The 132,833-nt window shown below is 38.6% G+C and overlaps 1 protein-coding gene across 1 annotated transcript; it reads right to left on the bottom strand.

Annotated features, from left to right (window-relative positions):
• Window positions 1-12,935: 12,935 nt before the first annotated feature.
• CDH11 (cadherin 11) lies at window positions 12,936-82,937 on the bottom strand. Its single transcript, XM_026036509.1, has 13 exons — window positions 82,811-82,937; window positions 47,460-47,589; window positions 30,482-30,879; window positions 29,967-30,261; window positions 29,048-29,167; window positions 28,391-28,558; window positions 25,287-25,474; window positions 23,631-23,884; window positions 22,925-23,061; window positions 22,590-22,711; window positions 21,665-21,782; window positions 15,862-16,113; window positions 12,936-14,834 (listed from the first exon to the last, which is right to left on the bottom strand). The coding sequence occupies exons 3-13, from the start codon at window positions 30,707-30,709 to the stop codon at window positions 14,338-14,340; spliced, it is 2,379 nt and encodes a 792-aa protein (XP_025892294.1). The 5' UTR covers window positions 30,710-30,879; window positions 47,460-47,589; window positions 82,811-82,937; the 3' UTR covers window positions 12,936-14,337.
• Window positions 82,938-132,833: the final 49,896 nt, after the last annotated feature.

Below are 132,833 nucleotides of genomic sequence, written 5' to 3'. Positions count from 1 at the left end.
AGAAGAGGGGGATTTTGTCATAAGGGGGTTTTGTTTGCTCTATTTTTATTTTTTTTTTATATAAAATAATTCACTCCATAAAACAAAGTGTGGCAGGAGTAGCACCAACACACCTAGTATTACTGTTCTCAATTTGTTAAAATAATGTTCATATTATAGTGCTGTAAGGAGAATTCAGATTGATTAAAGAGAGCTTCAGACTGCCAAATCCATGCTACTGGCGGTAGCTGGCACAGAACACATAGTGCAGTGAGGCAGTTTTCATGACCCAAGAATACTGTTATCATCCCTTCCATGTAAAATAAAATGGACCTCAGGAATTTGCAGTGCTCAGTCATCCATTCACCCCAGCACTGTGCCTTGGGAGGTATCCAGAAGCACATGCTTCACAGGAATATTGGAAAAGTTTATTTTAAGCAACTTTAAGCAACTACATTGCTTTCCCGGACTGTACCTAGAATTCATTCTACCAAGGAAATGAGTTGTCTACTTGTGATGAGTCTTCACATGTAGCCAATGAAACATTTTTCTTGAGTGTCACTCTACAGGTTATGTTTCCGACCAAGCAAAGTTTTGTTATTTACTGATCTCGCTCTATTAATAAATGGTGTGCAAAGAAATAAAGGTGATGCTTAACTTTGCAACTGTCTTAGGAGAATTCTGTAAATAAGGTTCGATCCAAATAATCTAGAAATCATTGAAGGAAAAAGAAATGGCTTTAATAGGCTTTGACTTACTGTTCAAAGTAGTAAATTTTCACCCATTTAAGAGAGTGTTTCAATAGCATGAATGTGCCAAGGAGCACAAATCTTTGGGATAGGAAGTATTTTAAAGTTATTCTAGACAACATCATTAAGTAGGCTTGCCAGTGGGAATGGTAAAACATCAAATTAGTGCTTGACATGGATTTTAAGATGAAGGAGCCATATACATCTTTGCCTAGATAAGGGTGAGCATAACCTAAAAAGAGGCTCCTAATTCCTTGGATGTTTTTATTTAAAGCATGGTTTATAAATAGCATTCTATAATGACCTTGGTTAGCTACAGGTGAAAAAGATCTAATGTCAGGTATGTGTTTTTTTTGGTATTGAGGAACAAACAAAAATAGAAGTCACCTACAGAAACTTAAAAAAAAAAAAAAAAAGTGGATTTTTTTTTGTCCTGAGAATGAAAATTTAGTAAGATTTTTAGGGAGAGTCACTTGGAGAGATTTTTTGAAACTAAAAGGATACTTCTGTTACATGAAGTGCATTTTTCATAAAAGATCACACATAATCTGTGTGTACTCTACTCAATTTCAAGATGCAATAGGACAACAACAACAACAAAGAACTTTGAGAACAAATTAGAGAGACATTGAGTTGGTCTCTTAATATAAATTGCAGATTAGTACTGCCAGAGACAAATCTTTGATGCTTGAAGCAGAATTAAGAATACTGCATTCTTTTAGTAATAGAAAATAAAATACTTCATTTAACCACATTGGTATTATTGCAAAAAAATAGAATGAAATAAAAACACCAGTGAAAATGGCCAGAGGGTCGAGTAATGGAAGCCCTTGTTAGCTACATGATGTAGCTGATAACAGTTACAGGTTGGGACACTTGCTTTCCTTGCTGCAGTGGCTTTGAAAGGCATCACAATAAATCAACCTTTACTAACAGGGAAGACAAAAGCCTCCCAAAACTACAAGAATTCTATTATGGCATTTAGGAATTATTATTTTAATGGCAAATGGGTATGTGGTGAAATTGTACTGCCTATAACTATATGTTCCTCCCTGATCCAGGAAATATCTTAGAAACATGGCATTTAATTCTTTGTATTTTGAGACATGGCCTCCCCTCCAGACCTGTGGGAAGCTCACCAGCCTTTTTCACAGACCTGTCTTTAATGTCAAGGTTGCTGCTGTGAAGGGAGTTTACTATGGTTAAGGATCTTAAAAGCACAGTCTCGTGAGGGAGAGAGGTTTGGAAATAACGGGATAAACTAATTATTTATAATTGGGTCAGACTGGGTAGGCTGATTGCCATAATTAACATTGCCTAATGACTGTCGCTGGGGAGGGCACGTGGCTGTAGCAGGTGGAATCTGGAGGCAGTGGGTGCTGGTTGGGCTGTGCAGGTGTGCAAGGCCATGGGCCAGCGGGTGACAAGGCTGGGGTGCCAGGGGAGCTCTCCCCACAAGGCAAACTAGGCAATCAAGTTTGGAAGCTTTTAAACATCTTCCTGTTCTCAGTAGTCTTCATTTAAAAACTTCTTTGAAGTTTATGCAAACTGTCCCTCTGAACCACGCAAACCACATCCTCAAAATTCTGAAATCCAAACCAACACGTTCATTTCAAATCGATGTTTACATTCCCAATTAATCTACTCCTGCTCTCCAAACCTTCAAAAAACACTGTTCTGATAAATCTCCTTGTTTTTCAGCTTCTGAAGGAGCAGCAAGCCACTTGATTGAGCAGCACCAGGCGAGTGTCCTGATGAGAGGCTCAGGGGCTCTGCGTGGGCCGCGCTGTCCTCAGCTCAGCTCCGAGACTCGCGGCTCCTCCGGTGCCCTTCCTATTGCAAACATTGGCAAGCAAGCGACAACGCCGAGGGTTGCTCAGCCCGCTTTACCTCACTCACAGGTTTTTCAGGGTCATTTAATACCTATTTCAATTAGGTCCAATGTGTTAAACATTCCTGTTTCTGCTTCCTTCTTGCAAGAAAGGCACTACTGGGGCTCAGATTTTTAATTACCATCTTGGAAATGAGGTATCCCTTGACCCACAGAAAAACAATACAAGATTGTCTTGCTGCTTTAGACCATTTTAAAGAGGACCATTGTGAAGCTGTAATTCACAGGTACAGCTGTCAGCTTGGCAATCCCGTGGTGACGCCAAGGGGCCTCTAGCAGCCACTGGAGAAACTGTGACCTAAATGAATGAGCTCCATTGAAACTGGTGTTAGAGAAAAGAATCAAGCACTCTTAACCAGCACAAGATTGTTCATTATAACAAAATAGTACCTCTACATTTTAAACTAATGATGACTTTCAGGCATAGTGCAATTATAGCACCAGTGGGAACCCATATGTCAGCGAACTTTCAAATGTAAAGGTTGTGCCTACAAAATGAAGCCATATATTCCCATTAATTGAAGCAGTTGATTTCCAGTTACACAATATTAGTTTTAATGGTGAGACTGTTAAAAAGTCTATATATTTCTTTTTACTATTGATTTGTAGTGTTAAGGTGGTACATTTTAAACTGATCAAAGCTGGCGAGAGGGTGACATTCATGCCAGCAAAGCTATAAATATAGGTGACTCTTATAGTTGTCATCAGTAAGTTAACATTAGAATAACCTTGGAGGAATGGTAGTTTTGTGCTGTCAGCACAGCCTGCATAGGCTGGAGGATAAAGGATTAGCCAGAGAAGTTTTGATGAGGGTATTTACTACTAATGACTGCTTTCAAAATTGCCTTTTATCTGCAGCTTTTCAAGTACTTTCCATTCATTAAGCTTTATAAAACCTTTATAAAATTGTTAGAAGATATAGAAATGCAGATATCTTTGTGCCAAAACATACACTAACACTTTGACAGAGAAGGGCAACAGTACAGACTGTGTGCTAGTTCAAATAGGAATTGGCCAGTTTTACAGTGAGGATATCGCTCTGTTAATTCTAGTTTGACCAGAACAAGGGACCAGTCTTGTTCTCAAAAAGAAGTGCCGTGGCATCATCTGTAAGTAGTGCTCAGTGCTTCTGGTTTACATTGTCTCCAGAAGACAGAAGTACTTTATGCAGTGCTATAAAACCAAGGCCAAGAATGTGAATGACACCTGGGGGGGGTTCTTGGTAACAAAATCTGCTTCACAAACTGCCAACCCCAAGAGATCAAAAGCTGGGAGTCAGGCCTCCCAAACAGATGCACTGAAAAAAACCCTCAAGATTAAAAGCAAAAAACAAAACTGGTCTTTTATTTGCCATTTTGTTTTTTGAGCCTTCAGTGTTGGATTTTCAGCCACAAGAAATATAATTTAAAAAAAAAAAAAAAAAGGAAAAGGAAGGGAAAAGGTTAAAAGAGGGAAAGGGAAATGAAGTGTGTGTAGGGGGAAAGGCTGAAGGTCTGGTCACTGTAGCAATAAATGAGCAGTCAGAGTCAGAAGTGCTACAGCCACTGCAGAGCATCACTGTTGCTGAGCCTTGACAAGTTCTTACTTAGACAATATCGGATACATTTAAAAACAAATATACCTTCATATGCATAGGCTGGTGTCTGCATGGATGATCCATATAATTTTATTGTAATATATACACGTTGTCCCACTCTAGGAAATTAAGTCCAACAAACTTGCTTCCTGTTCCAGAGGAGCTCTGAAAGCTCCTTGAATCTGAGACACCAAACCTAACCATATCTTACTGGATGTTCATATTCACTAGCACTTACCATCTCTGCAAGAAAACTAATCTTTGACTGTCAAGCTTATCCCCAAATGAGTTCATTATATTAGGTTGTAACACTGATCTTGTTTCCATTCATTGTCCTATGGTATATGAAGAGTCAGTTACGACAGGAGCGTGATCAAGATAAACCTCATGGGGGGGGATATTTTTCTTTTTTTACTACTCCAGTTACTGCTTTGTAAATCCTCATGCTGCTACTTAAATGTTTGGTTAGTTCAGGTGGGTAGGAATTCAGCTGTTGCTATAGGACCAATGTTTAAGGGATATCAATACATTAGTCAGTTTTATAAAAACATAAGTAATCTCATAGCATATAAATGAAGGATGCCAAAATATACAGTAAACTGTTGGAAATCTTTAGTTATATGCACATGTCAGCATGAGTCAATGATATGTATATTAAAAAAAAAATGAAAGCATATTTTTTTACTGAGTAATGAATCATGGAATGAGCTTCACAGCATTGCTGAATGTCTTTAAAGGGAAAGGTGTAACAGATAATGCACAGGATCATGCTCAAAGAAGTCAGTCATGCACTCTTCAAAAGGATGAAGGGTTGTTTTTATATAATATTTTATATATATTTGCAGGAGATGATGATATATATATCATCAGGAGATGATAGCACCTCCCAGCATCAGCCAGAAGACTTTGTAAGAAAGCAGGGTCATGGTCACAGTGAGTACAATATTTCTTGCTGAGGCACTAGCCAATTTGGATGGCTTCTGGGTTGTTTTGTTATTGAGTTCATTTTCTTACAGTTTTATCATTTCAGCTCATTAAACTGTATGGAAATTAAGTCCACCTCAAAAGCAAGAAAAGATTTCTTTTGCATTTAAATAGCACAGAAGAAAGTTGGATGAGCATTGGGAACAACAAAATGAGCTGTGGGGAGGGAGCCAGATGGGATAAGGCAGCTCCCCTCACGCCATAGTTTGAGCAAGGAACCTGCAGAAATTTCTGTTTTAATTGTAGATGGACATGGAAATCCATCTAGCCTGGTATAAAGGTCAGTGTCATTAACAATCATAGTACAGCTGTTACCAGGAATAGATTTTCTCCTCGGTAACTTGGCTTGTAAGAGCTTGTGAGGTAGTCAGGGGTTTTGTTTCCTCCAGCTGCAAAGCTGCATGGTTGTTGATTAAAGATGCACTCTTTGGTGAGGTGAAGCAGCACTCCGGCTCCCAGGAGGAGTGCAATAAGCTTGATTTCACTTTGCAGGGGTCATACTGGTTAAAATACTCCCATTCAGCATTATTAATCTACTCTTTAATAACCTGTCTCTGGCCACTGGAATTTTATGTAGAATTTTTTTCCACTAAGTTAGAATCACAACATTTTCAATTACTTAGGTAGAAAAACAAATTAACAAACTGGTTAGTTGCACAAGAAGAAAAAGGGTTTTTGGCGTGGCAGATGGACTGAAGGTCCTGTTACAAGAGGAATCTTGGGCAAGGACCACTTCAAATGCAGGATTCTTTTGAAACCCAACTAGTCATTGACAAAACAATTATGAAGTCATCTAAATGCTTCTCATATATATGCCTAGCACAGATAGACTACTCAGCTAATTTTTAATCGCAGATATGAGAAAGCGTGTCATTTTCTTCCATAATGCTTGTTGGCTACAGATGTACTGTTGAAAAAGAAGGCAGCTATGTTACGAGGACTTAATGTGGCTGTAATAACTGCATGGCCACAAACCATTAAGTTCTTCATCTGAGAGCTAAATAAATTCAAGGGAACATATGTTATGCTGGAATAATGCATTTCCCCAGATGCAAACTCTACCACAAAAAACATAAAAAGAAAATCTCGCAAGGCATTTTCAATGCTTTGTATTTACTGATAGAGAATTAATAAATAGAGAAGATCTCCCCCCCCCCAAAAAAAATGATTCTAGGAAAACTAGGTCTACTATTTCAGTCAATAGGCAAAAATACATATATAAATATATAAACAAGTCTTAACGAAAGAGATGGGGAGAGGAATGTCATTCTGTTGAACAGACCTGAGTCCAATGGCCCTGTTCTCTTTTGGTCCTTGTCTTCGTTGGCTCAAGGGTCAAGCTCATTTATGGGGAGAACGTGGGCAGAGCCTGGCAAGGAAGCAGAACGTTTGCTCTAAGACTTTAACTGCCAAATGCTTACAGGTCTTTATGGAGCATCTACAAACTAAGATTTATTTTTTCTTTTGAACCATATAAGTTTTCCACATTTGGATGGATTTTTCTTAGGGAAAACTAAGTGTAAATCACTGATGAAATGCTTATTCTCCTGCTAGCTTTCAAATCCAAATGGTAGCAATGTTGAAACTTTGCAACAAAAACAGTTGTCAGAATTCTTTTCTAGCTGTATGAATTCTGAAATCTTGGCTGTACCATTTTTACTGAAACGTTTCATCAATTCTGCTCCTCAGAAAGTGCTAGCTTTAAAAAAAAAAAAAAAATCCAGGAAAAAAAAAAAAGAAAACCTAAATAATTTACATTTGACAATTTATGAGCGTGTGCCTTTATGTGTGCATGTGTCTATGTGAACTATGGCATGGTCTAAATCATTATTTTGTGATGTGATTTTAGTCAGGGTTTTCAAAGGTATCTTATGTCAATACAAACATTAGCAAAAATTGTTGAACAACTAAATTTTTCTCCCAAAATATCTATTGATTGCCTAAGTTTTCAATATATGGATGTAAGTAACAGTAGCAAAGCAATCTACTTCATCTCTCTTGCTTCTGAAGTGCATGTAACAGCTATAAGAATATAAGGGTTATATAAAATTATAACCACTATTTATGTATTATTGTATGCAACACATATGTCCTTTCCATATGTGATGTTCTCACTGTACAGAACATGGTAGATTCCAAGTATAACTCAACAGAAGCATTCAACCTTTGATTTTAAAACTGCTATCATCTCCATTTCAACAACCCACGTTGAAAGGAAATTCCAGATTGTGGGGGGAAATGACTGCCAATCTGAATAAGGAGGAACATAGTCAGATGGCAGGAAAGTATTTGTACTAGTTGTATTAACAGAAGCAATGACCTTTACACACTCCAAAACAAGCCATATGGGCCCTGGATCACAGCAAGCGTTTGTCAAGCAAAACTCCTGATTCATTTCAGTGCTCAAACACAGGCGGAAGGAGCTCGAACGCGTAAATGTGCTTCTAAAACGCGTTTCTGAAAGAGGGCCGATTCACCAGATTTTGAGGTAACTGCTAGCTACACCTTCAAATCCTACAGCAATTCCTTTTTGTGTAAGTGTTGGCCTATCGGCAGCTTGAGAAGGGAAAACAGATGGGCTGCAGCTTAGCCTCCCACCAAGGCTCCAAATTCAATTCATCGGCTTGTTCTTGGGAGAATTAATGAAAGTTGACTAATATGCACGGGCAGCCTCTTTGTTGTTGTTTTTCTTTAATATGGCCCCTTTCTCTTTGATGTAGTTCTAGTGCTTCTCCTGGTCGTTTCTACAGTGAATATGGACCCTGAACTTCCCAAACTTCAACTTTGCAGGCTCACTTAGGCCTCTCTGCTCCTCATACTTGCCTCCTCTGCAGAAGCAAGCTGTTGTTTACCTCGGGGACTGTTTATTTGTTAAGCTGCCGAGAATGATATTATACTCCTCCATGACAACACTGATCTTTAACTGAAACAAATTAACCCTGTACCGTAAATTCTCTCACTGGAGAGCAGTGTGCTGTGTTTCGAGTGCTGATGGCAGGGATATTAATGGAGTACTCAAGGTGGCAGGGAGAACACATTTTAAATGTAATCTGAGAGAGATCAGGAAAGAAAACAGCATCTTTCAGAAAACAAAACAAAACATAAGCCAAATTGTGAGTGTGACCTTTCCTATGAGAAGTACGCGCAGGGTGAAAAAGAAGAGCTGTGCCCTGAGAATCTCAAGCAGGCAAGTGGCTTGTGTGTCAGAAACGCAGAGCTAATGAAGCAGCCGCAGCAGGAAAGTCTTCTGAGTTTAACGTTGAAGAGATTCGAAACAACAAACCTCGACTAATTCTGAATTTCTGAGAAAGGCCATGAAAGCTTTTGGCAGACAAATACCTCAGAAGTCGGCCCATTAAGCTCAAGAGTCACTGAAGTGCGGAGTCATTCAACCTGCAGCTGAGGGTGAGGAGAAGCCCACGCACCAGAGGTACTTTCAGCCCTAAGAGGTGCTTGGAGTGTTTTGCACTCTTGTAACCTCATATTTTTATTCATATATAGAAAACACAAAGTTGCCTGTCTGCATCTTTTATCTGCCGGCTCCTCTTGGAGGGACCTTCCATGTCAGAGAGTGAAGTCGACCCCAGGGAAAGCAGTGGCTTCAGGACAAGACCCTCCTCCCTGCATGCTCTGTGTGCTCCTGTGCAGCTGTGAGTGGCCACCACAGCACCCCGAGCTGAGCAGTAGTTTAGCTCTGCCCCTTACAGGTGAGGTGTGAGGATAGTTCTTATTAGCCCAAACTCAAAATTGACTTCCATGTTTCCAAAGAGCAAGGACTTTACTTTATAATCCATCAAGGGCAAATAAACATTGAGAAATTCCATGTTTTCTTTTTTTTTTCCTCTGTTCTCCCTAAAACTGCCTAGCAGTAAAGCAGCACATCGTTTGCTGTGGCTGACAGCAGTTTACCAGAGGCAGCATCCTTGAGAGCTTGTGATGTGGTGGTGGTGGTGCAGCAGCTGATGCAAAGCCATGCTCTATATTTACTGATGGAGCTAGTTAGGCTTTATTTGTTTTACCATACCCCGCTGGGGACATCAACAAATGTCTAGTGTGCAAGTTCCAGGTGTGTTTCAATGAGCTGATGACTTCTGGTCAACCAGCTCTGCACTTGAAGTGAGTTTTCTTTGTAAAAGTGAGGGAAGTGGTGGTGGGAACAAGGCAGAGGCATCACCCACCCTGCAATCACCCCTGTATGATTGCAGCTCCCTAGTAGATGCTGGCCCGGCTGGTGCCCTACAGCCTCACTGCACTATGGATTCCTTCTAGTTGCTTCTTGCTTTCTTCAGAATGTTTTAAAGATGATCCTATGGCTTTAATTATTGTCCATTCTGTGTGTTTTTTTCCTTTGTACTACCTTGCATATTACTATTATACCAATGAAGTACATAATCTGTTCTCTTTGAATGGCCTTAAAAAACAAAACAAAACAAAAAAACAGTCATTTGAGCATTTCTTAGTGAGAGTCTTAGGTGTAATTGGAGGAATTTTTCTCCATGAAAGGAATGTAATGGAATTGGGCACTTCAGAGCAGCCACCGCAGTGCAGAAGCAGCATGTTCAGAGTCCTTTATTTAATGATGCTCCAGCACAGGGCGAGATATCGGCTTCCAGTAGTGTGGGAGCCCTACGATTACAGTAGCGTTACCTCATTAAACTTACTCTTATGAGTGCTACCATTTATTCGCAGTAGCAAACACTGTGCTAAATAGCAACTGCATGTAGGATCTCAGATTTAGAAAATAATGCCACAATTATGAGTACTGAACTATCGTAAGAGATGGTGTTTACTGAAAAAGCATTTGCCACATCATTGTGTAAAACCACAGGAAAAGATAGCGCTCAGGTATCAGAAACATTTCAGTGTCATTTTTTTTAAATAAAATTATGAAAGGAATTAAAATGTCTGAGATCAAATATGAGGCATTAGTGATCGAAGTGGCAGAGCCCAGGGCCTCTGACCTCTGCTGAGGCTTTAGCCAGGGTGATAGATAGCTGGATGACGATGGGTTTTGGATGTGTAGATTTCTGCTAAATCAACGGCTAAGTTGTGTCAGATTCCTAGCAGTTTTCAAGAGCTTCTGCCAGTCCACTCCTGCCAGGCACATTTTTCATGTGCTAGTGAGTTATGATAGGCCAATATAAATTGACATAAAAGAGAGAGGAAAAAAGTGTGCTCTAGGTGGTTTTATCATTTAGTGTATCCACCATTCCATTCTGGAAAACAACAGGTTTGCTTATATGTATAGGAAACATAGAACAGCTACACAATCAATAATAGAAAATCTTAGTGGAAAGCCCAGTAGAACTGCAAGAGATAATGTGAATTGGCCATTAACAGTAAGTCATTATAGAACTTATTAAGTGAAGCCTTGGGGCTATCATAGAGCCTAAAGGTTGACATAAATTTTTCATACACGTTGAACTTTGCTAAATGTGATTGCATTTGATTAATGACGACTTCAGTGCGCTGAGAGGAGGGGAAGTATTAGCTCAGGCTGCAGCGGGGAGAATAAGCTCTGGGAAGGAGGGCTGTCTTGGACAGTGTAGGAACAACAGGCTTTCTAGGGCCACCCTGCCAAGCACAAAGGAGTTTATTACTCCCCAAACCAGTGTTCCTTACCACACAGTGGTAGGGTAATGAACTGGAGAAGTGGAAGCATCATACCTCCCCAAAAAACGAAGGCAAAACCCTGCAAAAATAAACATACATCTCTAAAGCAATGCAGAGGTGATTCCTATTTCTATAAAGCAGGGAGGTGACAGAGCTGACCGCAGGAAGTCTGTTGTGGCAGCCAAAGTAGTGAATCATAAAGCCAGAGAGTAATTTAGTTTGGAAAAAAGGATGAGAACAACAAAAATCCCCCTTCATTTGCAGAAGTCCGGACAGCAGCATATGGAGTTGGTCAACTGAAATAAACGTGTTTTTCCACATGTTTAACCAAAAAAATTGACCAAAGTCAATCAGAAGGTCTAAGTTCCCTTCCCAAGCGATCAAAATGCTAAACATGGCTTAAAATTCCAAAGATGGCTTTTAAAGCTATGACCGAGTATGCTTTGTTTTTCTAGTTTTTAAATCTGTTAAAGATCAATTTTTTTAACTATTATTTTTTAACTTTTTTTTTTCTTTATCTCCCTGCTATTAGTGATGGCCCTGGCAAGACTTCTAGGAGGTGAAAAAGCAGCCCGCCCTCCTGTCCCTCTACTTACTTACCTGCTTCTGCACCATGGATGATCCATCCATTAACGGGTCTGTCACCGAGCCCTCCGCAGCGCTAATTGCTTCGTTACCGCTGTTCGTCTCGGTGCCATCGTGGACGTGGGGCTTCATCCTCCTCCGAGCCCGGCCACGAGGACACCGGGACCATCCCAGAGCCCCTCCACCGAGCAGGTCCTGCGTCCTCAGGAGCCTCACAGCCATCCCAGCCCACGTCTGCGCTATTTCGGGCTGGGGCGAACCCAAATCTGCTGCCTGGGACTTAGTTTTTACAGTCTCAGCTTGTAAACCTGAGTCTGCGGTGACCAGTGCTGTGAAGTTCAACACCAACGATCCTGCTGCTGTGCCAAAACACGCTGTTCGTCTGGGTGCTGCGAGGACATGAACACAACTCCCAGCATTTCAGAAGCAGTGCTGGCTGGGATTAGCAATGCCTAACTTATAAGAGCTATGATAATTGCGTATGCACTGAGAAGGGGAAAATAATCAAATGAAAAAGGACAAAACCAGCAGGGAAAGAAAATTTATTTCCAAGCATCTATGAGAGGGCTACAAACAGTAGAGACTAAAACTCAAAGCATTTAAAACTATTAAAAAAATGTAGTTGACAATGTCCTTCTTAAAAAGTAAACATAAAAATATAGAAAATGCAATTATTCTAAAACTTGCTCAATAGTGAAATAAAAACAAATAGCATCAATGAGGATCGAGTCCTACTTTTTTTGCTTTATTTCCATTTGTTAATTTGTGAATTGATACTCATTTCATTTTTTAATGTTCATTTAAGTTTATAATGGAGAAATGTGCAAATCTAGCAAAATATTCTTTGGATTATAAACAAGGAAAAATCAACAACCAAAGAAATTTGAACTGAGTTAAGTAATAAACTATAGAATTATATAGAAAGCATACAGGTATAATAAAGTGAAATATTACAATAAATGTTGTAGAGCATATCTGCTGATTTAGCAAACTCTGCCTTATAAAACATAGGAATATAATGGGGAAAGTGAATATCTTATGAATATAGAGCTGAAACATCATTCATAATTTTAATGAGTTAAATTTTAATCTAACTACACATATGGGGGTCTCCAGAAAAGCAATACACCAACAAAAAAAATCTCCTTTCAGATCAAGCAGTTTCGTACCTGACTGCAAATGCAGGATAGGATCCATTAAAAGAAAGGTAAAAAAATGTATATCATTTGTATTTATTGCCTCTTCCCATACTGAAGCTGCTGCTCTCTGACCCTAAAGAGCAAACTATATTAAATTTAGCAGAAGTACAGCTGTACATAGATGCTGAAAATGTTGATGCACGGAACACATTCCAATCCCTTGCTCATTCTGAACTAATATAAAAAAAGTTATAGATCATTTTTAGATTAAAAACATACATTACAAAGAACAATTCTGAAAGCACTCTGTATTTCTGTCATTACAAATTAAAATGTCTTCCTAGCTGTAGACAATGCTATTCTACTGCAGATGGAAAAAAAAAAAAAAAAAAAAAGAGAGAGAGAAAAGAAAAGGAAAAAAAAAGAATAAACGTAAGTACCAGAATCTTAATTAATACTCAGGTAAAGTAATTGTCAGGTAGAACTGTCTTTAGGGAACTTATAGCTAAATTGGGTCAGATTTAAGTCTTTAAAACCCACAGAAGCTTAGTAGAGATATTGAAATTCACAAGTCTGGAGTAAATTTTAAGAATGATGTACTCCTGTCCATCTATAAAGTCGTTACTGACTTCTCTGGAATTCCTAAGATATAAGATAAATGCATATTACATGGGAAATATTTAAAAGAATTACACTTAATTTAATCCAGAACACGGTATCATTATATGAAGATTATTACTGTGTTCCGGAAGCAGCCACAAGCTGTAAATAGAGAGGGTACAAAATGATCACCAGACATTACATTTTTTTTAATCTAAAAAACATTTTTAAAATGTACTTGATTTTTAAATAATCACTAACAAGGCAACAAACCAACTACAAACACATAATAAATAAGGCTATTAAAAGGTCACAATTGTAGTAAATTAGTCAAACTATAAATGGGACATTAGAAACACTATGTTTTTCCTTATATGCTTAATAACCAGAACAAGAATTAAAAAAGAATCAGTTTATTTCAAAGTCTGCTTCTTATATTGAAGCACATATTAAAGCAACAGTACAATGTTCATAAAATATAAGTGTGATGCTGTAACATTTCTTACATGTCAGAATACTGATATTTGTATGTATACTAAAATAAGAATTTTAAAATTGTACAAATAGATACATTAAAAATGACATAGAAATAGGGCGCCTCCCACTGCAACAAGACAGAGTTTTTTTTTATATCTGGCACGTATTAGTTCAAGATGAAAGTATAAGCAAAAAGATTTACAAGAATCAGCAGTAACAAGTTTGATGCTCAAGAGACATAATAATTGTACATTGTACTGTACATACATCATATGGGTTTAAGCTGGCTGAATATTATATATTTCAAGTTTAAAAATGCACTACCATATAGAGTGTCCATAGTTTAAGGCGAAATTACAGCTCAGAACTGTTATCTTTTCTAATTTGTGGAAGCTTCTTTGACATAAAAGATTTGATTTAGATGTTCATAACACATAAAAGATTTCCCTTATTTGTAGGTTCACTTTTAGCATTTTCCTTCATTTAAATATTTGTTATTTTATAAGTGGGTTTTTCCTCTAGTGAAGTCGATAGCCAACTTCTGCTTTTGCCTTTTGTAGGAAAAGGTACTTCACAGTATTTACCACTTTTATGTCCTTTTTTTTAGCAAAGGAATCCTCTCTGTCAAACTTAAATGTTTAAATGAGACTTCTCTTGATTTTTAAAAAAATACCTGCTTACATTTCTTCTGGATTCTTCAGAACATCAGACACAGTTCTTAAGGCCAAATCTGAAACTTTATTGTTAAGAGTCGTCATCGAAAGTGTCTTTGGAGCCATACAAGTCTGCAAGTTTCTTAAATCGAGGTCCCCAATTTTGTAGATAGTCGTAGTCCAAATCAGAATCTGTTGTCGCTGACTCTAAGGAGCTAAGTGAACCAGCCACTGAGCCTCTGCCTTCATAGCCATAAATCTGAATAGAGTCATAGGGAGGAGCCGTTGGGTCGTTATCGGCCTCCTGTATTCTCGTGTTGATGAAATCATCAACATCAACGCTATTGGGAGCTGGCCGCAGCCCTGGTCTCGGCATATACTGATACTCAGGCTTTATGTCTTTACGAGGAATAAATCCATTGATGCCATCAGGGTTCTGCAAAGTAGCTATGTCAAAAGCTTCCGTATCTTCCTCTCCCCCACCTTCATCATCGTAAGTAATGATATTCTCCCGGACATCTTCTTCTTCAAACACAATCAAGGGTTCTTTTTTCTGCCTTTTCAGTGTTACAAACAGCACTACAATGACTGCAGAGAAAAAAAAAGTAAGTTAGACCACACTTTAAAGCGGTATCTGCTTTATAAATTGATTTCTGTTAGGACCTGACAGCTTCCTAATGTTGGCCCCTCAGCTTCTGCACTAGTTCCTCATATATTTTTGCAAGCATATTCATTTTTAGAATATCTAAGTGGGTAAGAACATGAGGTTGGAGTACAGATCTGAGCATACCGATTTGAGGATTTACATTTGTACGGAATATACTTTTGAAAGTAACTGCTCCTTACTGCAAGAGTTCAGTTCAGGAGCTGTATTTGTTGGCTCCAACACCACATGGCCATTTTGGCACTGCCTTTCATACAGTCCAAACATACTGAATAGCTGTAACAAAAAACAACTTAACTTAAGTGAACTTCCTTCCACACGCCCAACCTAAACTCTAGGCCCATGTTCTGCTGATGATGAAAATGGGCATTTCCATGAAAATGGATTTTTTCAAAAGCAAGACCTCAAAATACATGCTTTTGTGGCTTTGCTCATCCTTGCTTCAAATTTCTTTAAAATAAAATTACATAAGAAAAAAGTGACCATAAATGTTCATAAGCCAATTAATGTTTTTATAAGTACTTCTAAATCATCAGGGACTGCTTTATAGCAATCTCTTAGAAGTAGCTCTTTGGAGCCGTTCCTTTGTCTTCAACACAAGCGGAGTTAGAGGGAAATAGCTGGCAGAAGCCATTAATCCTGGCTGGCCTCAGTAAGGACCCTTCATCCAGGGAAGATCACAAAACTTAAAACTGTGTCGTGACCTCCTTTAACCAGTGTCCCTGATTAACCGGTAACTGGGCCACAGGAGGACATTCTCTGACCATACGTGGGCAAGTTCACTGGTGTTTCCTATCGCAGTTATCACATAGGGCATTTCAGTCAACCACACCAGTGCCTCCTATAAAAAGCTGAGCCCAGTTTCAGCTATCCAGTTTAGAACTAAAGGAAGGATTAACACCGCAATGCAAACGAGGATACAAAAATAATCATCATCGAGAACTTTTTTACCTAACAAAATCACAATGCAAGCAAGAATGGCAATTAAAGCTCCAGTGCTTAATCCAGCGTTGAGGATGTAGGCTTCAGCATTGCAGGAGAGCAAGGAGCCGTTGCTGTCACAGCCACAGACTCGAATGGTGAGGGTGTTGGTGCTGCTCATGGGCGGGAGTCCACCATCGCTTATCACAATAGGAAGAAGGTATAAGTCTTGCTTTTGGCGACTAAATCCTTCACGCCTAACAAAAACGCTTGCTGTGTTATCTGTTTAAAGAAGGGAGATAAGTCAAAAAATCATCAATTTTTTTCCTCAAACTTATCCTCTTAGGAAATACTGAAAAATTGTATTTTGCTACAATGGTATGGATTTTTCAGATGCTTTAGGCATGCATGATAAACAGATTACTCCTTTCTTAATGAGCCAAAGGCAATTACAGTATTGTGCTTCATTCATACAGTATCACACTCAATTTTAATTATGTTAGGATGATGAGAGTAATACAAAGCAAAAAAAAAAAAATCCTTTCTTTGGATTTATATATAAACATATTTTTTTTTGCTTAAGTTGTTCTCATTTGCAAAGTATCTTAAAACCATTCAGATAAGAGTTCAATTAATTATATATCATAAGGGAATAGAGCTCATGGCAAAGAAAGCATTTATTTTTTAATTCATAATGTTTATGACTATTTTGAAAGAGAGATCATATACACAGCTGAATACTAGCTATATCAACTAAGCTGAATTAACTAATTCATTGCAATTACTAGAAAAGTATATATATGTCAATCATAGAAAGCCCTACAAATAATTACCATAGAAGAAGACATTTGTAGCATCTAAAACTCCACTAACCTTCACAGAAATTTATGACACTTCATCAACTATTTGAATGGCCAGGCCTTGGCATTTCTGCCTGTGCTGGTTCTAAGCCCTAGCCAGAACTAAAGCATCCATGGAGGGGAAAAAATAGCATTAGCTTATTGTTTTAGGTGTCATATCTTCATAAACAGAAGGCGGAATTCTGTCCTAAAATAGCCTGTATTGATAGGACTTCAGCCAAAACAGAAAGCAAAAATTACTCTGTACTAGCAAATTTAATCCCTGACATGGATATATTTCAGTAAAATATACTGTAATTTGCAGTTTGTCACCCAAACTCCCCAAAGCCAGAATTCAGAAAGCTTGACCACATATGCTCTGCATTTAGAGGCATATTATGATATACATAGATACAATGAACAGGTCAAGCATTGCTCCAAAACTATTTACAGTGCTGAATATTCACCATGTCCCTCTTCATCACAGGCCTGGAAGCTAAGCTGCAGTGTCAAAGCAGAGCATCATTTTTGATTGCTCTTCAAACTCTTGCATGTGACAGCATACAAGCATGCACGGGTGACAGCATTCAAAAAGGAAGTGCATAACATGAAATACCAGGATGAAACCACCAAAATTTCTGCTCCTCACCAGTCCAGAAATACAGAAGGAAGTATGAACTGTATTTCTTTATAGCATTTCTTGTTCCTTATTTCTCAGCCCGAAAGTTCATAAAATTGTAAACATTCTGAAGTAAAATGAACAATTGATCCTATTTTTGTCAGATGTACAAAAAAGGTTTAGTTTCAGATAAAGATTTACTTCATCCAACCTTTTCTGTTTTGTCAATACTCTTTATCTTATCACTATATAACAGGAAGAAAAAAAAAGAGAATAGGATGGTTCTTTTTCCTTCTAAAGGAGAGCTATTCACCTTCAGTGATACCCATTTTACTGCTGTGTAAGAGTGCTGCAGAAGATTAATCATTTTTCTATTGAAGAGTCAGCATAAATTCCAGAATTTAATAATGTGGATCATAAAACCTCTTTTAGTGATCTGACCACTGCTATTTCCATGAATGTCTGTGAATAAATTACACCAAAAAGAGAAGTATTCTTGCCTGGTATTAACTACCCCTGCAGGCAATATTCCTGAGGTGGGATAAGGTCTACAACTGTTCCCAGTTGTAGATAAGTTTATTGGTTTATAAGGATGCTTGTACAATTGTTCTATTTATTTGAACTTCTCCTTTAGGAAATCCTGCAGATCACATCAGAAAAAGATGAGAGAAAGATGTAGAGGATGTAGAGATCATGTCTATGATTTGGTCATCTTTTGATAATAAAATTACAATTTAACATCCCAATAGCCACAAATGAAGGGAAAAAAAATCAATATGATTTGTTTAGATCATAATGATAGTAGCAGACATGACATAAGCTATACATACACTAGTCAATATTAGAGCAAAAACAACATCAGACATTAGCGTGATTACACTGGGGGCCACATATTTTGTGCTATATAATATTTTTTCTGAATTTTAACATCTTTAATAGTATTCCTAATGCGAACTGTAAAAAGGGGTTGTGAATATTCTGCTATGATATAGTCAGGCCAGTTCCATTGCAGTCAATTAAACTACACTAACTGTGAACTGGATGCAATGGTTGATTTGTCCGGTTTAATTTAAGGTGGTTTCTGGTTTAACGTATTCTTTTTTTAAGTAAAATCCAATCAACATGCCAGGCTAAAATTTAAAAAGGACTACCATATATCAATTCTAAAAGGTCATTTTTTAAAGCTTTTTTGTTGATGTTCACTTCTTATATTTAGAAGGAACATCATATCTATGAGAGGAAAAAAAAAAGCAGCTCTTTAAAATAGATAAAAGATAATATATAATCCTAGCTAATATTCTCATCCTTGCTTTTCATCATTTTCGGGTCTCAGGAGCATAACTGTAATCCAGGTATAATGGCATTTTTTAAGCCAAGAAATAGAAGTTAAATGTCAACACCAGCTTACAACTATTACTTAAAACATATGGGAGCTCCTTGGTCATCAGTCTTAAAGAACACAGCGTGGGTTAAGACAAGATAGAAGGATGAAAATATCCATCCCAATACCATCCAGAAAAATATACATGCTTTTATTTTTCCTGTTATTATTGTATGGGAAATCCCATAAAAGTGTTGACTGCTCCAGGGCAAAACCCCATCATATCACTGCCCATAGGTATCACAATCTCTTGAAAGAGACTGAAATTAAAGGCCAGAAGACATGTTTCAATTGAAGAAAAGGATTTTGGTCATGGATTTTAGTGGCCTTGCAAACTTCTGACTTGAAGTCAGTGCTTTCTAAAGAAATTGCATAGAAATAGATTTCTAAAGAAATCAATTTGCTAAGAATCTGCCACTTTCATTCGTGAAGGGCCATGTACTTCTGCTACGCTTTTGAAGTTGACTTCAATGGAAGTAAAACTGAGCAGAGTCTGGGCAAATATAGTGCTGTTTATTTACGTGGTATAATGTAAGTGAACAGTGCAAAGCAATTCAGTGTTTTATCACAGCATGTGATAAGCCATTATCTCATGTTTCTATGGAAGACAGTCCCAGCTGAAAAAGTTGGTAACACAGTAGGCTATTAATAGGATGTAGAATGTGATTACTTCTTCTGGATTACTGCAATATGTGATTACTTTCAGTAGCTGGTAGAAAGAAACTCTATTAAATGATAATTATAGGACTGTATTCACTTTAAAGTTCTGTAATAGACCCAAACATTGCAGTTTTCATTAACTGTTCTCCACAGTTAATAAAACCATTTTTCTTTGAAACTTGTAATTCCCTCTGAAAGAAGTTGCATGGTACATAGACTACTCAGATTTACAAATGAAAGAGAACTTTAAATGATCACGTAAATTATTTGACTTACAAATGGTAACACTTCCTCTCAAAAGGTTTTCCTTCTAGAAGTACATAGAATTCTAACCTTTTCCCTTTCCTCTCTTCTGTAATTTATTAAAAAAAAAAAAAAAAAAAAAAACCAACCAAACAGAAAATAGGAACAGAACTGCAATCAGGATTGCAAAGCAGTGATGGAGAGACAGTATAGGAATGGATGGATTTCATTACATTTATTAAATCTCATTAAATCTCTTTTCCTGAACACAAAATAGGAACACTTGAAGAATCAATCCTTAAAACAGCATCTTGTTGAAATAATCTTTGGCAGTACTGTCAGTAGAAATCATCATTTCCACTATCAAACCTTTTTATCTGGGTTAATTTTTTCATTACCAACAAATTTGATGCATATGGAAATGAAGGATTAACAAAATTGGCTGGAGTTAGGCACTATGATACCTTTGCCTACAACTATCTCAGTGCATCTCATTCTGACCTTCGCTTTCTGTTATTTTAGATGTGCATCTTCCCTGACAGTTTTGCCAAGTGGGGACAAAGGATGAGTAGGACATGGGATGCTATTACCCACGAGAGACTTAGGTGGCATTTCTAAACTCATTCCTAAGTGCAATTGGAATCCAGATCTCCAAAGGTGAAACATCCATTATCTTTATGTGCAGTCTCCTCTATTTTCAGATTGATGTGGTGAACATAAAATATGTTCTAAGGAGAAACTTAAGCAAAGAATACATTTCTATTTACATCTCTCCAAAATACATTGATTTTTCAGAAAACTTGTGTTAAAGAGAATAAATATCCCCTCTTCACTGGATGATTTATGAAGCGCATATATGGGTACAAGTGCCAAGTACTAGACAATACTACTTTGATCCTTCAGGAATAGCAGAAATAGTTTCAGAACACTGATGATAATTATCCTTATTTCAGGTACTGAGTAGTGAAGTACAGTACATGTGCAGTACAACATATCATCTCTGAGAAAAACTGATATCATGTATCTGGATTATGTTGCCTTTTGTACTTCTGGCCATCTGTGATAACTCCTTTGGCTTAACAATTTAAACCAGTTCAAATAATTCTGAATTTCAGGAAACAGTCGAGTTTCTTTCAAATATTAAAGCTTACTAGTTAAAAACAGTTTCTTGAAAAGAAACTTGAAAACTTTTTAAAAAGTTGATTATTTCTTTTGCTTGTACAGAAAAATTACAAATGAATTGACATTCAATGTAAATATCAACTGTATGCTATTAAATAAATATAATTAATAAATATTTTCTGATATGAGAATTGTCTTTTCTGACTTTCTTTCTCTGGCTTCCTCAACCTTTGGCAAACTATTCCAAAAATGTCTAAACATTGATAACAATGCTGTCATGTTAGGAGATTAATAAGTTTTGGCTGTCATCTATGTCTTTTTTGCCTACATATTTCAAATGTTTCAATATTCATAGTTTGAAGCAAGGTTCCCCTATATTTCATTAATATAAGGTTGGCAAAGGGAGTAGGATTTCAATCTAGGCATGTTTCACAACAGAAATCCACATTCATATTTCCTAAAAAAAAAGGTTAGCATGGCAGTAATTTTATTCCACTATGACTCTAGTCCATCACTGTCATGAGCCATAATAAGGAAAATCTACCAAGCAAAATTAAATGAAAAAAAAAAGCCAAGCAATCTAACAATTTATCTTTCCTTAGCTAATTTTAGCATAGCAAGTAGTTTAATGAAATCATAAAAACCTGCCTAGTATACTTAGCAAACATTTCTGTCAATGTTTTTATTCTCTTCCTGGGAAATATAACGACAAGAGATTTTTAAGGTACGGTACTATTATGTAATTTGAAATACATATGCAAGAAAATGAAAGCGAGTTAGTGAGCGTTACTTTCTTCCAAGAACATCCCTGTAATCGGCTACACTTTTCCTAGCTTCTTTCCCTGTACCTTTGAAAAACAGGTACTCTGTCAAGGTTAATGAAAATGCTGTTGCTTGACATTATAGTGGCCATTAGTTTTCCTTTGTCATTTTTTTGGACACTAATATAAGAGGAAATCTTATACAAACCTCTGTTGTCTCTAAGAGTAAAATTTGGATTGTGAATAATTTCAGGTGGTAAACTGAAGATGAATCTTGGTCCGTTGGCCGAGTCATCCTTGTCATCAGCAGTAATTGTAATAAATTGCTGTAAAAGAAAAGGAGTGTAAACAAATGGTTCCTTCTTTGGATACACGGCATATAAATAGCATTTGGAAGAGACCTTTGAAGAAAAAGAACTTTGAAAGTCAAAGGAAATAGAAGAATACTCCAAAATATCCCAGTCAAACATATGCAATTATGAACACGCTGCAGATACAAGGCTACAACAGGTGACCTTTATTTGCTATGACATTTAACCAGTGTGGAATTACAGAAACACACACACACTCTTATATATGAATTTCTGCTAATGATAACTTAGTAAGCTAAAAGCCTTCAACAGCTTTGAGGAAGGTATCACTATGTCCTCTCCAAACTGGTATGCTAACTGCAACAGTGCAGTTAATATGTAGAGCCATATGCTAACTGATACTATCCCCATTCCTAACAGGCTGTTCAGGGATAAAGCTGCAGGCTCCAGGCTACAAGTGCTGTAATGTGATTCTCAGCATAGCATGCAGAGTATTTCTGTAATTCCCTCAAAAGACTCACGACTGGGAACGCTGTTTCCAGCCGTGGCTGGTAGATACCCACAGCCAACACTAGTCACATTCAGTGCATAAAACTCTTCTAACTCTTTTGTTGCTAGCAAAGCAAAAACAAAACCAAGAAAGAGCCTGTGTGTGTGTGTGTGTGTGTGTGTGTGTGTGTGTGTGCGCGCGCGCTCCAGGCATCTTTGCCAAAACTTTGAAATAGCTGTTCAGTTACTAACACTCATTCAATTGTCAAAAACTGGGCTGATACCTCAAGGAAAGAAATTAATCTGCTGGGAACACAGTAGATGAAGACGTACCTGATTGCTCCGAGCATTCTCACAAACAAATGCTTCATAGGCTGCTGCAAATTTTGGAGCATTGTCATTGACATCAATGACCTTAATTGCTACTGGAACTTTGGCTTCCTGGTGTTGTTTGTCTATGGGAGTAAGTGAAAAATAAATGAAATGCAAGCAGGAAAACATCTCAAAACAAAATCACAACAAAAAAGTGTCTCAGCTGTACAAAAATGAAAAGAGAAATAGGCTCAAACTTATCTATTAGGATTTACAACAACTTATTTAAACTCAAACAATTAGAAGCTGTCAAAATTTATATTAGTGATTATAAAATATCTCAGTGAAATACTTACGAACTTCAACTGCAAATATAGAGATATTGTGCCATGCAATTTCCTCCCTGTCCAAAGCTTTTACTGTCTTGATGTTGCCATCTTCTGCATTAATAGTAAAATATCTTTCCAGGTCAGTATGACGATCAATTGAATACCTAAAGAAAATTGAAATTCAGTAATGAGATGAAAGATGGATTTAACAGTTTTTTACATTCAAATGTGGACCATATTGTTATTTTTAAATAATTTTAAGCAGTATATTTAACATCATGGACATATCAATGTGAATTTAGTACTTTAAAAAGGAAATTCACTTGGGTTTGGAAATTATTGCAATTTTTTGTAATGTTAATAAAACACCCAAACTCAGTTTCATAATTTAATTTACGCTGAAGACATGACACACCAGAATATACATATAGAAGACTACTCAATATAAGTGCTGAAAGTAGGTGTGTGTATGTGTCTGCCATTAGAAATTAACTCTTAGCAATTACCCAGCTCCTAATCTACTGCATATACTTTTATATTTCCAGAATAACTTCCTGTCTGTGACAATAGCATGGGATATCTTATCGAAAATACAGTGTAGAACAGAATCAAAATGGATGTCCTTAAGTATATTTAGGTGGACAGAACTATAGTATACTATACTTTAAGCTTTTCTAGTGATATGAGCTTAGTGATATGAGCTTCATCCTCAGTTGGCTGTAATGAAGCATACCTTATAGCACTGTTAGCAGCATCAGGGTCTTTGGCATGTACTTTTCCAACGACGGTACCTGATGCTGCATTTTCTTGTACTTCAAAAATATAACTTGGTTTTAAAAATATGGGGGGCTCATCGGCATCTTCCACAGAAATCTTCACTGTCACTGTGTCCTTGAATGGTCCATTGCTGATGAACTTAGGATCAATATGTACGTTGGCTGCCTCTACCTTCAGACTGTAGGACTTTTTGGTTTCAAAGTCTAAGAGCTGTGAGAAACAAGATCATGATGCATCCATTGAACAGAGTTAGAAAAACTAGAGTGTAAAAGCAGTAAGCAGTCCCCTAGTAGTCAATAACATAAAACAAATGTGACCATATCTTTCAACAAGATTGGACTGCAACATGTATATTTAAAAACATGAAGACTCAGGTGGAAGGAGCTACATTCTATGTAGGCAGCAGCAGAGTCAGAGGAAGGCTGCACAGGACAGCTTTCCAGGCAGCACACAGGAGGGCTGGAGAGGAAAGAAGTTACTAGAAAATGCAAAGCTTGGCCTATTACAAGCTGACGGGCTTTTCTTTAGGGGTATGGATGTGGTTTGCACTGCTGGCTGCACCATAGGATAGGGCAAAGACGTTTATTTCTTAAGTAACAGGAGAAATACGAAGATTGTTCCTCATTGTTGCTCTTTCACTTCTGTAGTCCTTCCCATCCACAGACCTCATAGCATTTTACAGAGAGGAGGTGCAATAATGTCCCATAAAATAAATCCTTTTGAGACCCTGATCCAAGCTGCAGCAATTCTGCATTGTCACTGACACGAGATGGCTGCAGGGTTGCAGTATTGGTAGCTTCAAATCGATTCTACCTGTAAATAATGGAGGCAGGTGCCAACGCTATGAGCTGGATTCAGGCACTGTACCCTAGAATAAATAAGGCAATTGAATGGCAGAATCCTTTTTGGTGGTAGCGACCCACGGAGGTCACCTAGTCTAACCTGATGCACAAAGCAAGGATAATCCTGAAGTTAAGCTGCTCAGAGCCCTTGTCCTTTTAAGATCTGAAAAAATGAATACCTATAAAGATATGAAGGCCAAAACAATATTTTTGAAACAGAATATAGTATTTATAATTTATATTATTTAAAAAATATTTCATAATATTTTTTAAAAATCATGTTTATAGATTGTGTATGAGACAATCTCAGTATTTTTGCTGCTTTTGGCATAGCCTGTGACTCCTTCAGAACAATATTGTAGACAATGCACAGCTCGGGAATTCAAACTATAGGGCATGAGGCTGTTTAGACTGAACATAAAGCAACAGTGAATGTCTGCTACTTATCAGCACTAGGCAAAACTTCATCAACAATGAAGCTGATGGGATTGTATTTTACCGTGACTTTTTATTATGAATTCATTTAGTTTTTGCATTAATCCACTGTACAGTTTTTATGTAACTCTTCTTGGTTACTTTCTTCCATTCCATTTCAGCTAATGGGGAAATGGAATATTAAAAGTTAATCACAGCTTTATTAAAAAAAAAAAGTTCAGTGAAATAATATTTATTTTTATTTCAGTTTAGGTGATAATCCATTACTACAAAATATGCTGTCAGAAACCAAGTACATTGCAGATCTATAGGTTTGGAAGGACAGTGTTACACACCTTCTTAAGCTTTACGACCCCTTCCTGAGTCTCATAATCTGTTGTAATTTCAAACATATCCACTCCGTCTCCATCAATGATGCTGTAAGCTACTAAGCCATTTTCTCCAATGTCTGGATCTTTGGCCTTCACTCTTCCAACTTCCTCTCCTGGAACGGCTGCTTCTGATACTGACATCTGGTATACACCTGGCAAAAGAGAAAAAGACATTTACCTTAAATATGCAATCTGCTTGATCATTTCTGTATTTACTCATGTCACTTATAAAATAAAATTTAAAAAAAATCAGTAATTTTTCACCTTTTCAAATTCACTGAAGGACTGTTACATAATGAAGAGCTTTGAGAGTTAAGTCATCTGGGAAAACATAAAACATATTGCTAACCCCTATAAAACTCCCACCTCACTGATATTTTATACAACCTTTACCTGTCATGTTCAGGGAGGAGTTAAAAGGCCAACTGATATGTCAGAATGCAGAAATGATTTTGACATCAAGGTTGTGATTTCTATCAGAGATGTTATGACAACAATTGAAGGAAAACTCTGTTTTGTATGACTCATGGCATGACCTTCAACTCCTCAGCATCTAGAAGGGTAACTGCCCATTCAATCGGGAGCCACAAATTATTATGTAACACAAATTGGATAAGACCTCACTGCTGTTCTGACTGAAAGAATAAATCTGCTGCTTTCTATGGCCTTAATTTAAAGTATGAACTTGTAAAGGAATGAATTTTAAAATTTAGCACAAAAGAGAACACATACCAATTTGGATGTGATTCTCTACCAAACAAAAAAACAGACTTTCCCAGATCAAATGTCACTTGAAAAACAAGCCCCAAACCTCCCACAGAGGTACTGCCATACAGGTTTTTCTCTTGTGCATTCAGGGACACCATGGCCAAGCACAAATATTTCCAGATAAATCTCTCTCCAGCAGTTGTCTTTTAAGGAAAATTGCTTCCTGGACCTTCTTGACCCTCTCCAGAGTTTAAGCAGCATAACCTAACCCTAAATATACAAATCTACATCAGTGTTTTCTGCTGTTCCATCAGCATGAATGTTTACATGAATAAAGAAACAGCATGAGAAATGAAATCATCTAATTTATCCTCCTCTCCATAATTTCTCTTTGTTGCTACCACCAGCACACTAGGAACATCAGGAGATTTCCACCAGGCAGGGACTTGGCTCATTACCCATGAAAACACTCAGCAAATGTCATGGAAATAGACCATTAACTCCAGGCACAAAAGCACCCCAAATTTAAGTATATAACTCATTACGGATTTCAGCTATATATATGTATAAAAAGAGGGAATACAGGGGGGAAATCACATGGATGCTACTATAAACAGGCCAAATTCTCGCTTTGAATTACAAAGCATTCCAAATTATGGTTTTAACCCTGGGGATGAATCATTACGTAGAATAACTGCTATTTGTCATTTCCAGTCATTGACTTAAATTTTCTCCCAAAACATACACTTTTTTGAGCCAGCAGAGTGGGTAGAATTTGTTGAGGAAAATCCATCATTTGACTGAATTTTGATTGAGCAAAAATACTGGGTGCTGTTACTCCAGTTTATTATTTGGAGTGAAAAGGGGTTCTTGTAAGCATACTTCAACCAACTTCATATGGGATTTGCAATGAGGGTACACAGAGGGACAAAACACACTGCTTTCTAGGATGCAACACTTTTCTGTTAGATTGGTAGAAACTGCTGACATAGATTTTCATATGTAGGGTCTGCCTATGTCATTTAAATTCTAGCATGAGGGTCCAAGAAGCCGTGATACTGAAAGAGAACTGTTAGAGACATGTCCAAAGCCAATAACACACTTCCAATCCTGCTATGAAGACTGAACGTGCTAATGTCAGCCCAAACTAGTCTTACATGTGAAAAATGTATAGTTAGTGTAGGTATTAAAACAATTTTATTTGACTACTGATGGTATACTTTCAGCATCACTTTCAAAATGTAATTGTATTAAATTGTTTCTTTTTATTATTATTATTGTCATGGTAGATACAATACAGTATCTAATCATCTGCGTTTATCCTTAAGATTGGTCCCCAGTTCACTGAGAGTATTTATAGAATGTCAACACTTAAACTGAAAAGCTACATGAAATAAAAAATGATAGATCCTCCTTCACTTGAGGGTCTATCAAAGACCTGAGAGAGCATAATCAGGACCTGTTAATAGACTGTGCAACAGTCTCATCAAGGGCCAGGAAAAGCAAAGCACTTGTAGCTTGAGAAATATGTTAAAACATAAAGCAGATCACCTTTGCTTTGTCCATGTTCATCAATAAGCAAAGTGGATTTGCTCATTGAAACTGACCGTCAAAACTCTGTTCGTGCAAATTGCTATGATCTGGGCATACTGAAAGGCTTATGGTAGGGCCACTTAGAGACTTCTGTCAAGCACGGTGAGCCCCACAGGAGAGCTTTCTAAGGCATGTTGCAGCTCTCCAGCTATAGCAGCATTTCATATGAGAGATATGAAAGAATTTTAAACTTCCTCTATTTCTCCAGAAAGATTTCTCACTCATCTTGTGGTCTGAGCATAGTAGTAAACACAGTCTGCTTTTTGAAACAGACTTTTATATCCACCATATAATTGTGAAATGGGAAATTAAAAAGCTGCATAATGGAGCTGTAGTGGCTCTGGAACGGCTGTAGTGCAGGTAAATTTGGAGGCATTCTTGCCAAAATTGCTTTAACTATATCAAGGATTGGGGCTTCTTCATTAATAGCAAAGCCCAGAATATGTCTCCCTGGTCAAATCATAAATATACTTTTCATATAACATGATGCATCCGTTTTTCATTAAAAATGAACTGTAGGGTTAAGAATCCTTCTAATCTAACATTAAAAAGCAGACTCACTTTGCAACACTGTCATGGAACAAGACACAGAGAAAATCATTCAAATGCTAAAGCTTAGGATATGATTATTAAAACTATGTAAATAATATTTGTGTGTGTTGTGATAATCCATTAGTTAGTGTTTTTCAAAGTTCTGAATATGTCAGACACTTTACAAATACAGACACTAATAGTAAATAAGATATAGTAAGGACTTGGTTACTTACTCTGTGGGAACTTTGGCGGATTGTCATTGACATCTGTAAGTGTAATTGTCACTTTGGTTGTCCCTGAGAGGCCTCCCATGTGTCCTCCCATGTCTTTTGCCTGTATTACAACATGATATTCTTCCTTAGCTTCTCTGTCCATATTCGGAAGGGCAGTTCGGATAATTCCTATAAACATAAAGAAAAGATAATTCCTACATATGCAGAAGAAATTATAGCACATGCAAATGTTCCCATCTTCACATCATGAAAAACCAGCAACATCATTTTCTAACTTGTGTTAAAATATTGCAATGCATGCATGCATTAATGGGGCAGATTCTGCTTTCTCTAACCTCTGCATCACGCAATGCAAACAAACAAGCTCAAATATTCAACAAAGAGCTGAACACAGGACTACCCCAAGGAATTACACTTCTATCATATCACAAAATAAATAGTCTACATCTGTCTGAAGCCGTGTCCCTGGAAGTTCTACCCAGTGCCAGAGGACAAACCTGTAAACTACTTAACTAGAATCAGGGAAGAATGTAGAAAGCTTTGCTCAAACACATCAGTAGATATATCTGATTATAATGCCTGTGCCAATATATTTAATTCATCATTTTAATGTATTCCGGTTATGAGGTCCTACTCAAACAAATTGCTCAGTAATACCTGTTTGAGCTTCCACCGAGAAGTACGGCTGACCTTCAAGAATACTGTAAACCAACTTAGCACTGTTCCCATAGGTAGGATCATCAGCATCTGAAGCTGTTACCTGAATAACTGATGTACCTAAAAATGGAAAGCAAAGGCAGAAGGAATACAATCAGAAGCAAACATATCTGTGAGAACCACGCAGAGATACTTTTAGCTATACAGCGCAAATCCTTTTATTTCCACATTTGGCAAATGCAAAAATTTACTTAACAATTAATATGCAAGGAAATAGACTCATAAGATCTATAAATAAGTGTCATCAACTGAGACATGGATTAATGTCCTAAATAGTGAAGATTTAAAGGTCAGCAATCACACTATTACATCATGACTTTCTTCCCTAGTAGTTTAAGCATTACATTGCTTTGACATTAGACAACCAAACAACAGAGGTTTTTCTTTTTTTTTTTTAACGTTTTCCTCCGAAGTTTCGCAGGAATCATTCCTGTAGAAAGCTTCAAAGTAGATACAAGCATTTCCCTGGCTGGCTCAAACAAGAGATGAAAACTAAATGGGTAGTGCGACAGTAACTCCTTAGCTTTACTAAACAGCTCAGTCAAAAGGATGATCTTGATGTTTACCCCAGAGGATTCACACTCCATAAATACCCAGGAACCTTCCTGTTGCTCCTCTGGGTGGAGCAGTACTGTTCCCTGAACCATCTACAGAGACACTTTGACCATGAAAGTTTGTAGCTGCAGCAGGGTTTGATTTGGTCACTGAATTAGACAAATTGACCAAGTTGTTGGCTGAGAATGATGTAAGTTTTACTACCCAAAATTCTAAATAATAATAATTAGATCAGTCCAAGATGCGTCGCCAAAGGCATTTCCTCTATAAAGCCAGGCACTGAACTCTGCCTATGAGTACTTACCTACATTCGATCTCTCCGGCACATTGGCATGGTAGTTTTCATGAAGAAACTCCGGCGGGTTGTCATTTATATCTTGAACTTTAACAATGAATTCAGAGGGTGGTTCCAAAGGTCTGTTAGTGTTCCTGTCTACAGCTTGTGCCGTGAGAGTGTATTGAGCTCTCTCTTCGCGGTCCAGTGTCTTTGTTGCATGGATGTTCCCTGATTTATCATCAATAACAAAAATGATTCCTGCTCCTTCACCTGAGAGAATGTACTTAATGTTTCCATCTCCAGAATCGATATCTGAATGAAGCTACAAAATGAGAAGTAGACAGAAGACAATAAGATGGTATCCACGATATGCACATGAGACAAAAAGAAGTTCCTGAAATTACAATAATTTTCATAGTTTTCAAAAAGTCATATCTTTTTTGAAAAGCTAATTTGTGCCAATGCTGTGTGTACCTGTTGCCTGTATACAAAGAAGTTGGCCTGAGGAGTTTCAAGTGAATGAAAAAAATAATCTTTCTTACCCTTCCCACTAGCACAGGATCTGGTCCTGTATACTCTTCTATAACAAAGAACTGATTCCACACCCAGCCTCTTTTGGAACGATGAAGAACTTGTCCTTCCTTCCCTTTCTCGTGGTGACCATGAAGTGACGGCCTTGTGTGGTTCACTTTTTCTGTAGTGATGGCATGGCTGTAATACAGCATGCCCATGCAGATGAGAGCGGCATGTAAACAATTGTCCTCCTTCATTTTTGGTTATTCTGTAGGCACAGGAGTATTCAGGAAGCTACCCCTTCCACCTTGGAAATCCAAAAAAATGTGGGGCTAACAAAAAGTTTCAGATAAAATGTTCTGCAGATAAGATGCCACCACACATGAAATGCATCACTTTAATGCTCCGCAGCTTCCCAACTTAATTCCTAAAAGAAAATGAGATAGAGAAAAATGTCAGTCCTTTCATGTCTTTCAGGTGCATTAATTCCTTCACTAAGCAAAATTAAACTACTACTAACTCAAAATAGTCCAAGATAAGAAGATTAAAATATAATAATTATTATAATAAGCAATGAATATATTTAGTGTTTTGCTATATGCAGCCCACATGCTATAAAAACTCTTAACTTGCTGGTTACGGCATTCATTTCAGCGCTGGAAGATAGAGAATTATAGTTTCTCATGATCCTGCCAAATGGATTTAGCCCAAGATGCAAGGTAACTGTAGAAATACCTAATTTATATCTAAGCCCTCCTAGGAGCTTCGATTTAAGCCTTAGATATAAGCCTTTAAGCCATAAGCTTAGATACAAGATAGATACCAAGATACTTGCTTATCAAAAATGGAATATTTCAGCACGTGCTCAGGAAAAGGCCTTTAAAATAACCAGCAGATTTTCATGCCAAAAATAAGTACCTAGGTGGCGGCAGTAGCTGACCGAAATCTGAAGACCTGAAGTTTTTTCAGGCACTTGAAACAGCCCTTTTACCTCCTTCTGCGAATCACGTCATCAAAGGTAAGCAGCAGCACTTATTGCCAATACTTCTCTCTGGTGACTGTAATTGTCACAAATCAATACAAATATATAGAGATACTTCTAATAATGTAACAATTGTCAGTGGCTATTTATTCCTGCTGTTGCTGTGATTTAAATTATGAGAATTATGGTATTTTCTTATTTTCTATTTTTTTTTTTTTTAGGCAGTAGGTCAGAATTAATATCTGAAGCAGGAACTGCGTAATACAGTGAACCCTGAATTAAGGTCTGTACCTCCAGCAGCTAACAATCCATCTTAGAGGCCACTTTGACATATCCCTAGGGTTTCCAATACATTCTCCTTCAAGCTTTACAGAGCAGCCAATTTTTACTGGTCCCTAGGATGTTTGTTTCAGCTCTCAGTGTAATTTACTTTGTTATTCTGCAAGATACTAATACAACACTCAAGGCTGTATCCTTGCAGGCACGCGTATATATGCTACCATCTTCATTAAAAGAGAATGATTTTTTTATGAGAGATACGGAGGTCTTGCATATAGTATTTGTAGCACAGGAAATGTGAATATAGGGAAAACCTTGAGCCTATATCACATCCTGCAGCTCCAGCAACAGATAAACACATCTCCAGGACTGAACTCACCCACCTTGGGGGTGTCCTTCTCAAATCTGGGGCAGTCACGTCCTCCTCTACAGTCCCTTTTGCACAGTTTACACCTCCAGCCATGAGAAATACGGTTCATTTATAAATAAGGAAGTGTTCTTTGTAAAAACACTTGTCGCAAATATTTATTTTTTCCATTATGCTATCACATTACAGAGGAATCCTAACAGTATGGCAGATATGAAAAAGAAAACACTCTTTTCTGCTTTGGTCAGAAAAAAAATATTTTAAATTCAGTTATTCAGACACAAAATGTGCATGTGAACTGTGGAGCATGTCTTTTTGAGCTTATTTCTTGTCTCCATTCTGTTGAAAGGGAAAAATAAAATAGGACTTAAAAGAGCTACAAACTAATATTTAGCCTGATTTAGAAGAGGCTTAAATAGGAGTTGTCTTTCAACATGAATGATTACAGAGGTTGCCTCAGTGATAATAGTTAATTCTAAGAGGAAATGACATAGAAAAAAAACCCTGAACTGAAGCACCTAATACACAGTATTTACTAAGCTCCTCCATCAATTCAGTAACCATTATTACACCTCTCTCAAAGTTAGGAAAAAGTCTTTATAAATACACCCAACAAACCCTCCACGCTGTCCCACGGATCCTGCATCCCCCTGCCCTGCTCAGCTCACACCTCTGCATTTGCACCCTCGTGGCTGCTGCAAACTTAACCCCACAGCCAACAGGCTCTGAGGATACCCAGGAGCACCTCGCTACTTCGTCTACAGAAACTTCTCTGCTGTCACCAAATGTGACACATTCTCGCCACTCTAGCCCTCTGCATGATTGCAGTCAGTTAATGAAGACGAGTGTTTCACAAGTGTTTTGCTGTGGAGCGTCCTTTCAACGGAGCAGCCTCCCATGTCACGCGCAGGAAGCTAACGATGCTGAAGAAGCACACGTGCTGTAAGCACCTAGCGTGCTACCTGTGTGCAGGGCTCAGCAGGGCACAGGCTCCTGGACTGTCAAACAGGGACAACATGCTCCAAAGGAAAATGCACCAGGAAGGCTGCCGCACCTAGGCAAATACAGCCGTTATTCCTAAATTTTTCAGTGCTGTTTTGTAAATTGGTAGACACTTTATAAAGATGCTTGGTCATAACAGAAGAACCACGCTGACAGATACGCGGCTTAGTATCAGCTGGGCAAGTATGTCATATTTTTAAGTTTAACCACAGTATTAACCACATATCCATGCTTGATTTACTAATGATGACTGAAAGCAGCAATTGCTTGTTCCTTTTTGCTTTCTCCTCCAGGTAGATGGGGATAAGGCTGGATGTCTTCGTGATGAAGAACGTAATTGTGAACCCATGGTCCTGTATGCTGCAAACCCTCCTCGGGCAGATGCCCCCAGAGCTGTTCATGGTATTTATTTGGGGTTGTAACAGGAGAGGCCTCCCTGGCAGGCACCCCAAGGAGGCTCTTTGGGAAGGGAGCTCCAAGGGCTGCAGTTAAAGCTGGGGAGGCAGCCGGGCGATGCTCCCTGCCCTGTGCTCAGAGTTGCTCCATGGAGCTTCGCAGAGGTGGCCACCACAGCCTGCCCTGTGACTCCCAGGTTATGCAGGAATGCTAATAGCTCCTTGTTAAATCTTTGGACAGAATAAATCAACAGAGCTCCACTGAAGTCTATGAAATGACTCTCATTTACAAAAGTTACAGTCTGTTTTTATAAACTAGTTCCCTGCTAACCGGCAAGGTGCATGAGATGCTCTTAAAGTCTAATTAAAATAAACGGCATTACAAACCGAAGCGGCATCATTAACAAGACCGAAGTCTTGTTTCCAAGACAATCTCCTCAGAGCCTTTCAAACATTTAAATGTAACTCAGATACTGAAAGCTAATGGTTTCCTATTTCCTCAAACAGCCAATAAGGAAAAACAGCTAAACAATCTATAAAACCATTCCCTTTCTCCTGTGGACATCACTGAGGGAAAAATAACTCATCAGCCTCTAAGAATGGTATAAAGATAGGAGAATTGCAATTGCAGCTGCTGATTGGAGTGCTGCTTGGTGTCCATAAACTCTCAGTGTGCAGCAATTTTATTCCGATGCTGTGCAACGTTACAGTTGCATAGTTCAAATCATTTTCTGTGAATGTTCCTATTCTTTTTCTTTTTTAAGTCACAATCTGAGGCACCTCTAACATTATTGCAATTATTCAAACAATTCTGCATGTAGATTGCATTCCTAATCTACAGACAACTGAATCTCAGGTGAGCATTTGTCCAAATTACAATATCAACATCTTTTCATTGTGGTTTAGAATTGCATGGCATATAACTTAGAAAATCTAAATGTTCCTCAAAAATCTATGAAAATCTAAACCTTCCATCCCTCAAATCTTTAAATTTTGTGGATATCAAGGTTTGAACTAAGATGGACTTTTTTCCCCAAAGGAAGAATTGCATTAATATATAGTATGTTAGATTCAAAATTATGGTAATTTTTGTCCTGTATAATAGCGCTATCAAGGATAGAGGGAAAACAATCAGGCAGCAAGCAAGATCCAGTCATTCGCAGACACAAATGAAAGCAAAGAGTCTCTCAAAAACTACTCTGCAAGTGCATCAGTTGGGGTGTGCAACAGAGAGATATGTTAAATGGCATAATTCATCAATACACCCAATGAGAATATTTGACTCACAAACTCAAACTCTCAAAATGCAGCATGGCAGAGCATAGAGGTAGTGTTAGATCCTACAGCAACTCTAACGAGCAAATATAGAAAGTCAACGTGCTCTACAAGTCTTCATAAAAAAATCCAAATACTTGTTTTTACATGACTAATAGACAAAAATAAAGAACCAACAAAGATTATTTTAATGATAACGCCAGTCGCGGAAGCGAAGTTGAGCCTATTTTAAATATCTTTCATTATATTTATAGCAAAAAAATTCCAAACATCCATGCTGACTTCCTGTGTGCTATTAAATGACCATATGTCAAATTAGAATAGACTAAACAATTTTTTCTGATTTGTCTAGGCTACAACTTCTGGATGACACATCAAAATAGCAATTGTTCTCAGGAAGACACTTGGCAGCAAGCAGTCAAGAGCACAGTGCAGCAATATAATGAAGGATGATTATGTTCTGAAATGTTTTGCAAGAATACGGAGTAAATACGGCAAACTCACAATCCAAATGAGATTTTTAGCTGTAATTAGAATTAGCTGAAAGGATGAAAGATGTCTTTTCCTATAATTTTATTGGCAGATGAGTAAATGAATAGCGTTTTAATGACAGAATAAATATTGGACTGCATGAGCTGTGGGGTTAAGAGTGGGGCGGCAGAGGCAGAGCTGAGCAAAGCGGGCAGAGCCCCAGCCTTGGCTCTCAGGCCAGGGCTGGTTCGAGCAGCTTCTCACCTAGGATTCCTACACCACAGTTTAACTCCAGCGGGTAGCTAAGAGATTCCTCCTTGCTTAGGAAGAGAAACAGGGGGTCATGAAAAAATGAGCAGCTCACTTTGAAAGCAGCTAAGAAAGAGACTTCCAGATCAAATGATCAGTGAAGTCCCATTTAGCCCATCCTGCTTCAGAGCATATCATGAATTTAACTACTTTGGGACTTTTTTTTTTATTAAAAGATATGAATTTAGACAGAAAACAGGGGGGAGAGGAATTGGATCTGGGAGATACCTAGGGTTTCCCTATGATCTGGGGGTTCTAGGTCACAGCAAGGATAGTGTGTGCTAAATATATAAATAATGTTATTACAGAATAGGGATTTTCATTTGCTGGCAATAAAAGTTACCTTATGAAATACTAAGCAAGTTTTGTAGAATCCTGTTCTGACTTCATTATGAAAGGAAATCTTAATCCTTTGCGTTTTTAAATTATGTTTTATAGCAGTATATTGGATTACTGAGATGTTTAAAGCCAATAATCCCCAGCTGTTCCTAAGAATAGCTTTTGAAATGTAGCCATATTCTTCTGTAACAGCTTTGAGATTCAATATTAGGAAGCCATAGACTAAAACACAAAATGATGGCGCTCTGAAAAGAGAAATCATTTTGCAGGAACGAGGAGGAAAAATAAGCATCCTGACTAATATGCTGTGTTATTTCCTTCAGTATCCACCTGAAATCATCATAGAAGAAAACTATTTTCACCAGACTTCGGTTTAATTTGTACTCATCCTAGAAGAATGAAATTTGCAATTTGCACCTCATACAAAGCAGTGGAAGGCAGGAAGACAACTTTGCACATTATGAACCAAATGACATAGAAACAGGCCTGAGAGAATGATATTAAAAGACTTGGGAAATGAAAAATGTCTGTATATAGAATTTCAGTTTACCTGCTGCCCTGGGGAGATCCACTTAAGATAAATGTGATGGAAGCCATCTGTTTTTAAGCATAGACTCTCCAGGAAGACAACCAACATAAAAAAGGTAGTCTTATTAAAAAACATGGTGATCGATAGAGTCATCTGAAATAATGACCAAGTCCTTGGCAGGGTTTATTTTAAATAGTAATCCTGTTCTTGCCTATCTCAGCCAAATCAGAATCCTTGTAATTTCCTGTACATTCAAAACCTGGTATAGCTGCAGCTTATACCTCCTTCAGATTCAATATAGTTTGATGTTATGTAAGTAAGTGGTTATAGGTGACACCCTGAGAGGAAAATAAATGACAACTAAAGTCCAGTTACTTCCAGCTACTAAATGTTGTGTTCACATGTTAAGCTGATCCTGAACATTTCTTTTTCTCCTGTTAGGAATTTATATATACTTTTGGATAATAAAATAACATTTGTGCTGTGCCTGACAGTCTTTGTGGTTAATGCTAAATATGAGACAGAAAATCAAGTCTAAAGAATGATAACTGAAACTTTACCAAAAATTGAGATTTCACTTCTCCAAAACAAAGTTATTAAAAAAAAAAAACTTTTGAAAACAAAATATGACAGAGGAAATTATTTCTAGAATATTTCTGAAAAAAAAAAAAGCTGTCTTGCACAATAGGTTATTCTGATTAATTTAATTATAATCAATAGGTTTCTTTACGTAGTCAGGACCTCCCTCTACAAAATGCTTTGTCTCTTGGAATATAATCCTACTAGACTACCTGATGAACTTCAGTTTGATGACTGCAATTTGGTCTCATTCAAGTTGAAAGTTTCCGGTAATAGTTGGCCACTTCAGAGCCACATGCAAGCCACCTTAAAGACAACGCTTTGCTTAAGTCTAGCAACCACTGTGACTCTCATTTAGAGAGGTTCACATAATTAGATTTTCTGTAACACTTATCTTTATAAAACTTGACAAGTTAATGAATTACTCTCTTCCTCCCTCTGTCATTCTCAGATACATTTGCTAGAGAAAGAAAGGTGAGGGCAAGAACTCTGCTCCGAGAGCCTCCTCCCTTCCTCAATGTTCCTCGTGTTTCAGAGGGGAAGTTAAGGTCCTTCTGCCCTGCAAGGTCTGAATGTTTGCTTAACTGGTTCATTTAGAGCAAACTTCTTCCACAAAGAGTATAAAAAACAGTCTGAGATTTTAATGAATGAACAATTGAATCCATAAGGTTTTTTGTTTGTTTGTTTGTTTGTTTTTGTTTTTTTTTTTGTTTTTTGCAACAGAGGCTTTCTGTGAAGGGATTTATTTTGGCTTGATAACATGAGATAACAACACTGGAATATTCAAATACATCCCTAATGCAATGTCAATAGTCATCGTAAAGGAGGCTATCACTGCTTTAAGTACCTGAAAGGGAAGCTAGAGCATAAAGAGCTAAAAATGCGACTTTGGAGGATTAGTTACAATCCATTAAACCACAAGACTATAAGTCTAACAATATCTGCACAAATATCTTTCAAAATGGTATGTTCGAAGTATTCACCACAGAATATTTCCACTTAAAAACAAACCAAACAATCAAACAAAAAAAACAATGCCCTTCATTAGATGCAACCTTCACTCCAGCTTTCTCTGCAGCCTGGCCTGCTCTGAGTGCTGATCAGAGGGGCTGTCTATGGTTCCTGTGTTCCACCAATTAGATCAAAAGCTATAATGGTTAAAACGTAATACTCAACATAATGCTACTAAAACAATGCAAACAGAGCATCAGGTGCTGAGCATGCACACAGTACAAAAGAGACAGGCTTGAGAGCCTGCAATGAGCATGTGCTTTTCATGTAGGAGGCCTGTTTCCAGAAAAGAGTGAATGATTCATGATATTTTACATGGACATGATTCAATTCAAGTAAACCTGTTCATTATATATTTCTTACTGACCACATACAACAACGATATATCCCAGAAATTATGGCTTGGTAACATTTTCAATCTGCTTTTGACAAAACATTCCTAGTTTTATGATAGAAACCATTAACAAGAGGTAAATTTAAAATATTTCAATTCTACTGTTGTTTTTGAGTTATCTTGTTATAAAAAATGTAATTAAATTAACCTTCTTCATGGCTGAAATTGTAAATCAAACTTAATTAGATATATTCTGAAAGTGCAGATATGTTTGAGAGATGCAAAAAGCTCCAGCTTCTGCCATAATTTCACTGATGTCAAAGGTTAATCTTTACCTCATTGATGCAATAATCAGGAACGATGGCATCTATCTGCATCCTCAGTCACTTGTACCAATGTCTTTTTTAACCAACAGGGCAGAATAAAGCTATTTGACTGTGAATGAATATGTGAATGAATGGCCACTCTGGTAAAGCTTTAGCTTCCAAATCAATAAAAGAGTTTTCTCACTAATGGAGACCGGTCAAGTGTTACTTGAGAACAAGCTTGTGCAAGGAGAAAAAAATCTGACACTTAGCATAACCGCTGACTCAAGAACACTATGAGTTTTGGATGGAATGACCTTAATATGAGGCAAGAAAATGCGAAAGAGTTTACATTCACAAATAAAAATAGAAGCCAATAATAATAAAAGAATTAACTTGTATGTATATACAAAAATAAGATTGAAAATTCATTTGAAAGAATGAGATTAGGCCATTTTTTCAAATAAAAAATACTCTGATAAAGTTCAGAACATTTTCTACAAAAATGTTCTTTTCAAAAAGTTGCTGAGATGATAGTCCTATTTCAGTCCAACCAATTTCCTTTTACTAAAAAGTCTTCCATAATGGTAATTAAATAAATTGCTCTTGGAGTAATTACATTTTTTTTTCTGGAAAAGAACTATTAGAGTGAAGAGATATAAGAGAGTCTGTTGCCAAACAAAATCTTTTTATATATATTTGTGCTTGTTACGTTGATTGGAAGAAGGATGAAGCACTTACAAAGGTTGGACCATTTATTTTTTTTTTTTTAAATGAAGTTTCTACCTGATAGTTGAAATAGGGCACAAAACAAAATGACTGATGACAATCCTGGGAATGCAGAGAGAAAGAAAATGAAGTTTTGAGTCAACAGGAAGCTTTTAAGGACCACATGTGCTAAGCCCTAGAGAGCTAGTGTGAACCTGAAGTTCACATTTCATGGTAGAGGCAAGTGCTGAAGATGAAGATGAGTGAAAGCTCAAGACTAATGGGTAAATGCACTGCATAAACCATCACTCTGCCTGCAAGTGCACATACATCATGTTTGTAAGAGCATGAGGCTTTGCAGATCCATGTACCACAGCTCTACTACGGTGGTTCTGTGCGTGGCAATTCATCAAATACTTCTAACCTCTATGAATTGTATTGCCCTAGAATGAGAGGAGATGCTTTTACAGTTCTCAAAATGTAATTTCTTAATGGGTAACTACACTTCATCCATGCTTCTCCTCCTGCTTGCAAGTCAGGCTAAAATGGTTTGTTATACCATGAACTAAATTATGTTATTTTCCTCAGGTTTTTAAACTAGGTTAAAGATTTTTGCTATTATTTGTGATAAACGGCCATACGTGCTATGAAACCTGCAGAACCCACTGAAATAGCTACTAGAATGAATGCAAACTGCTGTGTCTTCTTCTCTGGACTAATCTAGTATCTCAGATATTGCAATATTGATGCTTCCTCACATCACAGAGAACCTAGAGCTTTTCCTCCTATAAAAGCTGATGCAAAACTCCATGGGTATTTGTTTTTCTGTGTGTATAATGCTGAACACTCCTATCTTCCTTTTTGCTTTAAATCCCTTATGTAAATACTACAAGGATAATCTCAGAAGCTAAAGACTGAACAGCATGGATTAATATCGGAATTTCTTTATGGTGTCTTTACAATATCACATCCAAGGATAACCATACAGTCTCCATTTAAATGCTAACCCCATATTTCCCTGCCACTCAGGAAAGACAGTGCTTGAGCTCAGAAACTCATGAGTGAGGAAAAAGGAAAAAAACAATGATCTGGTACTACTTGCCCTTCACCTACAATCACAAAGCAGCTTCCTAGCAATCCAATGGTAAGAGAGAATAAGGCATAAATCAGGCATCAGCTGGAGCTGGGGATTCATCCAAGAACTGGGAACATATTTCTGAACAGGCAGCCATATCATTTCTTTAAATGCAATGGCTGTCAGGGTAAGCATTGCCTTAAAAGAATGCAATATGATTTTTTCAAAATCTTTGTGCATATTTGGTAGACCCCTTCAGGCTTAAGCTTCTATAAGTGAGCTTTGCATTGGAGTCAAAGAATGATAAATGTATAAGCAATAAGAACTCATTTTTTATGTCATGTGTGGGCATTTATTCTGTACTATGCTAGCTGTAAACACACCTGTAACTGAATCCAACTGTAATACACCAACACAAATGATTATATAAGAAAGGCATTGCAAATATGAACACTTACAAATGGGGTTTAATTAAACAGTATAAGAGAAATTTCCATATGTACACAACACACGCAAGTCCAGGTACAAGATGACATTAGAGACCCCACAGACACTGATCAGTTCCTGGCCACCACAAGAATATAACTTTTGAAGCAGATCCAAAGCAGTTTTAGGAATAACAAAGAAAACAACAAAAAAAAACCCTATTCCATATATATAATAGTACACCTCACATGGTAAAACTGAATGTAATGTGGAACTGGAAAGCAGTGAAAACAGAGCAAAGTGCAGAGCACCATGAGTATATAGGAACGAGTTCTAGGAGGAGGAGAAACCATCCTCATCATCATCATCTCACTCCTCTGGGGATGATGATGTCTCAGGTCCCTCAGAGAACTCATCACCCAAAGAGAGGCAGCGGAGGAGCCTAACACAGAAAGGATAGATATAGAAAGTCTGCATGCATCAGTCCCAGCTATATATCATATGCACCATATAGCTGGACTAACAATTCTTTGGTTAGACTGCTGAGACTAGACTAGCCATACATTCTTGACCTTGCATATAAGGTCTCTTCCTTTGGCCTATGTAAAGTGTAATGTCATAAACTGATTCAAGCCACCTAGCCTGTGACTTAGAGGCAACAAGCTGGTAACAGCTAACAGACAAAACTGTTCAGCAGGACAAAGGATGGTACTGTCAAACATATGTGAGCTCACTTACATTAACGAAAATGAAGTATGCGCTGGAAGGAATTAACAGGGGGTGAGGATGAGGAGTTTAACCTGGTAGTGACAGCCCAGAGAGCACCATTCTCTGTTTAGGAGAGCTGCTTTGTGACAGTTTTTAAAAAGCAATTAACATACTCTTCTTTACTGAGTTTTCCCCATTGAAGTTTTTAAGTGATATTTGTTAAATGAAAGCGCATTTTAAACAAATTTTAAACAAATCAAATTGCTACAGATCTATGATGGAAATAAAAATTCAAGGGTGACTCCATTTTAAGCTAGGTTCCCTGAATACACAAGTATTGTACGATTTTGTTTATCCTGCAAGAATGCAGTGAAGTAGCAGTAAGCACAGGGTCACTAGCTTTACTGTGAAGTAGCACAACACGGTCTTTGTTGAGTTTTCCCTGGAGCGACTCATTGTAATTCATTGAAAGGCTCTTGGCTGTGGTGGTGGTGTTCTCTCCTGTGCCTTGTGCAGGGCACAGAGGGAGAGAAGACAGCAGCAGTACCTTTAAACATGTACAGTAGTGGAGTTTGCAGTTAGCATCCAAAGACTTGAAATAAAGACAGTTTCCAGTCTCGAAATGAACAGCTCATTAGTGAGTCCTACATGTCTGCACAAATCCATTCACTTCCAAAATGAAGCATTCCTCCTGCCAACATACTGCAATTCACACGTGTTGCCTGCAGTGAAAGTATGAAAATAACTCAGGAGGTCTAGGGAGAGGCTGTTGGTTGGTTGGTTTTGCTTCAGTGAAGCCTCGTTTCATAAAATATAGCTTATAGCATGAAACTACGCCAAGACAGCTCGCAGACCTTTCTGAGAGACTAGACTTTCGACATTATGTAATCTGTTTTTCTTTCTGAGGGGAAAGAAGGGAGGATGAGAAGCCATATACTCAAGGTTCTCTGGCAATATTAAGTACCAAACTGTAAAAGTACAGTTTTTCTGGGATCAGCCTCCAGAACCATCACCCTTTGGTATTTTAGGTTGTTGTTTGTAAGAGGAGATTGCATTCATAAACAGAACCAGATAATACCCATGAGGGTCACTCCTGAATTTGATTTCCAAACATAATATTGGCTCATGCTTCCTGTGTTCTGGCCTCTCCTGTTATCCACCGAATTCATTAAAAAGTTTTGACTACTGGCCAAAAGAAACGGTTAATGCACTGCAGAGCCTATATTGTTCGAAACATCTTTTCAGACAAGAATTTATAGCACTGCTATAATAAAACTCAGATTTCAGCATTAAAGTATGAGTCTGTATACTTGCCAGGCATGCCAGTGCTATATAGAATATGTGACCCATGAAACTCTGAGGAAATTAGGAAAATATGTAGCAACATCTAGAAAGATGCCATTACGACCTTAAAGAACAACTTTAAGCAAGAGATAAATCACAAACGATGTTGCACAGGGTTCTGCAATGGGCCTCAGAGAAACACTGCAGAATTGCAAATTCTTTGTCCTTCCCTTGCACCGAAGGAGAGCAACCTGAGCCTGATCGGAAGCACTTACTATCTTCGGCAAGAAAAGCCAGGATTGAGACTGGACTCGGCCCTCACTTTGCCCCTTCCATGCCTCTGCTAGGCTCTCAGAAAGTTAATTAATTCTTTTTCTCTTTATTTTATTCTATTATGATTCAAAGTATAATGAGATAGGTGCTTTCCATCCCAAACAGTACATATTAATCTCCTCTAGGAATTACCAAGCATTACTTTTATGGACAAGAAAGAGCACAGCTTTTTCCTGTAAAGGAGTAGCACTAAAGACTTTGCCTAAAATCCTACAACAAACCTTCATTTATGAGACAGGGGAATCATTTTTATTCTACTACATGAATTCAGTGGGCCGCCACAGGCCAGTCATAATCTGTTATTGTTTCCCTGCAACCTTGTACTATTAATTTTTCTTTTTAATGAACTGTCCAGTCTAGTTTAGCTATGGGAACCATGATGGAGCTGCAATATAAATGGTTTATGTCATGCCTTTGTCAAAAGGCTTTCCCCTGCAGCACCAGAATATAATTGAAAAGCCATTTTAAAATAAAGTAACTGAATGATTGCAAATGCAGGTTGTCAGGAATAAAGTGGTAAAATCCTATGCATTATATTAGATTTTACCAGTCACAACCAGTGTGACTTTATTAGTGTTTATACAGATTAGTAAAAGCACAGAAATCACATACATTTACATGGTTTTATCAATGTGTATTCCTAGAAAGATAGTGAGCATATTTTTTAAGAAGTTGTTCTTCAGCTGTGACTAACCATGCAGTAATTGTTTTGGTTAAATGTCTCAGATAAATTAAATGCACTAAATGTTTTCTTTTATAGCATACAGAATAAGTGCATGTTTGAGAGAGCAAATTAACTTCTGAGTAGAATTAAGAAAGCTTTTGTTGTGTGTGAAACCCTGAAGGGCTGAGTACCCAAAGTCTTTTCATATGTGCTATATAAGTAAGAGTAATACTTTTAATTTTTTTTTCTTACATTTATTTTTTCTAGTTCTGGTTGTGTGTGCTTGTTTTTGGAGGCATTATGGCAAATGCTTTTAAAGATATAATTGCATTATTATTACCACAAAAACCCAGAGAGAGCTACTGTAAAGAATACATACTATAGTTAAGGCTGATATCATCTTTACAGCAACCAGTGAAATTTCATCAGAAACATTAGACATATGCATTCACCAGGACACATCTCTCATAACTAAAACCAAACTGTTGGGCTTTGTGCTGATTCTCTCCTCTTTCAGCCAGGCTGATCGTCTCGTGCCATGCAGCCTCTGCCTTTGCTCCGCAACCTTGATGCCTTGTGGGAAGCTCGGGAGCTCCGTGTGACACAGCCGGCCCGGGCTTTCCAGGCCACTGGGCAGAGCACATTGCAGCCCAGGTACGGCTCCCAAAAGGCTCGCAAAATGCAGAGCAACTATTTGATGAACAAGTTGCTTCAGCATTTGAGCTGAAACCAACTTTGGGCCAATAAGATCTGCATTACAGCTCAGTTCCAAATTGATAGTTCCAAATTGCCACACATTTCAACAAAAATCAAGATTCGTTCAGTGAGATTATTTCACTTCACAGAAAATTATCTATTCACAGAAATATTCTCTACTAAAATGCTGATAGGAATATTTAAAACATCTATATTACAAGGCATTGAGTTTGTAAGATTTGGTGCAGTATGAACTACTTTTTCCCTCTTATCTGATAGAAGTCTAATTGATTTATTACAAATCAATAGGGTTTCACAGCCCTATTTTATCCTGAATTACACCAGCATTCCCTATTTGAGGTCCCACAGGTTGACACTTTATTCTTATATAATGCTTTTAAAAGTAATGTATCTGAAAAGAAACTCACCAGCTGTGCCTCCTGCCACTCCCTCCAGAGTTTAGGTATATATATATTCCTTTGAACAGAAATGTTGCAATAAACACAAGGAGGAAATGTCTCATCAGAATACAGCTACATAATGAAATTCTGGCCATCTTCAATTCAACTGAGTAGCAAGCCCATGTTGTAGCCCCAGATGGGCTCAGTACTGCCTTTCTCTCTGCACTGTTGTTCTTTGTTCCATTAACAATGGTTAAACATGAATATTTACCTTGTCAACTGTTTGATTATGTAAATACTATAACAGGAAATTTGCATTCCTGAACAGGCACAGCTGGAAACAATTTAAGAGAAAAAAAATCCTTCAAAAGAAGAGGAGAGAATTTAAGAAGCATACGGATGCCCAGGTTTACATGATAATCAACAAAAGCGGTGCTTGTTCCTCCTCTTTGCGAGGAGGCACTTCACATCCCCACCAGAGTGAACACCCTACAGTCACTCTGCGGGAAGCTTTCTTTCAAAAATCATTTCCTCTAACTCTGAAATGTAAAAGAGTCTATAAAAATAGACCTGACAGCTTCTCAAATAAGACATAAAAAAAGCTTGAGCAGGGACCCGGTTTGTTAAATTCACTTATCTCATGTGCTAGCCAGAGTGGTGGATCTTCAAGTTTTCCTTAAAGGTTGTACCTTACAGTCCTTTAATTTGTTAAAATTGGAAGTGTAACTCCGAAGTCAAGAAGAAGAAGAGTAGAACTAGGCCTGAATTAAACAATGAATTGAAATACAAGAGTGAGTGCCAGAACAGGCAAAGTAAAACGTCCATGACGATCATTACATAACTGTGCATGGAGGGAACACTGAAAGAGAAGACTTAACTAATTTAACTTCTGCTACATCTTTTCAAAACCTGTATAGGAACTTGATACCCAGTCAGGAAGTCTGCCATCAGCCCAAGCTTCCTTGAACTTCATTCCCTGCTGACAAGCTGTGTCTGAACGAGAACTGAGCACTGCCTGCAAAATTTGGCCCTTGAGTTTAGTGAATGACAGAATAAAAATCTCCCACACTGAGCCAGGGCAATTTGCAGCTAAGAAGCAAAGGGACTTGCAGATACCCAAGTTTTCTAAGCAGAATGCTGTTGCCTTCCCTGTCAAATACACTGTGCTGGAGCCTAAGACTAATCACTGCAGTCTATCTTACTGAATCTCAGAAGGATTGAGGTTGGAAGAGACCCATAGAGATCATCTAGTCTAACCTCCTCTGCTCAAGCAGGGACACCCAGAGCACAGGGCGGCATCCAGGTGGGTTTTGAAGATTTTGAAGAAGACGCCACAACCTCTCTGTCACTGGCCACCACTGAGAAGAGTTGGCCCCTTCCTCCCCTCACGTACTTATATGTATTGATCAGATCTCCTCTCAGTGTTCTCTTCTCCAGGCTAAACAGGCCCAGCTCGCTTAGTCTTTCCTCACAAGATAGATGCTCCAGTCCCTTAAATCATTTTCGTCGTTCTACATAACAAGGCAGTACATACCACATACACACATCCTATATAGCTGGTGCAAGGATGTGGTCATATACAGCCCATTTTGCTGCCAGAACTAAGATTATCATTCAAGGACATTGCTACAGAAATGAGGCATCTGTCAAGCAAGACTGGAGTGCACAGAATGCAAAACCTGTGAATGAGTCAGCTAGACAAAGAGCTTTAATATCCTGGCTTCGTACACTTTATCTTCGAAAATTCAGATGGGATCACGCATTTGACTCCGTAAGAAATGACAGTATTTACATATCTATTATTATCTATTACATTTAATCTGTTTCTGTGTTAATTTCAGAAAAGCAAGGATACTGCTATAAATGGAGAATTCTCACCTCTGAGGAATCATTGGTGTCAGGAATAGTACAATAGAAGTCAGAAAGGGTATGAAAAGCTAAAGGCTATCACAACAGCATATAAATAGCCTTTCTGGTTTAGGATTTTCAATACTGCCCTATTTCCACCCTTCTGCAGCCTCCTTCTCTGAAACCCAAGAGTCATCACCAAATTCATTCTCAGAGCCCAGTCTTGAGCACTCTTTGAAGTTTTGTGGTTACACAAGACAATGTTGGTGAATAAAACAAGTTTGACATTAAAGACATAGGCCTAGAAAAAGTAAATTAAGAACCTTTGCCTGATAAAGTTACAAGCCTACCTATTAGAAGTTTCTTACATTCCTCCTCCTCACAATAATGCTACTTTTCTGAGTTTTCAAGGGATTCTCTGATGTTTTCAACAGGAACAAGTAGGATCCAAAAAAGCTTATTAAAGCACACTTCACAGGTGTAGCAGGATGGCCAGGGTCATACAGGAAACTGGACAATGAAACTGGACAAGGAAAACTGGCTTATAGAGCTCATCAAGCATCAGATCACTTACTGCAGAAGCTTCCATAGAAACTTCTGTACGTGTATCAGAGACAGTGCAGAAACAAGAGACTAACTGTGCATACCTGGCATCACTGGCCACATCAGATTGGAGGTACTACTCACCTTCACCCACTGGAAACTTGTTGCCAGTTGATGTAGCATATTCCACACATTTGAAATGCACTTAATGAGACTAGGATGCCAGTGCAGACGTAAGCTTTCTGCTGCCACGTATCCAGTATTTCAGCTCTGGCTGCAAAGAATGAAAAAGTTCCTTTGAAACCCAATGAAACTTTGGTATCATAATATAAGAAAATTACAGTTTAGCCTATAAACTATTCCAGTAGCCCAAAGAGAGTTTAAAGACTAGGGATTAAATAGTATGTATATGCCAAGGACAGAATTAATAAGTATTTTTTTCCTTAACAGACTTACAAGAATGTTCCCATAACTAAAATGGGTATCAATATTCCTTCACATCTTTTTCGTTACTGCCTGAACAAACAGAGTTCTACGGAAAAATCTGTTCTGGGAACATTATCCAATACAAGACATACTGTAGGGAAAGAAGTAACAGCTGCAGATATCATTAGCCAATAAGATATGCTTTGAACATTTCAAAGTGCTCTACAGGCATATTAGAAAATTAGTATTTTTACCACTACAATGGAGAAGGGAAAAAAATATTTTAGTAAGTAGAGCTACTAAAATATAGGAAGGGAAGTATAAGTAAGTATACAGAAAAAATATATCTATGATAAGACATCTGAAGGAAAGAAATGAGGCAAGAGGTGCCTCCAAGGAATTCATGTATAGTTGTTTCATAAATAGCCTCTGTATTTCAGGTTGATACAATTTAAAATAAATCTACCTACATCCAAATCATTTTTTTTCTAGTACTTCACTGTTAAAGTTGCATTAGTTTTATCAATCCTTCATTTTATGCACACTTTACACTGCCATTAGAGCAATCAAATTTTCCAGTAAAAATCTGTTTATCAGCCCAATGCAAATTTGAAAGCTGCCAGTAGAAGTGTTCAAGAGAAATAAATAGCTGTTGCCCGAATTTTACATGAACTATTACATAAAGACCTATTTCACACTAACTCCATCAAAGGAGCACACAAAAACATTTGGATTCTACAGCCAATGCTAACTGTGGATATACTGATGGAATCATTAAAAAAAAAAAAAAAAAGGGCTGTATGTTCAATAAACACACATTCCTGGAAAGTGAGTTTTGCTAGGATAAGCTCTATGAAGTACAGAGTGCTTTATGTGATAATAGAGTAGCTAATATACAAAGCAGTTGCTTTCCTTTATTAAATATGCTGTACATACAGGATATTTGTGCAATTTACTATGAAGCACACATGGCATTTTAAAATATGCAAATTTGCAAGCCAATTCTGTTCTTCTTCTCATAGAGGACCTTTTTGAATTAATTCACAACTCATTTGAATGAATAAGAATGACAGAAACTGAATAAACTTTCGCATTTTGATAATTAGCTCAAGTGACGTCAAAATGTTTGCAGATGAATTTGCATCTCAAGTTCCTTTTTGTTCAAGACATTTGAAGTTGCTTAGGTTCATATTTCTCTAAATATGCCCTTACGTATGCCCATGGTTTAATTTTTTTCAAGATCTGCTTTTGATTTTGAGAGCTGCAAATACAGCTGGTAACAGACACTGTCAGGGCTCAGCCTGACCTGCTACAGCATTTAAGCTTTTTTTCTGTACATAGAGTAACAGTCAGTGATGTGCCCGCATACCTAATAATTAAGCACCAAATAAGAGCTCCATTTACCAGTTATACAGTATTTAAACTGCAATCAGAGGATACCAATAAATATTTTTTGATAGTACTGATCATTATTTTAAGCAAATAAATCTTCATACTAATACAGGCAAGTAGACAGAAACACTCCTTCAGATAGGAACTTTCTTGAAAATATTATTCAAGACAGCTGAATGAATACATTGTTAATACAAATAGTACAGAGTATAGATTAGCTGAAAAATTTTGATAGATAAGTAATAGGTATTGTCTATTTTATTGGATTTTATATTTTTTATTATGTTCTATTTCAGATGAACATATCTTCAACAATAAGTTTCTATAAACTGTATAATCTGGCAGATATAGCTGGAAGAAAAAGCAAAAGACAAACAAGTGCTATATTTATAGACAACTGTTTCAAAGTCCAATTATAATTACAAGAAAATTACAAAAAAAAAATCCATTAAACAGTTTCAATGCACCAAATAGATTTGACACAGTGGCACTTTAAGTCAAATGCCTTAACAAGATTTTTTTTTTTCCTTCGAAATAAGATGGGTCTTCAGAGCTGGTTTATGCAAAGTGACAACTTGAACAATTTTTGAAATGTTGCTAGTCAGAAGGAATAGAAAAAAAAAAAAAACAACCCACCCAACCCCATTGTCACTATGGTAATTATTTCACAATGCCTGGTGTTAAATGGGCAGTGCTGTGGCCTACGAAGCAGCTGAATCCTGCATTGTCCTTGCATGATAAAAAGATTTGCGAGTCTGAAAAGCAGAGGAGCGGAATCTCACAGCTTCTTAGACTTTGCACTGAAAGGGCCATTGTAGCATCATCATAAATCCTGGGCTCCCCAGGCACTTGACAACTAAAGCAGTGGACAATAGAATTCTTGTGTTGAACAAAACACTCCTTGTCTGCCAAAGGGCTTATCTGCTTCATTTACAAATGTCTTTCATTGTACCAAAATAATTCCCTATTAGAAAAACTATTAGGAACAGAACTAAATAAATATTCAGAGCTTGGTGGGCTGTTTGGCAAAAAGGAATAAACTAATACAATCAGGAACCGTAGAAAATATAAGATTTAAATCAAGGAAACACAAAACAACCCCAAATCTCTCTTCATTTTCTCTTTGTCTTATTGCAGCAAATTACACTGAAAACACATTTTTCTACATAAAAGAGACCTAGGAGATAGAATATTAACTAAAAGACAAGACAAATATTAGAAACCTGGAAAGATTTCAGATTGGAACAAAATTATGTCCAATGTGCTTTTAAAGTTAAAATATTTCCAGATTAGCAATTGCAGAAATAATAAATTTACAGACATACCAGAAAGTTTTATGAAATGATGATAAAATATTTATAATCATAAAAGGAATAAAAAAGGAAATTTATAACTACATATATTTCCTTGCTAGTAAGAGATGAAAAGGTATGAGAGAAGTGAAATGAAAGTGGTGACCAGCTTACTGCATCTTTTTTCAAGAAGCCTAATGAAAATTTACTACAGACAGAAATGTGAAAGTGAACAAAAATAATCAAAAGCATTTATTTGCTTAAGAAAGCATTTCTACTGCATTCAGAATTCCAGTGCATCAGCTTACTACCTAAATAGTTACTTGATTACAATTTAGTATAAAACTGCTTATGGGAAGAGAATTTCCAGCATAGTCAGGAAGGGAAAAATATGCTACCGATCTACAGTATTGCTCAAACATAATCAATACTGACCATATGTAAAATATCAATGTAATCAAGATTAAAACTTGATTTAGTTTTAGACCACAAGACGTAGGAACACGTGAGCTTTCCATGGTTCTTCTGCAAATTTCCTGTGTGACCCTGCCACACACCACTTAACCTCCAAGTCATTTCTAAGAGTGAACAAAGGCATGCTGTAAAACATTTCACCTACGAAAACCAAAGTAATTGGTATAAAAATCCAAGGAAATTCAGACCTCCCACGTGCCAGCAGGGTCTCTTTTCTGTTTGGTTGGAGACCTTTAACATTTTTTATCTCAATCTCTCTCCTCAGTGAATAATTAACTATTCTGAAGATGTAGGCAAATTTCTGATTTAATAGGGAGTTGAAACCTGAATTCTTATATATCATATTTTGATATTTTCTATTCTGAGCTTTATTTTTTTAAAGAAAACTGTTTTCTGCCAGTCCTCTTTAGTTTTAGTCTAGGAGCCTCGTCCACAGCGCTCAGTGCATGTCCTGGAGCAGCCACAGCCAAGCAACCGCCATCCCTGAGGAGCACGTGGTTGCCAGGGCAGGGCCTTCCACTGCCATCAACCCCCTCCCAGGGCTGGGAGGTGGGGAAGAGGTCCTGTCTGTATTTTACAGACCCAGAGCTGGGTCTCAGAGGGGCTAAGCAGTCTGCCACATTTGCATAGAAATTTTATATAAGCCTACAGTTGGACTGGAAGTGAATCTTGCCACCCAGCAGGACTACCCTGTGGAAAGGCAGCATATATGAGAAAAGAAAGTTTTGTATAAATAAAGTTCTACTCAAGACAGATAAATAGTCCATTTCTCTCATCAGACTATGCCCTTACTTACGACCTTTCTCATTTTATATGATATGCTCTACCAAGATGTTTTGCCCCATGAGTGACATCCCTTATGGGACGGGCCGCCACTTTGGTGCGCACTGCAGACTTGTGAGAGGTGCAGGGCACGGGCACACAGGGACAGGGGAGCTATCGCTCCCAGAGGTCACACATGGACAAACAGCTGATCATACCTAGACCTAGTTAAGATACAAATGTGCCATGAACAATGAGTGCCATTAGCATACTAAAATATCTGTGCACTGTAGCTGAGATATGAGAGAGAAAAATATGTATCACTGGCATTGAGAATACCTGACAGACTGCAGACTAAAGCCCAGATCTTATCTGTTCAAGGCCCAAATAAATAGCAACAACAGTTTTATGCAGGCTCACAAGTGATAAACTATCCCCACCAAGAAAACCTCACCAGGGCCATGGGTACCAAGGCACAAGGCCCTGTGCTCACCCAATACAACATGACTTCATCAGCTCAGCTCTTGCTTTTGGGTCACAAGTGCCTGCAGGCAAGTGATAACCCCTTGAGGATAAAGTCTGTATTAATTAGCCTCATGCTGCTTCAGTCCCATCCTATCCAGGTACTAAGAATACAAGTAGATATGGAGGCCTGAAGGCAGGTATGTTCTGTCATTTTAAATATCATGAAAATCAAGCCCTCCATTTCCACAAGTCTGAGTTTCTTCTAAAATTAAAATTGGTAGAAGAGGATCCACAGTAAGAACATGTATTTTTATACATATCTGCCTATATATATATATACATGTCAATAAATGTTAATGCAAGAGTTTTGTTTATCTTTTTCATACATAGCCAGTATTGCAGTGCACCACACTATAATTTGAATTCCTTGCATTTGGAGAAAGTCTCCATTTGTGCCCCAAGAAATAGACTTTTTATACTTTCTATCTACTAGATTAACTTAAATATATGTTTTTAAATCACCAGCAGTAAAATACTCATACATATTCTCTCTCCGTTAAACATAAAGCACTCAAAATCAATTACTTCCATTGCAAAAAACATAGTGAATTGCTCTAAACTCTGCTAAGTCATGCTGGACCCTCAGCTTGCACTAAAAGTGGATGTCAGAGACCTGAGATTACTAGAGCAGGTTCTTGTCACCACCAAAAGGCTTTTATGTCGAATTATCACTGCTTTTTTTTTTTTTTTCTGCTTGTTGTGATCAATAGCAAAGCTGCAACTATCTTTATTAGCATTTGGCGCCTACTATATCCTATCCTTTACCACCACCAATTTAAGTAAGCTGTTTTCTATTTCTTTCCTCTGGCTTTCTTCTGTTCTCTTTTATCAACCTCTTCTAGTGACCTGAAAAGAAATCCTAAAAAGTGAGAGGCACTGAAGTATATGCTGAATGCCCCCATTAGCCAAGCTGTAGGGGACACTCAGCACAGAAAAAAATTTCAACTAACCTTTCAAAAAATCTTTATATAAATGTTCCACAAAATCATCCTGCTGCTTGCAGTTCCACTAGAGACACCCAAGAAAGAATAATCCTGAGACATCAGAGATACTATAAAGGAGACGAGCACAGAATTTGTGCAAGGGACTCGAGAGAGATGGAGTTCTTTGGTCGTAAGGACATTTTTACCCACCTTCTTCCTTTTATTAATAAATAAAGAAAAGAGTAGTTGTTTAAAGCCACCACAGAGATCTGACGTTTTTGAATTTCTGTGCACCTCATTCAACTCTCTGTCATCCCAGAAAGATTCGTGATTCATTCTGGAAAGCCAAGTGCAAATCTGGCAATGACTTTTCAAACAGTTGTGAAGTTTTAGAAAAAGTTTAATTTAGTCTTATTTCTGTATTGAGCACACTTCTTCCCTCTCATCTCCTGCCCAAATTCCCAGTGGTTATAGCTTGTCTAGATTCAGGAATGGAGAAGCATGAGGAAAAGAGGTGGTAAACTCTTTTTAGGTCACCCTAAAGCCATTCAGTCTGTCTTTCCTGGCATTCTTTTTCTTGTTTCCTTTTGTGTTTTCTCCAAGGATGCTACAGTGTTGGCTTCCCAACAAACAGTAAGGCAATGTTACTACTTTTATCCTCAAAGCAGTCTTTACTTACCGACATCAAAAAGTTAAAAAAAAAAAAAAAAAAAAAATCAGGAAAGAAAAGCTGAACATTACTGAACATTATCGATTTTCCCTCCCTTCCCCTCTCCCCAAAAAGGCTCCTTTAAATATTGTTCCAGTTTTAAGAACTGAACAATACCAATTAACTATTTTTTGATACTATTCACAAAGGTTCATCATTTTCAAAATAGGGTGATTAAAGATGTAAACAAATGCCCAAAGGTAAGCTGAATGTTTGGAGCACGGGCAAACACTAAGAGTTGCCACTAACCACTACGTGCAGTTCAACCTCGAACTAATGCTGCTTTCAAGAATTCCAGCAATATTTATTTCTAGGATTTTCTACCTCCTATCATTGCAGGATATTCCATTCTAAAAATTATAACACACTTTATTTTTTTTGAGCAGTCTTTTTGTCTATATTTGATAACATCCCTACCTATATATTTTTGACAGTTAAACTCAGATACAGATCTGTATTTCAGCTGTGTAGCGTAATGAAGTGCTCATAACACTGAAGTTCACAGCTAAAATGAACCAGAATATTCTACTATATTAATATTTAACATTTGTCTGCTATTCATTATGCCTCCCAAATACCACCGAGACTTTAATTTTGTGTGGTGTAATTATTGTAAGCTATGAGCAAGTGCATTATGAGGTTTCTTCAAAACAATGATTGTGAAAAAGAAATATGCATAACTAAATAATAACATCACAAGTGCTCTCCATATATTCAGAAGGAATTGCATAATGAGGGAAGAACGGATGCTGATGGGAGCTTTGCCTTATGAAGAAAGTTCTAGGTAGTATAAAATGCTTTAAATAATGATAAATGAGCTCCAGAGTACTATATCATTAGCAATTAACTAGTATAATCATACTCATTGAACAAAGAGAAAGATATATTTATGAAACACTGAGGATAATAAAAGGTAAGGGAAAAAAGTGCTTTTTTTTAATAGCTGTCTGAAAGCTGAGATGCTGAAAAGCGTCTATTCTAAGTTTCAGTTCCCTTCATTTTGCAGTCAGCAAGACTCCATACAACATGGAAGAGCACATATGGGAACAAGCTAATGGTTAATAAAAATCAAAGATAACTTCATAATAACAACAACGGTCTCTTGGCCAGCTGCATGGAAATGTGAATTTCCAGCAAAAGCAAGAACATGAATAATTGCAATAAGTCAATCTTAAAAAATTCAAACCATCTTAAAAATTCAAACAGCTTCCACACAAGAAAGGTAACTTTCTTCCTTTTCAACCGAACTGCAAGTTCAGAGACAGCAGAATCCTCCAGGCCATAACCTACATCCCCCGGGTGGCCTCTGGCAGATTTGCGGGCGTATCTGCACGTTACATTGCTGACAGATGTGAACTCTTCCCGCCCGCGCTCCATGCCGAGCTGGAGCTGGATAACTGCGGTGAGCGGAGCGCCGGGGCCGGCCCAGCGCGGCCTGCTGGGCCATTAGCTGCCGCCATTCTGCTCCCTCGGCCTGCGCCCTGCAGGAAGCGCCGCCGGCCGCTCCGCCAGCTCCATAGTCCTGTCCTCTGCTCCTTAGCTACATCACCAAACTGCAAATAAAAATTAACGCCTGCATCCCAAATGTATGTTGTGGAGGTAGCTTAATTTAGTCTCACATGATGCTCACTTAAGATGCGTAGTGCTAGTCCAGATTATTTAGTAAGAAAATCGTACGGCCACACTGATCACTTGAGGTCATACACCTTTTTCCCTATATATGCCATGATCTATATTTGAATTGAGTCACAGCCATACACATAGTTTATGTTCAATTTAATGAGCTGTCTGGATAATATAAAGATACTCATGCCATTGGTATTATCTTCAAGTTAATGAGATGTATGACTGTATCATGAGTCTACTTACCTCGACAAACCTGTTATTTTCATTTCAGAAAGTGTCAAGTTAAGTGAATTTTATTAAAAACAAATCAGCTAATAGGTTCTACCAAAGACTGTGGATGATTTTGCTTCAACAAGTTGCTGATTTTAGGGTCAGTATTCAGAGCAATAGTGATCAGAATGCAGTCCTTTTTAACAAATAGCACCCTGTATGCTAAATTATAGCTGAACACTTTCGAGAACTCATTTGAGAAGTTGCAAGTGACAATAATAAGCTTCCCCTCTCCCTTTGTAAGAAGCAGCCTGATGACTCATTCTGTCAATCTCATGCAAAATGTTCAGTTTTTACATTCATGTTTACTTATTACAGCAACTGTAGTGCAAAGAGATGAAGAATAAACCACAGAAGCTCCACTAAATGTTGAATTTTTGCTTTTGTATTACATTCATGTGCTGCTTTATCCTTTCATTTTTCAGAGCACATGAACCTCCCCAGCCACATTTAAGAAAATAAACCTCAGCAACTCCCCACATCAAGACAATGTAATTTTATGAGCCGCTACATAAATTATCTTCCAAAACACTTTGTGAAGAAACAGCTTGTGGTATTGAGAAACACATAATGCTGTAAATTCAAAAGCTTGAGATTTCATGGTTTGAAACACTGCACACCCATGAATATGGTACAATAGACCAAACAAAAATGACCGAAAATTGCTAATTTCAGAGCAAAATCCTGTGCTGTGTCAAACAGATACATCTGGCCATCTCGAAGGCAAAACCTCCTTTCCTAATACAAAATTAGGGTCCAGGGAAGAGGCTTCAACTGCAGCACAGCATAGCCAAGCCTAGGCTCAGTTCCTTTATACAATACTTGGTACATTTACCCAGAGTACATGGCCTTTACAGCCTCTGCAAACAACAAAAACCTGGAGAGATCTTCTTCCTTCTATATAGATATTAATAAATGCCTTGGGAAGGGAAAATAAAATTGTATAGTATCAGAAATATGAAACACAAGCAGCTGGGAGGGAAGAGGAATTGCAGAGCTGTGTGTTTTCCCTACAGATTTCTTTTGTCCCAAATTTCCAATATCAAATCTACTACAATCCTCTACAAAAATAACTCAATCAATAACTCAACATGTTTAAATAACATTGATTTTGGAAAAAAAAGTCACCCTAGGCACTTAAAGATCTTCCTCTGTAGCATGAAACTCAAACCTCATAGTCAAATGGAACAAACCTACATCTGCAATGATAATTCAATGCAACTGTTCAGTTGTTTTCAGCAAATGTCATTTATTTTCATCTCCAAAATCAGAGGCAGCATTAGGGGTATGCTTGGAAGAGCTTACCTTCCCAGGAACTAGGGAGGGAAGGAGTACATTGCTAAGGGAGTTAGTGACCTGGCTGGTCAGTACGTGCAGATGTATCAGGGATCTGCTGCGGTTAGGGGCTATCTTGAGGGATGCCCCTTGCACCGGGACTGCAAATCTGTCACCTCTAGGAGTTGCCCGTTGTGACCTGCAGGTCAGCAGTGACACAGGACACAGCATCTGCTAAAACCAGCTCTGGAGGAGACAGAGCAACCGGTGAAATAGGAAGACAGATCTAGTGGGTCTGATTAAAAACAGGGAGCCTTAAGAATGAAACCAGCAATCTTTGGAGAGTCAGCAGGCTCCCAAGTTTGCCATATGCCTTCGTATGTCTGTTCTGGGGGAGTGTTACAGCTCCTGCTGTTCCATTATTCACTTTTTAAAGAAAATGTTACAGGGCCACAAGGACTCACAAACATTTGTTGACATTTCTTCTGGGTCAGTCTTAGGAGTGCTGCAAGAATTTAAACATATGGCAGTATTTAGTTGCATAAGGGAATGGGCTGTTTCAGAGAAAAGCAGTATTCAGTTGCAAAACAGTTTAGCCACCATAAAAGTTTTTTTGAATATTGGCAAAAATTCAAGCTTTTTCATTATATTTTTCACATTTTGTTTTTAAAGCAACAGCAACTTATCGCATGAGCAGTTTGCAGTACTTTCTCCAGGCCTCCATACAGAGAGTATGTTGCTCTGGGGCTCTCGATCAAACAGACTTGACAGATTTTAGATCTGGCGAGGGGTGAAGAAGGGACACACTGACACCTAAAATGATGGTTATTTCCTCAGCTTGACAAAGAACACAGAGCAATCACTGGATTTTGAATCAGAAGGACTCCTTGAATTGAGTGCTTACCATGGCTGGGTAATAACAAATGTGCATTTGCAAGGCAGGAAATGATTTACAAGGATTTTTATTGTTATTTGGAACGGCATTGTGGCACAACTGCTCACTGGCTGGCATTCCTTATACCTTGCTCTTAAAAAACCGCTCCAGTCGCTCCTTCCACTTCCACAATATTAAATAGGCCACAATCTTGTCTTACACGCAATATTAGGATGCAAGAGCCATTCCCTGTTAAAAACTACATGACAGATGTTTTTCAAAAGGTAGCTTGATTGAGGGAGGTGCTGTTTCCTGAAGTGTTCTGTTAACTGATACCTAACACGTTAACTAACTGAGCAACTAGCTGCAGCCCTCGGCTGGCAGCACTGCAGGGGCTCCTCTGGGTCCTCCAGCAGCATGGGCCACTTTGCGCTCGTGAAACATCCACCCCAGCAGATATCTCAGTAAAATCTAAGACACAGGCTGAGAAAACCAAGGATTTGGATAGGTTTGGATTGAGTGATAGCATGCCACAGCCCTCTGATTAATTGCTGCTGCTCAGTAAACCTCCCCGGGGTGCTAGGTAAGGCAAGATGATGCTAGTTAATGCTGGAGGAAATAAAGGGATGCACAGACTAAGCCTTTCCAGGCTGCTTTTGAATAACATTTTCAAGCCTAGAGATGAGCCCGAGATTATTTTGGTGAAAACAGTTGGAATAAATTCATATTTGAATAACTGAGATGGATAACAACCTTGCTTTTCCCTTGCAATTTCTGATAATGCTATTTCACTTAAATAAGAATATTGTACCAATAAATAAATAAAAAAGCTCTATCAGGAAGTTTAAAAGATATATGTAATATACTTTTTAGTAGCTTCCTTGGGAGTTTATTAGCTGCCAGCAGGCACTGTTAGGTGTATTACCGCTGTTGTTAGCTAGAAGACTGTGCAACTGCTCGTATGCATTATTTTAACCTGATTAGAGAATGGAAAAGCATCAGACATTCTGAAATTTCAAATGAGTCGGAGGATAAAACTTTGTGACTGAAAAACAGAGATCTGTTATTTCTGTGATCAAACCCAAACTAATCAGAGACCTTCTGTAGCCAGACCCAGGCTGCGGACATCCCATGCGTGGACAGAGCAACACGTGCCACGCTTGGAAGAGCACAGCATCTGGGAAGCAGCTGGAAACCCCTTGGGGGATCTGCAGATACTGCCTGATTTTAAACCAGACTACAACTCTGACACTGTCAAAGCAAGAACTAGCAGCTATAATTTCAGTATTGCAATGATTTGAAAAAATAAACGCGACCGTCACAAAAGTTTTCTAAAAAAAAAAGTACCATCAAAACCACAACAGACCTTACTGAACTGCTGAATTGCTAAACAGAGAATGTTTTTATATGTTTTAATATAAAGAACATAAAATCAGGAATAAATCTGGAGGCTTTGGTAAAACCTGTTCCAAAAAAAACTGTTTACTTATCACCAATAGTAAATCTGAATGATGTGAATAAAATTTCTTGGGCAACTTTTATCTAACTTTCACATTCTTAACAAAATTATCTCCTTAATTTGGTTGGGAGAATCATTAATATCACAACTCATGTCCTTGATGGGTATCAGCTGCAACTACTGCAGGCAGGTACCCATTTGATGCCAGTATATCCAAGTTAGTAGCTGAAAACAAACAGTCTAACAAAACCACGCCGCACCTGGCTGCTGAAGTCAAAGCCTTAAGGACCTGCAAGCCAGACAGATCAAGAGATATCTCAGCAGCACAAGAAAACATAACAAAACAAAGAATACGACTCACTGAAATGTCAGTCAAAAAATGGCATTATAGAACCGAAGCCATCAGCAATACAACTTCAGATATCAGTTGCATTGAGGAAAACCTAATTCCAATTATGTGAAGTCATGGAACAGCTTGTTCACGCTAAGCCTAGCTACTTAGCCACCATCTACTCATTTCTTTTACATGGTAAGAAATAGAAATTGCTCTGATACACCCATAAGCAATTATAAAAGATCTGCAAATATTGTCAAAGTATCTATAAATATTCATGTATACTAAATCTTTTTGACTGGGTTCAAAAATTTCATTTTTTGTTTCTGCAAATGTTCTGTTGAATTCTGCTTACTGTCAAGCATGTTTGTGGAAATCAAGCATTTTAAGTAGCAACCACAGCCAATATTGAATTTGTACCCACTAATATTCCTATCAAACCTAATTTGAGGAAAGGCACTTACCCATTCAGGGAACATGCCATTAACATGGCTTAAAATATATCAAATGGTTTGAAAAAATTACGAGAATAAAATACAATCCTGCTAACAATATATATTAGTGTCAGTGTGGAAGCGATGTGTTGAAAAGAGGAAAGCTGAGCATATTCATAAGTTTGTTAAATATTTTGCTCAAATTAACTAGATTTCAATTAATCTATCAGGACGTAATTAATGCATGAAGATACTGGAAACAGAAAAATAAAATGTCCCTCACTTAACAAATTCTTTGTTACAAGTTAACCACCCTCGCAGAAAAAAAAATCTCAGCAATATACACAAAATGTTTCTATATTAAACACATTCATAACGCTTTATTAAAAGATAGAATTTTAGGATAAACCAGTGAAAATAAAATTAATGTGGTTTAAATGCTGTTCTCCACAGATTCAACACAGCTTCAGCTGAAATCAATGCAATCCAGTTAAACAAATGCTCTGGCAGCTACTTCTTCTTCATGCCTTAAAAAATTATCCATTTCTTTGATTAAATCCATATCTATTAATGAAATTACATTTTCACTTTTGAAACACTATTTCTGAAAGTCATCAAATGCACAAACACGTAGGTGAAACGAACTGGGAGATTAATTTAATTCATAATAGACTAGATCAAAATATTTTCAACTCCTACACTTTGTATTTTCCTTTGGCCAATATTTTTATATTTCTCTGCCTTCTCAGTAGGAGAGAATACTTCAGCTATTGGGAGTGACTCTCAGCCAGCAAAGCTACCTCTTAGGCAGGGCTTGGTCCTATCGACTTTTTTTGTTTTAATTTTTGGTTTTTTAACTCTAACCCATTCAGCTAAGCACGGTTCCCTACCAGTCTTATTAACAAGACTATGACCAATCCAAAATCTCAAAGAGAGTTGTACTTTCTCTCCTCATGTCTTTCATGGACATCATGTATTATGGAATACAAAGAGGTCTAATTAATATGAAATTGTTGAATAGCTTTCCTAGCTGTCAGTTTTCACTTCAGCCATTGCAATCAACATCCCAAGATTTTTCTAAGCAAGCCTAATGGTGGCACAACGGTGCCTACTTTGGTTTCAACTTTCATACCATGGCGGCTATATACTGTGAGCCAAATGACACTGTTGAGATATCTAGCTATGTGGAAATGCCCTAATAAACCCTGTAAAGTTCAAGCACATGTGAGATTATACCCATTTATTTAATTTAACTTATATTTAGAAATTATGAAGCAAGAAGAATACATGAGCATGACCTGATGGCAAATGAGGAGGATCTGATGGACAACTGTAATAACCATTGCTAGAATTTCTCATTATCTATGTCCAGTTGAATGGCCAACACTTTTGGATGTTGTCAAATCCAAACAAACAGCAGCCTTAGTTTCAGCAATAATTAGCTACAATTAGCAAGCTTGACAGCTGCCTCAATCAGAAACATCACAACAGAGATTCAGTAATTCCCATCATTTGGGCTGAAACACACATTCAATGAAGAGAATTTTCCACTGGTATTAAGTCTAATGAAATATATTAGCTCAAGCTACCGTTATTTTTATTATCCAACAGTCCTAATGATTTCGTTTCTTTGAAACAAAAAATGTGATAAGAACTGTTCAAAATACATCTGCCTTCTTCCAAAATTTAATCCCATTGAATTAGTAAAAAGTAGATAAATCAAGCACAAGCACACCTCGCTCCTATCATTTTTACAATTACCATTACCAGAACTGCTCTACAACCCTGGCTAGGATTTGACCACTCTATTTTTATTAGGAGCATTTCCTCCATACCCTACTACCATTTAGTACAACCCCACAGAAACTGTGCACAATGCAGCAGTAATTCCTTTCCTGCTCTTGGACTAGATGATCTCCAAAGGCCCCTTCCAATCTTATTCATCCTGCAATTCTGTGACTTCCAGTTGAGTAAACTGATATCAACCTTTCCCACTAGCTTGCATGAAATACTAGCACTAAATTCAGCAATGACTTCAGTTCAGAGTGTCCTTAGGTGATGTTTTGGCTGGAGATACACACCTTGTAAACGCTATATACTTAGCAGGAGCTAAATTTTAACCAGGTTTACCCAAATGAAAGTACAGCATGACTGTGTCCACGAGCGTTGCACATTTTTTTTTTTTAATATGGCTGAAGTACCATTTCTGGGATTTCTTCAGTTCAGCTCTGTGCCATTATGTCACCCTCCTTCCATCCAAAGTCAATCAAGTTTTAAGGGCTGAAAAAGCTGCATATTCTTTTAATATATAATTTTAAAAATCTTAAACTTCTTTTACAGGAAAAGAATGCATAATGAAGACTGTATCGGCCTAGTTCACTTTCTTATGCCTAAATACTAAATGCCAAGAACATGTTTTTCTTAACTTACAGGATTTTCTTATGTAGAAAAGGTGAAAAAAAATAATCAAATTCAAAGCTGTCTGTAAAATACAGAACAGCAGGAAAATATGGAGTGCATATAATTCAGTCAGAATACTCTCATATATATGTGGAGAAGAAACAAAATCTGCATCCCATTTCCATTCAATCTAATTTTGGGGAAGAGAGTAGCAGAAGAAAATGAACAGGAATCCATGCTAAAGCACCGTGCTACTGAAAAGAATATGTTTGGCTAGCATATTTCTCAGGCTGCAGACGAAGGGATATCAGTTGATTCTCCTTCCCTGTATTTCATTTTGATTTGTACAGTGCTAAATCCCCATAGCATCAACTCACAGATTCACTGCATATGAAGCAATAATGGTGAGGAGGAAATAAAACCACACACATTTCCACAGGAAGGAATACTCCTGGTATTTGTATTTCATGTCACTTTGCACCTTTTGTCTACTTGAACATCTTCGTTAGTGTCTCATTCCTGCTTAGCAGCTCCAGCACATCTTAATCCAATACAGCTGTAACCTGGGATGGGATTAATCTAAGGAAATACTATCCAGCTGCCTGGAAGAGTGAGAATTTGCCACTGAGAATTCCTCTGTTATCAGGAATAATGAAGCGTGTTTACGTGCAGCAGAAAAATGCTCGAGAAGCATAAGCGCTGCAGTGATATTTGCTTTCTTGGTGAGCAAGAAGCAAAAGAGCTGTACTGATTTCCCTCCCAGTTTTCTCCCTGTGTAACTATTACTGATATATCCAAAGAGCAGTAGATAGCAAAGGATTTTGAATGTTTTTTCCCTCCACTTATTTTTTGCCCCACCTTCTCTTAGACAATCTCTTCTTGAGATATGAACTACAAGAGAGACAGAGAGAAAAACAGAACAAACATTGCAAGAGATGGGCACATCCGTCTGGGAATGTATGAAGATACAAATGACCAGACTAAGGCCATACACCAGGTCATTGAAAGGATCCACAATGGCAGGAGAAGAACCCACATTTTCTACAAAGATTCCACTAGATTAGAAGATACGGTATTAACCCACACCTTCTATCTATTAATCTTTTTTTTAATAGGCTCTAAAAATCCCTCTTTTTATTGATAGCTTTTTCTGCCAGTGATATCAATGTTCCTTTAAAAACATGACACTAGAAATAACTCAAAAGAATTAGCAGAAACTTTAGAGATGTCTAATTAGCTTGGTGTCTTACTGCCTCAGGCACTCTGCAAGTGTGGGTCCAGCCTATATCAAAGATGAGCAGTTTCAGCCCCTTCACACTGACAAGGGCACAGGACAAAAACCTGGGACAAGAAGCATTTCTGCTGGCAGAGAAAACTTATTTTGACACTTTATGAGTTTTATTCATGAATTGATAGGAGCATTCCTTTGTCAACACATGATATGCTGGAAATAAGGACTGTTATCGACGTAGATGTCTTGGCATAACTATATTAGTACAGAACAGGTCCCCGCTTTTCACTTTCTTTCATTTTTAAATTACTGAACTGTAAAAAAAATCTTAATTGTTTAAAAATGAAAATGAGGATAAGATGTTTAGGGAAGATCTTTTCTAAGGTAATATCTTTTACTTTTGAAGAGAATGTTGTTTTCTGCTATTGGCTCAAGCTAAAACTAACTACAAATGCTAATAGCAACACAAGAAGTAATCTCAGACACGTTACTCATAAAGCCCTTTTCTATATTATGCAGCTCCTGAGTCTGAGCTGGTGGATTTTCCTGTTCTCAGCATGCTAAACAGGAGCAGCTAGTGCTGATGTTCCACGGGACACAAGGCGCTCCTAAGCACTTCAGTTGGAGGAGGTTGGACTGTACGACCTCCTGAGGTCCCTTCCAAAATGAAATATTCTGTGGTTTTTATCTATGCAATACATTTACAATAAATATGTATTGAAGCATTCTTTTCATTAGCGTCAACTTTTGACATTTGAAAGAATGCAATTAAGACCATATTAATTGTACTGAAAGTTCATATATATATAATATATACATAGCTGTATTTATGAAACCATGTTCCAGCTGCAAAATTTAGACAATATTGTCCTTCCCCAAAGACATCAGGAGAGAAGCCTGTAAACACATGCCATCCTATACAGAATCAAAGACAGACAAATAAACAAGCTTGGAAAACTGATTTCGCTTGAGTCCCACTGACATCACTATAGGAGCTAGCAATTCCTAAATTCACTATTCCATCTTATGAAAGGAAGGATTTAATAATTAATTTGAAAATGCAACCCATCATAAGTAAGTTCCTAAGCATATTGATGGATAGAATTATTTTCCTTTGAATTAAAAATTTGACTTTTTTTTTCCAGGAAAGAAGTAATCTAAAAATCACAGCAAGTCTGTTGCCTTATGATGTTGCCTATTTTAGCATCTGGAAAACAACACCTTCAAGGGAGAAAATGCCCTTTTCTGCATAAAGAATTACAACTATTTGGTCTATCAGTGAAATAAATGCCTGGTAATATTTTTCAGAAAATAGCTAGAGATAATAACAACTTTTGAAGACTAAGAAAAATCTATTGAAATTCTATACAAGGGTATCTAGAGAACATACTTAGAAGAGATGAATAGACTGTGCTGATTTAATGTTCTTTGTTTTGAAAACCATAGCAGTTCTTTGGGAAACGATTTTAGCCAGATTTATCTGAATTTGTTTCATTTTAAGGTAACCTTATCACCTCCCTGAGGAACAATATACTGCAGGAGTAAAATATTTATATTTCTTCCATTTTAAATCTAAGGAAAAACATTACTGGAACAGAATGAGTAATACTTAAATTCATGGACAAAGATTTTGGGGAAAAAGAATAAATGCAGGGAATTCTTTTTGATTTAACATACTGTAAATGTATCATATTATAATATATAAAATAATATGTTCTTACTGAACATAACATATTCCTCTCTAATTCAAAAAAGCATGAGATAAATGGAGATTCATTTTATATAAGGAAAAAAAAGAGAGAGAGAGATCCTCTTTTCTCAGCTGAAAAATGGCAAATAAATCTTAAAAAGATAATTGCAACATACTGAAATTCCAGTCTCTATTTGCCTCAAATCTTTCAAGAACATCATTGGTATTTGCTGGCTAGTAGGGCTTCATGCCTGCTGTGTTTCTTCACAATTAACTTTAAAAGTGATAACTACCAACACTATGTTATTAGGAGGTAGGCTACATGACCATGGTTCAGAAAAAAAAAGACAGATTTAGTGGGTTCAGTCCAGGTTTAGGTAATTAAAGCTTGAACAGTTGAATGAGCTGGAAGGACTTTAGGAACTTTATCTTGACGATTCAACAGAAGAAACTCCTATGACAGCTACTTAGGGTCAATGCCACACGAGGACTGCAGCTTAAGTAACTCAAATCCTCTTCACTTAGCTTTCTTGCAGCAATTTGTGTTCTCTTCAAAAGACTCCAATCCTGTCAACTTGTGAGGATGTTATGGTGCACATGATCTATCTGTTTAGCATTCTGCAGATCACTGAAACCTCCCAAAGCTTACCTAATTATTCTTGAAGTAATTGCAATATCAGGAAAAAAATGGAGAGGGAAAAACCCGCATTATCTGTGACAAGTGTGCTGGACATCAGAACTGAATTTGGGGATCCACTACATGTGGCACTCGACAAACACTTAGACTTGTCCCATTACACTTCAACAGTTAAATTCCCACTGATTTCAAGGAGATCAAGAACATGGAAAGGAAAGCCAAGATATTAGCGTATTTAAAAACAGGCAATTATAGACACAGATCAAGGGAAGGGTCCAAGAAGTGAAAGATGTAAGGTCAAATGATATGTGGGTGACAAGTTCCAAACAAGAATCCACCTTCTCCCTGTCTTCTATAACATAACAGGAATTAAAGGATATTTTATTTGCAGGATAACATACGTTTATTACTATTACAATGCTATTCTCTTCCTAAAATTCATTAATAACACTTTACGAAAAGAGAAACCAAGAAATACATGTCGGTAAAGTCACTGCATTAGTCACATTAGGAGTCAAGGCTCCCTTCCTCCCCACACAGACACTTAGAAATCAGAGCCTCACCGATAAATCCTTTGGAAATTTCTCGAAAGAGCACTGATGCATGTCCTGCGCTCAGTGACATAAAGCAAAGCTGAGTGATAATTATCCCGCGAGCTCAGAGGCAGCGCAGTGTAAAAAAGGTGCCAAAAATTCCAGTGCTGTCATTAACTGCTGCTGGCTGCTCATCATCTGAGCGTGGAGGACAGCCCGTCAGCCTGCACCCAGGCACGGGGAGAGGGGAACGTACCTGAACGCGGGAGGATATTTATAAAATCCAGTCATACCAGAAAAAAATAAATTGCCTCACAAAGAGTTGTAGCACTTATTGCAGTTACACGACATTTTGTTTCTCCTCTGGAGTTGGCAACGTCATATTGCTGATCTTTTCCTGATTTACAACAATGTTTCCAAAAACCCATTAAATACTGAAATTTCTCCCTGAAATGGAGACAGAATATGATAAAGAAAGAATCAATGATTCAGTAGGATACTTTGTCTATTTGCAGTTGATTTATTTCCTTTGAAAATTGTCAATGTTTACCTTTTAATTGATTTTTAAACCACTAATCAGTAAAGCACCCTGCAAATATTAGAGCTTGTAATACAGTTTTTCTGCTGTCCTGTCTCTGTTATCAAGCACATAAGCAAAGGCACTGCCTCTATGCAAAGCGCTGCTATTCTGCTGAAGGGAGGAACGCACAAACAGACCTTCTTGGTCACCGATTCCTGTCCCCTGAGCGGACAAGCCAAGCCTGCCTTTAGAAAGGTGCATGCACTCAAAAACACAACCAGGATTATGCAATGTAGCATAGAGGTTTCAGTACATGCTGCAAGTAAATTCAACATGCAGTAAAAGACCCAAATCCATAACTATGGACATGCTACAAGGAGGAGGATCAGGAAATCAGAAGGTTTCACCATTAGTGTAAGTCCTGGAAGAGTAAGATGTTTATCTTACCTTTCCATACCATAATGCTCATACGGCTTATTGCAGAAGAAGGAAAGAACAACTCAAAAAACAATCCCAGGGAACATGACCTGGTCCATCTGCAGTCTTGTCCACACAGCAGTGTTGCAGAGTAAGGTGAAGAATTCCCTTGTTCCCTGCCTGGATGTCAAGCTATCTACCAAGAGGTGAGAAACCAAAGCTGCCTTCTACTGTTTTTCCAATCACAGCAATCTTAGGCATTTCTCTAATTAGAGGAGCCACAGCGTTTTCAAACAATGATATCTAGTCAAGAGTGAAATTATATTTTTATTACCAGAAAGAAATGTTCTTGTTTATTTGCAGCGTCACAGTCTTTTCAAGAAAAATGAATGTACATTTTACTGTATTTTACTGCCTGGCCAAGTTCTGTACCCAACTGAAGAGACAACATGCAACACTTTGAACACATTTTAACTTTACCTGGCTTCTCTTTCATCTTTCATTCCAAGCTGTAGAACACATTTCTCTTATTCATAAAACATGTCACAAACCCAGACTGCAGCTAAAGCCTGATCTACATGACAGCCGCTGAAGCCACGGACAGCAGACGCTGTACATCAAATTGAACGAAATGGGAAATAAACAAAAGCACCTTCAGCAGCAGGGGCACTGCTGAACTGCATCAGCAGAACTGATTAATAAGATACATTTCTTTGACTGTTGCATTTTTTGGCTTTGACGGCTGGATCTTTTTCTCATAGTGTTGCATATCACCTATCCCCCTACTCTGCAGCACATATAACCAGAATTGGCCCACTGAGCAAATATATTGTTATGTGACCACAACTGGACAATCAGACAAGAGCTCTTAGATTATTTGCACTTGTTACAAGCCTCTAACTGTAAAACTTCCTTTCTTGATAACTCCTTGCAGAAATTTAAATAGAAAATGCCATGGATGTATAGAAATGACAGAAAAATAGGCAAGAAAGTCAAAGATGGAAGTAAGGCAAACAAGTCAGTGTCAAAGGAGCTCAACAGCAGGAGATAGCATTTTCAAGGATTATGCAGTACATAGATATATTTCTGTGAAAAGCTGAGGAAGAAAAAGTGAGCAGTGTTACAGTTTAATAAACAGTTTAATAGGCCACTTTATGAAAGAGTTCAACTGCAAAATGAGGACTTTTCCCCCTCCCTCAAAGATTATCTGGCTCTACGTTTGTCTCTTGCATTGCTCTGAGCACTATCTGACTGCACTGTGTACTCATGTTATAACTTCTTTATTGGCATATCTGAATATGAACCTATTTATAGTGTTCAGTCTCTTTCATTTTTATCTATGGAGCTGTTCCATCTTCACTGCCATACCACTCTGGATAGTATTTTGGCACATGTTGGATGTTAAGAGTTACTATATAAAACAATGTTTCGTTCTACTTTCATTGTAGAGATTGAAATATTCACAAACGTCAGATTTGTGTCTGTTTCTCAACTTACGTAATTTGAAAATACAAGTCATCATGCATGAAATGCACCCACGCACCTTTTCTTGGCTTACCATAGACTAAAATTATTTCAAAGGCAATACCCTGCACCAGTCTTAAATTCTTAACATCAGATTAAGAATTTAATTATGTTTTAATGAAATTATTCTTATGAATGTTTCCATGAAGGACCATATAGCCTCTTACTAAGAGCATGGAAGTCTACATCTAAATATATTCTGCATTTCTGTTAAGAGGTCCTACAGATCTATTATTTGATCCAAAGAAGATCAATCTTGTACAACTTGAATTTCTCTATAATGTACAGCATATATTTATATACACTGCTGCTCTGTAAGATAGTATGATTGAATATAACTGTTTTTTTTACTATGCTTTAGTCTTCAATATCATTAATCAAGGTGTAAGAGGGGATGCTGCCATTTATATACATTTCAGTTAGTTCAAAGAAATAAATGAAAAATCTCATGCTGTGGATGATTTTGAGAAACTTCTTAGAGGACTCGTATCTAAAACACTGGACGTGTTACGTTGCTTTCGTATATAGCGCTTTCAGCTATCACACGTGTTCATACAACCCTCTATTTTTCTTCTATTTACTAAAATACCGTAATCTTCCATCAGAAAACATCTTGTTAAGCACATTTATCTTCATGAGGTAAGGGCAGGCCTTAGCACGCAGCAATCAGCGATAGAGAATTTTACTTATGGCTTCATAACTTCTTAACTGCTCTTTACTCCCTAGCTTAGTTTTGAAAACTTACACACAATAGGCGCAATACAGCAATCCCCACCATATAAACCAAAAAGTATCTTTCCTTTCATATGTGAATGTTTAACTTCAATGTACAGTAAGAGCACAGATAACAGTGGTCATATGTGCTTTCTCTATGCAGGCCAATTTCAATGCTTTCCCTTAGTACTCTTCATCTCTTTGACATTTTATTTACATATTTATTTTTATAAAGATTACTTCTGCCTAGTAAATATCCTATGGAACTCAATGATATCCTGTAATTGAATTAACAGGTTTATAGAAAATAAGTTATAACCAAAATTACAAAGGTGGGGGTGAGGAAAGAAGGACTATTTCAGCAAGATGCAGCCTATTATGTAAATTTGTCACCACATGCCATACATAATGAATAAACCTTGTGCTCTTAACACTTTGATTATAGACTATACAGACAATGCAAATTAAAATTCCTGCTGCTCTATAAATGCAATGAGAGGAAATTATGTAAATTTTAACACATTAGATTGATTTGGTTGAAATGAAACCTGTTCCACTTGATGTTTTAGGGGAAGAAGCACAATTACAATGATTGAGAAAGTGCAGTGTTAATGAAGTGTGTTATTGCTAATCAATTCCTCCTCCTCTGGTAATGGTACAGGCATGTGCACTGTCACTACATCATTCACAAATAGATGTAACCACTCACACCACCGCACCGTTGATATAGCAAAACATAAGGATTCTATATCATCATACACACACTCCGATATACCTGAATGTTACCGACCTCACAGTAAAACCATAAGAGACATTAAAGAAAGGGGTGTAGATCTGGTGTGATACTAACCAAGTGACTTCACTTTGACCTGAATAACCACCTTTATGCTGACTGATCTCTTGGAAAATACGGAATCAGACTATTACATAGCAATAACTTAAACTTCTTTAGTTAGCTGGGAAAAAAAAAAAAAAAAAAGCAAGCCCTTCCAAGCTTAAAAAAAAAAAAGTTTGCTGTTCAGAATGAGTAAGCTAAGAAAATCAGACTCACTGGTTGCATAAACTTCACACATTCACTTTTCCAGTTACCAGAGTTCCTTGGGAATTCTGGCTGGTATTTGGAGGGTCTTCACTAAGTGTCGTTGAGTTCTACAATCCAAATGTAAGGGAACTACAGCGCACGTAGCTGGTAGAGCTTTTGTTTTTTTTTTTTTTTAATGGCAAATATGCATTTTCTTAAGGACTTGCAGTATTAGAAATCTATGGCATTACTCTGGTTAATATGAGACGGTGAGAAGAGCCAACCCATTTTGTTTTCTTTCTATTTATATAACTTTGACATGAGTCTCAGAAGCATTTCCCACCTCATGTAGCGACTGCATTCACTTCTTGCCTCTTTGACATATCTCCCACTACGTTATTTCTCTTCCCTGCTAAGATATAAGGGAATACTCTGCACAAAGCGATCTCACTGGCTTCAATGTCAGTTTGCTGCATAGGATCATTCTAGGTCAGCATTATACCCATACAAAATCAGGACGACACGTGCAATAAGAACGCTTGTACACAGAGATGATACAGCAGATAAACGTACAACGCTCACTAAGACTAACACTATATGAAATACCAGGATGAATTTGTCCATTCAATTCACTATGAACATGATAAAAAATTGGGTTCAGGTCCAAACAATGAGAGGAAGTCCAACTGAGCAAGAGAAGAAAGGGCAAAAATAAATCACTGCCATGTTTAGGGCTTTGAAAATGCCAACCAATTTCCGCCTTATTACCATTCAGTCCTGAACCAGCATGACTGCCATCAATACCCAGAAGCACAGAGAGAGCTTGGGATTAAGCAATGTCCTTGCAGATGAATTTTTGCCACCTCAAATTCCTTCTGCTTTTTGATTGGGGTGCTACCACACCTGTCATCTCATATGGTGGACGGTTAACATTAGGCAATGCTAATTAGAATTTCTAAGCATGATGTGGTCAACAAACACCTTACAGCTTGATACAGAGAGTTATACAAAACAAAACATGGAAAAAAATATGCAAAATTAAGAAACAGGAAAAACAATGTCAACTAAGTGAGCTTAGAGAAATACGAGCTAAGCATTTCACTTTGCAAGATTCAGATATTCTGTTATATTAAATAAACAGTAAATATCTCACCCCACAGGAATCGGCTTAATTTCCAGCTCACAGTGATCCTAGAAAACGGAATCTGTCCACACTAGCCCTTGCTTGATTTTGTTGGCTTCAGAATGCTTTGTTTATAGGAAAAAGCTCTCTTTGATGTTGGCATATTAGGAGTGAAACAATAAATTTCCCATATTCTAATATCCAGATATCCTGAGCTTGTTCAAGGACCCCTTAATTCATGAAGGCAAATAATTAAATTACCTGAGCTTTGATCAAGGAGTTGCTGCAGTCCCTTTTTGATGTAGAATGTGGCTGTTTGAAGCTCAAGACGGATAACTAGCCCATATGTTTTTTAACCCTTTTGCACGAGTAGCAGGTTTTTTTACAAATGTTCTGGCATTTCAAAATGAACAGCGTGGTATCTCTGGGGGATGCTGCTGCAATAAACCAAATACAGCAGGTCCAATAGGATCTTTATATCAAAGATGTAATGGGATGCATACTACTGAAGGGTTTCCCAACAAGCTGAAATTATTTTTCATTTTAATTCATTTATCTTAATATTAGGCTTTAAAAGCTGTTCTTCATACTTGGTCTACAGACTTAATCTTTAGACCTGATAGACCCAGTCTACCACCAGGACCTGCTTTCATGTCTTATGACAAGCAAGGGGTTTTGCCTTTGCAATACCAGATGCTTCATCAAATGTTCCATGCTTTCCAAATCCTTTCCACAAAGGAGACTTAAACCCAAAGACTTAAGTTTTTAAATCTTCCCTTTCCATTAGTAAAGCACCTAGACCAAGTCACCTTTTCCATTATTCTACCTGCTGCCTGAACAGAAGTCAGACCAGATGCTTTTCTCTCAGTTGATTTGTAATTTTGAAGGTGAGTACTGGGATAGAAAGGCATCCTCTCCAGAAATGAGGAATAATGCTCCTCTTGTTTCATTCCAGGATTTTTTCCCAGAATACAGGGAGATTGCTGAAAGTGCATAACGAGAAGGCACAATTAACAGATAGGGATCTTTTACTCAGTTCCCTATGCAGCTTCAACATCATAGCCCCATATGATACAAACCCTTAAAGTCAGCAATAGTTCCATGGATTACAGAGGGCCCTGAGACCACTGAGAAAATGGAGTTTTGAAGTAGGACTGACTTCTGGTATCATTCAGGGCAGAAAGGTGTCTGTCCTGCAAGGCACAGCTGTGGAAAGGATTCTTGTCATTCAAACTGACATTTCATAAGGATAGAGGCTTTAGGAGGCATAATGAATATGCCTGGCTTACTAAAGATAACAGAGAAATTATTTGGGGGCATGAAGTATATAGATAGAAATTCTTGTCTTTGCATTTAAAACACTTCCTATGTCATTAACAAAAAATGGATAGGTTTGTAGTTTTTTAGAAAATAAAGCTTGGGACCTTTCATGAAAGCCAAAGGAGAAACATACACAGCCTGTAAGAACGAGAAAGGAACTCAATAAAGGAATAAACAGAAAATTGCATAGGCACTGAATTACAGGAGCTGCATATATAAATAACATGAAATGGAAAACTGTCCTATCTGAACGACACAAAATACTGCTTGTATCATTACAGAAAAGCTTGAGAGGAGAGCTGCTGATCTGCAGTTCAAAGAACAATTAGCATTCATTAGCTTGACTAATAAACTGCCTGAGGTATTTATAGGTTAAACACAGTCTACTTTTAAGAACATGGAAACAGTTAAAACATAAGTTTTTGGGCATTTTTTTTTTTGAATGATTTCATTTCTAGTAAAAATGGATTTAATTTCCAGATGGGGTACAGCTCTAGAACAAAAACATTCTTCTCTCTCCTCCAGTATGCAAAATGGTTTAACACTAGGGGAAAAGTTTCTCAAAGCCATTATTAATTTTGTTTACTTAATAATTTTCACAGTAGCAACGGTCTGCTATATTCCTTTTTGTAAAAAAAAAAAAAAAAAAAGGCATTAAAATGAAAAGTCTATTTTAGGTATATCTCACAGTATGTACAGCTTTCAAAAAATAATTTGCTGATCATTCACTTTTCCATGTGAAAATCATAAAAGCTAATTGTTCCACAGACCGTACATGGTGATATTCAGAAACAGGATTTCATGGCTAGGGGGGCAGAATTTCCAGCTTTGTAGCCGGTTAGTCAGTAATCTGATAGATGGAGACAATCTGGTTCAAGTCTGCTGCAGAGGATGGCCCACACAATCTTCTGAACAGAGTAATTACTGCTCCCATCCTCCCCGACCTCTAGCTACACATAAAGAAACCAAGGTCACGACAACAAGCAACTGTCAAATCTTGGGAAGTATCAGAGCTGGCACTTTCTCTATAGACTTGATTATTTCAGCCAAACTCATTTCTTGTTCAATTTGATTGGATAATTAAACCTATATTAGAGCAATTTCTCACATACAATGGGGTATAGGTGGCATTCCTAATATCAGTAGGATTAAGAACTGACTTAGCCATGAAACATCTCCCTATAAGTTCTGTTTAAAAACATGAGTTAAAAATAAAGACTAGCTTCAATTTCTGCACCACGCTCACCACTCATTAATACCCATGTCAACTGAATAACCTCATGGACTCCAATACTACTTCTGCTTCATACCTGAGTGACCAGGAATTTTACCTAGCCAAGTAAGTAACACCAGCTAAATTGCTTGCACCCCTCTTGTCTGCTCATAAAGTCATTTTTAAAAAATTCTACTAACAACAATGAAAGAAAACCTGAAGGTGTATTACCTAAAGTAGACTCTTCCATAGCTTGCTAAATATATAAACAGACTCTTAATGCCACAGTCAGATAGTATTCAATGTCAACTCAATGCCATTCAAAATAGTAGGCTTTTATAATTTTACTTTTGCTTAAATGTACTTCTGAAAACTAGGTCAGCAGTCACTTACTAATTTGTGACATTGTAGAGCTGCAACACGCCATGTAGCATGAAGTAAATCCTTGTGTTTCCTTGTTCATTGAAGCTCATCGTGTCCTAATTGTATATGACATCTGCATATTGTATAGACTTGTTCTACTGCAGCAGTAAGGCTGGTTTCCATTTCTCTTCTTATGAGATTGCTTGAGTATTTCTCAGCTCACACCAAGACCATCTTACTGAAATGTGGAACTTTGTTGGTTATGAATTAAATATGTGGAAAGTCACTTGAATATACAGAGAATTGCTTTTTATTGTATCTAACCGTTCCCAGTAGTTTGCCATACCTCTAAATTCAAAGAAAGATAAATTTCTGCCAATAGTTCCAACAAACTGAGTAGTGTGTGAGGATGGTAACTGGACTTTACTAACTGTAAAAATTGCCCACCTGCCTACAGATTAATTGGAGTCCAAAGCCCTGTACTTGAGATGGATTATGAAGATTTTTATCAAAACACAGTCTAGAATTGGGAAGTTCTTGCTTAGTTTTTAATAGCTGAAGGACAAACTTGAACAAAGCAAGTTTTGCCTCAGCCTGACCCAGCGCAATCGGAGCAGGGTGTCCCCACATCTGAGGATGACTGAAAGTGGTTGCATAAAGGAGAAAAACAGAAAGAACGAACACTGGAAAAATGGGCTCTGGTGTAGCTGACAAAATGGGGGCAATGGGAGTACACTACAAGGCTGGTATGGGAAAACGTGAAATTTTGAAGGGAAGAAGCTCACCAAATACAACACTTCATGCTACAGAAGCACCTGGTCAATTGAGGCACAAGAAATATCATCTAAATGTAAACAAGCTCAGTGAACTCGAAGAGGAACTTAAGAAATCAAGAACTATCATGTAGCAACGCTGAAGGGCTGAACAGAGGCTGAGTGACTCTACTCAGGGTCATATATTTGGAAATTATGCTTCGACATGTGAAAAAAACTAAGAAAAAGGAAAAGAGGAGAGAAAACAAGCAAAGATTTCAGTTTAGAAAACAATACACTAAGAGTTGTTCTAGGCATTACATTCAGTACATGAAACAGCTACATACTCATAGCTTGTGAACCTATTTTTTTAAATATTGCACAATCCACATTTTTTAAAGAAAGGAACCATAATGCCCATCCTAAGTCTGACCTCCAATTACTTGCCTTACTATCTAATCAGCCCTTTTGTATGTAAATGCTAAATTGTTTGTATGTAAATGCCAATGCCTGCTATGTTTTTCTTACTATAGAAAATAAATGCTATGTAAATTGCAACCCTGCTAAAAGAACTGAAATGCATACTAATCAGCCTTATTCTCCGAGACACACCAGCTATAGCTGGAACAGGAACAAATAAAGAAGCAACAATCAGCAATGGACAAAGTTTCCTATTTAAATCCAGAACCCAAATAAAATCATTATTCAATTGCTTTCCAAAATTCCTGGAACCCCTTATGTCTGGAAGAAACTGGCTTTGAAACTGCAAATGAATGGTAACTTTCACTAGTTTGAAATATGGAATATATTTCATGCAGGTAAATATACTGGAAAATAATGTTTTTTTTTTTTCTTAAAAAATGTTCGCTGTATGCATTGGATAGAAGTTTGAATTACTTAAGTTATATCAGTTTCATGATGCTTAGAGATAAATAGTGATAAACTAGAAGCTTTCGATAAACTGTTCTGTATGCATTGAATAAATTTGACAGCATTCAACCATTTACACTTAATATTGATCATTCCTCAGAAAAAGCTTATGATCATTTCTGTCCATATTACCCTGTAGTTCAATAATGCATTACAAAGCCATTTTGAATGGTGATCTAAAATGAACTCATAATTAAAGGTTGTGATTTTTGACTGTTTCCACGAGGAAAATTTTCTAGTAACACATACAAATAAATTCTAAATATATAAATGAAATTATACACACATACATATAAAATACACACAGTTTATAGGCACATATGTAAAGGTATGTGACTAGATATCTCTAAAAAAGGTTAGCAAGCCCTTATGCAATGAGTGGTATAGCTACAGGTATTTTGTTTTGATAATAAAAATATACATATTTTGGGTTCTAAAATTCTGGTATCAGATGTCAGCTAACTTCACACAAACTCTCGTTTGTTTGCCTTACAATGCTCACATTAAAAAAAAAAGTTAGTTGATAAAAGATAAAAGGAGTAGCACGGTTATTCATTCAGCAGCCAAGATCTCTGAGATAATTACTTTAAATCAAGAAGGGACAGACTATTTAAATTTATGACTTAATGCCGACATGTGCATGTATTAATAAAACAGTTAGCATTAATGGAAATAGGGTTTAGTCTCCTGATTCAAATAGAGCTATCATTTCTGGTTTATAGTGAACTAATGACTTATCCGTGGCAGAATGATATGTATGCATGTATTTAACTATTTAACCTAACCACTGAGACCAATTAATATGTTTCTGAAGTTTTATTTTATTTAAAAATATATATCAGCAGCCTCTCTGGGATAAAAATTATGCTGAACCAGAGTTTCTATGACATCAGCTTAACCTTAAATAAAATACTTTCGCATAGAGTATCTGATGATAACACTGTATAAAATGAAGACTACTGAAATGCAGAGCAGAAGTAACAAATCTTGAGTAGTGTTCATGTTAAGTCAAAGAACATTTTAGCCTACACAGTTGGCTTTGACTCTGTATGATTAGGAGCTCATGCAAAAAGGAACGGTGGCTGTAGTAAGATACACAATGCACTCATTTCTATCACATTTGCTAGGGTGGGAGGAAGGAAGAAGGAAAAAAAAACCTGCGCACTGGCATCATAGCCAGGCTGTATCCAAGCTGTTGCGTAGGACAGACATGTGTCGTTAGGGCAGGATAAGAAAACTTGCCCTAGAAGTACTGAAAAAAAATCATATTCTGTGGAATGTGTTTTAAAGAATTACTGAATTTAATTCTTTCTGCTCATCACTCTAGTCTTCACCCACATGGATGACAGATGGGCCTGTGTCACCATCACCTCATTAGGAGTTCAGTGGCTCACCTCAGTGAAACGGTGTGAGACCTTATCTATACAATTCAAGTTTATGTACAATTTCTTCCCAGAAAGGTATTTCCCCACACCTCCAAATTCACATATCGAAGTTCTGTTCAATTTTGTTTGCCTTATAATGCTTCATGATCTACAACTCCATTTTATGTTAGCTTGTTCATAACATGACTATTGTCTATTTGTTGATGAACTATTAAATCATCATTATAACAATGAATTATATCTGAAAAATTATTGCAGCATGATTCAGCAATCACTCTGGAAGATCCTGGCTTCTCCTTTACACTCGGTTACTTGGTCCTTTTTCTTTTAATCCATTTACATTGATTTCTACTACTTCAACTCAGCCTGCCATTGCACTGCAATTAAGAATTCTGATGAACTCTGGCTGATTCAGAAGGGAGAAGGCTCTTACTCACTGCCAAACTTTGGAGAAAAAAAAAAAAAACAAAACACAAAAACCCCTTAGAATTTGCTTGAGCCAGCACTTTAAAATTGAAGAGCTAAATTATGGCTTGTGAAGCCAGCAGAGCTCAGTGGGACTGGGATGTCTCAAGGCCACCGCGTGGCCCAAGCAGGGATGGAAAGGGGCCTCCCGCCCTCGTCAGGCAGCAGTAGGACAAGGTCTCCTTCCCCAAGGGCACTGCTGCTCCACGTATCTCTGAGCTCTCCGCTGCTGTTCCAGCTGTGCCGTGATGTTCTCTGGAGGCCCTTGAACACCACTGGCAGCTCTAGCTCTTCCACCCACCTTGAGCACATGCAGCAGCGTAAGCTACAGGCTCTGCCTCGCAGCACGGAGGACAAGCAGTTAACGGGTCTCCGGCTGCTCTTCACAACTCAGCGCTCCTCAGCAAAGCAGGGCTTATTTTCCAGCATAGTAGCTACCAACTCTTGCATCACAAGTTGTTACTATAAAGCAATTCTCAATTAATACCCTGCGATAGGTGATGGACAGAAAATGGCACAACTATCACGGATGTTTTGGGCACTACAGTCATAGGTAACAGTTTCTGTTAGACACATTAGCTTGTCTGGTTGTGTATCCACCCAAGTGGATCTAACACAATACTATAAAACTCTGCACGTCGTTAGCGGTAGTTTTGACTTCTCCTACGTCTGCAGATCAAACTAGTGACATGGGCAGCCCTCCTTCTTGCCCCAGCAAGGCCCATATGTGGCATCTAGGCAAGACCTACAACAGAGCAGGAGGAAAGGAGATCTCTTCTGTGCCAGTTAACATCTATGGCATCGTGTGTGTCCTTTCTGGTTGGGGTTTGCAGTGATGGGCTGCAACAGTGTCCGTTATTTCTCAAGACATTCCAGGATGCTGGGCAATGATCTGGATCAGTTGCTCTTCCTAGCTCTCCTGTTGCAAGCTCCGCAGACTTACACTTGTGTAGCTAAAAATGAGACCAGACTTTTGCTGAATACAAATGTATTCTTCCCATCCATGATGCCTATATAAAGTATCTCAAGTACTGACAACATTCTTGATTTTTTTTTTGTTTTACCGTATCACTCTTTCTTTAAATCATCTTTAAATTCCTTCTCGCAGCTTAGCAGAGAACGACACTGCCTTTAAAAAGTGTCCCTGCCTTTAACAAAGCACCCGGTCCCACACAAAAGGCGCTGCGGCCGCGAGGGCGGATGCTGCCTATGGCACACGGAGCCCCGAGGCGCGGCACCCAAGGGACCACCCGGAGCCGGGCGACGTCCCCCCGCCTTGGCGGCGCGCGCCGGGTGGCACCGCGACGCCGGCGGCAGCGCCCGGAGCGCGCGGGAGGACGCGGACGGTGACAGGGCGGCGCACGAGGCCGCCCCGCCGCGGGTCTGCCCGCAGCGCCCCCTAGCGCCCGCCGCGCAGCCCCGCGCGCCCGTGGGGCCCAACGGCCGCCGCTCCTGCCCACAACGGCGGGAAACGCCGCCCACGGCGGCACCGGCGACCGGCCGGGGACTCCGCAACATGGAATGGCTTCAAGAGCTTTCCTCGCATGGCGAAAAGAGAACGATGCGTTTAATAATTCTGCGTGCCCTCAAATGAGTGCGTCTCGCCCTTAAATGAATGGGTGATTTCTGAGCCTGGTGACATCCCGGGTCGGGCATGGAACTGCCAACATGAGGGGACTTTTTCCCCTAAAACACCCTGGGAGGCTCAGGAGTTCATGAGTGACACTGCAGAGCAATCCCTGGATGCAACAAATGGGCAGCGCAAACTCAAGGGCTGTTTTAAAACAAATGGGTGCAGCACAGAAAACTATGCACTCACTTTTAAAAATAAGCAAAAAAAAAAAAAAAGAAAAAAAAAAAAAAAAAGAAGAAGAAAGGTCTGGAAAGTATGCTGCTTAACTGCATCAGATTAATTGATTCCAGCTGAGAAGCCTGTTTCTCACACACTAAAGATACTTGGCCAAACATCCAGCTCACAAAATGGATTCAAATGGCTTTAAGGAGTTCACCAAGAGAGTCCACTTTTAGAGCTGAAATTCCTTTAAACTTTTATGATACCTGAGTTAGAACACAGCAGCTGAGAATATCATGGAAACTCAGAAATAAAATATTTGTGTCTCTCAACAGCTTCTTAACCTAAATGTTTCATTCAGCTTCAGCCCATGCAGAATACAGAAATGCTTGTACCTTAAACTACTGGATCTCTGAACTTGATATACATTTCTTGCACTAAATTAAATATGTCAAAAATCATCAAAGTGGCATATGAATTCATGGGGAAATCAGATTACATAATTAAAACATTTTATCAGATAAATTCTTCTAATCTTCATAGTTTCTCCATACTGCTATACTATGAAATATTTGATTTTTTTTTGTTCTGCCTCTCTGCTAGGCCATTTTCATACACATCTTCCTTCTGAAACTGCTGCTGATAAATTGCAATGAGTTATCTCTTCTTTTGACATACTTTCCTGTAGCTGCTTCTGTGGTAATGAAGTAATCTAGTTCTGAGCGATTTTTTTGGACTCAAAACACTTAAAATTTTAGCAAAGTTGGAGCTGATGTAGAGAAGGCTATAAATAGCATATTTTGTCCATACTCATTTCCAGATGCTCTAGTGCAAGGCTGGGCTGGAAATACAAATTTCCTATAGCAGGGCCAAAGCACGAGAGTCAGGAGGAGTAAGATGCCTCTGAAGCAATTTTCTTAAAGAATTCCACATTTTTTTTGCTGTAGATGTAGTTCTTTGTCTGGTAACTTTATTTTGTTCTTTTCCTCCAGGACGACGGAGGTTTTAAAAGTATAGTCAGAAACTTCTGCTTTCTAGAGTCTAGTAACCTGATAAATATTCTAGAAAAAAAATGCCTTGTGCCTTAAGGTACGAAGCTCAGACTTTTTACTGTCATCTCTCCCCTGTTCTTCACTGCCTCTCTCCCAACAACACGATGCTCTGCTATGACAATGTTCCTCACAAGAACACATCTGCAATTCCACTTCCATCTACTTCTGTGTATCTCTCTATAAAAAAATCATCTGAAGGACTGAAGACAATCATTGATTTGTGTTTCACATCTCAGTGGAAAGAACCGATCTCAGGCAGACATCAGATTAATTATTGCAGAATTTCATTATTAAAAGCAAATTTAAGTTAACCAGCGTAGAGAAGAGAACAAAGTATTTACCTGGAGAATCACACAGACTTTAGAAACATTGAAGCAAGCATATGAGGAAGAGAGAGGGAGAAAAGAAAGACATTCAGTCATGCCTCAGTGTTTGCTTCCCAGCTTCCAAATCTCTTAATGCTTTCTTCATTCAAGAATTTCATTATTAAATAACCAAAGATATTTAATTCCTCACTACAGGATTCATAGTCTGTGCAATTCCTCTTGTATCGCCACCACAAAACCAGCAGGAAGAAAGTCTTTCCCAGGGAGTTACTGGCCACTAGCATAGGAAAAAGAAATGAGCATTCCTCCTATAAAGGGCCAATTTCTGAATTAGTGACCTCATTTACTGAAGAGGTTCCTTTGTCACAGATATCTTGGTAGGTAAATACTGTGTTACACAGCGAGACTGTCCTCTGTAGCACTGCTACAAAGGAGATCTCCTAGTATATACCGGCTCCCTGCTCGCCAAATGAATATTTAAAAGAGTACACAATAAAGGGGGACTTCTACAGAAGGTGAAGGCATTTATATGATGATGTCAGATTGCAATATGTGTCCCCGAAGGACTGCACGGGAAGCGGTTTTATTCTAAAAGTTACTGGTATTTATGTGGACTCCCAGCCTGATCTATCGTACCTTCCTCAGGGATGTGCTCGTGTGTACATCACCCAAGAGCCTAATGATTTTTGGACTAGCCCATACTAGAGACAGATACCATTTTGTTACCTTGTGAATGGCAGAGCGATTGAAAGCCAAAAAGAGAAGTTAAAAAATAATAATAATAATAAAAAAAAAAAGATAAAAATCAGCGTCTTTCTCTTTTTTATTCCGGGCAAAGTCGCCTGCACTGCACACACTCATAATTTCTGCATATCCATTTCACGCCTGGGAGCTACCGCGCAAGCAAAAAGCTTCTCAGTTTGGGGCTTTCAATATGTGCTTATCTGAAGGAACATTTTAAGACGGGCAAAGGCTCGCAGCCCCCCTCCCCCTCCCAAGTAAGAGCTGAGGGGAAAAAAAAGAAAAAGAAAATTAAAAAGAAAGAAAAGGGAAAAGAAAAGGAAAGCAACGTTTTCCACAGCGCTGCCTTTCTCCTTCGGGGAAAGCGCCGTTGCCGGCGCTGCAGCCGGCGGGGAGCGCGCGGGCTCGCCCCGGAGCGGGGCGCCCGCCGCCCCGGCCCCGCGCGCCGCTCCAGCCCCGGCTCCGCCGCGGACAAGTTTGCGGAGCGCCCTGGGTCCCCCCTTGCGCCCCGGGAAGCGGGCGGCGGAGCCGAGGCGCCCGCTGCCTCCCCCCGTGCCCCGCGGCCGCTCACCTGGAGCGCGGCCGGGCGCGCCGCTTCCCCCGCCGCCTCCGGAGGAGCGAGAGGAGGCGAGTCCCATTCACGAGCGGAGGCCGGGCAGGCGCCGCAGCATCTTCAGCCTGTTACACTCCACGGGCAGCGGCTGCTGAATGAGGCTCCGAGCTAGCGGCAGGAATCAGAAAGAGGGAGGGAGGGAGGGGAAAAGGGGAGAGGAAAGGGGAGAGGGAGGGAGAGGGAGCAAGGGGGAGTGAAGCACGATTAGAGGAAGGGAAAGGCTGGAGGCTGTTGCTTCTGCTCTGCTCCTTCTGCCTTCCCCCCGCCCCCGGGCGAAGCGCAAACCCCACGAGCAGTGGATGGAGCCCGCGCTCCCGCAGGGCCCCCGTGTCCGGGGCGCCCTCTGAGGAGCAGCGAGAGGGGAAAAGGGGGAGTCAGGAGAACCAAGAAAGGCTAAAGAGGAGCCCAGGGCGCTTTCTGCCCCAGGGCTGGAGGGCAGCAGCCTCTCTGCACCCCACGGCTCAGCAGCCCGCGCTGCACGGCAGGACCGGGATGCCCAAAGCTGCCGGGGCTGCGGGGAGGGAGCGCTGCTGCTGCTGCCACCGCTGCTTGCGGGCAGCCCGCGACCACCCCGCGTGGCAGCGCGGGGCTGTGTGCCCGGCAGGGCTGAGCCACGCGCAGCCCTGGCCACGGCCACCGGGCTCTGCGGCCTGGGGAGCCTCCCCGGCACCGCGCTGCAGCCCGTGCACAGCAGCCGGCCACGCCGCTGCGCTCTGGGCTGGGTCCAGTCCTACCTCCCATTCAGGGAAAGCAAAAGTTTCCTAAGTGTTTTTACATTTGGAAAATACTGGTCTGTTTAAGCTTTGAGGCGCAGGGCTCACTTCCCCCCGCCAGGCTCTCGCTCCTCTCTTGCACACAACAGAGGCCTCCTTTCCTTCTCCCAACACATCCTAGCGAGGGGCTGCCCCTCTCTCCCTCTCACTTTTGGGCTGCCTCAAGCGTGTCCCGTCCGCACAGGCACACAGGAGCCCGCACATTCCCTCTCCTGTCCTCCAGCTCTCACCGCGGTGCCCGCGGCCTAGGCATGGTCCGAGCACAGCACAGCCCAGCAGGTGCCATCTGTGCGGCGCCAGAGCTGGGAAGGATGCAGCAGCCCCCGAGGACAAGGAATTGCTTTCGCTGCTGGAAGTAACTAGCTACATCTCTGTACGAGGACGTTCTGCCTGTCCTCAGGCCACCCATGGCACAGGCTGCCTCCCGCAGACCCGCGCTGCGCTGCCGCCACACCACGAGGCCCCCAAGAACAAGGCTTTTGTATTCGGTGGTTAACTAGCTCTGCCAATAACTTCAGGCAAGGAAAAAAGGGAAAGAAAATGGCACAAAGCTGCCACAATGCAGACAGAAGATTTTGGAAGGAGAGAAGCTGATAAAACAGTGGCCATGGGGCACCGAACGCCTTAATGCAGCACAGGAGCAACTCCTGACCCACATCAGCCCCAGAGATAGTGCAGGAGCCGCCCACCATTGGAGAGCTGTTAGCAAGAATTTAATGGGACTTAACGCCTAAAATTTGCTTCAGTTTGAGGGTTCACAACCTATTTCTCTAGGTCCCAAGGGAGAGGCATGCTCTCCCTGCAAGGTGGGCACACACACAGGAATGCTACAAGGAGAGGAGAGCGCAGAGAGGGGTGGGCTGGTGGTCCCTCACATCACCCCAAAACCTACCCCCAGTAGAGCACGAGGCCATCCAGGAACAAGAAAACCTGGAGTTTGGGTGGAACATGAAAAGGGTTCAAAGCCAGATACACCCTAGGCTGAGCTGAAAGAATGAGGTAGCAAGACAGGCAATTACTTTATATTAAAATACTACAGGCTTTATGTCAACAGAAAGAGGGCTGTGGTGATAAGAAAACTTATTTAGGGAAGAAGTGGTTTTTGACAGAAAATGTGAGGAATACTAAGTCATCAAGAAATAAAACATGAAAAGGAGCACTTTGTGTTTTTTCTGAGGAGGGAAGGTTCAGGAAGGAAGATGATGCACATTAATTTGGAACAACTTTGTTATGATTTTCTTTCCTTTTTTAAGGACAGAAATATGAAAGAAACCGGGAATAAATTTCAGAATAGTTCAACATAGTCCCATTCCAACTCTTTGACTGATTCGCTTTAATGGATACCATTAGTCTCCTGTGATAATAATATGAGAATTACTCTGTTTTCTCTGTGGATACACTGTACTGAGTCCTACTTAGAGCAGTTCTGGCTTTGGGGCTGCTAAAATTGCCAGCAAACTAAAATCCAGAGCAGGGCAGTTGCCTGAAGAGCTTTTTCTTGTCCCCTTCTCTTGCTAGCTTTGGCAGCACAGTGGAGAGATGACTTCTGTAATTCCATTTTTGAACTGCTGAGAGTAGATTTTTCTTTGGATGTAAAGGAAATGTGAAAGCAATTTCAATCTAATTAAGCATATACAATAGGTACCCATAATACTCTCTAGTCCAAGAGCACATTGATCTAAAATGAAAGGTTTCATTAATTCCATTCAAGGAGGCATGTTAGCAAATGAGTGTAACAACATCTGATCAGATGATCTCCTTGAGTTGGTTTCTTCCTTCGGTACCAAAATCTTAGAGTAAAACCAATCAGGGTCTCCCATGAATTTTCCCTCATTTATTCCTCTTCCTACAGCAACCACAGATGGAAAGTCCTAACTGCAAACAAAATGAAAGCAAAACTCCTACTGCGATCTATATGCTTGCATCTCTGCGCTAAGTCACCACTCTGATTACATTAATAATCAGTGTGGAATTCATTTCACCTAACTCAAGCCACTTTAAAATTGAGTATTTATTAGGCTATCCGCAGTACTGAAGGCTCCTTCAGTAGCAGTGCAAAAGGTCTCTTGGGTGGACTGCTGTCTGGAGACACACCTCTCTACGCCCTGAAGGGTTCTCAACAACTAACTTTGATTAGAAAACTATCTTTGACCATCTAAAATTAAGATGAAATGAGCCCTTCTTTATGTTAAATACAGAAAATAAGGAATGGTCAAATCAAGACTAGAACAAGGTGCTGACAAATTAGGACATTTGGTGCATTCCTTTCAGCCATTAGAGATTTCATTTGGACAGTTCCAAACTACTCTGGAGTTATTTCTGCAGAATTACTGCACTCAGTCCCTGTACAAGGAAAATACCAGAAGAGCAGTGAATAGAGAAGAAGGATAGCACCACACATCTGCAGAACTACTCAGCTGAATTTATGCCAGCTCAGCATTCACGTGTGCTTCACAGGACATTGGATGAGAGATATTCTTAGCATATCCAAATTACACCTTGCCATTCCTGCTACACAAAGACTGATGGAAAAGTTGATACAGTGGGATAAATTTCCACTCCTTATTCCACAGCCTGGTGACTCTACAAATGAAACTTTATACCAGATAATACCTTCAAGAAAGGCATTTTACTGTCAACATACATTGTATGTGGACAGTACCAGATTAATTAGTGAAAAATCTTTCTAAATATGGTTGCCACCTCTCATCACAAAAAAAGCTAGCCCTCAGCTAGCCCGCTGCCATGGAAGTCATGGCACAGCAGCAGGGAGAGCCTTGTAGTCTACACTCACAGCTGCTTGAAACCTCGCGTCAGAATGAAATCAGACATAAATAAAGGAAGTTTATATAGATTTTAAACAGTATTTATTTATGCATATCCATATACTTAGGTTAAGAACATCTGTGGTAACAAATCTGTGAAACCTAAAAAAAGGTTCATCTACTGTGGGTTCAGAATCTGAAGTTTGTTAAAATTCTGCTCATTGCTTGGTAAGTTAACACATTTATCATTTGAAAATAAGCTAGCAGAATTGTTTTCAAAGCATCTGAAGAGGTACATGCCGTTCTGCTAATTGAATCATCATTCTCAGAAATGTAGTACTGTGTTTGAGTTGATGAATTTTTCCTCAAACACATGCAGAAAAATCTACGCTTCTGAAGAATCTTGATGATTGAGCTAAAACTCATAAGCAGGTGCCTCATAAGTTTAAGCTGGACATTTGTATCAGTGCACACGTAAAAGCTTGAATTGTGAAACTCAGAAATGAGAAATTTCTGAATTGCGAATTCAGAAACTGAATTCCAGTAAGCCTTTCAAAATTCAAAAATTATCACTATGTCACCGCCTCAATAACTTGGGCATATCTACACTATCAATATGAAAGAAGAATCTTCTTTACGTGTTTTGACCCTGTTTTCTAAAGGGCCTGTAGGTCCATTTCCCATGTAGCCTCCCACAGACTTTCATCCTTCTCAGCTACCTGTAACAGAGATGTAATTTCCTACACTTTTCTTCTCTCCTGGAAAGTACTAGAGATTTAAAAACCACACAAGCAGCATATTGCAAGCAGCAGGAGCTGCTAGCTTAGGAAGGAGCAAGACAGAAAGTAAAAGAGAAGGATGGAAGAAAATTATAATAAAGAGTATTCCTGAGCAAAGTTTTCTTACCAAACACCCTACAATTTCAGCATGATTTTGCTAACAGACAAATCAGAATGCTTCCCATGTGAAAAAGCAGAGCAGAGAGGAAAAAAAAGTCTCCTTAATGACTGCAAAAGAAGCAAGGCTAATGAAAGCCACAGGACTAACACAGTGAGAAGACTAGTATGCAAGAAGACTGAGCTTAACATCTCCTGGGGATGAAACAAGGTTTCTGTACAGTGGAGAACAGACAGCTCAAAGCATATCTAATTCCGTTTCTTTCCAATAGCAAATGTCTTTCTTGTGGAAATACAAATATATAATAGCTGTTTACTTAGGAAATTCTAAAAGACAGGCAAAAACACTGAGAAAATAATAACTTAAATCACAACTGATATAGATGCTACCTCCACAAAGTAAGCAATATAAAAGTCTTTCCTTGGTTATACTTGTGTGTCACTTGAAGTATTGAAACCACAAGAGAAAAGGGAATTTTGAAGTGGGAAGAGGGTTACAGTAAAGAACCAACCGTTAATTATGGAAATGGTGCAATCTTATGAAAAGTGCTTTTCAGTTTTTTTTTTCCCCTCTCCCCAGTTGTTAGATTAACACCTGCAACTTTCTATAAAGGCACAAGCTACACTGACAAACCTTCAACTTGTATCACCTATTCCAAAAGATGACCAGGCTGGGTCTCCTGTTAAATATGGGACTGAGGTGCCTGGTGTAAAAAGAAATTTTGGGTTTGGTCATCAACTCTCCCCATGTACTGCAAAAAGGTCTCATTTCTACACCAGAGCAAAGCAAAACACTTCCCCCTAACATGTGAATGCTGTCTCATCGACGGCATTCCACATTTTATCTTGAGATCATCAATCTTCAACCAAACCCATGTGGTCACAACACTTGTCCATACATAAAACACCACAGGAAGGAATCCAAACTAGCTTAGGCTGCAATACAAGAAAAGTTTTCTCCAGTTGACAGACACATTTTCAAGTCACATCTAGTTTTACTATGACGTTAAAGAGGAGAGCTATCTTGTTTTATAAAACCTACGGATCTGGTTTGGTACGCACTGCACAGAGACGAAGAGATAGTTTTGCCACCATCCGAGCTTTGAGATCATCTTACCCTGATAAACTGCTCAGGATGTTTCAGGACTATTTTATTCAGTTATTAAAACTGCTGGGATAAGTAAGGATGCAGCAGCATTCTGGACATCATCCCATTTTCTCAGCTCTCCTATGACAGACTAGGACTCAACAGGACTAGACGAGCCTGCTTTCAGGCTGCTCATGGGCAGAAAATCTCTAGATGTGCCTGAGTCAACCTTTCGGTTGCCTTAAATTACAGATTTTATGTAATAAAGGACCAAGCTTCCCCCCCCCGCTTTGCCTCAAATATATTTATTAACTCAAATATATTTATTAACAGAGAATAATATCTATAAGGACACTAACTGAAAAATACTGTATGCAGAGTGCCTGCTGACCAATATAGATTAGCAGCTATAAACTCTGTTTATATTTCTCACCTAGTATCTAAAAAATTACAGCATGAAGGAATTAAGGGAAAAAAAAGGCCTAAATGGTTAAGTCAGACAGACATCATAAACTTTTTAATGTATCAATGTCTTTTGCTAATAGGTTTTTAGAAACACAGATCAGAATAATAATTTCTCATTTAGACAAGGTATTATTTAGTTAGGAACTTGAGACTCATTTATTCCTGACACTGCACATTAAAAAGAAATAAATGCGTTTTTATATATGTGTGTATGCACACATATCTGTATACAGCACAGCCTGCATGGGCTGGCAAACAGAATGAGGCCTCAAAATAAATTTCTCTAATCTATTTGACTTCTATTGTTAATGGATAAATTAGCTTACATAATTCATTTAGAAAACAAGCTTGAAAAGACCACTGCATCTTTCTAGAGAGCATACACAGATTGAGCACACGTCCTCCAATAGTAAAATAGAGCAGAGCTAAATACTTAGTAACAACTACAACTTTTAATGCTGCTTGAGTGTTGTCAAATCACACACTTGTACAATTCATGATAAGGTTTGATCAAAAACATGAGAAAAGTATATTTAGAGTTGAGAAACGGAAACTTAAAGTCTCCATAATTTTACTTTTTTCCCCTGTTTTTCCATGCTCCGTTGAAAGAATACCTATTTGTTTTGTTAGAATCTACCTCCACTCTGCTAGGAATCCTTTTTCCATGTATATTGGGCATATCTAACATCAGTTTGCAAATAGTCCAGACTGTGTCCAAGAAGATTTAAGGGAGAATGATGTTCCTGTAATCCCGGCTGCTAACCCCTCTGTACTGATGAACACCAGGCAGTCATCCTTATCTAGCACAATGATCTTTCTTCATTTAATGCCCGCAGCTTGAGATAGTCAATCTTGCCCAGCATGTGCCTCAAGTATTTCAGGTTTTTATTTTTGTGTATGTCCTTATGCTATTCCAGCTGCTCTGAGCCAGTAGTTACTTATCTACCCATACAAAACCATAATCAAAAGCCTTTTTATACAAGTATATGAATGACTGTGTTGCACAGATCCAGGAGCTCAACCACTCTATGACTGTAAATTTTGGTGAAAATTTTAAAACTGAGCTCTTGTATATTGGCTAGGAAAACAACAACAAAATGATAAATGTTCCACCATGTATTCGACTATAAACTACAGACAACAGTGAACCAAGTAAGCTGCCATCATTACATTAATATCAATTTGATGCTGAAAAAAAATACAAAGTCACTTTTGTCTAATGAGCTGAAGTGGGTAAAAATATCACAAAAAGAAATATAGATTTGCTTGACTATTTAAAGTCCATTGGGTTATAATTCTTTAATATTGCTTTTATCATAAGATAAAAATATAACTAGATTTTACAGTTTGTCAGATGAGTCATAACTAAAAATATTAGATGATTCATGTAATAATCAATCACAAAACAGGAAAACAACCTCAGTTAACCTGTTGAAAAATGAAACTATGCTGCTTCAGTGTAAAGCTGCCATGTAGTTTAAAATTTCATTGATCACTGAGTACAATATAATTTCTTTTTTATTGAAAATCCTATGTAAAAGGTATCATCTTATCTGAGCCTAGATGATTATTTAAAGAGTCTGGTGAGTTTTTTCTTCTACATTTCCTGGTAACTTAAAAATAATGTGCGTGACATTTTTAGTTTCATGTACGAATAGGAAAAGGATTATAAACCACAACCTGAGAGGTGATAGCAGACACTCTTGGTAACAATAGGCTTCACTTGAGGCATATATACATATATATGTATATAAATGCAAACTAGTACCAGCATTAAGGCTATATACACATTTGATGGAACATGCTTGCAGACGGGGCATTTGGACAGGGCATGCCCTGCAACTGCAGGGTGTGAGGAAGGGTTTGCATTGATTTCAGAGACCTTTGGAGCCAGCCCAGGGCCTGGCCATGGCCGGAGGTGCTGGCTGAGGTTGTCCACCAAGCAGCAGGTTGATTTCTGCCCCCTTTTCATGTATAACAACCCCAGCAAGAAGCACCTCTCTTCACAATGCACTTGCTGTTTCTTAGCCATTGATTGCTTCTGGTTATTACTTCTGATTATTTACCTGGAGTTAGCTTTGGGAAAGAACCCAAATCTTCTGTCAGTTCAATAACTGAGATGTGTTACTATTTGCCACCCATTTTTCAAACTTGGAAGGCAGATCAACACAGACAATTAAAACATCAAGTAATGTCATTTTTTTTTCCCACTGAAATATTGTGGGTGCTACGCGAGTTGTAGGAACGCACTCAGACTCTGCTGCCACACTGCCAGAAACAACTAGAAGAAAAGTGTTTTACACCTTAAAACTCATCATTCCATCCCATTCATTCAAACCACATCAGAAGAAAACCAGTATAATTAAAAGAGAAACTAGCCCGAATTTTCACTTGAAGAGGGCCTCCTAGGCCTATGTTCAGGTTTCACAACACAAAAAAAATGCTTCACATAAGCCCTCATACTATTTAACACCTCCAAGTGGCTCAGTCCTGGGAGCATTAGAGAAAACTGGAGATGTTCTGAAGTTACAGATCTCTTCACCCATGGAAAAAGCCTTCAGTTGAATGAGTCTACTCAAGCCTCATCTTCCTCCATTTCCCACTGCTGTAGGCTAGGAATGTGGAAGTGCTCCTCACTCAACTGTTTAGCATCTAGACGAATTAATTTCCATGGAAACCAGCAGTTTGCCACTCTCTCCCATGCAGTTACCCTTAAGAGGTACTCTAGCTGCTTTCTTGCCTTCCCTTTTTAGGGGGGTAGCTGTTACTCTGACTCTCTTTGGCTTTTCTAAGCATCTTCTTGGAAAGTGGGTGCTTCCCTGGCATTTCAGGGAGAAGTAAGGGTTCTCCCCCATTGCTCCCTGCTCTACATTGCACAGCAGGCCCTGCTCCATCTCCTGAACTGACCAAGAGGCTCATCTAAAACTTCAAGAGCATATGCACAAGATGGTAAAATTAGCCAATTAGTAGATGCCTTGGATTTTCAAGTCCCATGATTTCAGTGGACTCTCATTTAGCCCACTGGAAGCAAAGTCCTGGTCCTGCCCTACAACAGTTTGATTTTCATACTGCCATATACTGCCATACTATCTCACACCTCCATGCATTGTCTTTTTTTTTTTTTTTTTTTTTTTTAATTTAAATTTAAGCTTGACAGGTTTTTTTCAGCATTGTTTTAAAATTTTACATTTCACTGGTTGTAAAAGGTAATAGCATTTCAAATTCTGATTCAAGAACACCAAAACCATAGGATACAATATAGGAGAATTGCAAAAGAACGGATGAGGTATAGAAGCTACAGAATGTATCTTTTCAATTATTTACCTATCCTACCGATTAGACCCAAAAAAATTTAACAAACCTTCTGACCACTGAAGAAATAGCAACAAGACTATACAATGCAGCAATATTTACACTCACTGTTTCAATGAGCTAAAGCATAAGGGTGATATGCCAGATTCTGTTCTCATGCCATAAATCCCAAATAACACCATTAGCTTGCTCAGATTTTACATGGACTTCAGGAGAGTTACTTTGAATTTACATCACTGTGAGACCAGGATCACACTGCTGAGAGGATATTAAAAGGAGATTAAACATGATCTTAAACAGTGATATCCCAGGAGATCCAAGGATTTTCAATTTGCAAGATTTTACAACTGTCTGAGAGTTGGATAAATTTCAAATGCGGTTGCTGATAAGAGCATTTGCAGCTGCCAAAAGAACCTGCTTTAAGGACCTGAAAGTTGGCAGACAAACTGAGCATCACAGAGGAGGGTAGCAGAGCAAGCGCCGCGAAGGCCCCCGTGCTTCCGAGGACACACAAATGTGACTAGATTCACAGGACCTCACTCATTGGCTTTGCTGTTTTGCACTCATTGAGTAAAATTTTGAGCTCAGGATTAAAGCGTAGCCACGTGTATTTTGATACCTAAGGCCACGGTCCTTGAAAGTGTTCAGCTACCTAATTCCTACTTACATGAGTCCCTCGTATTGAAATCAACCCAGTAATCTTTTCAACATCCTAGCCTAAATTAATTTATTTCTTGCTTGGACAAGACTAGTATTCAGGCACTTTTATGTCTGAATATTGATTTAAAGAGAGAGAAGCTGCCTCATCTTGCTTTCTTCTATTCATCAAACAATATTCCTATAGAACTTTATGGATTTTTTTTTCTGCGAGTTTGGGTTCTTGCATTTTTCTTACTGCTATTTGCAGGATACTCAACAGCATCATTGAGATGAGTTCAACTATCTAATCTGTAATTCTTCAAACCGAATTATAGAGCATGATTTTATAGAGGGTGATACACAGAGGATCATTCTCATTTCATTTAAATTAATTTCTTGTCGGGTATAAGAGGACACACAATATCCATCTTTCTGATACTCTGAAAGTCATAGACTAAAGTTGATAAATATTCCCAAATTAATGAGAATCCCAAAGAACTGATTAACAGATAATGAACTGTATTTTGGTACTGATCTACAGATAAGAGATTTCGAGATTAAAGTTCAAAAGTTGAATACTGCATTCCCTAGCCAATGTGTCCAATTTGGCGTATTCTGCATCCGTTTGCCCATGCAGTCATGTATATAGTGATCAGACCTAAAGCTGACTAGGTACATATATGCTTTCTGAGAACGGTGATGATGGCTGTGGATGAAAACTATTGAATAACACCCACACAAAGTAAACACAGATTTTTTCATCTTTAACCTCAAAATGCAAGCCCCGTAAATCAATCTCTTGGGGACTGGCTGCATTAGCTGAAGTGTTCAGTTTTTAAAGATACCAAGACAATAATTTTAAATAATATAAACTGCATATAGTTAGCTATGCACTATATCACAGAATAATTTGAAGTGGTCTGCAAGTTCTATTGCCCTTAAATTTGGAGGAGAAAAAAAGTCTTAAAGCATTTTGTTTATTCCAGAAGATATTCTTCAACATTTGGAGTACATGCTTTAGTATGCATGCAACATGATGCAGCAGAGCCCAAGTCGCCATTTCAGATAACTGTGCATCAGATTTTCTGAAAGAAAATGATTTTTTTAAATAAAAAGTAAAATAGTTTTTTACTATCAAAACAATACTCAAAACAATTAAGGCTTGAACCAGATATAAAGGCTACAGAGGCTGATATAAAAGACAGTAGAGTCAAATCCTAGCACAATTTCATTCTCTAGATACAAAGTTGTCACTGGGAAATACAATACTGATATTTTTTAATTACAGCAAAATCCCCCCGAAGTATTTACCGTACACTGAAGCATCTCCCACATGACCTCCCTAACAAATCTATTAAATAAAACTTATTTTTGCAGTAGAAAATGCCTAGTCTGTGCAGCTTGCCACTACATTAATGACCTGTAATGCATTTGACATCTCTGTCCTAAAATCAAATAGCCCTCCTAACATTCAATCTGCTGATTCCCTCCTTGCACACACTATTTAAAGGATTTGACACTTCAGCTTTCATAAAATTCCAATTAAAATCCAAATTAAAGAAAACAAGTTTTTTTTCAGCACAGAATATTCAGAACTTTATCCAATTTAGATATTATTTTTTATGTATATCTTTATCAGCTACCATTAACAGATTAACAAAGTTTTATTTGTTATAAATGAGGATAATAAATTTAAGGTTTTTGAACTAAAAAATAATTAGTAAATTGACATTAAATAGTAAGATCGTTTAACTTGGGGGAGGGAAGGAAAAGTCAAAGTACTGTTTTCATATATTTTAAAAATGCATGAAAATGTTATTTTTAAATGAAAAACAGAAGGTGAAACTTAACTAAATTAAAATGTGAATGCTACAAGATTAAATCTAACTGTAGTGACCTCCTGGGGTACAATACAGCATGTGATTCAAATGTAAAAATAATTTGGGAGTTTCATTTCAGTGAGAAAAACTAAATGCTTAAATTGTTTAATGATGTACAAAAATATTCTGCTGAACTTTCATATTATGAAGTTCACTGATTTGATAACAAAGTACTTTTATGACTTTGCTTTTCACGAACTCATGGTTTGCTTCCTATGATAATGCGTTCACTCTAATCTTTTATTCCTGGAAAAAAACCGCCTATGTTTATTGATCGTCATACATATTAGGTATGTAACATGCAATGAAATGTGAAAAGGCAGCAGCTGAAATGTGTGAAAACAAACATCTATAAACGACACAATCACGTCTGAGCACACATTTTGACTTATTCATGGTGCAGACTACATGACGTCCGATGATTGATGAAGATGGTTAAGTGAAGTTCTATTAAAAGCAGTGCAATGTTCAAGATAACAAGGTTACCACACTATTATGTATTTTCTGGATGGAATAGCAGGTAAGCCTCATTGACCATCAAAATACTGTATTGTAATCAAAGTCCTTGAAAGCAGATATTTGAAAACCTGTGTATCTAAATGACAAAGAGAGACAGGACTAGCGAATCTATTGTCATATATTGCTGTATAACTAGGAAATCATGGATGCATAAAAATAAAGGCGGAAATTATACATACTAACTTTTGCTCATAGTTACATAGTGGAGTTCTTCCACAGAAAACAAAAGCATTATATTGTCTTGTAGTCCTGATGAGATGTGCTCAGAAAGAACTGAGACACGATCCATCTGTCAAAAACAAACACCTGCCCTGAATGAAGAAACAGAAACACAAAACATAAGAAAGCCATCAAACACAGTGCTACCAACTCGAACCATGAAAAAGAGAAGGTCGCCACGGTCAGGGAAGAAATTTCCTTTCCGTGTATTGAATAATTAAACATGGCTGCTTTCCAAAAGAAAAGGTCTTGGGTCCAAATCAGTATTTTCTGAAAATATTCTAAAATATGCGCAACGCCTGGTATAAACAAAGGAAGAACTAGCACAGATCTAACCACATTCCTAACCATACCAATTTACAGAGGGATGATCCAGATCAAGAAATGGAAAGAACAACTCATAATCTAGACCAAAACAAAGAGCTACAGATTTTAAGAGCTATATTTTGAAAACCTATAAACTGCTTTCCCAACAAGCAAAATACCCTAATCCCATTAAAAATAAATGGTAAAACTCTGTCCCCATAACCAAGTGGTTGTAGTGGAACTTGCCGTTCCTCTCCTTTACAAGGATATTGCGAGGCAAGATTCAGAATGTCTGTAAAGCGCTTTGAAATCCTGAGACGAAAGATGCTCAAGAAATGCCAAGTATTACCACCACTACCTTATAAAGTAGTAGTATCATTGCCATCAAACAAAGTGCCGTAGGAAAGGACATTTTTACACATGAATTAATTTGTGCTTTTAGGAGCTCATGTTTTAGAATAAAGCTGCTCTTACTATTATAACCAAACCTGAACTCACCTACCCACTGCATTCACCTGCCCTTCCCACAATTTTTCCCAAGGTTCAGTTGTACTACATGGGTAACCTGTCACTTCTACTCACTCTTCTAGAAGTAAGCAAGGAAATCAAGGTCTAAAGGACTCTCTCTCTTTTTTTTTTTTTTAATGGATCTTAAAACTAGAACGTGACAGGTGTTGTTTTCATAGGTGTTGGCTTTGGCAACATTCCTGAGTTGAGTAGCATTGAAATTCAATTCCTGCTTTGGTTCATTAGAATATTCAGCAAGTTAGTACATTTATAAATCATAATTAACTATTCTCTTTGGTTTTGTTCCACTCCAGAACTGTTTTGCATTTGTTTTTTACTGTTTAGGGGCAGAGAGTAAATGCGTATATTAAAGATTTTGTTCCTAATTATTCCCTCTCCTGGATAAAAGCAACTTTTATTGATTGCAACTGAAGTCATTTGTTCCTGCCGGCAAAGGACCAAGCTCCCATCATTTTTTTCTCCAGGTTAAACCCAGACAACATTACTAACTTCAATAGCACTGTCCAGTCTTCACGTATCCTGCCTCTTACAACTTTCACCTATGGCTATTAAATTCTGGTATTAATCCACAGACTGTATTGAAGTCCATGAAACTGTGCCAGTTCTCATCTGCAGAACAGTCTGCCAATTTTCCTAGCATCACACCATCACAGAAAAGCTCTACCAGACTCCTTGTTTTTATCATGAAACAGGTTATTTAAATCATGTATATTGTATTGTACACTTTAGAAAAAGCTTAAAAAGCCAAGGCAGCATAAGGAGTAGATTACCGTATTACTTACAACATGGGGGTGGAATTTACATGTAAATTCCTTTAAGGAAGGATAGGTTCTTTTTGCCTTCATAATGCTCCAGGTAACTGTAATTCTTTGTTGAAACAACACATCAGATATACAGAAAAAGTTTCCATTAGAATACACTGGAAACTAACATTTGTGTTACTTTTAATAGGACAGACTATTATATAGAGACTATTTTTGAAGCCTTTTTTGTTGCTGTTTTCTTTCCTTTTTCTGCTGGCTTGGAACATGATTATCAGCTTTCTTAGCTCTTCTCATGGGATGGTCTTGGGGCAATCAGTTAAAGGACACAAATGCCAAGCACAAAGGGTGAAGAGCAGATACCACACTGTTCTCGCTGGCCCCAACCATCCATCACAGCAAACTGGACACACGTGCTCATTGTTCAGAGGAGTGACTAGCACAGTGCTAATCCCATCTATTAAGTGATTAGCAGAGTGTTAAAGTGCAGAGTGAGGAAGTCGAGGACTTTGTTTCAGGGTAGCTCAGTGTAACATCTCCACACCACAGACCTACCTACCACAGCCTGGCCTTGATCGACTGTTGCCTGCCTAAGTCTCTTGTTATAGCCCCACATCTGACTAATGCTTCCTAAAGCATGACCGCCAAAAGACTAAGCACAATTTAAAGAAATCTAATAAATAACAATGTATTTTCTCCCTTCCTCATACCAGGACCAATTATTATCTATACTCCACGGCCACACAAACTTCATTCCCCATCTAGAGGAGCAATGTGGAACACACAGGACGTGCTGCAGAGCTCAGAAGTCAGAGAGACCACAGGCAACTCAGACTGGACAACGAATTCCACAAGCACCATCAGCTCCCCCTTGTCCTAGCAGCTGGGAAGAAACAGCTGCCTATCACTGCTTCACATCTTGCAGGAGAGTTAAGGAAAGTCATGAAGTACACAAGGAAATCAACAGTGCTTAAAGTACAATCCACTCTCCACAACTTCTTATTTGGATCATTCCTCTGATTTAGAATAAAACTTTTCCTTTCATGCTGCTGTGCAGGTCACCACTGCACCCACTTAAATTTATGTCATTGGCAAAGAGAAGTAAGCTGTTTCTTCATGTTGATCTTTGTCCCTCTTCACTTCACAATGTAATTATAAAAAAATGAAGTGCTGTTCCCTCTGAGAAAACTTAAAGACATGAAAAACTGTCCAAGTACTGCACTAAAACAATATAAAATGAAGGAAATAAAAAAGTATGGTAGAAAACTACATATTGCTGTGTCTGTTCAAAGCACACACTGCCTGAAAGAATCCAGTATGAATGTAACATTGAGGTGACCTACAAAAGTCATAAACACCTGATGTTTGAGCCACAAGATAGAAGAAAACTAGGCAAGACATCAAATGCAGTATAAAACAGTGAGGATAATAGCTACAAGGCAATGTACAAAGGTGAAAGAAAAGAGAGATTACAGCAATCCTAAAATAAAAAGGTGTTAATTGCTATTCTGCTTAAAAGTATGCAATTTTTCTAAAGCATTCTTACTGGTTATATTATTCACATTAATACAGAACAACAGCATTTCAGATAGAGGACTTCAAATACAAAGCTAAATAAAATAAAAGCCAAATAAGAAAATATGGAGCATTCTGAGTAAATTGAACTCATCTGACCAGTTTTAGAAAAAACAAAGCATGAGATACTAATACGCTGTCTTTAATCATCACATCATCCTTTGTAAGCAATGTCTTAGTGAGTAGACTAACATGATTATTTGTATCATTTAGCACAACCATCTGGAGACAAATAAAATGTTTTTAGGAGTCTCTGGGCTCATTCCTTTATAATGCAAGTCTAATTTTGCCTAAACTATCACTTTAAAAATGAAAATGCTTGCTTTCTAACTAACTATTATATTTACTGTTAAAATAAGCACATTAAAATGCATTTTCTTCTTGAGTTTTAGATATCATGTTCCTCAATCAACAGAAAATTGCAGAAAATACATCCTTAGCTGTTCAGGTTTCAGGAAAGTAAAAAGCACATGGTAACTTTGGAGTTTTTCCTATACCTTTACATCCCTGTTAGAAAAGCTGAATAAAAACTAATTTTTCCCTGTGATTTTTCTTGCATAAGAATGATTTTCTAGTATTAATATGAGACTAAATAGCACATGTCACTCATGCTCCTATCAAGAGCTTTAGTCATATAGGTTTTAGCATTTAAATATTTTTTTCAGCAAAGCCATAAAAATCCTTAGTTTGACAGCGTTAAAGGGTTTATACGCACTAATACATCCACCCAAACATACTTGCTCCATCTGTACCTGTTCCTATCGACTAGCTCAGTGCAATATGAAAAACGCACAAATGACCAAAATTAAGATCTTCAGCTTAATTTCCTCAGTCCAACTTCTTTCAGATTGGAGCTTTTTCTAGACCTCTCCATACAAAGCAACAGTTGAGTCCATAATATCCCCTAAAATTAAAGTCAGAATTATTTAAAATTTTGGAAAAGCCTCACATGCAGGGTGGTAGGTAAGGACTAGAATAGTGATGGTGATAGATCCCTGGCAATAAAGGGAAGTGGTGCAACCTTAAAGAAAAAGATTGCATACCTACTTTCCAGTTTTGTTGCAAGGCTGGATATCCTATTATACTTACCAGAGACTTTTATGATTTCTGTTCTGCAGAGTATAAATGTCTGCTTATCAGAATTAATAGCTATAAGTATTATAGCTACTCAGAAAGAACTAGCAAAAGTGTTGTAAAGCATTAAAAATATTAACATTAATGTTTAAAACAAACAATGCTTATAAATGAAACTGAAATTAAATAAAAAATCTTTATAGTGGCTCTCTATTTTAAGGAAATACTTGAGTTTCACTCTCAGAAATGCTCTTAGGAAATTCATTTAGCGTTTCTTTTGTGTACCTGACTATGCACATTGAAAACGGTGTGGCCTCCACAAGATGAGATAATCCTTGGAAAAGAAAAGAGATGGCTTAAAAAATCAGGACTAGAGCCAGCCCCCCGTCCCAGAAGCGCTGAAACGCCCAAGCAAGGCTAGAATTTACTGGCACCGCTTGCAGAACCAGAACAGCACTGCCGTATAATTACTTTGTCTCACTCGTGTCAGCGTGAAACCTGCAGCGACAAATGGAGGGCATGAAAGAACCAACGCTACTTTTTACAGAGGAATAGTGTTACTTGCATTCTCTGATGAATGCAGCTAATAGACAGCAAGCTTGGCTGGGGAAACTCTAACTGTATGTGACACAACATGCTGAAAAGAGACAAACCCAAATAGGGCCCGTAGCTGTGACGGGGAACGGGACACGGCTTCACGAGCAAGGGCGGAGGCTTCAGCTCTTCCTCTCGGCATCTTGGGGCCCAAAAGGGTAGGATTTCACATCAAAGATCAAACTAGACCCACACAGTCCTCAATTTAAAAACACTTTCTGATCACCTACTCTCCACTTATGTGCACATCTTCATAAGTGTCCGCACTGCTGGAGAAGTGAAAGAATTCCCTTCATCCTCCCCCTTTACTAGCAACTGCTACTGTTCTCCACACTGTTTTTTTTTAGAGAGAAGAAATAGGATGGCAAAAGTCTAATATCTCTTTTTAATACACGTTATATAACTGGCTTATATTTTCAACACTAAAATTCCTTACCAGCAAAATATATGTTTAGGTGCTCTAAAGTATGTACCAGGCAGTCAAAGTCTGAAATTACAGTCTGATATGTTTGTGTGCCATACAGATTTCAATACATATTTCAAAGGTACAAGAAAATAAAGATATTTTAAAGTTATATAATTTGGCTCTTCATACTGAAAATTTTCTTTCATACTGAACTAACGAATGTTGCTCTAATTAAAATGCTAGTTTAGATTTTTTTTGTGATTATCTGATGCTCATGTTTTGAGTCAATGCTCATTGACTTTGACTTTTGTAATCATAAATATTTGTCTTTTTTCCTGGATGAAAGAATATACAAGGATGCATTCACAACAAGTTTAGAATAAATAAAATTAGGAGGCAAGTGCTACCTACAGAAATGGGTATGAACAGGCTTGACAAGGTCAGTTAATATGGCAAAACTGTAAATGCCGTTTTATATAATATGTAAAGCCAAGTTACATAATATTAGGAAAAAATGCCAATTTTGTAATATGCAGTGAAAACTGCATGGCACACAAATACACAAAATGATTTACAAGTTTTTTGAATCTCAATTTCTATGACTGGAAAGACTAAAGAATGTTCTAAGAAAAAAGCAGTTTTCCTTGTGTAAATATGTACAGCAGATCTCCACCAGTACGATCTTCACACAACAAAAACTCGTGCTGCTACAATGCATTTCAGCCTCTTCACAAAGGCAGGTGTCTATTCAAGCACTTGTTAAAATTAAGCATGTCAATTTGAGCGAAATAAAAATTAGTTTCAGGTTAGAGTTGCTCATAGTGAAGGCAGAATTCTAGTCAAAACACAGAAAAAAAAATATTTTCCTGGACTGAATAATCAGCTATATTGTTTCCTTTTTATTTCTTAACTCACAAATTAGAAAAATGCTTCCTCATTAGAATATAATCATGAACATACACTAGAAAGATCTAAACCAAAGATAATCCCTCAGTAAGCAATGAAAGAAACAGATTTTCAGAGATAGGATTCTGATTTTGTTCTGTATATACATAATTGCAGCTATGGACAAATGACAAAACAAACTGCCACAAACACCTGCAGCCAATCCACTTTAAATAGGACAGTCCTAAAGTTTCAGACTCAGCCTCCAGTATACTTAAGTGACAATCCAGCAGAGGAAAATAAAGCAAACTACAGCCATCCAAGCGGCTAAGGATATAATGGTTAAAAAGGCAGGGAAATATGCTGCACCACATCAGTGATTTGATAGACACTTTACATAGAAACCTGAATATACTTAAACTTCTTAAAATTTGTATATTATTCAACAAAGCACCTGTTTTGTTGTCTTACCTAGAAGACAGTCATGAGAAATCTCCCAGGGTGCACAGACCCAGTACAACATGCAAATAATGCCTGATATTTTGCTTGGAAAGTCTGGCTTAGCAAATTTCCAAAGAAGCCTGTATTGACTTAGCACAGGTGTCACCTGTAGGTAGGACAAATTGTTTTCCACATAGCACCAAAAACCCGAGTGGAGCAGGGAAATGACACCATTTAAGCAACACAGAGCTTAAGTAGCTCAAGTTTATGCCACTCGGGTCATGTACATGCATTAGGCAAGCCCTAAGCTATGGCTAAATGTCAGAATTCAGCCGCCTTTGGGGGAATCCGAGTACGGAGAGGTGCATAAGCACAGGCAGTCTAGCATATATATTCTTCAAAGCTTTTCTTCAAGCTCTGAGCTATAACCTAACACTGTACTGACCAATCTACTCCAAGCTTTGTGCATTTCTTGGCATTAAGTCTCCTATTTTCTCTCTTTTTTTTTTTTCTTTTGGGATGAGCAGATGTGATGAACATGTGGCTATCAGAAAACTTGAATTTAACTAACCACATTGAGGGCATGACTTTCTATCCCTCAGTTACTATTCGGAGGAAAAATCTAATGAAATCCAGCAGAGAAACACAACAGGTAGAACTTAAGAAGAAGAAACTTGGCTAATAAGTAGTTACTGCTATGAATTATGATATGTGTTTCTCCTCTTGGACGAACTGTTTCTAGAAATTTGCTGAACATGGACACGTTTCTGTGACGGCGCAAGTGGAAACTAGTCAATCTGAGATGGCCCAGCAGAATATGCAAAATAAGCTTCAAAAATCATAAAAATGATCCCGCTATGAAGGCTGTGCACAATTCCAAATGGAACTTCACTTACTTAAAAACAAACAATAGTCTGTTAGAAGTTGGCATCATTCCCAATAATAATATTTAAACAAGACAAGACAGAATACAATATGCACAGGCATCCTCTAACTATTTTTAAGTGACATATTACTGTATACTTTATGACAAAAGTTCAACTAGACTTGTCAAATAACTTAAGGTTCAGCTATGTAAATACTCACAGCACATTAAAAATGCCTGTTTTTTTCCCCCCAAAGTTCAATTTCTCTACAGTTACTATATGTCTCCTTTGAGGCTCCCAACTAAGAGCTACCATCTTGTGAGTCAACTAGAACATTACAAGGATTTTCCTACACAGTTCTTCACGATAGAAGCTGCTTTCAAAAGGAGATGGACTGTCAGCAGCTGACGTACAGTCTGAGGGGCTGTGGACAAGCTGCCTCTAGTCCATCCATGCTCAGATATTTTGCTGTTCGGGGAGCAAACCTTCCTTTCCATAGAACGCACTGGCTGCTCTGCAGAACTGTCCCCTCCAGTGTTCAAAGACCTTGAAGCTTCTAGTGAAGCCACAGAAGAGTCAGTACAGTTTGTTCCAGAGCAAAATCCCTTAGGTTTAACTGCTTGTCGCTGTTTGAGCCCCAGCTCATAGCCTAATTGGAAATCTTTATGCTGACACATATTTCTAGGCTGCATTTCATGCTTCAGAATGGACAAGAGTTGTGACTCCACACTGGGCTTTTCAAAGATTTCTTTATCATCAAATAACAAAGTGAAACCCATCAGTACAGACCCGTGGATGAGATTAGATATGTTTTTAGGTCGCAAGCTAAAAGCTTGCTAATGCTTACAGACATTCCTTGTCTAGGAATGTTTGTTAATTTGAACTCCCCTCCCTTGCTGTGTTTCTTTAATCTCCCAACCAGCTGTCTCCCATAAAAAGATATTTCTGTTTTTAGTTACAAATCTGTTTAGAGATAAAACTTGCTCATAAATACACAACTGCATACATGGTCTTTTTTTTGCTGACAGTAGAAAACCAACTCCAGATGAAAAATATTAAACTTTGTTTAGGAAAAGGAAACGTATGTTACTTGCTCCAAGTATGGCACATGTTTTATAGATGCTTGGGATTTTAGGTCTAGTGTGACACTAGAAGAACTCACTGAAGCAACCATCTTTGCCACTTTTTCAGATTTAGAGATCATAAGAACGGGATAAATTGAAACCCTCATGGTACATTAAGGTATATTTTGTGTCTCTCACATTTTGGTCTACCTACAACAGCACTTCAACATACAAAACAACAAACAGGAAAGAATTCCCTCAAACACCACAAACCAGCTTTTTTTTTTCCCCCTAACATTTAAACTTTTTTTAACTTGTTTTCCCTTCGCTTGGTTTCTCTGATAATGTTGTTAGCCGTGATGGTGTTGTAAAGCAGAAAAAGGATCCATCCTGCCCTTGGACCTGAGCAAGGGCAGGATGTGAGTACATGAACCGCTTACTGGAGACCCAAAATGTCGTAGCTGATCCCAGTCACATAGACCAAAGTTGGATGATTCTTTGCAAAAGATCCACCACTGTTGTACTTGCTAGCCATACACTAAAGTACAGATCTGACCACTGTCAAAGCCTCATTATGGCAGTGACCTATGCACACTCCTCATAGTGCCACAAACACTGGGTCTTCTCACTATGGCACCCACAGGAAATTAAAGCTAAAAAAAGACCATTGAAAACTGGGAGCTAATAGCCAGAAAAAAAAGGAACATCTACCAGTCAGAGAGGATCCATCGCTTCCTCGGGCATCTCCTGATGTAGTCTTCCTCCTTCTATCACTGGGATAAAATATATCCACTCTGGGGTATCCAGCTTAGTTCCAGAAAGACTACTGCTGTTTGCATATGACCAGTGTTTTGCTCATACACAGGTAGTAGAATCACGGCATGACAAAATACCTAAGTAGGTTTTTCAAAGGACAATTTATTAAAGAAGAGTCTAGACCTGGCATAGGATAAATTTATTCCCCAAATTTTCAGGAAATCCAGATTTCAACTGAAGAAATTATAACAACTTCTTCATTTTATTTTCACTACAGCTAATCAAACCAGAGTTCAACATCCCTGGGAACAACTGTTTGAAGTAGAATTAATGACTGCAAGCCAGGACGCCTGGTTAAAACAAATACATTTAGACAGTATTTTTATTAAAACATGTAAAGAGTTTCTTAACTTCCCTCTGCCTGTTGCACAAGACATGACTTTTAAAGTAAAGTCTATCTTCCGAATACTTCTACTTCACACTAAAATTTCTCCCTGTAAAGTCAAACTAATGTAAAAGACCAAAAGATTTCTGATGCTGAATTTTATTTCTGCAGTAAGTACCTTTTCAGGAATACCCAAACAATATTCTGTGAAATGCTTCTCCTTGTGCCTACAGGAAAAACTGCCCCAAATCTATTATCCCTCCATTGGGCAGCTGTTAATTGAGGCCCTGGAAATTCATCCCAGTAATACTTCACAATTTAACGAAGCATATTTGTATGCGGATAAAACATGTAATGCTCTAGCCTTATGTAATATATCTTCATTACTAAATGATTATTTGAACTGTATTTTCATTAACAGTTACTTTGATCAGGCTGCAGTTCAGCATGCAAGTCTATGGAAAATCTATGGAAAAATAAAGTTGCATAAAATATATGAAAATTAATTCTACCAGTCTCAAAATATAAAGGTCTTATGGACAGCGTGTCAAAACCTAATGTTATATGAAGAATATGCATATTTACAATAGAGTTTACATATTAGTAGTAAAATGTTTTGGTTGTATTCATTCTCCCAAGCAAATTCACATCTGAAGACCCTACACAGCCTGTCAGTTAGTTTCGTCTTGTAGTTTTATCTGAGCTGCTTTTCATGGGAAGCCCATGATGCCATTTAGATTCTGTAGTGATATGTGCCTTATAAATACCTGAGATAGATAAAGGTGACTGACAGCAGCTAAAAGGAAGCAGCAAACTGCTTCAAGTTGGAAAACGCTTCCTTCACCCAAGGAACACAGAGCTCAGACACAGAAACTGTCCTTAACTTCTCTCAGCATTTGTTCACCTTGCATATCAGATTTTTTTTTTTTTTTTTTTTTTTTTTTAACACAGCTGTGTTTTCCACTGTGTTTCTGTGTAATGAGTACACAAATTCAAGGGTCAGAGCCAAGAACAAGGAACTGTCAGCTCTGAAGCAGAGGTAAAATTAATTGATCTTGAAAGATTTGGGACAAACAGCAATCTTCTGGGAGTCCTTCTTCAGACAAGCCTGTAATTCTAGCACCCTTCGAGAACCCTCTGAAAGTATCCGGAGCCCTTCAGGAAGATAGGCAAAAAAATAAAAATACAAAAACTAATTAAAAAAAAATCAACCAGTCCATCCAACCTCCTTCTGCTCACACCTGCACCCGAGCAGAGTCAATCAGCTCGCAGTGGTTACCACAAGGTTATACCATGACTACAACAAAATGAAGATTTATCCAAAACTTACTTTAAAACTAATGAGTAATGATGATAATAGGAATAACACAATGGAGCTCTCATGTATAAATTAATTAAAGAACTTACCAGAGGCAGAATAAATATCACACACAGGCCTTTGTGGAACAGCTGAAAAACGATCTGACAAACGTGATGCCTCTGGAGGAATGAACTAGCAGTTAAGCGAGACAGGTTAATACTCCGCTTATATCCACAATGTTCCCTTGTAACTGCTGTGACTTGAGACTAAAAGCTTTAACCAATAAAAACTATTAAAGCTAGGCAATAAAACAGTGACAACCCCAAAAGACCATATGACTATGGATCAATAAGTGGCGTTTCCTTTAGCAATAATGATATAGGGTTTTCAGTCTGGAAATATTTTTCCTGCCTTACAATTGCAGAGAGAAAAATAAAATTTGGCCAGATCTAAATTGAGAATTAATCACGTAGAGAACAAGTAGAAGAAACTTATGGGGCTATCACGTCCAACATAATTAAAATCAGACATGGACTCACAATCTTCTGTCCTTGTGGGTCTGTGTCCCCAGGGTGAAGGCACCCACATACTCACCCAAAGTTTCTGCTAGGCTTTAAGAGGAAAGATATCTTTTAAATAGCAGATATTCTGCTGAGGTTCTTCAGCTTCTATTGAAAATATAGTAAGAAGACTAATACTAACGTGTGGTGCCCAGTGGTGTCCACTTCTGGGATTCAGGTACTGCAGAGAACCACTGAGTCAGTGCTACTTAGGAAGGCAAAATTTGATGGAACTTTTCTCCATCAATGGCAAGTTTTCAGCTAAAATTCACACCCTGCAATTTCATTCTCCTGAACGTTGCTCATTTTTGACATAATCAATAAATAGCATGTTAAATGAGGATATCCCTGCTTACTTCTGAAGGCTGCGACAAAGCTTCACTAACGAAGTCTGATGGGAAGATATGAGAGATCACTGGATGCTCTGGACCTGGGATCTCCCCTCCCTGCAATGCTTGCTGCCCACATTACTGGAACAGCCATGGGGTGTTGCACCTACACAGTACCCCTACTTTATTCACCCAAACACTGAGCCCAACTAAGCAGCACTTTACATTCTTTTTCTTTATGAAAAATAATAAAAAATAGACAAAAAAGATGAAATTCTAATGAATCAAATAAACTACTTCACAAAAATTACTCTGATATTTAAATTACTTGGGCCTTAACAGGGTAGCACTTTTATCCTTTTCAGTGTTAAAGGCCTTGGAAGTTAGACCAGCAGAGTAATACAAAAAGCAAGATGGAACATATATAAGCCAAGTTGAATATCCTCAAATGTTTTCTCAGCATGTTGGCTGTCACAAGAACAGGCACCTGGATAGTAAATTACTGGAGTTTTATTTGTGTAGATGGTATTTTGTGTGTGGCTAGCAAATTAGCAGAAACAATCCAAAAATTCCCCACAGTTACTGGAATCCATGCTCCATTTTTGAAATGTCATTAAAAGTTTACTTGGGAAGGAGTTTTGAAGGGCAGTTTTCCAGAAGAAAAAAAAAAAAAAAAGAAAAAAAAAAAACCTTAAGTACATTTTCATGGGTCAATTTCTGGAGACTATTATTGCTTCTATTCTGAATTTTAACCTTCACATTATAAAAATCAAAGTCATGCAAAGCCTTTTTTATATAAATTGGAATTAGGAAAATGTCACTTTTTACATTGGGAAGAAAGGCACAGTAGCACGCATGCATACACACACTCTGTATTTCCATTCCCAGACAATTTTCCATTTTCATAAATGGAGTAAAAGGGAAGACTTTTAATAAGAATAGTTTCCATTTCCTTTTCTATGACTTCATTCTTCTCCCTGTTGTCCATATATCAAAGAGAATATGTTCAAGAAGAGAAACAATAGGAAAAAAAAGTCTAAACTTCATCAGATGAAGGAACAAACGTAGATACATTTTCCTGTAGATACAATTTTTTTTCCCCTGATTATGAGAGCATTCATTTTGGACAATCTGGCAAAAAAAGGTGAGAAACTTCAAGAGAAAGCAAACAAATCATGTGAGGAAAAATCCTCAACCAAGCAACCTTATCCATATATAAAATCTGGAAAGAAATTCTTCCTCCATGATTCAAAGGCAATAAATGCAAGACCATATTAACATTTGACAATTATGAGTAATAAAAGTATTGCTTTGTGCCACAAGTAGCACAGAATTCTCATGTTTTTAGTATATTTCTAATCATTTTTTTTCTTTTTTTTTTTTTACAGTACAACTAAAATACAAGGAACAAAAAGATTATTAAACACTGCTTTCGTCTATTTTTAGTTGTAAAATCCAAAGTCAGCTAACACATTAAAATATTACAGGCCTATTGGTTTTTTTTTTTTAGGGAGTGCAGACTCCAATCAAGCAAAACACAATGACCCCTTGGAAGGGAAGAGCAGGCAACACACCCGGCACGAAGGACCAAAGCTTTTACGGAGCAGAAAAGAGAAAATGAAAAGGAGGAAGCCAAGGAAGAAAAGCTCCTTCTTAAAAAGATACATTATATTCTATTTCAGTTGGATAGATTAACAGAAGAAGGACAAAAGAGCTTGAAAGTACTCAAAATACACACACATATACAAGTATCTGTTTCCAGGCTGCGAAATTACGAGCGAGAAATACAGAAGATTTCCAACAACCGCTGGCAAGGCTTTTGTACCCAGAACCAGCTCATACATTCTGGCAAGTAATTATCAAAAGATTAAAAGGAGTTTTAAAACAAATTATTAGAACTATTTCTGCAGCCTATGCCCATAAGCTGCAGCTCCACAGCAAGTGCCAAGACGGAGGGCTCAGGGGGAGCAAACAAACCCAACTAATAAATCCCGCTTTGCTTTTGTGTGCAAGGCAGCCTCACGCTGATGAAACCTTCATGCCAATCCATCGCATATTCTCTCTCTCTCTATTTTAATTTGCGTTTTCCCACGTCGTATGTAGCATATGCAGAATACATGATGGTGCCTGGGATGAAGGTTTCATTAGCACTCATTTGGGATGCAGCACAACTCCCCGATGATTTCCCAACATGGGAGGGAGGGAGGGAGCCCTTCCAAGTACCTCCTGCTGAAACATTTATAAGGCAATCAGCTCTCACCCACTTTGTGCTTCGCTCCACATCCACCCTCTGCCCACACACTCTGCTTACCCCAGCCCGAGCTCAATGCTGCTTAGCTTCTAGGATGGGAATAAAGAGGAACGCAGTGCATGCGTGCACCCAGTTTCTGTATCCATCTCTCATATCAACATCATTTTAAATCCTCAATTGCATGAGGGTTTTTTTTTTTTTTTTGGTGATATTTTGGGTTAAAATAACTAGAATGATTCCAGCTATAAAATAAAATCTACACAATCCTTAACATCCTTCCACATATTTTTTTCTATAGAAATACTGTCAAAAGAATTCGGAAAAAAAACTGTTAAAAGAATTCATTACACCTTTAAGTTAACATTAAGTTAACATTATATCTTTAAATACAATGTAACTTCTGAGAAATCAGTGCATTAGAAAGAGTTCAAAAAAAGCTGACAAGTGTAACCACTTTAGCAAGATGCAATTGTGTGTATTCATGTTCCTGCATATGGAAATGATAAGGAAATGTGTATTTATTTTAGGTAATCGTTAAGTAAAAATGTCAGTAATGTGTCTTTGAATGTATCTGTCATTTTAAAGCTAGGTAGTATACGTAGTTTCTAACTGTACTGAAGAAAAATGTGTAGGTACATAAAGCTATTAGGGATAGTAAGAGGCTTCTGGGTGGAAAGCAGTGTTAATGAGAGCTCATTACTTCCCTGTGTATTTCGAGATAGTGCCTGTGCTTCTTACAGGCCCAACTCTCTGAGCAGGGTAAATTTTATTTCTCTGAAAAGGTAAAAAGTAAAAATATAGCTTCCATCTGTCTCCAGCAAGAAAGGTACAATAAAAACACAAATAATTTAGTTTCCCATTATTTGAAACTATGCTTATTTATTCAGAATAGGGCAATTTTTGACTTCCAAGTAAGTGCAGTAAGCCAAACAGATACTATTTGGCATCTTTCAAACCAGCAACTAGCCAGGGATTGCCCATGAGAGAAGGATGGAGCTGCCAGAGCCAGAGATTCCCTCTCCTGAATCCCAGACTAACGGTGATATAACAGCTTCAAGATATTTATATACTAATAATGATATAAGATGTTTTTATTAGTTTTAGAAGATTCCTTAAAGATTTGATTTATAAAGGTTATTTTCAAAAGTTATAAAGTGCATACCGACACGTATATACAGAAAATACAGAAATTCTCCATAGCTTTTTAGTTATATGTTCTGTAAGAAGATGGGCCTTATCTACGTATTCAATTACAAGCTGAAGCATCTTAATAAAGTGTGTGTATTTTCCTGAAGTTTCTTCACACTCCCAATATTAAATTGCATTACAGTACACCAGATTTTCTGTTATGTTTAAATCTCTGGCCCAATTTATCATATAATGAAGAGACAAATGTGTAAACAGCATAAAAATTCCACCGATAAGACACTTTCATGTTTACATTTTTATCCATTGAGCCCTAGAATAAAACAAATAAATAAAAACAAATCCAAGAGTGAGTGGCTCTTCTAGGACACAACTTTAGATACAACTGTACTTTCAAATACTCCTACCACTTATGCAGGCAATGCTGTATTTCCATAAATTGCATTTGACTCTTTTCAGAAGGATACATATCCCATCTGTATCTGCTGGATGGCAAAAGGCAAGGATCTCACTGCTGTGGCACCAGCATCCCAGCGGCACCGTCGGGACCACATCCATTTGGGAACAGCTTCTATTCTCCCTGCTTTACAGCTGGCCAAGGAAATGCCAACAGGGTTGAATCCCTCTTTACAAGCAGATTTCTCTGTTTGTATTCTTGGACATATTTTACAGAATTTTTCTTTGCAATTTAGTCTATTTCTTTTGTTCTTCAATACTCTATTTAAGGCATTCCCATGTGTACAGCTCTAGCATAAGCTGGACTTAAATAGTAAGTTCTGTACTCTCTACATTACAAGTTTAGCAGATAATGTATTACACTGGAAAACTGCAGCACAACACACAAGCACACACTGCTGCTGCACAGCAATGACCACAACAGCAACAACAGCTACGCATTACGTACGTATGGGCTTCATAAGGGAGGCCACATGTCTTCCTGCATCTCTTCATTGGTTGGTATTCAGTCTGTCTGTACCACAAGAGTTATTTATCTAAAGGATATACAGCTGAGAAAAAGCTGTGTAATTTATGCCAGTTCATATAGGGTCTCACACAAGAGCACTAATTCTAATTGGTCTTTTTGGACGCTATCTAAAGCTGAACAGAGAATGGTTATTAATAGCAAACGGCACTTGTTCCCATCAGCTTTTTTACTTATCATTTATTTCTTATGTCCTTCACTGAAAAGATTGAAAAATGTTTTTGTTAGCAAATCAAAGGTTCGATTTTTATTTGGGTCTTTAAAAAGGGAACTAGTTGACATTTCCTAAATCATAATTCCTCATTTTAGGGGAGCTGGGTGATGGTATGACCCAGTTCCACCTCTAGATAGAGAGGTTTTCCAATTAGATGCAGGAGTTATTGATGCAACTGTGATAATGATGCCATCAAATCAAACCCAATGAAAGGCCCCACAGAACACTTTGAATAAATGTGATTTCAAACTGGTTAACAAGAACTGCCTCATCAAGCACTGTGCCAACTTAGAGACCCTCTTTAACGGGATGCATCTAGGTCAGCTTGGTGGCATTCCCATACATTCCCATAGCCATGCAGGACTTTGGAGACCTCACCAGCTTCATCATCTGGGCTCCAAATGCAAGGTACGCGCCCCCCCAACATCGGCCACTTGTATAGACAACAAAACAAATGACAAAAACCCTACCAAAACAAAATGCACCACTGCACACACATTTCTCCCTCAGGCAGGGAATCAGAGAACAAAACAGACGAGACAGATGTAAGTCATGTTGCTTAATACACTCCTGCAAGGCACTCATAAAACGCCTATTTTAAAAATAGAACAATTTACTGTTTCTGCTCCTTTTCTTTCCTACACTGTGGCAATAACATCTTATCCTGAAAATGAGAATAGACTTTACTACAATTACCCTAGGCTAACCCCAACTCAGGAAAAATGGGAATACAGTGCATGTCCCACAAGAGCAGAAAAAAGATCAGGTAGTCCAGGCCTATGGAAAGCCACAAGTAGTAAATGGGCCAGTGCTACCTGGAAGGAGACTAACCATTCAGTAAATCTTGAATATCTCTCACATTTATTCAATTAGGATAATTTGAAGAATATTTTGATTGCATTTCTACACAAATAGATCTACATTTTTATTTGTACAAACTTAAGTATGTAGCAGTACCCAGCACACCAGTTACTCAAAAACACATTAAGCCTTTTTTTAGAACAATCCTGTTTCTACTTCCTTTATGTATTTTTTTTTCCACTAGTGAGTAGAGATAATAAAAAAGACCCCTGGATTAAACAATAAAATAAACTGACATCCATATTAGCTATAGCTTGACCCACAACAAATACGTATTTTAAATTTCTTGTGTGTACGCTGGGCAACTATGAGAGCCATTCACTGCTGCCGCTCAGTACAGGAGCTTTCTAATTACCACTGTCTGTTTTTTGCTCTAGTTTGGGGATTATTTGTGTTTTTCAAGGCACTCCTATGTACTGACACAAAGGAAAAGGGAAATGGAGAGAAAGAAAACCAGCATAAAAACAAATAAATTGGCAAAGTTGCTGCTGTTAATTTATCTGGTATTGTGTGTTACTGCATGCCAAGCTTCCAAACAACTGCCGGCAAACATCCATGAGTCCTGAAAATATCCTGTGGGACCCCGCCACGGCTCAGAGCCAGGGCCACCGCTCTCGACAGCGTGTTGGGGGATCCCTTGGCCTTTACCAGCACGATTAGCATGAACCATTTCTCCAGGGCACGGGCTGCACAATCATGGAATTTGATCCGGCAAATCATGCATCAATTTGGACTGCATTAGTCAGTACCGGCCCAGTGAACACTAACACGCTGCACAACATGCAAAATAAATGATGTGTTCTAGTAGCAGTGTCCGTATGATTGCATTTTGGCAGTATAAAAAGCTTAAAACACGGAATTTCCTAATTTGTCTCGCATGTAGGGCTGGCAGCTCCGTTAAACAGTTCTTGACTTACAAGTAATCTGGGCAGGAATGCGGATAGTGCTTTTGCAACACATTCTGTATTTCTACACACACTAAAATGCTTTTACTTCCTCCAGAAAAGCTACAGAAATGAGTGTTAAAAGTAGCCAGGTCTCTGAAAGCATGAGACGATCACATTTTGTAAATGCAGATTCTTTTTAAAGGTAGGTGATGGTCGCTTTGGTACTGCCCATAACTTTGTCCTAGTCTTCTGGCCCAGCCACCAAGGAGGAAAGACTCAGACCCTGGAAATGAAAGCAAGCACTGAACATGTAAGCTAAAACATGCATCCAGTAGATCCAAATTAAGGTTTTCAGCGACAAATAGTCTAGAAAATTCCATTTCCAGTCAAAAACAAACAAACAAACAGAAAACAGAATGAAATGCAACACCTCACCCCAACTCTTCAGGAACACTCCAGTGTCACAACTAGGAGGAGGACCAGCAGATCTAGGACTGCTTGGGAGGGGACTGGACATTCTCAACATTTAGCCCTTCGTGGGCAACCATGAGGTCTCGCTGCAACCAGGCCTGCAAGTTTCTCTTACCACCATCACTGAACTTGTCAGCAGCTGAAAGTGTTTGCTAGAGCAGCAACAAAAACGTAGAGACATCCTTAATCTCTCAGTTACAATAAAGAATATATTTCCAATTGCCATTCTTTGGAATTTGCGGGTCTGTCTTAGACACAGACGTATTTCAGATGCTAGCTAGCTACTTGGTGCTGAGGCACGAGGCTATGAGCACAAGTACTGCAGTGTGCACCCTGGACAGGCATCCCCAGCCCCAGGAAAAGCCCAAGTGCATCTCACGGTACCTATCCAGGCCATCTGCCACCCACACAGTTACTCACCCGAGGAGTAACAGCCTGTGGCTGGATAACACACATACCCTTCAATGGTATTTTAGGCCTCCAAAAACTCCACTGTCTTTCCAAGCTCTGCCTCTGGGCGATTCAAATCGTTTCACCAGGCTGAACTTTTATATTGGTTTCATAATTGTCTTTACAGGATAGAAAAATTATTTTCCCTAGCTAGATATCCTGTCAAGAGGCTCTGATAGTGTACAGAACACTTAGTCACAACCTAAAATAAAAAGGTCATAATTGGACTCATGTCCATGTCTAGGTTTTATAAAGTGCAGTGCTCAAGTGGCTCATACTGAATTTAGAACGTGCTGAATGATTCTTAAAATGAGGATTGGTCTTTTTTCCAGCTTAAATATGAACTATAATCTAGCCTGAGGTTGCAGCTCTCCAAAAACTGTACTGCCCTATTTTCTCTAGCTGTGACTTTGTTCTTACCATATTTGTTCTTTATTTCATTTTTTTTTAACTTCTGCTTGCACACACATGCACACAACAAAGCGTGTTCTCTTTCTGTTCTTCATCTTGCTCTTTTCCAATTTTTCTATAGCAACTATTGAATATGAGTCAGATTCCCAATACCAGGAAGTTCAGTAAACTCATACTACACAAATCAAGGTCAACCTTCTCTACTGAAAATGCAAATATAATGCTTTCGCAGAAAACACTGTATTAAAAGCAGAGTCCTCCTATGAACAGTCCCACATCTATAGCTCAAAGCTTAAGTACTTAATATTGCACTGGAAAGCATGAACCTATTTCATCCTGGTCCCTCATATGTTATCTACTGCTAAAAAAAGATTCATATCTTCAATTAAAAAAAGAATCAATAATATTACAGTTACTTTAATATTATGATTTTCAGTCGGCATTTGAAGGACTGTCATTCCCCAAGGGCTGTGATGGCCACTCCAAGTCTTCTGAGCCAGGGGCCGGACGAACTCTCCTCCTCAGCTCAGTTTGGCTGAGGCAGAGCAAGGAGGGCGCTGGGGCTTCCTAAGCTTGCCTGACTATAATTAATTTATAATTGATGGAAAACAAAGACTCATCTACATGGCAGAGGAATCTACAGCACTCCTGTCTTTCAGAAACAGCCAACATCTTTTACATAATCTCCTAAGGACCTTTAAATACACAGCTTGAGGGGGGGAAGATGCAGCTCTGCAAGCTGTCTGTGTACATAGGAGAGTCACCTCTGTTTCCAGACACGAGACAGAAAGGAAGGCAGAAGCTTCAGTCACTTTTCAGAAGAGGAACCACTTTGTCTTATGCTATTTACCAGAACTGCTCTTAGTTATCAATTTCTGCAACTCTTTTTTCCCCCCAAAAAATAGCAGTTACTCTATTCTCTTAGACAGACAGACACAGAATAACTGCATTACACGACTGTGCCCAGGGCACAAAAGCATTTGGAGTACACACAACCCCATCCTTCTAATGCAGGCATGCTCCTTCGTAATAAATCTTGAATTTGTAATGTTATATAACCTCACTACTTTTTGAATAAATATGATTTATTCAAAAAATACACTACTTTTGTATTTTATCCAGTATCTGTTGTTGCCTCTTAAAAGGACAGCTTTTTATGTTTGCTCACATAAATTTTATGTTCCTATTTAATTTGAAATAAAAGTGCCAAAGATTACATATGCAACTTACTTGCTAGAAATATGCAGGCTCTCCTAACATGAGTTTGCTTTCCAGCACTGAGCAGAACATTAGAAATTCCTGGGAACTCAATAGGGAGCAGAGATGACAAGGTAATGCAGTGAAAGGGCAGCTTAAATGCCAGAGCAATTAATCCAAATTATTTCATACCTGAAAATGCAACAACCGACCGGAATTTGGAAGTTCTGTCCCCTTGAAAGTCAGTATTTTTCAACCTCTCCCCAGTATTAAAGAGAAGTTTAAATGACAAGCAATTATGTTATCCAATATCAATAATGAAATACTGAATCTGTTGTGGAATCAGATGTTCTAAACATCACTGGTGGAAGGGCCACTCCAGGAGTGTGGACCAGGCTCCAGGTCCAGACCTCCCAGGTACTTCTCCCAACTGCGCTTATACCTCACCAAGCTCTGGTAACACAGCCAGATGGGCAAGACACGTGGGTGTCCTGGGCAATTAGAAATCTTGAAGAGTTTAAAGGAAAACACAAATGTGGAGAAGTCCTTAAGCAAACTTGTAATTGTATGTTTCTTCGTACAGCTCAAGATATGTATAATTACCTTTAAATATTTCTAAATTTGAAGTGATGAGCATTGTTGAATACAGATTAGCAAGCATGAGCTACTCTCTAAAAAAAAATAAAAAATAAAAAAGTCCTACCACTATAATGAACTGTCCCTAATTACAACATTATAGAGACTATGCTTGGAAAATAATTAGAACTATTCAGCCAGGTTTTCCTTGCAACACAATCAGCAAGGTTATAAAATATTTGATAATGTTTGCAATATTTTGAGGTTTTGAAGAAACTAAAGAATAACAAAGGATTATATTTAATACAGTAATAGAAACACATTTTATTTTCCCAGATTAGGTCTTAGTGTGAAATTAGTGTTTCTAACAAGTTAAGCTTATGTGTAAATCCACATTGATTTCAATGGAATTATTTATGTGAATAATATTTAACTGCTAAATATTTATGGATTTATGGTATCATGTTCAAAACTTTACAGATAAAGACAAGATTCCCAGCCAGTCTTTTGACCCTACCACTCTCATAGATTACCAAGGAGCCTCATGTAACTGAGGCCACCAGTTGTCAGTTGTAGGGGCCAGATCCGCTCGGTCTGCAAAAGAGAGCTATAAAATTTGCAAGAGATCTTAGTTTCTGGTTGGAAACACTTCACAGACAGCTTATCTCACTGCATCTTAATTATCATTCTGATTGCAACTAAGAAATTATATGAAAAGGAAAAGAAAAATCAATATGACATTTTTAGAATTTCCATAAATTCAACTATCAAAAAAAAAGAAGAAAAAATCTAAGATGGAATGGGGATTTTGCTTGCTTGTTTGAATTTCTAACTCTGTTTATTATCCAGCCCTGGGAAAACTAATGAATCAGAAGAAAGGATATAGGATATTAATTTTAGAACTCACCTAGCATTATTCTGGGACCTGCTGAAAATACCATCAATAATAAAAATATATCCAGAGTGAAGGCAGCTTGTCAACAAGATGACTGCGTCCCGCACTCTTAAATTGGTTATTTTAGTTCTCAGCTCACATAAGATCCTATTGACATGGATATATTTGAAACAATCTGCCCAGACATAGTCATGAGGCCTGGCAAAAGCCAAAGCCAAGACAAACTAGAGCCATGTTATTTCCAAAGGTCAATAGCACTTATTTCCTTTGAGAGAGGACATAGCGATGAGCAGGAACTCGCTGAAATTTGTGTCCTGGATATATTACACAAGCTGTCTAATAAGATGGCTTTTTATTTAGCACATAGATATCCTGGTCAGCGTTTTCAGTGGCTCTAGGCTAGCACTGCACTAGATTCCCGAAGGGGTTTCTCGGGGGTGAAAAGGAAGCGGATTTGGCAATCGCCCCGCCCCGCTCCCTGCAGGGATACTGCAGAACAGGCGCGAACAGCGCAGGGCTCCGGCACTGCTTCCCTTCCAGCGGCCCTGCGCCGCGCGCGAGCTGGAGCGCCCATCGCTGCCACGCGTCTCGCCTCGGCGCTGCCCCGTCCCCGCAGCGAGAGCGCGGCAACGCCGCGGCTCCACCGGCACCTTTCCTTTGGCAGCGGCTCCCATACGCGCCGGAGCCAACAAAAGGCCCTGCTGACCTCGGCAGACTTGGAATTCGTTATTTATTCTGCAACGTACCAAGTCTTACATGGAACGTCAAAAGCCCACCTCTTATTTTATTATTACAGGTACAGACCCAGTAAAGACAGAGGCAGTACTAACAGCTAGGAGGTTTGGCACCCCTTGCAATGTCTTGGGCAGCTTGGAATCCACAACCAACCACCTGGTTGCAAACTTTTACACCTCGCCTTAATTCCACGAGCTCTAGCTAGCGCCACACAGACGTTTCAGATGACTGAACATGCATTATGCCAAGTGAATAGAGCCCAGGAATGACAATACCTACCCCCAGCCTCGGCTGGTAAAACACCAGGGGACAGGGATCTGCCTTCTCATTACAGTCTTAATACTCTCATGAAAAAATAATTTCATTCTTACTTGCTTAATTCTCATGAATGTTTTAAACACACAAAAGGAATCAACTTTGAGGGACCAGCCAGGAAAGTTTTGGCAGTGCTGCACTGACCAAATCCAAGCTAGAGAATGCAGACTTGATTTCTGACCACAAAATCCTTGCAACACCAGTTATTACATTCAAAGAGCTCTAACCCTATCATTTCTGAATATAACAGAAACTGCTGAATTCTCTCTGCATTCATATACCATCAGATAAGTATTCCTTTTTTCAGTACATTTCTGCCAGTGAACTTTAGCTAGGACTCTGAGGTCATTCTGGCACGTGAAAATAATTCACATAAAATTATTAGTCATTTGAAAGAAGACAAATGATTATACTAAACAGTGCTTTTCATAGGAATCCAAAAGACACAGGATTTGTGCTGCAATGTCTAACTCCGAGTTGCAACTAATTCTAGTTAATCTTCAAGACCCAAAGGAGAAGTTGAGCTAAAAATCCAAATAAGTGCACTTTGGGCTCTGGAATTACGGACATTTGGAAATTGCACATAGGTATCATCTGTAGTTCACTTAACAAAAAAAAAAAAACAAAAAAACAAAAAATTAACGAAATGTTCTTACAGTGATGTTAGAGTTGCATTAGTCTTTTACCTTCCCATGCAGGTTTTTCCCTTACTTGAGCTGCTGGAGCGTGTGTATGTTTGTTTATATATTGAGTATTCCAAATATATAATATGTGTGGGTTTATGCACACAGAGGTATGTGTGAATGCACAGATATGTGCACACACGTGTATATGTGTCAGTAATTTCCCTTAGGAGCAAAGCCCCGGCACCGTCCCGACTCCCGCGGAGCATCCAGGGAAGGGTGACCTGGGGACACGCTCCTGTGCGAGCGCGAGGCAAAGCTGCTTCCCCGTTAACTTAATCTTTGGCCTTTCTCAAACAGACACCGGGATTGCTTCACTGTGCACCATTTTTTTACATTTAATATCTTTGCAGGAAGAACACGGTTCCAGAAGGACGAAGTCTAAACCTCCAAATAGATTTCACGCTGGACTGGACCACCGATTAGATGGAAACTCCTGTCTCAGGGGCACAAGTTTAGTGCGTTATTCATTCTTCTGTATCTATTATTTATCAGCAAAGAGAGACTGAAGAAGAGATGGAATGAAAGCAAGATCTTGTAGTTTAATGCAAAGTCTTTATCTTTCAGATAACAGAGTTGAGAATAAGCTGAAATGAGTGAGCGAAATGTGGTCAGTCGTTTCATTAGAGCCCTCTCTGGACAGCAGCCTGACATCAGGCTGCCTTTCCCTCTGAGAAACACTTAACCGATGGAACATGAAAAATGAATTAGCCCGTCTCAGCGGAGCAAGGGTTACAAGGACATAGGCCGGATCCACTGAGGAAACGGTATCGCTAAAACTGAACTCTGAAAAACTTGTTAGACAGATAACTAATTTTGTTTTCATGCTGTCTTAACAATGGTTTTGTGAAAGAATAAGCAGAAAGGGGTTTCTCTCAAAGTCTGCTCGGTTTGAAGTATGAGCAGGTCAGATAGGAAGTAATGGACACCAAGAAACACTTTTGGAGTGGACAGGCTGGAGGAACCTGGAAAACACAGCCCATGGACAGAACCCAGACACCTTGCTATTAGTAATACTCAAAGTTGAAAGCTCACTATATACATATATAAAAAAAAAAAATCCAGAGTCCCATCATCTCCATCTATTCCTCCCACTCTGCTATGGAAATAGATGAGTGTCCTGCTAACTGCAAGCGTGAAATTATAACACTAGCCAGAGAGAAACTTTTTGCAACGGGTCCCCTGGTAACTAATCAATTGAACTCCCATGATGGCCACAAAGTATCCCTCCGACACGCGAATGCTCATGCTCTTTGCGAACATCCTGAATTATAAATGGAAGCAAATGAAAACACATCACAGCTCTCCAGCTGGTATAGTATATTCACATCAAACTAATACTACCAAACACATCGGCAGCCTTATTTTACATCAAGTGAACTTGAAGTAGATTTCCATGTAAAGTGCAGGAAGGTAATTGGACTTGTCCCAACTAAACCATAGATCCTTATGCAGGAGCAAAGATTTAATGGAGGAAATTGTAATTACCTAGCTGCATGCAAATTATAGTACATTTCCCTCCAGGCTACTCTTGCTGGCTATCTCATCTCAGCCACAGGCTGATCTATAAATTCTGCACTTCCCTAGCCCTCGGAGAGGCATTTAAACTTTTTTTTTTCCCCACTCCCTTAGCACTGGTTCTCTTCAGGTGAATCTTGCTCTGCAGTTAGACTGCTAGAATTACCACAAACTAGGACCTGAAAACTTCTTCAGATCTAAAATTAATTCCAACTTCCACCCGATGCCTCACTGCCTCCATCCCTTCAGCCCCCAAAGAGTTTATTATCCTCCCCAATCTGGTGCTGAAACAGAAAAGAAACTGGTTCTTCTCAAAAGGATCTTCCCTTCCAAAGCACAAACAATTCCCACCCTTTCCCCTGCTCTGGGGTCTGCTGCTCTGAGGTGAAACCTCCTGGCAGAACCTCACAACACAGAAGTCTCTGCAGCGAAACCTCTTGTCTTCTGCACAGCTCATCAGCCGTCACCTTTTCCGAATCTGGTGGCAGCCTTTAAAATCCACCTATTAGCCTTGTGAAGCCTCTCAGATGAAGGATATCCAGCCTGCTAACGCGTATAACCCCCTTAGCTTCCTTCAGCCTAGGGACAGACGTATGGCAATTCAAACAGCCACAGCTTTTGGAAAAGGAACAGACAGTTTTGTTGCCCCTAAGTTTTCTAAAACAATACCAGTTAACATCCTGGTCTGGACAGATCCTGGTGAACATACTCATCAATTCTGCAGCACCAAGCCACCTAACTAGAGCAGTACAGAGCACATAAATACGTAGCTATGAAAGAATACAGTAACTGCCACATATGTGGTCCCCCGGCACTCAAACAAATTAAATCACAGTTGTTATTACGAACTGCAGCATTGTATTTACTATGGGATATTGATCTCAATTTTCTCTTCTTCGCATTGAAATAATGCAATTGCTTACTTCACTATGGGAAATCAGGAGGCTCTTAATCCTTTTGAAACATCACTGAGAAATCTTCAGTTTTACATAGTATTAATTAGGCCTGAAGTGAAGTGACAGAAAGCCAATAGTGATGTTTTAAAATGAGGCAGCAAAAAATGAAAGTTTTATCGGATTTTCTGTGGCACTGTTAATGGTATATTTGGCTCTAAATTTTGGATAACAGCACAGCACCTGGTAGAAAAGCCAATGGGAACACACACAAATTGAACAGTTTTTCCCATGGGCTCCATCTGCACTGGATACACGGGGAAGGGAAACAGATACTGAACACTAACTTTCCTGTGTATAACCTTGTAGGAAATCACACAAATGTGTACAACCGCTCTTCTCTCATCGGAGATCCCACCTGGAAGCAGCAACAGGAAACCTGTCTCAAGAGAAGTGTGGTTGTGTCACCTGCAAGGAAGGCAGCAGGAATCACAGATCGGATCACAGATCCGTGGGGCTTTGTAGACCCTGATACTGCTGCAGGAGGCTCTTCCTGGCCTCCCACTCCCTGCTCCCCAGTGCTCAGCATAGACTCTTAACACTGCGTAGCTACAGTCTTATCACCTACCCCAATGAGATTTTGCTTCATAAGATTGTAAACGCACCAAATTTAAGGCTGCCGTTAGCATTTTCACATTGCATTAGCAAAAACTACTTGTAAAGAGCAGAAAAGTACACAGGATTCATTAAAGCCTTCTGGGCTTGGGATACCAGGAAGCAGAAATAACAAATAGAATCTGCAAAGAAAGAAGCAAGAGCTGTTACCTGAGATCCATGAAAATATGAAACCGGAGCAGGAGGACTGTATTTTAGAGAAATTCAGCTCTGCAGAAGATCACAAGCAACCTTTGACATTTTCAGAATAGGAACAAAAGTCCAAGGAATCTTCCCTTAAGAAACAAACTAGCTGCAGTAGAGTCTTTACATGCTTCTTTAGCCGGTTTCTTCTCACACATCCTTGGACCCATTCCTGCTTCTCATCAGTGTTTACAGTCTTCAGATTTTTGCAGATTGTTATCACATCTATTAAGCTATACAATACACAGACCCTCAGGCAAGAAAAACACTGCCCTGACCCTTGCAGGGATCAGATATGGTCTCCGGAATGGCACAGAAACCACAGACAGTCACAGGAGTCAAGAAGTTAACGGGAAAAGAGTACAGGGGGACAACAATTTAGATAACTGTGAACTTTTCACTGAAAAGAGCCCTGTAAGATAAAGCAACAGAAACACTCGCTGCCTGGTCCTCGGGAAAGAGTAGAGAGAATCAGTGATCAACTCAAGCAGCAAGTACTGGAGTTTATGAATAAGGCATTCATTTTGATTCAAGCACGGCAGCTAAACAACAGGCTTAGCGGGTAATTTTGCTCTCTTAGATTAAAAGAAAAAATCTCTTAAAATTTAATTAAAAGATTAAAACTCTCTTAGATTAAAAGAAAATGTGATAATAAAACAAAGAAAGAAAACTCTACAAAGCAGAAATTTCCCACTTACGCTCATGAAAACATTGGAGGACTTCTTAAAGCGTTGCTGCCCTTCCAGTCCTGCAAGCATGAACACCACAGATCCTGCTCTGCAGGTAAAACTCGGAGCACAGATTCCTCTCTGTAGCACAATTCACAACAACTAGGGCTTGAAAGGAACTATACAAGTTTCACTGTTCAAGTCTGCGATCTACAGGCATCAGCTGTCCTGTAATTTGTGCCAGGGAGTCTGTTAAGAAATCTGCCAGTGATTTTAATAAGTACGTAGCAAGCCCTTCAGTAATCTGTGTTTGTCTCCTTACCTTCAGAGTCCCGGGTCGATGATGCAGATGTGGGTCAGTCTCTAGCACGGTTTTAATTTCATTGTGTACAACCCTTCCATACAATATGCTGTATTTCCAACCCCCCTATTTAATAACCCATGTAATTAAGAAATGTTCAGAAAGAGGAGTCTCTTGGGTTTAGCATTAGCAAGAGCTGACTGCTTTGTTCATCTGAAATCAAGCTAAAAGCAACTGTTAGGGGAGACCTTCACATAGAAACACTCAGAGGAGCAGCGGGTATAATTCTTTAAAAACAAAACCATAAGAGCACTGAAAAAAAAAAAAATAATTCATTATGACTAAAATAACAGGCCTTCAAGTTCACTATTGTGCCTCTACGAGCAGTTAGCTGAATACAACCATGTTAACTCCCTCAGCAAATTCATTCCTTATTTTGGAATCAAATATTTTTCCAAGGAGAACACAGACTCAAGGGCATGATATTCAGTCTAACATCATCGTATTACAATCCTATCAATATTTTATTAAATAAACCTAATCTTTGAACATTGCTGATATCCTGGAGAGCCAAGAGAAGTTTCCCTGGGAAGGGCACTTTAATAGTACCGTCTGCTGTATTTTTTAAATCACCATGTTCATCATAACATTCTTCTTAGTTTTACTTTTCTGCTTTATACCAAGCTGCAATTTTAACTTATGTTTTCATGAATGAAGGAAAGAAAAGCCTTATATGATAAGGTTAATCCCCACTCATCCCAATCAAGAAAGTTGATGGCTGCATTTTCATACTGATCTTGTTTTAAATACAAAGCTTCAGCAAAATCCTAACCATGATTTTCACTCTTACTGTAAGCCACATGTTGTCTTTAGACTCAGAAGACAAAAGCACAAATTGGCTTCTTAAAATGTCTACATCCTTCTGTATCTGAATGTGCTGATAATTTCCAACCGCTTTTCAACGTGTAAATGTTATTAAAATCGCCAAACAAGTCAGATATGTTCGGGTTAAGCCACATAATGGAAGGAGGAAAGATGTCCAGCTGGGCGGACGCCCTCTGAGAAGAAAGGGCTTTACCAAGCAGAGCTGATGCATCCTCAGACGTTGAAGGTAAAAGCAGAAAAAAGAGAGCGTGGACAAGGAGTGAGGGCAAACGAGCGTCACCCAAAGGACGGGTCAGTGCGACGGGGCCCAGGCTGCAGGCGGGATCACGAGAACCCGGCTGGGGAGCCGGAGCTGGGGCCGGCAGGAGGAGCTGCTCGGGAGCCAAGGGGAGCTCCTGGGGGTGACACTGGCACAGGAAACATCCAAGGAGAAAAGCCTCATACCTCGCTGCTGCCGTGGGCCGTACTCATGCTGAACGCTGCTGCCCAGTCTCTGTTTTGCAGGGTTTTCACCTTTTGGGATGCACCTCTTCTTAAATACTGCTCTGTACCCATACCACTAAGAGTGGGGTTTTAAAAGCCTCTCCAGGTCCTGGGGCTTTTAAAGAACACCCCTGACACTGCAAGCAGTAAAAGTCACCCAAGAGAAAATAAAATCCTGACAGCTGGTAGTAGCACCATACAGTATGTTGACAGCACTGCAGGGGCAACACAGAGAACTGCTTGGGCAATTTGCCACTATTGGTTCTTGATTACAACTGCCACAAAGTAGTCGTCTTTGGACTCAGGGGCCACTTTGGCCAATTGTACTAAATAACACTTTCGTGGCATAGAAGTGGCACTGGCAGTCCATGTTCTCAACAGAAACCCAGTTCTTCCTGTGGGACTGTTTCATCAGCTCCATATTATTTTTTGATGGCTGATTGAGCATCCTTCAGCAACACTGACCACAATTATTTCCAGCATACCTGAAGATACTTACTGCTTGCCCTTAACTTCCTATGCTTCCCAGATCTATTTGAAAAAATTACTAAAATTACAAATTTAATTTAAAATTTAAAATTACAAATTTAATTAAAAATTACAGCCTTTACAGCTGACTCCAAGTGAAGTGTCTGGCCTTAGCTGTTTTGCCTACAGATCTGCAGTAATGCAAGCTTTGTCTCCAAGTATGATCCATACATGAAGCTAAATGAAACTTTTCACATTACAGCAAGTTTGTGCAAGTTTCCAGGAGTTTCTCCACTGATGCTGGAATCCCACAGCATTTATAAAGTTCCAGTTTTGCTATGCAATGAAAATTGACATTTCAGCAAGAGATTAAATCCCAACAATTAGGCTTAAATTGAAGTTCTACTGTATTCCCTAGAATTGAGGTTTTCAAAATATAAAAGAAAGGAATATTATGTTAAGTACCGACTTTGTCCTCTCTCAGGCAATGATCACAGTTTGTAATCATGCCACTCATTCTAATGGCTTTGCATATATTTCTGGTTAGGATTGTCACATAAAAGACTTACACTGGAAGCCAAGGAAGTTGGCATTTCTCTCTAATTCTGAAGGCATTCAGCAAAGCTGGAATTAACTGAAATGCATTTTCAGGACTTGATGACACAATTAATTTTATTACAATTGATTGGAGAATGAAATAACATACATATAAATATAGCATACACACAGAGCTCATTATTAAGGTTACAACATCAAATGCTTAAAAGTTAAGAAAGGACATAAAGATTAATGTGCAACTTGAATGCCTTTCCATTGTGCCTATATGCATACATATGCACAAAGATATAATTTCCAATTACATGCTCTCACTATATTTTCTCCACAAGACCCCTGCCACAGTGCAATGGGCAGCACTTACTTCATGAGCAGCTATTTGATGTTTTGTTTTCTCATCACTGCTCAATGCATGGCCTAAATCTTCTTTACTGCACCCTATTCCAACCTGGCTCTGTAGACAATTGCTCTTTCCTGAGCCTTGCACTGCACATGGCACCATGGTATTTAGCTTCCACCTATGGAAAGTCTCTGTCTATGCACAGTTAAATTTTTTCCCAAGCAATTTTTCATGGAAAGCACCAATTAATGGTAGCTGGTGGTATTAAGACTGCTTGCAAAAAATTAACTCTTGATTCACATATATGCTCTTTTCCATATCCAGACACCTCAACAGCTCAAGGATAAAAATAACTGTAAACCCATACAGTTTCTACTGCATTTTTGCACTGAGCCAACCCCAACAAGATTAGGACAAATTAACTGACCTCCCCTACAAGAACCTGTGACCATGCTATCAAGCTTCAAAGAAAACCAGCAATTGCCATACCAGCATCTGCACACAACACTGAAGAACACAACAGAGAAGAACAAAAGCTGAGATGCAGGAGGGAGGGAAAAGGGACAAAGAGAGTCTGAACATGCTATAAAACATACAGCACCTCCTGCAGAGCGGCTCTGCACACCCGTGCTGGGAGCAATAAGTATCCCCAGGAATCCCTTTGGTCTTCCTGAGTTTTGCAGGCAGATAACTAATAGGTTCTTTGTACACACAACACGCGAACTGAGACACAAGCAAGATGCAGCCAACTAGCACCCGCCAGCCAACTGCAGCCACGCGGCCTCCTCGGAAGCAACATCCAAGACAACAGAAATATCCACCTAAGAGCTTGGTAACCCCACTGTGGCACAGCATTAACACAGTGCACAGGCAAGGCGTCCTATCCACGCTGACAAATAACAAAGGCATCGAACTAGCTTCCCACAGTCCCCTAAAACCTTCTCCATACATTTGCAGTGCTGGGAAGGGAAGACAGTTAGTAGCAGATGGATGCCATACATGTGAGCATGTGCATGGATCAACCCACTTGTTTGTCTAACTGGACAAATGTGCTGCAAAAACCAAGCTGCTGACCTATACTACTACCACGGGATCAGGTGCTTTTAAGAACAACAGTAAAAATTACACTGGAAATTATTTTACACTACCATAATCATTGATAGGATATTGGCCGAAGAGTCACACAACAGGACTCTCAAATTCTGAAGCAAAAGAAAGGCTTACAAAACTATAGATTGCTTGTATATTTACCAAACATAATATACTTTTATACTTTAATGTAATATTCTTTGGGGAGAATTTCCTGTGCTTCCATGCAGACTATTAAAACCTGGTTCTATAACCAGCAATGATACTGGAAAGTTAGCACTAGTTGCAACAGTACTGGATTAGCTTTGCAGAAAAATCAGAAATTGCAAAGGGCAAGAAATGAGTTGCATCAAATGAATCTAGATTCAGTTATCTAGATTTGGACAGCTAGAGGCTGGTGACATTTTCATCCAGGCACGTGCAAACACACAGAGGAACAGCACGATTCCCTTGGAGGGTGAAGGGCTATCGTAATTGTTCCTACTTTGTGCCTCGGGGCAAAAGGCATCTTTTTCAGTTTAGGTCCCACATTTATTCTGAGATTTTGGCTCAGATGGATATGGCTGATGACTCACACAGTAGTTGTCTGAAACCTCCTGTGCTGTCACTTACGCAAGATGGATAGAGATGTGCTCTCCTTTGACAAGCAAGCAAACGTCAACCACCACTACAGACTTTAAAAAAGGCTTTTTAAAAGAAAGGAATTTTCAACATTGTAGGATTATTGAGAAACAAAAAGCACTTTATGTTGTTTAAGGGCCACATAAATAATAGGCCTAAAGACTCAAATTGCTCAGCCAATGAGTCTAAGCTGATAGTTTTGTTCAAACTTGGTATAGTTTTTTGCATTTGCCTTTGCATGGTATACATCCTCCTGTTCCTCTTAATCCGCTTCTTAAGAGTCTGACGTTAGCAAGGACAATTGTGTCAGATGATGCACTCATTTGCTTCCCTCTCAACTACAATACAAGGCTAATTTCAGCCTTCCTTCATCGGAATTTTCTTTGCAATACACGTTCATTCTTCTGAGCCTACAAGTCCTCTTCTCTTCCTGTTGTGAGCTGTCCCTTCAAAGGAAGCTCACGTTTTATTTTCACAGCAGCCTGGAAACCCTTCCTTGTCCTCCGCAGGGTGCCCAGGCAGACGTGGGCCTTGCTTTCTCCCACTCCCGCACGCAGGAAGGCCCTCAAGCCATGCTGTCATTAAAGCTTTATGGCTTTTTTAAAATAGAAAGTTATTGTTCCACATTCTTCCTTAATTATGCCCCAATCAAAAAAGCCTAAACGAACAGCTCTGCCAGTTCTGGCAAACAAATGAGGAGAAGGCAACAGAGGAAAGAAATGTAAGTTGGGAACAACTAGTTAAATTTTGCCCCTGCAACACCTCCTACTTCACCTCTTTAGGCATGAGGATGCCATAGCACAGGACTAAGGGGCTCTGGGAGAGAAAAGTTCCATTTCAGACCCTCTCTTTGTGTCAAATGTATATTCTATTTAGAGAACATACACGCTGTTATATTACTGTTCCAAGAAGGTTTCGCTGTTACTTCTAAAACAAACACGTTCACGGGCTTGCAGCGAGCGGCGCCACCGCCATAAAGCGAACGTGGAGCGGAAAGGTCCATGTGCAATTTGGAACTGAAACTCGAAAGCAGGCACTTCTGAAAAACCAGTCTTTGATTTCAGGTGCCTGTTTTGCAATACCTCAAGTTCAAACATCAGAAGTAGCTGCCTTTAGAAGGAAAGCAGCTGTAAAACTTTTAGTTAGCTAAATTCTGTCATGTGATATACGTATGAAGAGCTTGGACTTCAGTGACAAGCAGACATCGTAAAAATCCAGAGAAAAACTTCTAAAAATATTACCAATAGAATGATCAGGATAACCCCTGCATCTAGTTCTGACTTATGCTTGCGTTGATTCACACACACAGCTTAGATGCAACAGTGCTGATTGCCACAAGCTTTCCTGAAAAAGCCTCTGGACAAACTGTCGAGATCTCTAGCAGACAAACTGTCCCCACCTTCCACCACCAAAGGAGCCGGCCCTGCCGGCAACCCCCCAGGTTGGCTGACATTGCTGACTGACATTCAGGCTGGTACTCCAGCAGATGCTGCTGCTTCTCCAAGGCCTCAAGTCCACTTGACAAAGATGGAGAAAATAAAACCTCACCCAGCTTCACGTTTGCTGGGGTTATATTGAAATCATGTCTTTTTTTTTTTTTTTTTTTTTTTTTTTTTTTTTTTTTTTTTTTTTTTTTTTTAATTTGAAGCTTGATAGCTCCTTAATAGGAAGAATTCCTTTTTTTCCTTTTTTCTTTTGCAATTTTGAACCTGCACCCCTGCAGCACGAAAGGAAACAACAAGCAGCTGCTCCAGGTGATGGTCCAGAGGTGACATCCCCACCCGCCCAACACTCACAGCACCGAGGTCCTCCACAGTTGTATTTAGATCTTAAAATTGTAACCTAGGGCATGAAACGATCATTACCTTGGGATTAAATGCTAAACCCAGATGATACTAGGAATAAATTAACATAATTATTCAGTTACTTTTTCATTAAACCACTAGCATTTACAGCTTCAAATTAATATCAATTTTTAAGCATTTTTACCTATCTAAACAAGGGCTGGAAGCACTCTGTAATGGGCTAGTGCTGAGCACAGACATTTGTGGTATGATTCTGCATAAAGAAATAAAAAAAAAATAATAAAATAAAATAAAAAAAAATTAAAAAAAAAAAAAAAGAAGAAGGAAAAATGTATCCAGCAGTTCTGGATACATAGCCAGCACAGTGAGAGGAAGAACCTCTCGCTGCATTGGCTGATAATCCCAAACTGCAGCCCTCTCTGCCTTCAGACGTGCAGTCAAACTGACAGATGTTTTGCATGCATAATCCTTCATCCTTCTAATCCCAGCTGACGGCCAGAATTGATGGACACTGGCTACACGCGGAAAAAGGACTCAAAAAATATGCAAGCTCTGGCTTGAATAAACAGTATTGAATAAACATATTAATAACAATATGGGCTTTACTGTAAGATTAGCTGCTGACACAAATAACATTTATTTACACTATAGGGAGTGATTCAAAAGAAATAACTTGCAGACGAGCGTTTTTAAATCAAAAAGGCTCTATACAAAGACAAAAAAAATGAAAAGACGATATGACAGGGAAAGTGATGGTGTTTCCATTTTTTTAAGCAGCATAACAAAAAAATTAAACAGCTACAGGTGCAAAACAGAAAAATAGGGAGGATCAAATCAATGTTTCTTTTCAAACAGACAAAAGTTACGTTTTCTGCTATGAGTTTTGAACAGCGATAGTCACTGTTTTGTTATGCACTATGGCATTGGTCGTAGCTAAGATCCAGTGCTATTTCTGTTGTAGTAGAGAATTAATCCCCCTGAAATGTCACAGCAGAAATACTTTCCTATCTTTTCTGTCTGCACCCACCATCTACAGATAGAATACATTTGCTTAAGCTGCACTAAATTCATTGTCCAATATCCAGCTAAATATGGTTAATTCAAAGCCACAGCTTCAGTTGAAAGCCTAAGGTCTGATATTTATCCTCTAAGAAAGAAATTATCCAAAGAGAGCCTAGTGTCTAATCTATTACTGCAGTTGTAACTGTAATAAAGCACAGTGAAATCTGACCTTGTTGTGAGATTTTTGCTCACAGGCTGCAAAGAAACAACAGCAAAAAAAGCTGAGCAGGTTACAGGTGAACAAAGAGTTGGGAAATGGTTGATAGCAGGTGATGGATATGGAGATGAGCCTGGGTATAAGGGTCTGATGGAACCATTTGCTCCAAGAACCATTTAGTTTTTCTGTCTGAAGTGGAAGAAACTGATGGATTATTTTGACTGTGGAGACTGAACATTATACAGGTAGGTATTCAAAGACATTAGCATCACAAAATACACCCAGGATTGCAAAACACGCCATGTTGCCTCATTTAGTAGCTCTCAGTGCTCCAGCAACACTGAATTAAGCAGTTGGGCATCCCTGGCTGGGAAAGGAAAGACAGAAGGATAACAGTCAGAAGTATTAATGAAGTTCTATCATTTATTTGCACTTTCTGTTCCTAATTACGCTATAACCAAACATCTGCCATGTAATATATTCTTCAGATGTGACAGACATGTAATCCTATGCATTTAAGAGGACTAGCAGACACTTCTCCCCATCACATCTCTGGGCAAAGCTTCCCGTATTTTGATCTAAGTTTAATTCTGTAGAGGAAACCTGACGCAACAGAAATGACACATAAAGTTCTTGGCTGCTGTTATGGTCATTCAGCCACATCTTTTCCATCTATTTTTTACAAGGCAAAGAAGAGACAAAAGAACCATGTGGTAAGATACCAACTACTCCATCCTTGGCAAACAGTATCTCCTGGCAAATCAGGCAGATGACTGAGAGCCAATGAAATATTGCAGATTTAACTGAATATTCCAGGCATTCAGCACAATAGAGGGACCTGTTTCTTTAGTGGTCTCGCAAGGAATACTGAAAATAAACTATGGTTATTGACGTGCTAAGATATTCTATAAGTAGAGTAGAGTAAGCTTTCTGGCAGATCTAGCCACAAGTCAATAGGAATCTTCTTACTTCCCAAGAAAGTGTTTTCATTGACATATTTGAATTTTTCATTACAGATAAATGCTTTCACGCTGACATACAGGACATTAAATCTGATTTTCCTTCAATAATTCCAGTCAACCCTACACTGGAAACAGCTTCCAAGGTGTTCATAAACTTTCTGTATTTTTCAGTCGGGCGCAAGGTGCTGTTGTTATTTCTTATTCATGACAGGGCTGTTGTCAGGGAGCTACAGAACACTTGGGAGACCTTCCACTTCTCGGAGGTACTGTAGGAAGAAGTACAGCACAAGCTTATCAGACCCTTATTTCTCTGTCACTAAGACTATAAAATCTGGGGTGAAAACGTCCTACCATTTTCTGACTCAGGTCTAGTACATGTCTAAATGCACCTATAACGAAAACAGGGGCATAACCTTCAGTTACTAAAAACTGAGGGTAAAATAGATCTCATCCCACAAGCCAAAACTAACCTGCCCTTGAAATGGGGTGACATAGCCTGTTTTTTTGATTCACAACCAGAAACAACCAGCATCCAGCTGCAACCTCTGTTACACACAGGGATTGTCAACTTCCAAAATCTATCAAGAAAAAGAAGGAACACTTTAGTGCACCCATCACAGCTGGGGGAAAGGAGTGGGGATTGGAATGCAGAACTTGTGAGCCACTGGGGAATGAGAAGTGGACTTCTCCTGAACCAGTTATCATGATATTTTTCTCATCAGAAACCTGATGTCTTGGTGACTTTGAATTCCAGCAGTATCAAACAAAATAAACAAACAACAACAATAACAACAAGCATTCTACAGCACTATACACACTATTTTTCCAAAATACCTATTTATGCTTCCAAAAGCAAC

This window comes from Nothoprocta perdicaria, unplaced genomic scaffold, assembly GCF_003342845.1.
Source record: "Nothoprocta perdicaria isolate Ctin4 unplaced genomic scaffold, notPer1 scaffold_18, whole genome shotgun sequence".
In the NCBI taxonomy this organism is placed as follows: domain Eukaryota; kingdom Metazoa; phylum Chordata; class Aves; order Tinamiformes; family Tinamidae; genus Nothoprocta; species Nothoprocta perdicaria.
This window is presented reverse-complemented; position numbering and strand designations above follow the sequence as displayed.

Excerpts from the sequence above, each read along its gene's own strand:
- CDH11 (XM_026036509.1), bottom strand. The coding sequence starts at position 30,709 with ATGAAGGAGGACAATTGTTTACATGCCGCTCTCATCTGCATGGGCATG. Across the intron at positions 30,262-30,481 it reads ATCCTGTGCTAGTGGGAAGG|CTTCATTCAGATATCGATTC; the intron begins GTAAGAAAGATT and ends CTCATTTTGTAG. Across the intron at positions 25,475-28,390 it reads TCCGCCAAAGTTCCCACAGA|GTGTATACCAGATGTCAGTA; the intron begins GTAAGTAACCAA and ends CTCTTTTGCCAG.